The sequence below is a fragment of the Phlebotomus papatasi genome, chromosome 3, assembly GCF_024763615.1.
Source record: "Phlebotomus papatasi isolate M1 chromosome 3, Ppap_2.1, whole genome shotgun sequence".
NCBI classification, from domain to species: domain Eukaryota; kingdom Metazoa; phylum Arthropoda; class Insecta; order Diptera; family Psychodidae; genus Phlebotomus; species Phlebotomus papatasi.
Genome location: NC_077224.1, coordinates 39,915,573 through 40,050,551, shown reverse-complemented (window position 1 = coordinate 40,050,551; position 134,979 = coordinate 39,915,573). Strand labels below are relative to the sequence as shown.

The 134,979-nt window shown below is 33.5% G+C and overlaps 7 protein-coding genes across 17 annotated transcripts in view; 1 reads left to right on the top strand and 6 right to left on the bottom strand.

The window, feature by feature from the left end:
• LOC129805658 (cytochrome P450 4g15) overlaps positions 1-3,588 on the bottom strand; it is a 12,060-nt gene extending 8,472 nt beyond the window's left edge. The window contains exons 1-3 of the mRNA XM_055853699.1: positions 2,800-3,588; positions 2,485-2,685; positions 2,111-2,293 (exon numbers count right to left, since the gene is read on the bottom strand). Coding sequence (XP_055709674.1) covers positions 2,111-2,293; positions 2,485-2,685; positions 2,800-3,013 — 598 coding nt within the window. The 5' untranslated portion in view covers positions 3,014-3,588. The remainder of the gene's footprint in view (positions 1-2,110; positions 2,294-2,484; positions 2,686-2,799) is intronic.
• Positions 3,589-8,130: 4,542 nt separating this feature from the next.
• Positions 8,131-40,572, bottom strand: LOC129805609 (TWiK family of potassium channels protein 7). 2 transcript variants are annotated; one of them, XM_055853647.1, is made up of 6 exons: positions 40,112-40,572; positions 13,973-14,258; positions 13,569-13,727; positions 8,851-9,051; positions 8,564-8,787; positions 8,131-8,498 (listed from the first exon to the last, which is right to left on the bottom strand). In XM_055853647.1, exons 1-6 carry the CDS (start codon positions 40,313-40,315, stop codon positions 8,313-8,315), a joined length of 1,260 nt encoding a protein of 419 aa, XP_055709622.1. In that variant the 5' UTR covers positions 40,316-40,572; the 3' UTR covers positions 8,131-8,312. The 2 variants fall into 2 exon arrangements, with proteins under 2 accessions (XP_055709622.1, XP_055709623.1); XM_055853648.1 differs by having other exon boundaries at positions 40,130-40,315.
• LOC129805616 (uncharacterized) lies at positions 26,784-29,312 on the bottom strand. Of its 3 annotated transcripts, none has more exons than XM_055853656.1 (2): positions 27,101-29,312; positions 26,784-27,020 (listed from the first exon to the last, which is right to left on the bottom strand). In XM_055853656.1, the coding sequence occupies exon 1, from the start codon at positions 29,031-29,033 to the stop codon at positions 27,810-27,812; it is 1,224 nt and encodes a 407-aa protein (XP_055709631.1). In that variant the 5' UTR covers positions 29,034-29,312; the 3' UTR covers positions 26,784-27,020; positions 27,101-27,809. The 3 variants fall into 3 exon arrangements, with proteins under 3 accessions (XP_055709631.1, XP_055709633.1, XP_055709632.1); XM_055853658.1 differs by lacking the exon at positions 26,784-27,020 and having other exon boundaries at positions 27,058-27,169; positions 27,245-29,312; XM_055853657.1 differs by lacking the exon at positions 26,784-27,020 and having other exon boundaries at positions 27,058-27,310; positions 27,370-29,312.
• Positions 40,573-50,804: 10,232 nt separating the features above from the next.
• On the bottom strand, positions 50,805-92,999 carry LOC129805583 (cytosolic carboxypeptidase Nna1). Of its 6 annotated transcripts, none has more exons than XM_055853610.1 (13): positions 92,617-92,999; positions 81,626-81,804; positions 76,101-76,253; positions 71,363-71,877; positions 71,109-71,258; positions 66,726-66,987; positions 65,217-65,819; positions 62,030-62,194; positions 61,437-61,531; positions 61,201-61,336; positions 60,659-60,910; positions 55,585-56,180; positions 50,805-51,221 (listed from the first exon to the last, which is right to left on the bottom strand). In XM_055853610.1, the coding sequence occupies exons 1-13, from the start codon at positions 92,648-92,650 to the stop codon at positions 50,864-50,866; spliced, it is 3,498 nt and encodes a 1,165-aa protein (XP_055709585.1). In that variant the 5' UTR covers positions 92,651-92,999; the 3' UTR covers positions 50,805-50,863. The 6 variants fall into 6 exon arrangements, with proteins under 6 accessions (XP_055709585.1, XP_055709579.1, XP_055709582.1 ...); XM_055853604.1 differs by having other exon boundaries at positions 61,437-61,528; positions 62,126-62,194; XM_055853607.1 differs by having other exon boundaries at positions 60,734-60,910; positions 61,437-61,528; positions 62,126-62,194.
• LOC129805591 (glutamine-dependent NAD(+) synthetase) lies at positions 51,109-122,888 on the top strand. Of its 3 annotated transcripts, none has more exons than XR_008752096.1 (8): positions 51,109-51,175; positions 103,232-103,416; positions 106,459-106,859; positions 106,967-107,217; positions 115,009-115,880; positions 117,189-117,588; positions 117,659-118,031; positions 122,388-122,512. XR_008752096.1 is itself a non-coding variant. In XM_055853624.1 (8 exons), exons 2-8 carry the CDS (start codon positions 103,271-103,273, stop codon positions 122,419-122,421), a joined length of 2,334 nt encoding a protein of 777 aa, XP_055709599.1. In that variant the 5' UTR covers positions 51,109-51,175; positions 103,232-103,270; the 3' UTR covers positions 122,422-122,888. The 3 variants fall into 3 exon arrangements, 2 of the variants coding, with proteins under 2 accessions (XP_055709599.1, XP_055709598.1); XM_055853624.1 differs by having other exon boundaries at positions 117,659-117,888; positions 122,388-122,888; XM_055853623.1 differs by having other exon boundaries at positions 117,659-117,888; positions 122,321-122,888.
• Positions 93,782-99,621, bottom strand: LOC129806691 (uncharacterized). The gene is made up of 3 exons (XM_055855460.1): positions 99,501-99,621; positions 98,049-99,431; positions 93,782-93,846 (listed from the first exon to the last, which is right to left on the bottom strand). Exons 1-3 carry the CDS (start codon positions 99,619-99,621, stop codon positions 93,782-93,784), a joined length of 1,569 nt encoding a protein of 522 aa, XP_055711435.1.
• A 3,929-nt stretch (positions 122,889-126,817) lies between the features above and the next one.
• Positions 126,818-128,037, bottom strand: LOC129805630 (uncharacterized). The gene is made up of 2 exons (XM_055853672.1): positions 127,989-128,037; positions 126,818-127,904 (listed from the first exon to the last, which is right to left on the bottom strand). Exons 1-2 carry the CDS (start codon positions 127,993-127,995, stop codon positions 127,006-127,008), a joined length of 906 nt encoding a protein of 301 aa, XP_055709647.1. The 5' UTR covers positions 127,996-128,037; the 3' UTR covers positions 126,818-127,005.
• Positions 128,038-134,979: the final 6,942 nt, after the last annotated feature.

Below are 134,979 nucleotides of genomic sequence, written 5' to 3'. Positions count from 1 at the left end.
CTTCAATAAGATTCCTGCTTTGGATTGCTACCCCTTTCATAAGCCGTTATTAACTAGATGCGTTTTATTCCTTTTATGTTTTTTTATAAATAAAAAATATTCTCAGTTTAAAATCAATTGCTTTTATAGGATATTGCATTATTTTTTTAATGTTATAATATATTTTTGAGGTATTACCGGAAATATCAATCAATTGGCAGAATTGTTTATTGAATTAATGTACATCTAAAATATCGAAGAGCAAAAGAAAATGGTTCAAGATCAAAAGGTCGATAATTTTATAAATAAGGAAAGAGCACTCGCCTAGCAATCAGAAGTGATCCTCGGATCGTTAGGTTAGCCCCGTATTATTACTCCAAAATAAAATAATTTCTTAATATTTTTTGATATTTTTTACCATTCAACTATTACAAGGATGCATTGCATTAGTTAATATATAAAGCTGACTCATGAAACACTTAATTAAATTTATATTTTCTGTTATTTATTTATATTTTCTGTAAGTAGTAATAATTTAAATGCACATATAGTTGAATGGATCACTAAAATATCAATTAGCGTATACAAAAAATACCAAATAATGTTTTGAAGCTTATATTTTCAATTAAATATAGAGCACTTCTCTTAACATGCCGATTTGTGATGCTCTTCCCTTTAGATAAATTAATAAACCGGTCGAATTAAGGACATTTTGCATTATGCCAATGACCTCTATATATTCCATTTTAGGATTTTTCAAGGTCAAATGTAAAACTATTAATAAAAGTATATTTTAAATCGATTTTGGTTGTTATTAAATCTGTTTCAAATATCAAGTAATACCCATCAATTCTCAATTCACTAAACTAATAACAGGAATCAAAAACAAAGAATATTTTACAGTGCGCTTGAATTTGTGATTATTTTATGTTCTTTTAATAAATAGATCAGGGAAGGAAGAGTGGTAAATTTCGAAAATGTTGCATAAAAGTGCGAAGTTCTAAGTTTAACATTTTAAATGTAAATATAAATTTACAATTCATTTATTATTTAGTGATGTTTGGAATTTGTAATTTTTATTGAAGGAATTGAAATATTTATTGACGATGTTTTTTTTATACTTTTTTCTGTAATTTATACGTTTAAAGTTGAATCAAAATAGAGATATAATTTTGTTTGCTATTATCGGACAGCAAGGTTGCCGAATTGCCTTGCCTTTTCTACAATATTGTGTTCGTATTGTATAGGCGAAATTCTTTTCTTTCTTCAGCATTCTACAACCTTTAGAAATTCAGGAAAAACTAAATATTTATGGAATTTTGTGAAACAAATATGTGGCTGATATTGCAGACTGTCCGAAATTTGGCACAGTTTCCCTATTTAATGCTTCTTCTTGTATAAAATTGTGCAGGCTAGGAGGATTTTTTACAGTAGGAAATCTTTATATGTATTTTTATCCAATCGATTTGTTTTTCAGTTCTACTATTTGTTCACAGGATTTCTCCACTTAAAATTTATAATAATAGTAATATTATGAGCACAACATGCCATAGACGAACTAGACCTTCTCGTTCATGAGGTTTCTATACGTTCAGTGTTTTTTTCTTAAACATGGCTAGGATGGGATTTTTCTTTCTAAAATTAAGTAGATTGTAGATAACTTAATGAAATTCAAACATCTTTGATTCTATGAAATTTCCTGTGACCTAAAGAGGATTCGAAACCGAGACACTTGAAGCATTTAAATATTTGCGTGGTTCGAATAAATGTTTTACTCACATGTCTTGGTAGGGGGAAATGGGGGTATTTTTGAATTGGGACACCTTTGAAATAGGGCTTTTTCTCCTATTTTTAAATGGAACTATGCCTTATCATGAAGTAATTTATATTGAAAATTGGTTTGAGGATCTAAATTATATCGCGGTAAGGATCAGTTTAATTTAAAAATAAGAGAAAAACGATCAATTTCGAAGGTGCCCTACTTCCACCTATCTAGCACAAAACGTTAAGGACTTTTCTTACATTGTCTACACGTAAACAATCAATGAAGAGCGCGTAAAGCCTCAACACTAAGTTACGCACATTGGTTCTTGCAATTAGAAAAGGAGTATTTTTTGGGAAATATTCTTACCCAGCAGAATTTCCACTGTAGCCTCAGACATGTAGTCGTGACAGTCAAATGTCTTTCCCACTTCATCCTTCAATCGATTGCACACATGGCGTGAATTCTCATTGAAGAGATCTATGAAGCTCTTGAGGACGTTGAGATGGAATGTGGGCGCAATAATTCGTCGATGTGATCTCCATTTGTGGCCTAAAAAAAAAGTGCCCGAGATGGTACATTTAATTCAATTTATTTCCATAAACCCTAAAACGATTAAAGAAAATTGCTTCCTCTTCTCTGACCAGAATTTTGAAACGTGAATATGATTTTTATTGATGTTTTGGGTTATATTTGTGTAATTTTGGGTTTTTTTTGCACAAAAATTCTTGCAATAAACTCACCTGAACTGATTAATAATCCATTTCCGAGCCAGGGTTTAAAGAAACTGTATTCTGTGGATTTATCAATGTAAATGTGACTGCTGAGAATTAATTCAATGTCCCGAGGATCGAAGAGGAAAACCGTCAATTTGGGTCCAACCCACAAACGTACAACTCCTCCTGGATATATCTTGCCCATTCGCATAACATTTTCGAATGTTTCTGGGGGGATGGAAGAAAAATGATAATCACACTAAATTGACCTCTTATCACGTATAACTTTCACTGAAATTGAGCACTTTTCATCAAGGGAGAGTGGAAAATGGAAAAACTCACTGTGTGGCGAACCCAGAAGACTCATTAAATTCCCAATAATTGGGAGTGTGGGTGGTCCTGGCAATTTTTCACCCAATTCCACAAGATGACGACGGGACAATTTCCAATATATAATCCATAGAATGATAGCAGGAGCGAGCAGGAAGTAGAATACACTACTTGCTGTCCATGTGTTTGGTCCAAGGGGCAGCTCAGGAGCAACAGTGTTCGACATGATTTCGCTGGTTAATCCGCCTCCACTTGTCCCAAAGTTTTTTAAAAAAAAAAAGCTACAGAGTCACGCGATTAATCCAAAGTGGCGTGTTTTTTTAGCACTCTTAGTCCTCAATTTGGCCGAAAATTAAACTTTCCACTTTCACTAGAATCCTCACACGGTTTTCTTATTTTCGGCAAGGACTGTTCCAAAGTGATAAGATTAAGAATGTTTCGAGAAATGTTGAAATAATGTAAAGATTTTCAACTCTCACACTCTATATGGGAAGTTATAAATCATTTCACTTGAGGCTTTTTGAATGCTTCACCACTGTAATAACACTAAATAATCACAATCTCTGTCTGGCTTTGGATGCCCCGTATATTCTTCTTTATTTGAACTGTATAGTTATAATATACATAAATGTATATGTAGAACACAACTTTATTATCTATTAATAAACTTCACTATAAGTACTTCCTCGAGTCGTTGAAGTCCAGCGTTAGCACAACTGACCGATTTCCATAGTTGCAGGCAGCTTTTATATAGGCTTCTCAAGTATGCATAATCATCATCCCTTCCCAACTATCCGGTCCGGTGCGACTAGAGTGTGGAGACTTTAGAAATATATCAATAATTGTGTGCAATTAAGACTCGATGCACTGGACAACCTAAGCCACACATCCAATGGAATATTTTTGGGGGGAACATACTCTCGGATTTTAGAAACATTTTTTTATATTTATTTTGTTTCTTTCAACAAAAACAACCTCTTTTCCTAACCACCAAGCACCGGATGGGATTTTCCACTACATGGGCTCTCTTGGGGACAACTTTACTCGCCTGAGGAATTTTCAGGCTTTCTAGTATGAGTTTGACTTGCTTTTTTTCACTATTTCATTCGTTCAAAGTCCAGAAAATGAGGCAATATTCCAGTTGAATTGAACGGTTAATATGAAGGAACCTATAAGAAATAGTATAAGGATTAACCGTTTAAGGACGAGAGGGTCAAAAATTAGAGGTCAGAAAAAATCACTCTTTCTCACTTCTGTAAAACATAACGTTAGACAGCCGTAGAAAAAAAAATTGGACATCGCGATGTTCTAATCGTTCTTAAAAGGGTAAGAATCCCTAGAATAGAAAAAGAAAGTACCAAAAATACGTATTAAAAATCAAAAATATAACTTCCCTTAAGTTACAGCTCATTCTTATCTTAGAAAATAATTGTCAGAAAAATGTGTTGCTAATCTTGGAGCTTTTACGATAGAAAAGTACCATAGATGCGGCTAACTTTTCCATTTGAGGGTGGATTTCTTCTCCTGGTATTCGTAAGCTTTTATTTAATTCCAACACTTAAAAATGGTCTTAACTGATCTAATCTACTATGTCCGATATGTGGCGATCATCCTTAAGCACTAAAAATAAAGCAGAGCTTGCGAACAGCAGGGGGTAAATATTCTAGACAGACCTTCGGCTTAAGCCAGAGACGGCTTAACGTAATTATAATCAAAATGGTGATTAGACTACATTCCCATTAGTTTCTCATTAAACCGTTGCTCGGTTTAAGCCGTAAGTCATTCTGAGGCAAAAGTCACCCCCGAAGAGCGAAATCACCCACATCAACGGTACTAAAAGTGGATAACACTTAAAATCCCTTAATTTAAAAATACTTAAAATTATAATCGAAAGTTAATACGAATGCATTTTCAAAAGAGATTAAAAAGATTTTGCAAAATAATATTAAAGAACAAAAGAAATATTAATAAAACGAAGAATATTTTTTCAAAAATTATAAAATTATACCTATTAGGGTAAGTACGCCAAATTCCGGCCAACTTGCAATTCCGGTCAACTTTTTTATTCCTTGAATTTCCAAGAAATTTTTGTTTTTTATATACTCTAGAGATTATACAATGCAAAAGGAAAACAGAAAATGTAATTTCGACAAACGAGATGACGTGAAACAGACATTGGAAGAAATCCCGAAGGGCAAGGAACTATGACAATAAAGGTGGCCAAAATAGGGGACCAAAGCTATGCTTACATTTTTATTCATTTTAAAATTTACTAAGAATGATTTTAGAGTATATAAAGACGATAAATTGGTAACAAATTTCCAAGCAACACTCCTTAAGAAAAAGGAATAAAACAATCAATTTGTATTAAAAATATTATATTTCAAATTTGAGATTTTGGCGCTTGCATGCAACTATGCCGAAATTTGGCACACTTACCCTAAGCATTGTCCAGGATTCACAGACTAGCTCTTTCTGGAACGCAAGATATCAAATTAGCAAATATTATTCAACCTGTCTTTTTTTAATGAATTAAATTTATTTCATCTCATTCTTGACCTTTCTCACCCCCATGCGTCCACCGTCATCTTAACGTTGATTCCAACCTCCAGGACTAAACGGTAGAAATGTCCTTTCTCTGGTTGTATCTTTCGGTTTTACAATATGTTTTACATTTCATTGGCGATAGGCCAATCAAAAAGAGAGAGCAAGATTGCTAATCTAATCAGCTGTATGGCAATTTAATTTCAGCCTAATTTCATAACTTCTCATAAGCACCACTATAACAGAAAAAAGTGTTTTATCATTTAAGTTTAAGTTCCAGTTTAGACTTCAAGTTTCAGTTTAGTGTATTGGTTAGGTCGGGAAGTGGAGTTTATTATTATTATTATTATTATTATTTCGAAAGTTCCGGTCGACAATTAGAAATTTTCGGTGAAAAAGAGTTTTTTCAATTGAAAATATCTTAGAAATTAGTCTTCAAAATTTTGCATGATTCTCAGGGAATCACAAAAAGTATTTCTACGGTACAAGTTCTGATTCCAAAGGTCTCAACTAATTGCCTTCCTAAAGTGTTGTTGAATGAAAATATACAAAAAATATAAATTGAATAAATAAATTAAAATCTCTTGAAAATTTTGATGAAAGTTAAGACTGAAATATCTTTTCTCAGAAAAAACGCATTTAATGTTTAAAAAGTATTTCAAAATTTAGCTAGTTGCCTGCAAAAATTATTTTATGTATGGATATCTTTCTACTTAATTATCCCGAAAAACAATTTTTTCTCTTAATTCTAAATAGCTCAAGAAGTGTGTCTTTTTTAGGTTACCAAGAGTCTCAAAAAATATAAGAGTTAAGTAAATTCAAACATATACGGGCTTCAGACCTCAGGTTTAGTCAAATGGCTTATCTTCTCTAATTTTTCTTCCGGCTAAAGCTTTAGGAAGTTTTTGACTTGGGATTGAATATGAAGGGAAAGTGATCAATTCCATTTAAAAAAAAAGCACTATAATTTTTGTGATTTAGAATTTCGAGACCTTAGGAATTAGGCTAAATCTTCAGTTTAAAATCGTGTTAACTGAATTAATTGAAAAATATTATAACCTCGGTATAATTAGATTTAGATCTAGTTTGTTAACAATTAAATTAACAATTAATAGGTTTTAGTGAATAATAAGTATTTTGATATTTTATAGTAATAGCCAGATAGGCTAGGCCTTAGCCTAGCAATTGCTAAACTCAATAATATAATTAGATCCTGTACTTGCCAGATGCCAGTATTTATTAAATAAATAAATTGAAAGATTGCAGGCAATTAATGGATTTTTGATATACAGAAAACCCCTTTTTGGCCAGGAAAATAATAATTTGGTTAATAAAAACATCATATCGATCAATATCGATCGGAAATTCCTTCATTCCAAATTCTACAATGTCAAGATTTTTCATAACTTTCTAAACTATATTTGTGCTATTTTCATTAAAATACAAAAAAGTAGTGAGATATTAGATATTTTTCTCACGGTAATTATAAACCAATAAATACGCAGGATATGAGGTGAAGTGGTAACTGTACTTAAATAAAAGTAATCTGCACCAATATAATAAAATTCGAATCAATTTGAAAAATAGCCAATTTTTGTGATTTGCATGAATTTTGTTAAATTGTAACAACATTTGAAAAATTACATTTAATTTTAAATTTTTGTAGAAGAAAATCAAGTTTTTTTTTATGGCTATTTCAGAGTCATAGATGGTTAAGCTTGCAACTTAGTTTATTTGTTTGGAGCAAAGACGTCATGTTTAATTTCTAGATCTCTTAATCAGCAATTCACAAGAATTTGTGGAAAATTTTCCGTGAATTTCAACGCAATTAAATTTATTCAAAGTCAAGCAAGTGAACATTTATTCTACAAAGAAGGTCAAATTAGGATCATCTTAAGAATAGGACATCAAGTTTCTCAACACCTGGCCCCTAATGATATGAATTATTGGGAAAATTGCCTGGAAAATTGCTACCTCTATTGGATTTTCTTGCTCTCGCAGTTTTTCAATCAACTGAAAAGCTCATTTGAGACCGTAAGTTCAGAATCAATTGAGCGGCACAGAAGGTGAGGGAAGTAAAAAAAATCCGTTTTAATGCAACTTGTTCGCAACATATTTGATTCAGCCGATTCAGCAGTATGTGAGGAAACTAGTTTTTCTTGTGACGAATTTACAAGGAAATAATTACAAATGCACTCTGCAAATGTATTTGATGTGTGAATAGAATCTACACTATGGTAAATAATACTGTTTTTATATTTGAAATGATTTTACTGGGTTTGTGATCAATTTGCAAGGTTTTCCATTTACATTTGAATATAACTTATTTGCACTTGTTGCAATGTAGAGAATTCAGATGAGATTTTTCCCACTTACCAGATGGACATTTTTGATGTCTATACCTCTTTTATCCTAATGGAGAAAATGTAATTTTATTATGTGTCGCAAGATCCAGTCAGCTGCAAGTGCAATGAGAGTACGTCACCAATATATCTATTTAATTAATGTGCATTAATGATATGATACTTATTGAGTATTTCTCAATATTAGATTAGTCGTGGGGTAAAGAGCAAATATCGGGAAGTTGCAATTACCTCAGCGAAAGCTAGAACGATTTACTAAATGATATATCTTGCGTTGAGATTGATATTGATGTCTTCGGGGAAGTTTTTATGTGATAATTTTTCTGCTGCAGGACGGCCCTAACTGAAAACTCTACAAAGGAAAAAAAAATAATAATAAAAAGAAGTCTCATTTTGGGAACTAAATATCGATGTCTTCAAGATAGACGACTTTGGCTAAAGATAGTATAAAAGTTTTATTTTAAGATATACTTGTGCCTAATGTATATAAACGTATATTTCCATCATGACTAGTTACATAAAATTGCGTGTTGTAATGTGTGTGCATTTAGAAAAGTGATTTCTTGCAGCCTGACTAGACAGTTTGAATATATTATCAAGATATTATGTATAAGATCATTAGACAGATGACTCATATATAACTATTTGTACAACTTTGGGATGCTGCTTGTGGGCTTGATGTGCTGCCTCCTTGACTTCTTGCAAAATGGCATTGGTGATTGCTTCAAGAGCTGCCATTTCCTGATCATCGTCTTTTCTATCGGAACTTGGTCCACTGAAACCATGTCTTCTTGGCATTGATACCTATAATATTGAATGTTGAATAAGGTGAAAATATCCACTTTCACCGCTTTAGCTATGTAACTTACAGTTAATACCCGCTTTAGGTCATTCTGCAGAGCAGAAACATCAATTCCACCAGCACCACCAGAAGCTCCTAATCGTCTCAGAGTATCTGCCAAAGGACCTGATAGTGCTTGGAGCTGCTGCCAACTTTGGGCATATTGACGACGAACTAGCTCAATTATGGTGGATGTTAAGGCCAAACCAACGAGAATGTATAAGGTACAAAGTAGCATATAATTGGGCTTTTCTGCAAGAACATACCGATCCTCAAATACAAAAATTCTTAACCATGAAAAAAACATCTTCATACCCGGCACAATGTCTCCAAATCCAATGGTGGTCATTGTGATGAAGCAAAAATAGAAACCATCAAAAAATGTCCAATCTTCCTCCCATTGAATTAAGAGAGCAGCCCCAGCAGCCAGATAAAAGGCCAGGAAGGCAACAGCTGATAGAGCATAAAGCCATCTTTTGCTGGAAAAGTCGGCGTCCTTCTTGGGTTTGCACCATTCTATAGAAAATCCCGGAAAAGACAATGTATGTGAATTGTTATTCTCCTGGGAAAAATATTTAAAAATAATTAGATGTTCTGTTCATCAAGATATTGCACCGGGCAATAAATATTCCTATATGCATAAAATATGTTTCTCATTAAACAATAATCAAATGAAAACTATGACAATGTTGGTTCTTTTCTAACAAGTAATTGAATATTATGAGAGAAGCAATAATTTTTTACGTTATTGTAATTGGTAGTATCTGTTAACCCTTTAGGGACGAGTAATTTGTAAGAATAATTTGTTCCGCCTATTCTAATGTTTGTTCTGTACACAATGCTGTTTTTATTATTTAAAATTATTTTGCAAAGTTTGGGATCAATTCGTAAGGGTTTCCATTTATTGGAATATAACTATATTTCTTTAATAAGGAGGGACTACTGACAACCTGCATGATTGGTTCACTCTGCATGCGCTCATAATATAGATGGTATAGCGTAACAGATAGGGGAAAGCGCGTTACCTTCGGACGATTTATGCTTCGCACAAATAATTATTTTCAATGTTTTATAGATAGATAGATAAGATAAATTTATTAATCAAAAATGCTTTCGAAGTACAGTTTCGTTTCACTGAGTGAGATCCCGTGCAATTTTTAGCGTCCACCGCCGTCTTAGCGTTGGTGACCAACCTCCAGAGCAAAACGGTGGAAAAGCTCTTTCTCAGGTTGTATATGCTAGTTATGTAAAAACATGTTTGAACTTTTTTTCTGAATACACAAAATTCCAGGGAAAAAGAGAAAAAAAAACAAAAACAAGATTTTGCTCTATTGAAACTGCACTGCTTTGCAGCATTGTGAGAGGTTAAAAATGGCTAGCTCTTACTGAGCTGTAAGCCATTTGGGACAAGGTCCCATGATAAAAAGAAAAGCGAGATGAACAATAAACTTGAATGGAAGAATCGACAAGTCTGGACAAAGTTTTCCGCGAAATTATTAAAATGATAAGCACGAAGTTTACAGAGTATTTAATGAAAGAAAAATAAATAAATAAATAAGGAAAAAAAGAAGCTAGCGAAAATCTGTTGACCGATAAAATGAAGCGATATAAATGAATTTGGTCCATTATAATATTATATTTTAATAACTAGTACAATACCTCAAATTTTCAGAAAAGAGCTACGGGTGAAATCCATAAGGAACATAGAGAAAAAAATGAATTTCCCGAAGCTTGAGTCGTCCGAAGGTAGCGCAATTTCCCCTATTCAGTCTTTGTAGTTGCTGTTGCATAGCGTTTGATAGCAAAAGAAATGAAAAAAGCAAACTGAGGTCATTTATTAACTTGATTAATTTCTTATAATTGATTTGGAATATTTTTTGTAAATCTCAAGCGTTCTTTTTAATAGTTTACAGTTCAAAAGTGAGACATTTTCAAATTTTCGCATTAAGGATGAAATTTAATTAGTTTTGACACTTTTTATATTTTTTATCTGTTCCGAAACCGTCAAGCAGATTTCATTCAAAATTAATTTAAAAAAAATTTAAGGTCCTCAATAAGAAATTCATGATAAGCAAGATTTTTTCTTATCCAAAAGAAAGTAATTATAGGTGAAAGCGAGCACCCTTTGGACGACTCCAAGCTTCGAACCACTCATCTTTTTTTTTAATGTGTTTTTAAAGAATTTGATCTATTCTAATATTACTTTTTAATAGCTAGTCCAATGCCTCATATTTCCCGAAAAGAGCCATGGATCAAATCCATTATGAACACAGAAAAAATGAGTTGTCCGAAACTTGAGTGGTCCGAAGGTATCGCGTTTCCCCTATAATTCCAAAATTTTGCAAGATTCCAGAGAATCAAAATCAGAGTATAGATTACGATCTCATATACCTAGTTTCATTTCTAAAGAATTACAGAATTATTAACATTATACATCGTTTTAAAGATTTAATGAAAAACTAAATTAAAAACATTTAAAAATGTTGATAAATTAGGACAGAAAGGACAGAAACAAGGAAAATTTTTTAAAGTTATTCCAAGATTAAGATCCTTGCGGAAATTCAATAAAAATTTTACAGTTTTCAATCTCTAATATCATGAAAAACCACTGGTTATAAAATGGTATCAAATTATCATCATATAGAGTTAAGGATATATAAAATAGGATGGTAAAAGTTTAAGATCATTTATCATCTTACTTTCTTTAAAATTTTCCGGCTTGTTTTGTATACTTCGTGAAATTACTCAATTTAACCAAAACTAAAATCGGTATATTAGTTAAACTATTAATCATCGTCATCATTTTCAACCGCTTATCCCTATTGGGATCGCTATTCATCTCTAATTGAAATGATATGCCATTTTAGTAGTAAAAGTCTCTAAAAAATAATGTAGTAGACCTTAAATCCTTTAAGGATAAATCATCAACTTAACACTAAACCTACCGACCGTTTTTGGTCGTTTTCCAGTCAAATGAGAAACTGCGGTAGGGTAGGATACTCAACAAATTTGTCTTTGGAAAAGAGGAAAAAATTAAAACTTAAACACTGAAAAACATATCACATGCATACTTTAAGAAATTCATAAAGTTTTATAATGACATTGTACCGTTCAAATAAGTGTTAATTTTAAACCGGTCAATTTGACCATGTCTTGGTAGGTTTAGTGTTAAAAAGTAGGGTAACAAAATGCTGTAAAGTCTTGGTAAAGCCAGAACTGTGTTTTTGTGTTGAATTATTCGTATCCTTTTAAGGATACCTTATAAAGACATGATGTATATCCTGGCAATTTAGCTATTTAAAAATATTCTAATGCGAGTAAAACCTCGATTTTATCCCTCAAATAGTAAAAAACCCTAATTTGAAAATTATTTGTATGGACGCGCATATTCATCTTAAACATAACTGCTTAACCCTTAACCCTTTAACGACGAGACACTTTTTACGGACTGAAAATCAACAATGAAAATTAAAATGAGAAACATAATCAATGATAAGTCTTACATCTAACCTTGGAAAGTCCATCAGAGTCTGATTCGGTGTATTTTGTGCTTCTATGAACGATAGGGACAAAAATAGCCCAAAAATTTAAGTAATTTTTCTGACAATACCAATAAATAATATTTTTCGCTTTAATGAAAAATATTACGTATGAGTATTGTAGTTTATATTGCCAAAAGGGTTTTGCTTAAAAAAAATTGAAAGTAAAAAAAATAAATAAAATCAATTATAAATTTGAGAATTTAAAATAAAAATTCGCCATTTTTGAGCTTAAATATTTACTACATATCAAATAAGTAGAGACTTGCAAAAATATTCTAGATTCCTTCAACCTTCTACTTTACAATTATGTACAGACATAAGAAAAAAATAATTTCAGGTAATCAGGAAAAATTATTTTCTTTATGGGACACCGGTGTTCCAAATCGTCCTTAAAAGGTTAGTGGGTTGCGTAGGTCATGAAGACTAAACTAGATATAGAATAGAACTAGAAATAGACTTTTTTTCATCATAATACTTCTTTTTCATTTAACCTATCAAGCAACATTTTATAAAATATTCGTTTAAAGGTTTTAAAAATTCAATCGCTGGAACCTGATTTTTGATGGAAGTTTTTTGCAAAGAAACTTACAGAGTCAGTAGAGTGATCTGAAGTCAAGAAATCCTGATAGTAGATGAGTTAAACTCATTACTTGAACGAAAGATTCTTTTAGAACTAAATTTAGATTATTAGGATTAGGAGGGAGATCTAGGACAAGAAAATTTAAGTAATCTACTGTTTTGAAAATAATAAATATAGACACAATAATTTCAGAATATAAATTAAAAAAAACTTTACTATAATTTTAAATTTATCAATTATATATTTTTCAAATAATTTTATTGGGATTTAATTAAAACTTGGAGTCTTATTGTCTATCTAAATGCATTTTTAGGATGTTATTTTTTAAACCTATTCGATTAAGAAAGACTCACAATTGCCAATCTCGTAAATAATGAGCAAATTTGATTATTTTGTCCCTCTAAATATTTTAATAAAATTAATAGTGAATATTATTCCTATTGAAACCAGGTGATACTGCCGATATTTAGAAAGTTCATTGTTATAACCGCAGTTTTCTTAAGAAATTATGAATATCAAGTTTATCCCAATTTAGTGGAAAAATACGTAAGCAAATTAAATCAGTTGTACAAAAACAATTCCAGGAATAACAATTAGATATAATAAAATCTCATTAAGCTTCTTGAATCGAATGTAGATTGAAACTGACTCTAATGGGCGTTTAGTTCATAAACTTTTTTACAGGTGCTTTGAGTGTGATTTATCTACTCTTTTATTCATTATTAATTTGCACATAAATAAATTCAAGATGACGTCATTGGAATGCGTGATGAAAATTTTATTACTATACAGGCAGCGTAGAGATTATATTTGTGGAAAATTAATAGTTTTCTGGTGTGTTGATAGCACTTGACGTCATTAAATGGATCACATCTTGTTGGAGAGTTTAATAGATGGATGACAAGACTTACTTGGCATTGGAGGTAAACTTTTAGCAATAGTTGAGACTGCTGTGGCAAAGAGAACACCCATGTCCGCAATGACGGTTAATGTGAGAGGAATTCCAATGAGTGCAAAACACATACAGAAGATTCTTCCTGATGTTGTCACTGGAACAATATTTCCGTATCCTGAAGGAAAGATAAATATCCACAAATGTGATGAAAGAAGAGGTTCAACTAATTTGTTTATTATTTGTTTAGTAGTTGATAAATGATCTTGTCGAATGTTTTATGGATGAAGTGGCTTGTCTAATTAGCCATTCAATAAATTTTCAGCGAAAATGAGAGTAAAATTCAGAGATGTAATCTTAAATGTTTCAGCATGATTGAGGATAACTTGTTAGTGATGTGGGTGGTCTTGAATTTCCACTCACCGATTGTCGTTAAAACGGTTGATGAGAAAAATACAGCTTGCATTACACTCCATTTCTCTTCATCGGCGGGAAAATCGTCATCAACGGAGATCACAAGACCACCTTGGACAGCTTCCTGAACAGAAATTTCATACTTTGCTAATTCCATAGATACTAAACGTTCCAAGTTCCTAACATCGGTATTATTGGTCACTGCTGTGAGGAAATTGTGTCGTTTTTCCCGCACAATGTCACGCAACTCCACAACACGTGCTCTTTCGGCTGGCAATTCCAGTTCCCGGAATACCTGCAGATTCAATTAATGAAAGAAGTATGTAATTAAAATGGTAGAAAATAACAAATGATGCATAATGTTGAGCAAAATGATGAGATTGTTGTCTTAATTCAATCATTTCCCCATCTGATTATTTTTTTGTTGTTATACAGAGCTATTAAAAGAATGAATTCTTTATTTTGTCTTGTCAAAGAATTTAGATAGATTCTATATAGATTCTAGATAGAACTAAAATTTAAAAGAAAAACTTCATGATCTAAAATGAGAGAAATAAAATTAATAAAAATAGAACACCTCATAAATAGAAAAAAAAATAAAATATATATTTTCTTTAGAACGTTGTATAGAAAAGAATAGAGAATAATTTATTTGTGTTATTCCATATAGGATAAAATAAATATAGGGTTATTCAAATATATTTCGCATTTGGAATTTTAAGATTTTCTCACTGTTTTAGATAGGAAAAAACAAGAAGAAGTAAGGTAAGAATAACAAGAAGAAGTAAAACGAAAGGTGATCTGCTTCTTTTTGACTACGGCCCTCTAAAACGGCGAGGAAATTTCATAATTCCGAATTAGGCACGATTCCGAATTACCCCATTTTACGCTAAGTATTAAGGCTTAGAAATATTTTGGAATATTCAGTAAATACTCCGAAAAGTTTGAAAATTGGATAGTTTAATGGTTTCAGATAAACCATTCCCACTAATGTATTCCGGAGAATAATAGACCACGCTCGCATAAACGTTCTGTAACTACAGTAGAACCCCGCTATAGTCCACAATTTATCGACCGTTGATTTCAAAACACTGATTTTAAGTTAGGTTATGTTTTTTAGTACGCGACATGCAATGTTGTCATAATTATTTTAATATTTTTGGCAAACTTAATTGAGTAGTCGTGATAATTGTGATCTATAATGAAGAGAGCGAGGACAAGTATCACAATCGCAAAGAAAGTGGAAGCCGTCGAACAATTTCAATACTAAAAGTCGTTGATAATTTTATAAAATGACATGGACTATAGTGCGACCCAAGTGACAAATCTGGATCCAAATATGGCCTATAGCGAGGCTCTACTGTAAAAGAATATTTGAACAGTGTTTCATCATATTCCCAATTGCTTTTAATGGTCTTGTTGGGTATACAAATCCTTAATTTTAAGATATTCAAGTTTCTTTCTCGTAGATGCACGCAAAGTTAGAAATTCACCAATGTTTCTTTTAAAACATTTACAAAAATTATTGTCAAATAGATATAAGACAATATTTGATGGAAACGACGAATTTTTGGAATGTAGTGAACGCAATACATGGAGCAAGTATGTACTAGTACAATTATTTAAAGTTGTTTTTCTATGTAGGGGGAGTTGGGCAGAGTTGGGTCTAGTTCGAGTCATGGGCTAAATTGATATACAATTTTTTGCATTATTTCTAAAAGAAAATGGACTTTAAGGTGATATAGTTTAGCTCTACAAAATATTGTTGAACTTAATAAAATAATTGTAAGTACTAATTGTAATTGTAATAATGACTAACAAGTCATTGGGATACCATAAAAACTAATTTTGTTGTTTAACCAGAGGACAAATATTTTCTCCGAAGGGTCAAATTTTAATCTAAATTTTGCCATTTTTTTAATTTTGACGTTTTTGCCTACAATAGGGGAATGTAGGCATGGTTCGCACAGAGTGAACCTTCAAACGATGCGAGTTTTCTCTTTGTTTGCAAAGAGCTGACTTACCATTTCTCATCTCGTTTCATCAGATTAATAATTATCTATCTTATGTCTAAGAAATTACGTACTAGCTCTTTGCAAACAAAGAGAAAATTTGCATTGTTTGAAGGCTCACTTTGTGCGAAGCATGCCAACATTCCCCTAATAGGAGAAATTTTCTTTAAAAAGCAGAAAATTAGAGCAGATAGGCCGCAAACATTACTTCTAAAACTTGTATTACTATTCATAAATATGTTTAAACGTTTAAATGTTTAAATGTTTTTTTCTGTTTTGGATGTTTTTTTTAGAGATTACACAGGTGGACATTTCGTCCTTAAGCGAAAATAGCGTTGAATCATTCCTAATAACGGTTTTTCAAGATCAAAAGTTAAAAAGACACTAGAGAGCTCATTTATCAAGCGAATGGGGTCATGTTTGGGCTCGTTGGAAAGGTCTTGGAATTTCCGACAAAACTGAAGTGGTTCCAATCGCTTTTGAATCGGTAATAAACCGGTTCATAACCGATAAATAATTTTTATACGAAATTCAATTAAATTACTCCTGAGGTGTATTTTGGGAAATATTTTGAGTGATTTATTAAACGATTCAAATCAGTTTAGAACCCGTAAACGGTAAATGATGCAAAAGAACTGTTGAGGTATATCATCTAAGTCACGAGTTTCGAGCATTTCGCAAAGCCTGGGACGCTTTGCCACCCCATTTAAAATTGAGTTGTGATTATTCTTATACATTTCCCTTTAAACTATTTAAGTCGTCGAAAGATTAGTTAAAGTTAGTAGGATAGTGCGTGGCATCCTCTGAAAGTCAATCTCTCAATTAAGATTAATAGATTGGTATCCTTTTCAGTTCTCAATTATGGCAATATTGATGAAAACTTTTTTTGTTTAACGGCCTTTGTCTTTATGGTTCCTACATACTATAGAAATTTTTGTTTATACAGGGAGAAGTGGGGCACCTTTGAAGTGGAAAAACTTTTAAATTGGGCTTTTTTCTCCTATTTTAAAATGGAATTGATATGGATGTCATTTAGCTTCGCAATTGATTTGCTGAGCTAAATTAAAAAGCCCAATTTCAAAGGTGCCCCAATTCAATGGTGTCCCACATTCCCATATCGCTGTATGAAAACAAATTGATGTTTTTTCCATACAGGTGTGTAGGATTTTTAAAACGGCACTGATATGTAGACCACTAGGGGGAACTGGGGCAGTAGTAAACTGGGGTAGTTGTAAACACTGTGTTTTTTTTCATTAATTTTAAGACTCCAGAGGATAAAACCCATAAGCATTCATAGATACCATGGGGATGTATGTCCACAGATGAATTGGTCAATAAAATCCTAATACTTTAAAAATAAAAATCATTTTTCCCGAAAATGTTGATATTTCAATTATTTTGGTCATTTGGATTTCCACCTGGAAATTAAAAACTGTGTAGAATAATCGAAATGTAGCAATATCAGTTCTTTTCTACATCTTTTAGGATTATATTTATGCATTAACTAGACAAATTGAGATTCTCATTATTTCAAAAGAATTAATAATTGGTCAGAAAACAGCATTTGGGGTAGATGTAAACAGGCAATTTCAATTTCACAAAATGAGTAGGTAAAAGAGCGGGAAATTGACCTTCATGCGAAATATCTATAATTCATAGATTACGAAAAAACTTGGTGGCACTGTGTTCAATAAAAAGTCACATGATGTCAAAATATGGGGAAAATCCATTGAAAAATGTCTTTGATATGCATGCTTTTAGTTTTTTTGCTATTTTTAATTATTCTTTGTAAAAAGTGTCGTGATTTTTTGAAAAATATACAGTTTTTATATATCTCTTAAGCAATTAAAATAATCGAAAGTAGTGCAAAGTTAATTTCAAGGGTGGAAAAAAGGGTGTTTACATCCTCCCCAGAAAGTATTTACTTCTACCCCAGGTATTTTGCGAAAAGAGAAAAATGCATAGTGACACAAATTTTATTTTTATGGAAAACTCAATTGTTTTCCAGCATCCGCATTACCCTCGATGAATTGCCTATACCCAAGGGTAAAACATGAGCTAAGAAATATTTTCCAAAAAATCACGGTGTCCTTAGAAAATCACCTCAAATTCGCATCTATCGAAAATGGTTACATGTGCCCCAGTCTCCCCTAGGTACTAAAAAAAAGTGCCCTGACTATAAAAAGTGTTTCTTTAATTATTATTTTAGTCTCAAAATATTTTTGTTTTTTTTTTTAAATTCACTGAATAATCCCTGAAATTTTTCATGACGTCATCAAGTTTCTCCCTTATTTTATTTTGACAATATCGTAACTTTTATATATATTAGAAAATTTCTACAAGAATACACGGATATAAAAAAGCACACACGACAGTTATTCAAAATATTGTAATAGCTCAATAATAGTGATATAAAACTGACCAATCACCTTGTAAACACATAATAAACCAGACCATTATTTTGCATTAATTGTCAAAATCATTAATTGTGTTTTATCTCTATTTCTCTTCAGAGTCCAATTTATTCTCTTCAACATTTGAAAACCATCACTTGAGAATTAAACTGTGCGTATCTCTGTAATTCATGAAAATAGCTCTTCCATCTAGTCGAGGAAGTTCTCAAGATGAGGACTTAAAAATAACCCCAGAGTTTTATAGGAAAAAGGCTCTTTTAAATATTCGTAAAAATTTATAAATAGAAAGATATTATTCAATTTCCTCCACGCAGGGCGATCGATATTGAAAATTTCATTGCGGAAATTGTAATTAAAATGAGCAATATTCATATTCATCCCCAGAACTAAAGTCTGGGATTGAGAATATAGGAATCATCTTGCTGATCGTCTTATTCACGTCTCAAAATACTGAATGAAAATATTTCCCATTGAGATGTTGCACATCTCTTACCATTTACGCACCAAAAAGGCAACATGATATTTATTCAATTTATCTAATTTAGCTGGTGTTACTCTTGTGTGTTTGTGGTGTCATCAGTCATCATCTATATTCTCCTGAATTCCTATATTCAAAGACATTTTCACTTGTATACAAGTCATAAAAGAAATAAATGGGTTGTTGCTGATTTCTTCCCGGCCGGACATCTCATTGGGGGCTCTCAGTTCGTGGAGCCATAATTTAAAAATAACAAAGAAGTAGAATCACACAATACAAGTCCGGAGAGTGAATTTTTATTCATGGGCAAAATTCCAGCAACGCATTGGGGTGTGTGATTTAGGGGTTGTGATTTAATAAAGGGCCATAAACACTCAATTTGCCCAGCATGTTTCCTTATGCGATAATGAGACACTTTTCCTTTATATATTTCTCCATGGCAAGTTGCCTAAATGTGGATAATGAAGTGCATGGAAAGAGGCAGATTATGTGTCAATAAGATTTGTTATCTATAAGAAAATTGTTAGTTACATTGTGTTAACGAGAATGAAGATTATCAGATGAGCAAAAAATTTGCTATAAATTAAATTGATGATGGAAAAGATGCATAATGTAAAAGAACCTAAGAAAAAAAACATTAACAACATTTAGTACATTTAGCACATTCATGTACTAAAAACGCAAAAATGGTTGAAAATAAATAATTTATTTTCCTTAGAAACTTTAAGATTTCTAAAAGTCAGAAAATTTATACTAAAACTGAAGCATTTTTATAATATCTCGATCTTTTTTTTGAAACTAAATACAAGTATTATTATTTCTCAAACTTATAGTGATCATGAGTGTACTAAATACGCTTGTGACAAGATTTTGCAAATCTTGTGAGTAATATTATTTATTAATTAATCTAGTAACAAACTAATAGATCCTGCAGTGCTAAAACTGTACTAATAATTGTACTAAAACTTAAATATCCTGAGATGTATTCATCCATTTATTTATATAAAACTTTACTACTTTATTATTACATATTACAAAAATATATATTATTTTATCGACAATTAGTACATATTTATGTACTAAAACAGCTTCTGATAAGATGTTTTTGTGGAATTATTTAAAATGAGAAAAAATTATTATTCACTTATTTTCAGAAACTGATCGGTGATCAGTCTATTAAGGGTAAAATGTTAAAATTAAAATGTTACAAAAAACAATATTTCAAAAATATTTAGAATATGAATATTCTAAGCCAAATCAACAAATATGAAAAAAATTAATTATTAGACCAATTCGAACCACATTAGGGGAATGTAGGCATGGTTCGCACAGAATGAACCTTCAAACGATGCGAATTTTCTCTTTGTTTGCAAAGAGCTGACCTACCATTTCTCATCTCATTTCATGAGCTTAATAATGATCTATCTTATGGCTAAGAAATAACGATCTAGCTCTTTGCAAATAAAGAGAAAATTCGCGTTGTTTGAAGGTTCAATCTGTTCGAACCATGCCAACATTCCCCTATTTTGATATAAAACACATTTTTTGAAATAGAAATCTCTGACTCCAGCCAATTACTTTTCCATTACATTATAGCGTGTGAAATGCTTTCAAGATTTATATTTGAGTTTGAAATATTTTTAAAAGTGAAAAGTTTTATACTTGTCATGAAAAGTTCTTTTGTGCTATAAAGTGGAAATGTTTGGTTAGTTTTGGTGCTTTATCAATGATAAATGAAAAGTGAAAAACATTTTTTTAGTAAACGACTGCTCTCAAATGCTTCTGCATTATCGACTTTTCTTTGTGATAGTTTCTGTCACGACTGTTTGGTGGCTTTAAAACACGGCGACGTCTGGGGAAAAAAGTCAAGACAGTGCTTTTTAGCACTTAAGTGTTCTCATATGCTTCTATTTAATCGACTTTTCTTCGTATTGGTTTCTATTACGACTGTATTCCCCTGTTCTCGTCGTGTTCTAAAACCCCCAAACAGTCGCGATAGAAACCAACAGAGAAAAATCGATCATGAAAACGCACATGAGAGCAGTAGTTATGTACTAAAAAATGTTTTTCTCCTTTCCATTTTTTCATTGGAATAGCACCATTGAGCATTTTTACCAAAAATGTAAAAAAAATCGTATATTATTCCCAATGATAGTTTAAAACCCAAGGTTGCAAATTTTTTCATAAAAAATCTGTTCTCTTTGTCACAAATAATCATAGTGTCTTAGAATATTTTTTAATTAAAATTATCTTTCTATTACATTAATAATAATTATAATAATGACTTTCTGTTTTAGCTAAGACACACTTTGGGGATTATAGCAGATAAAAGAACGCTAGGGGAGAATTCCCGAGACTCGGTAACACAGTGTGGAGTGTTTAGAAATAAACCTTTTAGTAATAAAACCTTTAGGGTAAGTGTGCCAAATTTCAGCATAGTTGCATATATAAGCATCGAAGTCCTAAGTTTGAAATGCAATATTTTTAATTCATATTGATATTTTTTGTTATTTCCTTTTCGGGAAGATTGTGTGGAATCTTGAAAACTAGTTTATCATCTTTGTTTTCTAATCACTAAGATCATCATCGCTAAGACGGCGGTGGACGCAAAGTCACAAACATCTCACAAAAATCCTATTGTAACGCGCTATTAAAACTTTGTTGATGAAATAAATTATCTATCTATCTATCTATCTATCTTTAAATCACTTCCTAAAATATTGAAAAATTAATAAAAATACGGACATTGCTTTGGGTAGTATTCCGGCCACTTAGAGTGAAATACCGGCCACCTTTTTTCTGACCACCTTTTGTGACGCAACGGATAAAAAATTTCAAAACGTCAAACGGAACGAGTTTAATATTTAGTTTAATACGTTTATATGACCCACAAGCCCAGAGATCTTCCGTGTAATTTGTCCTGAAGACCTGAAGAGTAGCATCTCAAATTTACGCGCAGATTCCAGTAGCAATTTGCTCTTCCTAAACTCTTCCAAGGCCTTTTCCACATCATCTTTTTCATAGAAGCGATGGTTTTTTCTCTGGACGTTGTAAAACTCAGAAATTGAAAAAAAAACACAAAATGAATAAGAAATTTAGGAAAGCAAAAGATGTGGCCGGAATAGGCAACACTATCTCACTGGAGAGACGCTCACAAAGTATATACTTTTTTACGCGAAATACAGGATCCAGCTGGGAAATTTCACCCTAAATTTAAAGATTGATTCAGTATTAACATAAACAGAAACAATCTTTAATGAAAACTAATCAATTTTCATGAAAAACACCGAAGGAAAACCTTCTGCACTTCACCACAAATTACAAGACTGCTAGGATCACAATCGAACTGTCACATTTTTTGTAAGACTCTTTCCACACTGAGTTTTTACAACGCAATTTAAATTCAAATTATACCTAAAATTCGGTCTTTGTTTTAATACATTTTAAAATGAATAAATATTTGAAAGCAAAATGAATTCATTGACTATTCGAAGATTACATACTTAATTTTAATTAATTTATTTCCATGGCCGAAACTACACTCAAAGTGGCCGAAATTAGAAGCTGGCCAAAATTTGGCACACTTCCCTTATGTATAAACATAGACAGTTTATGAAAAAATGGAAGATTTAGTTTATCTAAATCATAATTACATACACTCTGTTGAACAACAAAATTAAACGTCTTTAACACTTTCCAACAAATCAATTTTATTCAATAACTGGACAGAAATTCGCGTCTTAATTCTACCAATAAACTTTTCATACTGACTCCCGTCACGATCCCTCTCTCCGTTCGCCTCTCTCACTCCCTCTCTCTCCTCAACCCAGCAGACAAACACCTCCGACTAAATCCCATACTTCCTACAGACACATTCTCCGAACTTCCAAAAATCTAATCTTAGCTCCTGCATTCAACATGATCTCCCCCCGAATTGGGCCGATCTTTCGGCTTCAATTCATTGTTGAGCAATTTGGGAGTTCTGAGGATGATTAACTTCGCTACTGGTCGCTTAAACACTTTATGCTCATCTTCAGTTCGGACCAGAACCACTCGAACTTTTCCATCTTTCCCGGGGTACAACTCGACTACTCGTCCAACAGGCCACGTATTACGCTCCAGATTAGGATCCACGATCATAACACGGTCTCCAACTTTGACATTTGGGTTATTGCTGTGCCACTTGGGTCGATGTGTCAGTGTTGGGGTGTAGAACTGCAGCCACTTCTTCCAGAAGATGTCAGTGAGACGTTGTGATTTACGCCATTCCTTTCGAAGTACAAGGTCTTGATCGGTGAAGGTTCCAGGTGCTTGTAGTCCAGACTGACGATGGATCAGAAAATGATTGGGAGTAAGGACTTCATTTGCATCGCTGACTTCAGCTAACGGACGTGAATTCACTAGATGTTCAGCTTCTGCTAACACAGTCTGCAACACTTCTTGACTTGGAGGGTGTTTGGAGCTCCCGATCGCTAGAGAGATTGCCTTTTTCACAGGAGCTACCACTCTTTCCCACGTCCCACCCATATGGGGTGCATGAGGAGGGTTAAACTTCCAAGTCACTTGACGTTTCGCAAGAGTCGACGTGATGACATCATGTTTGATTTCGGCCAGAGACTGACGAATTTCCCTTTCAGCTCCTTTGAAATTCGTTCCATTGTCGGATAATATTGTTTCGGGTTCCCCTCTTCTTGCCATGAAGCGACGGATAGCTAGTATACAGGAATCCGTAGTTAAATTTTCACATAATTCTAAGTGAATGGCGCGGGTCGTCAAACAGGTAAATATTGCTCCATATCGTTTCACCTCACTTCTCCCTGTTTTGACATAAAGGGGTCCAAAGAAGTCACATCCAGTATGAGTAAATGGATGTACATGTGCAGACAGACGTTCCTCAGGAATTTGGCCCATAATTGGTACATTCGGTTGTGATCGTGCTTTCTGGCATGTGATACAATCCATTTGAATTTGTTTTAACGCCTTCCTTCCGGTAATAATTTCAAAGCGTTGTCGTAACTCTGCCATCACCAAAGGAGTTCCCCAGTGACCAAGTTCTTGATGATAATGGGTCAACATTAACTGTACTGCCCGATTTCCTGCATGAAGCAGGATAGGATTTTTGAAGTCTTCGCTAGCTCGTGGCATCATCTGAATCCTACCGTAAGCACGAATTATTCCGTTCTCATCCAAACCTGGATTCAATTTATAGATGGTGCTTTTCTTTGAAAGCTTAGCGTTTACGTGTCTATTATTTTCGTGGTTCTCCAATGTATGTGATTGTGCCAAACACTCAAATTCTGCATGAAAACATTCTTGTTGTGTCTGTCGAATTATGCATCTCTCGCCACCCTTGTAGTCACTGGCAGTCAGAAATATTTTTCCGTTTGGTTCTATTAAGTTATTAGTTCTGCGGCGCTGACGACAGGCATCAATGAATTTGTACACATAACCGGCGACTTTTAGCATATGATCCCAACGCATATAATTTTCCGGATCCAATACTGATTCATGCAACCTGTCGTCATCTGATGCTGTCGGCTGATCTAAGGTCACAACGTTTATCGTTTCAAAATCCAACTCATCTTCGTTTTCATCCATTTTCGTGTCCTGAGTACCGGGTGCAGCCGGCCAAAGGTTCTCATCTTTCCACAAGAATATCGGGCCTTGATACCAAGTTGATGTTGCACTAAATTCCACCATGCCGTTCCCTCTTGTGGCTTGATCTGCTACATTTAACTGACTGGGCACGTATCTCCATGTTTCAGGATTTGTGAGTTCATTTATCTCGCCTACTCGGTTCGCGACGAAGGCATTGCGACGCAGAGGATCTCCTCGAATCTGACCCAGCACTACCATAGAGTCAGACCAAAATACCTTCCGATGAACAGTAATATCAATGTATTGTTCTATTGTTTTGGAAAGACGACTAGCCATCAAAGCGGCTTGCAATTCCAATTTGGGAATGGTCAATCCTTTTATAGGTGCGACACGGGTACGAGCCATTACAAAACTCACATGAATGTGTCCGTTTTTCACGAATCTTAAGTATGCAACAGAAGCAAAGGCCTCACTGCTTGCATCTGCAAAAACATGTAGTTCTACTGAAGCTGTTCGGAAACGTAAATCCGAATAGCATCTCGGAATTGAGACACGAGGTAAAAGGGAAAGTTGCTTTAACCAGTTCCTCCATTCATCTCCAAGATCAGATGGCAGCTCATCGTCCCATTCTATTCCGCGTTTCCAGATTTTTTGTAGAAGAATTTTTCCGCAAATGATAAAGTGGGCAATCATACCCAAGGGGTCGAAAATTGACATTAAGATACGAAGTGCTTCTCGCTTCGTGGGCAAGTCTGTTCCTTCAATTACTTCTTGCTGGATGCCATTTATCTTTACTTTAAATGTAAAGCAATCAGTTTCTGTATTCCACCACACACCGAGGATTTTCTCAAAACTACTTTCAATGTCTAAATCTTTGTCATGAATATCACGGCATGATTCTTTTGGAAGACCACTCAAGATCTTTTGGGAATTGCTAATAAAGTTTCTGATGTTGAATCCTCCTTGCTTATGTATATAGATGACTTCATTTATCAGTTGAATGGCGGATTCTTCATCATCTGTGCATCCCAAATAGTCATCTACAAAATGCTTTCGTATAATTTCATCTACAGCTGTAGGATACCGATCGATGAACTCCTAAGCATTTTTGTCCTTAACATAGGCGGCTAATGCGGGGCTACATGCTACTCCAAATGTCATGACTCGCATGCGATACTCCTGTGGAAAAACATCTCTTTTGTCTGCCCGCCAGAGAACACGTTGCGCATCACGATCTTGTTCTCGAATCACTATTTGATGAAACATCTCTTGAATATCACCTGCGAAAGCGTACTGTCCTTTACGAAATTGCAACAGAATTCCAGGCAGATTATTCATCAAATCGGGACCCTTCAATAAGCAATCATTGAGAGATATCCCATGTGCCTTCGCTGCCGCATCATACACCAGTCGAAGTTTCCCGGGTTTGTTAGGATTTGTCACGCCGAAATGTGGCAAATACCAAACCTTTCTTGATTGTTCTGATGGTGACTCTACTGGCTCAAGATAGCCACTGTCTATATAATGTTCAAACTTTTTTGTGTAATCCGTTTTAAACGATTCATCTCGGTCCATGCGCATTTCAATTTGTCTAAGACGACGCCACGCAGTTGCTCTGGACTGGGGTAGTGGTGCATCTGTGTCCTTCCAAAGAAGACCTGTTTCAAATCTTTGCCCAACACGTTTTGTCGTTGATTCCATAATTGATAATGCATATTTGTCCTCCTGACTTCTGGGTTTCTCGATATAGACCTTGACACCGAAATCTTCTGTACTAAAGGATGTCTTGATAATTTCAGTGAGCTCGTGAATTTCACTCTTATTCGTGTTTCTCGACATATGAGTGTATTCGGGGTGACGTCGTCTCCCCCCATCTGAGCCACTAATTACCCATCCCAAAGCAGTTTTTGAAGCTACAGGATCCTTTAGAGGACCATGTATGAGATCATGAGTGGCGATAAGGAAAGCATTATCCTCACCAAGAAGAATTTGAGGTGCTTGGTTAGAAAATCCAGAAAATTCTATTGTTTTAAGATAGGGAAATTGATTAATCAATTTCTCTTTATCCACACGCACCTCTGGCAAGATCAAATCGGACATGGTTCGTATATTTCGCAACTCATACCATTTAGCACCCGGAAATACTCCTCTTATTGCAAGTGTTACCTCCGTGGTGCTGTGAATTTCTTTACTTGAACCATCCAACCACATCAGTTCCATGGAGGCCTGAGTACCAAATACGCCCAATCGACGAATTAAAGTACCATCAATTAGACTAACTGATGAAGCAGAATCCAGTAAAGCTAGAATTCTAACAATGTTACTCTTATCAGGAGCAGCAATCTCTACTGGTAACACCCTGAGCATTACTGTTGCTTGACACTGAGACGCACCGGCAAATGCTGTGTGCCTTCCTTTGGACTGAAATTCTACCAAAGAAATTTCCTGAATATGATTTTGGTCTTTGGCACATGACTCAGATGACGTTTGAGTATTTTCATTCTTTTCATTAAACATTCTTTTTCCAGAATCAGATGCTCCGAACAAGGACACACCTAATACATTAAAATACGTTTTTAAAACCTTATCTACTAACACTTTAAATTTCGAATCACCCGTATAACCGATTACTCACCACTTGTTTTTTCATCAGAACTGACGATCTCAGTCGTCGTACCTTGGCTTGTATTAGTAATCGGTATACCTGTTTAAATAAGACCAGTTTTACAATTTCAAAAATTGTGTGTTCAATTTTTCACTTTTTTTTTTTTACGCTTACCGAAAAGGACACCATCATCTCCCCCCGTAAGCGTACCCTTTGAACTGCAAGACTCTTCAGCCTCACCTATGATAAACACACAATTAATTGAAATTCTCCCATGGAGATAGTTTTCCAAGACTCACCGGAAATTTTTGAAAATAACCCTTCCATTGTGAGTAGTTTTCGTCCTGATGGATCGGTCACATCCACAGGGATCTCCATATTTTTCAGATTGTTTGAAACCTTAGTGTTAGTATCTGTGAAACATTTTTTTTTTATTTCAGTTTTATTGTTTCTTTACATAGTTTCTTTTTTTTTTTTAATTCACATGTCAATGAGTCATTGCCAAAGATCACTAGTAATAATTTTAATTCAATCAAAATTTTAAACTTTCAAGATAAATCCAATAAAAATTTCAAAGAATCAAATTCCAATATGTAATTTACTGAGTACATAATTCAACCAATTTAATTTTAATTTTACTTCATTATTTTGTTTAAAGGTTAATTTTAATTTTTAATTCACAACAAAGGTTATCAATTTTAGTTTTACGTTCTGTCTTGAATGATCACAGTCTTATATCTTATTTTTTACCTGTTTTATCGTCGTCTTCTTTTTTCTCGTCTTCAAATTTCACGGACTTCTCTGTTCCATGCAGCAGACGATGATGCATTCGCTTACATCCTTCTAATCCACAAGTGCGGCGGCGAACACAGGTATTTAAGCGATGGTTTCGGCCCAAGCATCCCCAACAGAGACCCTTTGCAAGTTTGTAACGCTCCTTTACCGTGGATTCCTTCAATTTTGGACACTCATTCGTATAATGACCATCCTCACACACTGCACATTTGTAGCTCTTCGTTGCAATTTGGGTCGTCATAACCGCTGCACTGCGTATTTTTGGTGTTCGTGTATGTTCCTTTGTCTTCTGCTTGTTTCCAGTTGATGATTGAGTTGAGAGTGACGTCACTGGCAAAATATTCAAAGAAATTTTCGATTGGTCGTTCAGCCAAGTTGCAAGATCCGTCACAGAGTAATTTGGAATTTCTTTGGCCCTCATTGCCCAAAGCATCCTCATGGTTGGAGACAGTTTTCTCTCAATATCATTTGTCACCCATGGAGAGTCCATATAACGTCCTTTGTCCAGCCATTTCAATCCAAACGACAAGTTTTCTACGATGGTTGCAAATTTAACAATACTCTCTGGATCACCATCTTTTGGGTCCGGTGTTGAAGCTATGCGAGCCATCATTCGATTTATCACTTGTCTTGGATGTCCAAAATGCGACTGCAACACGTTTATGATGTCTTCTGGTGCTGCTGCTGTAGCAATGAGGGTTTTTACTCTATCCAGTGCATCTCCTTTCAGTGCTTTGGCCAATCTCATGGTGTTTTCAGTGGCTGTGAAATCGCCATCCTTAGAACTTTGTTGAAACATGGCATAAAATAATGGCCATTCTTCAGGGTCGCCGTTGAAATCTGGCAATTCTTTGGCTACGGCTTGACGTGCGATGAACTTGCTGACTTGCTTTTCTTGATTGGCGATAATTGTGGACATATTTGCAATATGCATCGATAGCTCATTTTCCTCGTTGGTTGTAGAATCGTCTCCTCTCTCTGAAATCTCGTATTCCTCGTTAAATTCACTTGCTTCACCCTCAATATCATCATCTGACGCCTCAAGCTTTTCCTTAAGCTTTTCGAGCTGCTCTAATTCCGCCATTTTGCGTTTTTTGGCTTCTTCAATTGACCGGAGACGCTCAGCATTCTTGCGTTTTTTCTGCGTTTTTGGAGTGGACTTAAACATTTTTATGTTGGGTCTCGAAGGACCTTATGTTGAACAACAAAATTAAACGTCTTTAACACTTTCCAACAAATCAATTTTATTCAATAACTGGACAGAAATTCGCGTCTTAATTCTACCAATAAACTTTTCATACTGACTCCCGTCACGATCCCTCTCTCCGTTCGCCTCTCTCACTCCCTCTCTCTCCTCAACCCAGCAGACAAACACCTCCGACTAAATCCCATACTTCCTACAGACACATTCTCCGAACTTCCAAAAATCTAATCTTAGCTCCTGCATTCAACACACTCTAATACATTTAGTAGAACGGAAAGATTTGAATGTTAAAGTATAAAAGGAGACACATTTTGGACTATTAATATTTATATTGGAAAAGTTCGAACTAGATTTTTTGTACAAGAGAAATTAAACATATAGGGTAAGATGGGTAATTTGGAATCATGTCTATTTTGGAATTTTGAGATTTTTTCACTGTTATAGATGGACAAATAGAAAAAGAAACCATGAAGAAGTACAGGACTTTACATTCAAGAATACTTCTCCTTTTTTCCTGTTGTCATCTAAAATAATTTGGAAATCTCACAGTTCCAAATTAGAAATGATTCCAAATTACCTCATCTTACCCTAGGCAATTGAACAAAATTTATATAAATGTTAAAGACTTGCAAATATGAGGACAACAAAAATCAATGATTTTAAAGATATCAGAAAACTCTGAGTTGTTTACTCTAAGACTAGGTTTTCGTCTAAAATTTTCTCAAACACTTGAAACGTTCTTAGCTATTTTCAGTCTCCTGGAAACAAGTAAAATTCCAACCATTCGATAAATAAATAAACCAGTGATATATTGAATTATTCCGATGACATTTCAAGTATTATGGATGGTTGAAAATAAGTAAAATCCCGCACCTCTCATATTAATCAGAGAATACATGAAGGAGATTAAAGTGAAGCTCGGGAGTTAACACTCACCAAAGTCTTTAACTCACAGGCGTACTGGAAGGAGAATAAATTTGTTTTTACAATCTCACATGTGTTCGTTAGTTTTCCAATCATTAGGACACTAAATAGATCGTTACTCTTTTGTTGAACCCATTATTTTACCATGAAAATTTACGCTCAAGTCTGTGGGAGGTAGAAGAAAAAATGATTTACTGCTCTAAATGTGAAAGTCTTGATCACAATAAATTTAGCAATTAATAAAAATTCAATTTAGAAATTTAATCCAAGCGATTTCTCTTGGGAGTATTTGGAAATATTGGGGAAATTCAATTCCTCGGAGATTGTTTGTGGAAATCGACGGAAAATTTGATGGTATTTCAGTTGAAAGAGAAACAGGTTCGTGGGTGAGGAAAATTTATATCATCAAATCGAAAACCATTAAGTTGAGGAATGATGTACTTTTCTGTAAATCTCCAGAGAAATAATTAAAGACGATAAGACTGTATATTTCTCAAAGAACACCCCGATTTTTGCCTCACTTTACATCGCACAATAATTACAGATAACAACAATTTGCTATATACAATCCCTCCGATCTCTTAACAATAACATTATGCAAACGACAAAGTGTCACAGTTGAACACGGAATTTCAATAGTTATGCTATTGTGCTATCTTCCAAATCATTGATTATTTCGCCATGTTAATTGAATGCGTGATGGGAATATCGTCAATATGAAAACTACGCTGAATCGTAAAAATGTCTAGTGGTTACAGAAAAAAGGAAAATTACAAGGAAGTTCTGTCTGAATAAATGATTTCATTGAGGAAAAATAAACAAGATAGTGAGAAGCAATGATTGAGCTATTTTTTGCCATATCAGCAATTTTAGTGAGCCATAAAATTCTGATACAAGTTGTAAATTACCAAAATGAAGATAAAATATTTGTTGCAAAATAATGGCCGTGCTAGAATTCAAAACTCATCCATCTAAACGATTAAATGTACATTAAAGAAGATTTTTTTTCTTAAAACTCTACAAGGGGAGCAATGATGAATATAAATAGCGTACACCATGTATCGAATTTCCATACCAATAATGACGTATTCAAATAAAGCAAATTCATTTCTACACTTTTGAAAAAAAATGTATAATTTTAAGGTGTCTACACATTGGATTTGATTTTATCAAAAATTATTTCAAAATTATTTTCGTAGAAAAAGCTGCTCAATGGAATCAGTGATATTGTGAGCAACAGATTGAAAGTTTCTTCAAAGCTGGGTTAGGGCCTTGACACACCTGAGGATTAGCCGATAGACGGCTTAGCGCAATTATTTTGGAAATAATGGTTAAACTTTATTTCCATCATGTTCCACTAAGTCGTCTCTCGGCTTAAGTCGTAAGTGTGTCTAGGGCATTAGATTCCATCAGGAACGACATCTCCAGAAAAATAAACTTCCTTTGCAATTTTTTGAAAATGTCCCACAAAAATTCAATAAATAAATACTATCCCAAAGATCCACAAACATTTTTTTCTATCTGTTTCCAGTAGAAAACAACAAATTTTCATGAAAATCAATCTCGAATCGTGTAGGTTTTCTTCAAAAATTCTGCCAAAAATTACTTTGTTAAATTTTCTTCTAATATGTAACGGTTAATGTATTTCAAAAATTTTTGATGTAAAATACCTTGAATTAGATATGATTTTTGAAGAAAATGCCTTCACAATAGACATATTTTCTTCAAAATCCCATATTTTTGTCAAAAAATCATTTTGGTATTTTTTGAAGGACACTTCTTAAAGCTGGTTTTTGATATAGATATTTCTCATATTTAATGTGTAAACACCTTAAAACTTGAAAATCGAAAATTAGAAATAGTATAGCAAGCGCCTCTTATGGCCTTCACACTGTAGAGAAATTTATGTCCATATTGATGAGTTTTTCCTACACAAGTGTAGGGAATTGGCTTCAATATGGACATATAAATATTTCTCAAGTGTGTACCGGCCATTATGATAGTAAACAGTGCCCACTTGAGAAAAAAATGTTTTTTTAAGTCAATTTTATAATATTCTTTCTTTTCACTTAGTACTAAACATTTTTTCTGTAAAAGTCACCAAAAATTTCATGTAAAAATGCAATCATAATTTTGCATTTCAATGATTAAAAGAAGTATTCAAGATTTACTTTAAAATTAATGATAATTTAAAGAATTTTTATATGTCCATTGTTGAATTTCTGCTTCATTTTAGATTGATCTAAAAATAAACTTGATACTTTTGAATGATATGTTTTATCGGAAAATACTAAGTATCCTTTACAAACTGATTTAAAGATTTGAGTAATAAGATTCTAAATAATAATATAAAATATTATTTTAAATAAAATTTTGCATTAGTGAAACAGTTTTTTTTAGTATTGATGTCAGCATCAAATTTAATTTTTTGTACTAAAGGGTTGGTAAAGCGTCCCAGGTTTTTCGAAGTGTTCGAGCTTGTGACTCAGATGCTATACCTCAAAAATACTTTCGCATCATTTACCGTTTACCGGTTCTCAACCGATTTAAACCGATTTGTAAATCACTCGAAAGATCCCACAAAATAATTTTAAGAGTAATATAATTGATTTTTGGACAAAAATTACTTGTCAGTTCATAACCGGGTGTACTAAAAAGAAAACCGAAGATGTTTCTACAGCTCAACCAAATTTTGACAAGTAAAGTTTGTTGGGTAGATATAAATGGTCAAATGTTTTCTCACGGGTGCTGTATTTTACTGATAGTTTACTACTTAGAAGAAAAATCTACATCCATGTACTTGCCTTCTCTTCAAAATAAGTAAAAGAAATATTTTTTTTATTTTGTTTTTATAATTCAGTCTCTGTGCACTATCTGATTAGTCTTACAAGAATGAACGCTGATGAAGACCTAGCTAAATACGAACATTAACATTACTTGAATCGTAGCATTATAACTTTAACTCTTTCGCGTCTTTAGGGTAATGTCATGACTCGGGGAAAAAAGTTTTTTTTGGGTATTTACATTAATTGAAATCTATCTGTTCGTGCACGACATCATAATAGAAGGATGTAAGATTCATGGCTCATTTTCTCAAGACTCCAGTTAGATTTCAATTAATGTAAATAGCCAAAAAGAAACTTTTTTCCCCGGGTCATATATGACGCTAAAGACGCGAAAGAGTTAACAGGGAAAATGTGGGACCGAATTATTATTATTATTAATTATAATAGTAATGAAACAGATTGAATAAAAACAATTAATATATTGAATAAATAAGGGCATACCCATCTTCCTAAGTAAGTGATCTATGTGCACACACTACTGCCCCGAAATATACAACAAATAAAGGGATTTTCCAGCGTTTTCATCCTGGAGATTGGAATCGATGCTAAGACGGCGAGGGACGCAAGAGGTTGGGATTAAAAAACTGGGATGGCAATGCAATTCAATTCAATTCAATACAAAAATTAATTTTGAAACATTATGAATGTTGAAAAGTCGAAAAAATGGCTATCAAAATTTATAAAGTGTATGTACACTACATTTATGCAATATGCCTCCCTTGGAAATATGGATATTTGAGTTTTTGTAACAAAAAAGATGAAGAAATTCTGATATTTTTGGTGAGAAAGAGACAATTCACCAAGTATATTTTAGTAATGCTGTATTTATAGAAATTGAGAGGGATTTCTTTTGGTATTTTCCCACTATATTAAATGACACTGCGCTCTTCTGTCTCACCAATCTTCACACTCATGAGACTTTGGGGAAAAACATTTGGGGAAAAAACACAAATAAACAGTGGAGAAAGAAGTTTTCAGTGAGCGGGAAAATTGATGAAGAAATACAATACAGAAAAATAATCGGAGGATTTTCTTTCGCTTGCTCACTCAACGTCCACTCTAAGACCTCGTGACTTATAACACGATCACCAGTGAAATTTGTATCAAGATCTATTCTGGGCATCTTAAGCCATGCGAGAGATTATTCACGAAACCTCTGGATACTTATGTATCACTTAATCACTCTATTACTTTAGCTTTGAATCTTGAGCATTACCATGTGGCCGTTTATGCTAAATTGCCAGACGATGGCCCCAAATGCCGATTTAATTTCATGGTGTTTAGTCCAAATTGATAGCGGTAAAGAGGTGGCGAAAAGTAAATATCCGACCCTCGCATACATCAATATAGGATTGAATTACTTTGAATGTTGATTCAATAAATCACAAACTGTTTTGTCAATAATTGATGTTGTGGTCTTTTTGCAAATAGAAATTAACAGATTCATCAAGTTAAATTGATGGAAATCCCATAATGATCATTCGCAAGAGGAATCAGATTGCGTGGAAATGCACTTTTCACGCGCTTTTTCCTCTGGCGGGATTGCAAGGAGTGCCTCTAGCATAAAATTTAATTACTCAACAAATTAAATAAATGTCTTAATCCACGTGCTTCTTTTCAGTTCTGCACCTTACATCGAAGAACATGGATTCGCGGGTTGTTTCGAAGAATGTCTCTTACAAACAATATAGACTATTTATAAGTGTCTCAGCAATTCTCACTTGCGACTGAAAAGTATTTGCAAGAAGTTGAGTGCTCTGACAACTTTCTATAATTACTGAGAAAGAGTGTGTGTGATGTTCTCAAAGAATGTGTCCAAGTTTTCACAGTTTCGTGTTGGACGATTGACCCTCTTTGAAAAGCACAGATATTGCTAGGAATGAAATTAATACTAAGCGCTATTCACATGTAATTAAATATATTTATGATAAAGATTAAGATGATAGGGTAAGTGTGCCAAATTCCGGCCAGCTTGCTACATATTCAGGCCACTTTTTTTGTTCCTTCAATTTCCATAAATTTTTAGCTTTTACATACTCTAGAGATTATACAATGCAAAAGAATAACAAAAAATGTAGATTCGACAAACGAGATGACGTGAAAAAGGCATTGGAAGAATTCCCGAAGATCAAGGAACTATGAGAATAAAGGTACCGTCGTTGCGGGTGACTTTGCACGTTTTTTCGCTATTTTTCAACTTTACCCTCTAAAAATGGACAGTTAAAGTGAAGGGAGGGGGGTGAATGGATAAAATTATTTGTGTTCAGTTGTTAATGAATGGATTTCGTGCCACTAACATTAATTTTATTATATTTTACTATGTTAAAAAAAATCAAGAAAAAAGGCTTGCACTTGGGATAAGGTGCGGGTGACTTTGCACTTTTTAATAAATTTTAAAAAATCAACAATTTCTGATAATAAACGACAATGAAGATCTTCACATCTAAGTGTAAGATGCACGAGATCTACAAGATGACGTGGTCGCCATCTTGATTTGACGTTTCTGTCCGCCATTTTGAATAACTGTCAAACCCTAAAACTGGTCCGATTTGGTTGAAATTTTAGTATGTTCTAGCTGATGTCAAGACCTTTCTAAAACGTATCTATGTTCCAGTCTACGTCAGGTATTTACCTTGATACAGAGGCTCAAAGTTTAAAATTTTGTAATAGTCATATTTTGGCGCTCCTTATTTTTTAATCTTCAATATTTGAAACCTAAACGAAATGCCTCAGTAACCATTAAAAATGGTTAAGACATTTATTTTATATATTTATTAACTCTAACATAATTAAAAAATAAATAAACGAAAAGTACATTTAATTAATTTTTTATTTTTCATCTTTGCGAAAACAGTTTATAAGATTCTTAAATAATGCGCTGTTATAAACAAAAACATTACTTTATTTTTTGTTTGTTTGTTAGATCTCATCGCCTAACGATAGCGTTGTCTTTTTTGTGATGGTTTTGATAAAAGAAGCTCCCTGTAGTTCTGTATTCATGAAAATGTCAAAATTTTGAACTTTGAGCTCCTATATCCAGACAACCACTTGACCTAGGTCGGATTTTATTTATGTTCTGAAAAGGCCTTGGCATCAGCTACAACATACTAAAATTTCAGCTCAATCGGATGAGATTTTTGTTTTGACAGTTATTCAAAATGGCGGACAGAAACGTCAAATCAAGATGGCGACCATACCATCTTGTAGATCTCGGTCATTTTATCTTAAGTTCCCACAAAATTGGATAATTTTTAGCCAAATACTTCAATAATAAAGCTTTAGAAAGACCATTATATGCAATTTTATAACATAAATCATGCGGTCTTATGAAGATAATAGGGGAAAAAAATATTTTAATAAAAATAATCAACAAAATCGAAGTGGATTATTCTAGCCAGATAAATTTAGATTGGATTTGGGCAATTTGCTACTCTGAAATCGATTTTGGAATTGCACCTTCAGATAACTTTTTCACGGAGTCGGTTTTTGACAAAATACCTATATTTGCATTTCATTGACTGTTACTGAAACTACAAGTATCCTTTTGAGGATCATTGTACCTTACTTGGTACATAACATATCCCTATATACTTTGACATGGTAGACCGGATTGGCGAACACTATCAATAAGTGCTAGAATTTATGAAAGTCTTACGGACAGCAGAGTGCAAAGTCACCCCCCGAGTGCAAAGTCACCCGCAACGACGGTAGCCGAAATAGGACACCAAAGCTATGTTTACATTTTTATTCATTTTAAAATGTATTAAGAATGATTTTAGAGTAAATAAAGACGATAAACTCTCTAGAAGGTTCCAAGCAACGCTCCTTAAGAAGAAGTAATAAAAAAATCAATTTGTATTAAAAATATTACATTTAAAACTTGAGACTTTGGCGCTTGCATACAATATGCCGAAATTTGGCACAATTACCCTACATTGAATTGATTATTCATCTAAAATTCAATTTTTGGTTTTTTTCACATAATGTTTCGACAACTTTCATGATGCTTCACCTACAAGTAAATTAATATTTAATACTTTTAAAAATGTTGAGCCCTATGATGTTTTCTGATTGATCAAAACTTTGAAAGCTCTGGCCTATTAGAGAACACTATGAGATAAAGTGTTTAATTACTTGTGGATTATGATTAAAAGTACTTATTAAATTAAAATCAAGTCATTGAGGAAATGGAGATCTATTTAAAAATTTTTATTGATAATTAATGCAAATTTGAGAAACAAAAAAGGTGGTCGATATTGCAAGCCGGCCAAAATTTGGTACACTTCCCCTACATCAAAATAAAATAAATAATGTCACAACTGTATAAAGAAATTTTCTAGGAAAATTAAAATAATATTTGCAAAATAAGTAGTCATATCAATATAAAAGTTTTTAATAACAGGTGAGCTTTATTCCTTTTCTTGATTAAAAAAAATAAAATAATTCTCTAGAATCGCCGTAAATAAAAGCAAATACCGATATGTTGCAAATATTGAAATAAAATTAGGAATATTGAGTTTTTATGACACAGCTAAACGTACCAAGACCAGTCAAATTGATCTGTTAAAAAACTTTTTAAAATCAACACACATTTAAACGGTGTCACTATCAAACTTTGTGAATTTCTTAAAAATATACAATATTTTTTTGGGAAAAAAGAATAAATTAAGATTTAAACACTGAAAATAAAATTTGAGGGGAAACTGTAACACCACCAAACATGGAGTAGCACCAAACACTGCAACTTTTTAATCAGATATTCGACTTCAGAGGACAAGACTTATAGAAATTTATAGGCCTTATCCCTTATCCATTCAAGAAATTGTTGAGATGTTGAGATAGTCCAAGTAGTTTAAAAATAAAAATTCGTGTTTGGTGCTACCCCGTGTTTGATGGTGCCCCAATTTCCCCTAATATATTTTTCAGTGTTTAAATCTTCATTTATTCTCCTTTCCAAAAAAAAATTGTTATGCATCCTACTTTCTGTGATCTGTCATTTAACCCGAGCTAGGAAATTATAGGTTTAAAAGATTCTACTGAATAACCTTAAAATTAAAGCACAAAAAATCGATTGATATTATCATATCAACGTCGCTTTTTTTATTTTTTTCCATTTCAGCTGAAAAGCTTAGAAAAACATGGCTCTTTAAAATTAAAGATCGTTATTTAAGAATACGAATCAGAGCGTTTAAATTTTAAGGTCGATTTAAAGATTTAATACCTGAAGAATGAAGATTTATCTCAGAATTGGGGTGCTTGATAAAAAAAATAAATTGTTTACAAAAAGAAAAACAATAACTGTATAAATTATGCCAAACGCACAATAACTTTTGTTTGTAAACATGTTTTCAAAATTGTCTGTGAGAGTGAGCGAGATAACTAGATTTAGATCTCACCCACTCTCATTGAAATGACAAAAACATATTTACAAAACAAAAGTTATTGTGTGTTGGGCATTACATGATTAACATCTCTAAGACGATTGCAGATAAAATAAAGACGTTTTAATTTTGCTCCCTTGTTTCTCTTTAATAAGAGCCAACCGGGTGTTAAGGAACCGGAAACTCCGGTCACCCCTATGTGACACCAGAATATTATATAATATTTCTTTATTCCACATATTTTCAAAGTTAGAAATTGAGTATTGATGGCTCCGACACACCTTTTAGATCAGGAAAATTTCATGAAGTCGAGATTCGCATCCTTTTCTTTTTCAAAATCATTGCATATGTCTATCCCACTCTTTCGCCCTCTTCTTCTTATTTTAAACATCACAACAAATTCAATTTAGCTCAAACGAATTTGAGGTGCAAGAGAGTAGGATAGACTTATGCAAAACTTTTAAGAAAGAAAGGGATGTAGATTTTATTTTATGAAATTTTACTGATCTAAAAGGTATGCCGGAACCATGATGATCAAATTTGATTTTTTTGCTGACCAAATTTAAGTTTTTTCTGCTCATTGGTACAGTAGTGTCGTAAATTTTGTTTCAAACTTTATGTACCGTATTCTTCAATTTCAAAATCCAATATTTGAAAACCTACTGCTCGGTGTTTTAGTTAATTTATAGCAGGGGTTTACAAGAACCGTTTAAAACCGAATAAACGTCAAAAAAGTTTGTTCAGTTAGCGTTTTGACAATTGATGTATAAGTGTCATTTGACGTTTGTTCAGTTTCAAACGCTTCTTGCACACCTCTGATTTGTAGGTATTAATAAAATTAAATTGCCCAGTAAATAGTCCAAAATAATCAGTAAAAAAAATCTATTTTAATCAGTATAAAACTAATAAAAAATGCTCATATATTCTTTTAACCCTTTAAGGACGATTGGAACACCGGTGTCCCATAAAGAAAATAATTTTTCCTGATTACCTGAAATTATTTTTTTCTTATGTCTGTACTTAATTGTAAAGTAGAAGGTTGAAGGATCTATAATATTTCTTGCAAGTCTCTAGCTATTTGCTATGTAGTAAATATTTAAGCTCAAAAATGGCGAATTTTTAAATTCTCAAATTCATAATTGATGTTATTTATTTTTTATACTTCCAATTTTTTTTAAGCAAAACCCTTTTGGCAATAAAATCTACAATACTCATACGTAATATTTTTCATTAAAGCGAAAAATATTATTCATTGGTATTGTCAGAAAAATTACTTCAATTTTTGGGCTATTTTTGTCCTTATCGTTCACAGAAGTACAAAATACACCGAATCAGACTCTGTTGGACTTTCCAAAGTTAGATGTAAGACTTATCATTGACAATGTTTCTCAGTTTAATTTTTATTGTTGATTTTCAGTCCGTAAAAAGTGTCTCGTCGTCAAAGGGTTAAATTAATCTAACTGAAAATGTCACAATGGTTTACTTTATTCATTTTCGTTTTGTTTATGTCAATTCAAATTTAATTTGTACTGTTAATTTAAAATACATTTTAAAGTTTAACGTGATTTCCCATCAATTTAATGCTTTTTAGGGAGTAGAAATGATTATACCTTTTCCGTATTCTTCATGATAATCTTTTTTTTTTAATTTTAAGATTTTTATATTCATTTTGTATCTGAAATTTTCTAAAAAAAATCTTTCGTGAACATATTTTGTACTTTTATTAAATGAGAATATTATTTTTAGAATTATTATTATAATATGAATATATTGCAAATTCTACGAATATATATAAAAACTAATATAACGTCACAAGTGGCAGAGGTTCATCAATTTAAAATTCCATTGGATAGCAGAATAATCGCACTACTCACAACTTTTGATGGTTTACCCCATTGTTTTTACTCACAATTCCACCAACTCCACAGTAGATTGCCAATGATACCAATAAACTGATATGACCGAGGGCTTTTTTCACGTTAAACGACTTCCAAAGTCGTTTGAATTTTTGGACAAAAGTTTCCCTTTCACAGACATTTGCGTCAAATTTCTTCAATTGCTCCAACAACTCATTATTCGGATCCGATTCACTCATTCTTTTATTAACACTGTAATCCTTATTAGTTGATTTTCTTCTTCACTGTTAAGCACTGATAAAAGAGTTCTGTGCCAGGTTCTCATGCAGCACCTTTCACATTCTACGGCAAAAAGCAAACTCACTGAGCCGGTGGTGTTCACCTCGTGGGTCGGATGGGTGCGGAAAAGAGCAAAAGAAATGCTTAGAACATGATGTGCGAGAGTTGCGTATCCTGGGCGACTTTCACTAGAGTCGGATACAGACTGGTGGAGCAAGAGCTCGTGCTGCTCCCAGACAGTCAATACAATTTGTGTATTTCGGACGAATTCAGCAAGACTGAAATCAAAATTCGTTCTAAAAACTTGGAGTCTCTCTTTCTCTTCGGGCAGCTTTTTTTTGCGTGTGGGAGAAATGCTATAACTATTTGTGTATTATTTGTTTTCTGTGACTTTTTGCAAGCTCTTTTGGTTAGCTCTCGTGTTGAAGGATGGCACATTAGGAAATGGGAAAATAGGACAAATACCACGCTCTTTATTGCACCACCAAATTACGACCATTCCCCCTAAAACACCTGCAAGAAGAAGAATAAAGGTCACAGGTGGAAAGGTGAGAGAACACTAAAGTGATTCTTTGGTTTGAATTAGTGCTTGGATTAGTGTCTCATTTTCCCACAAAATTACCCACTTTCAAGCCACACAATTCTTTTTCGTAAAGTGAAAACACAATAATTTCTATTAATACTCAGTGCATTTTTTTGCGGTATGAGTAATTATCTCTCTGTGGTTCAACCTATAAATAGACAGTTTTGTGATTTATTGTACATGAAAATTATGAGATGAGATTTTTGCCACTATTATTCGAATTCCAGAGGCAATGAAAATATGAGCTAACTTTTGAAGTTTTCATTCTGTTTACCGTAAATTCATCGTTTGTGAGCATTTTATCGACAAGCATCAGTAATATTCATAAGTGGGTGTCTTTAGTAATTTTATAGCTTTTCAGATATGAAATTGTCTTTTGCTGCAGCGAAAACTTCATTTTTTTTTAATGTTCAAAGCAAAGGAAACGCATTTCCCCTTTGAATCTTTGTTTTTTTGATTCATAGAAGAGGATATTGATTTAATAAAATCATATAGAGGAAATCGAAGATTTTTGAACAAGAGTAGTGTAAAAGAAGCATTTGATCTTCACTTGGAGTCAGAAAGCTTAATGGACTATACACATTAGAGAAATTCATGTCCATATTTGACCGTTTTTCCGACACCAACGTAGGCAATTAGCTTCAAAATTTAGTGTGTAGAGGCCATAAAAGGATAAAACGCATGTTAACAACTTTAAAACTACTCTGAAAAAAATGCCTTGTTAAAGGAACAAATGGATTTTGTTGAAATTTTGTCAAAAGGTTGTTATTTATCAATTTGACAAAACTTTTTCTTGTATTTTATATGGAAAAACACCCTTTTGACAAACTTTTATCAAGATCCCGTTGGCCGCCGATTTGACAAAACTTTTCCATATTCTGTATGAAAGAACATTCTTTTTACAAACTTGTCTTGTTAATTTGACAAAACATTTTTTTCAGAGTATGTATGATATATTTTCTGTTCTTATGGATCAATAAAATCATTAATTGTAACGTTTTTTTTTAGCAAATCTCTAAATTAGTTGAGATTCTTTACAATCTCAGCTTCCGTGATCCGAGATGGAATATGATCTTGTCAAATCACACACAAATTTTGTATGTAGGGGAAAGTACCCATGCTTTACACGGTCCCAAGCTTTACAATGACTAAATTTTTTTGTATGTTTTCCAATAAATGTGACTCATCTCTTCTATATTTTGAAACTAGGGGAAAATGTCTTATTTTTAAAATATAATATATTGCGGAGTCGTATTTATTCAGAAAAATATAGGAAAGAATTAGCCATTGTAAAGCTTGGGACCCTACAAAGCATGGGCACTTTCCCCTGCCGTATTTGTACGTTTTCACTTTCATACATCATAAGAATTATAAGCGGTACAAATCGATTTTCTCGTTCTTCTCGACCCGTTCTGTTCGTTTCCGTTCCGAAGCGTAGTACAAAAGCTTCTGAAGCAAGAATAGATTGATATCGACACTTTCGGAAAAAGTTAAATATCGATAAGAGTTTAGAAAATGGTGATATCAGATTGAGCCCCTACCTGTGCTTCCGTCAATTTTGTACACCCCTAAGTTTTGTTTTCTCAATAACTGAGCCCCCATTGGCAATTGGCATGGATCGGCCTGAAATTTTAGTATTGTATAGCTGGGTCTAAGACCTTTCGATTTTAGGAAAACTTAACCCTCTCCGACCCACCTAACACAGCTATAAAGGGTAAAAAATAATTTTTAAAATAGCCGTAGATCCTATTCCAAAGCATGTTCACGTTAAGATTTTCCCAAGGAAAATGTACCAAAATCAAAAACTATATGAAATTGAAAAAAAAAGAAAAATATTTTTCGGCCTTTATTTCAATGTAAATTACTTAGATAACACTGTTTTTTATCAAGTTTTCGATTAGCAAAATTTCGCAGCTTCTTCTCGATTCCTCCCATCAAGGTCTTCACAAAAGCGTCAGTGAAATTTATTCTATTTTTTCTTGAAGTCCTTCACAGTTCAAATTATTACTAGGACAGCAATATTACACCGCATAGTTTCGGGCAGGATATAACTAAACATACAGATTCAAAAACTATATACAGAAGCCATGATACACCCCCGATATTCTAGCCATTTGGCGTCATGTCATTACCCAAAAGCAACCAAAGAATGATACGAGTAGAATAATGTCCTTTACGTAACCAAAGAGATGAACCCACCAAACACTCCTAATATTATATTTGTCGCATTCTAAGAAATTGGATTATTATATCAAAAAAGACCTGAGAAAGAACAAGTCTGTCCAGAATATCCTGAAAAGGTGGAATAAAATGGTCAAAAACCGCGGCGATGATCTTGTGAGGACCTTGGTGGGAGGAATCAAAAAGAAGCTACGAAATTTTGCTAATCAAAAACTTGAATAAAAAAAGTGTGTCTAAATAATTTACAATGACGCAAAGTTTTAAAGAATATTTTTCTTCTTTTTAATATTAGAGTAACTGTACCAAATTTCGGCATTAGTGCATGCAAGTGCCAACAGTCTTAAATTTGAAATAAATTAAATTTTTTTTGTTACTTCTTTTGAAGGAATGTTCCTTTGAATCTTGCAGATAATTTATCATCTTTGGTTTCCCCAAAATCATTCTAAATACTTTTTTTTAATTAATGAAAATTTAGACATAACTTTGATTAATATTTCGGCCACCTTGATTTTCATAGTTCCTTGCCCTTCCAAAATCCTTCCAAAGCCTTTTTCACATCATCTCGTTCGTAGAAGCGATTTTTTTTGCATTGTATAATATCTGGAGTAATGCAAAATTTAAAATGTCATGAAAATTTCAGAAACAAAAGAAGTGGCCGAAATTTCAAGCCGGTCGAAATTTGGTACAGTTTCTCTAGTGTGAGGTGGGGTAATTTAGAACCATGTCTAACTCGTAATTTTAAGATTTTCTCACTGTTTCAGATGGTCAAATAGAAAAAGAAGATCAGGAAGAAGTACAGGCCCTTACATTCGAGAGTATTTCTTCGTTGTTTTTTTTTTCTTTTGCCGTTAAAAATGATGAGGAAATCTGAAAGATCTGAATTAGACATAATTCCGAATTACCTCATCTATTCTATGTAGTTTTTGATATCGAAGAATGTTTCTTGGGAACAACCTTGATGTGGACTGGAGAAAGAAACCTTAATTGACAGAATTTGATAATCTTGGGTGATTAGGAAAGCTCTTGTTAGATGCTAAAACAATTCAGAACACTCAAAAACCATGCAATTCAATCATAGGGCCTGAAAAATCGATATTAGAAAATTCAGTGTAAGATATTTCAAAAACTAGAAAATGTTTTTTGATGAAATTTTAGTATGTTGCACCTGAGGTCAAGGCCTTTCCAATGATGGGTCGCATTAACCACTCGATGTACCCTGACCCGAGCTACAATTAAAAATATTTTAACCAAGATATGTTCGAAGATATGTTGAAAGACTTGCACAATGGCACGGGGTGTAGAGTGCGATTCTCAAATGTCCAAAATTGTATATGGTTCCAAATTACCTAATTTTACCCTACGTTGATATTTATTTTTGTAGAGCGAATTGGTAAAATTTACAAGTGGAAAATAAATGTCAAAATAATAAATAATTTTGTAGGTAAGAATTAAATTATTTTATTGATTAGTTTTAGACGTGTAAACAAAGTGCGAAAAAAATTTACATTAAAAAGTATTAAATTCGGGGCAATCATCTTAGAGATAAACCCCTAATAAAAAAAAAGTATTATAAATATTAGGGATTTTCAAATGTTTTCAAAGATCTTATCACCCCTCGCTACTCTTAGTAGATAAAAGATAAAAGAATGTATAAATATAAATCACTCAAATAGGCTAAAGTGGAGCAGATTGCAACAAAGACCTGATACATTAAATTTTATAGAACAATTAAAATTTTACTAACATGTTTACTAATTTACAATTCCGAAAGAATAACTCTCTTAAAATACCCTTCCTTGACTGAATATTTCTGTTTAATGTTACAAAATTTTTGCAGTCAAATGTCGAAAGCAAAGTTGATCTTGAATAAGTTACAAATGATTCAAGCGTTAAGCAGTTGGTGTCAGACATTTGGTAAATCTTCTAAACAACTTTGACTTTAATGGAATTCAGATGCAAAATACAATTTGAGACTTTTAAAAAATCTTTAGAAAGATAATTTCTTAATTTTCACTTCCAATAAAATTAAAAATACCATAAAGTTCAATTTAATTAAAAAAATGCATTTTAACAATTTTCCATAAGATATAGCGCATCAATAAAGTCACTAAACTCACTAAACCACTAATGATGCCTCAAGCTAACATAAAAAGACACTTTTTTGGAATGTTATTTATGTCGAGGTTTGGATTTCGAGGAAAGGGTGAACTAAAAATAATACTATATAATATAACGCCAAATTTTCCTGATTTCAAAGACTTTTTAGGCATTTGTCAGTGGTTTACAAGAAAAATTGAAAGCAAGTGCCTTTTCTGATAAACCTGAGGAAGTTTCTTGTTCCACCGATCGCAATTTTTATTGCTGAAAGTCTCGTTATTCCGGTTGCAGTTTGTCTTTGCGTGGATTTGGCAATAAAACAAGATATTTCAGTATGTTAAAACTTTTGGACACAATATTTACTAATGCAATATTTTAGTATATAATTTTGCGAAATCTCTACCATAGCATTGCAAACCACAGCCGCAATATGCATATTAGACTTTGTATTTAATAAAATTGTCTTGATGAATTTTATTGAGCCAGTTTTATGAGTGTTTTGCTTCCTCCATAAAATCCTGATGTTGTGGAAATTGTTCTAGTCACAAGCACTTGTTGTAATTTTGCAAGTTTTTGCAATTAAAAATCATATTGAGTTAGGTATTAACACACTTCGATAAAATAGAACAAAAATCCTAAAGGGTAAAGGCGGCAAACCGGATTTGAAAACAATTTCTTAAATATGCTTAAATTACATTATGTACTTCCTGTTGTGGAAAAACGTTTTTTTTTTATAGAGGCCCTCGGTGGTTGGACATCTAAAAACAAAGTTCAAGATATACTCACTAAATGAAACCCTCAGATTCGAGTTTTTCATTGATCATGAAAATTTATTTTTTCACTCCCTAGCACTGTACTTCATCACTATGAACATTATTTACTCCAGTTATTGGCCAGAAAGGCCATCCTGGCTTTAAGAACTGTTCACCAAATTTTATTTACACTCTGGAGAACAAATAAAAAGCTCATGCATTGAGAAAACTCGATTACAATTCAATTTTTGAGATCATTTCACTTTTTCTTTAAAAAATTACTCTGAGGGTTTAGCTCATTTCCCGTAGGTCTCAAAATCCTAAATAGCAAACCAATTTAATTCATTTTATGGAATGTAATTAAGTCATTTGCTTTCAATAATCCAATCCTAAATCAAAATTCTATAAAAAGACGTTTAGCCCAGTTCTCGAGGGTCTCAAAACCTTACAAAGCAACCGATTTTATTTATTTTTCAAAATCTAATATGTAATTTCACCTTATAATAATCTATTTCTAATTAAAATTTTTCCAAAAAATCTTGACTGATAAGATATTAGAGAAGTTAAGCCATATGGCTAAGCCTTAGGTCTGAAGCCCGTATAAGGCTTAGCCATCTGGCTTAACTCCCCTACTTCATTATCATGCACGATTTTTTAGGAAATTGTTTAGGAGTGGATATTAAAGGCAAATAATCCATTAGATTTTGAAAAATAAATAAAATTCCTTATTTATATTTTTGAGACCTCAGGGAACTGGGGTAAACCTACAGTCTGAAGTCCATATTTATGTATAAATTTACACCGTCTAAATATGAGTGTTATAGAGGATCAGCCCGAAACTGTTTGTGGCTTTAACTAGGTATTCAGACTATAAATTTAAAATATCCAAACCTTGTTCAAAATTTTTCCAAAAATCTTGCTCATTGAGCAATTACAGCAGTTGAACCATATGGATAAACCTTATGCGCTGGACACACATACGGCTTAAGCCTAGAGATGGCTTAACTTAATTATAATCAAAAAAAAAATGGACTTAATTCCCATCAGTTTTCCACTAAACCGTAAGTCTGCCTAGGGTATTAGGTCTTAAACGCTTAGAACAAACTCAATAAATTTGCTTGAGTCCTTGTGGATTAAAGACTTTGGTTGTTCGTATGTACACTTTTTGATGAATCGAAATACGTAGTTAAACTTTTCGAAGTAAATGTTTCATGTTTTTATTGTTCGAACTCCACAGAGCGAACAGTATATAATAAAATTTCTCGATTTTTTCAAACCCCAAAAATTTCCACCTCCCACCCACCGGGACCACTGATTTAAAAAAAAAATGCCATGCTGTCTATCCGTCCGCTTATTAGCGTTACCGCACTTAGAGGCCAAACGGTTAGAGATATAGACTTGGGACATTTGCAGAACCCCCCCCCCCCCAGGAGTCGTCTCAAGGATCGTTAACATTCTACTCATTTCCGACTACCCCTCCCCTCCCCTCCAAATTTATATTTAATGAAATTGCAAAACGCGTTGTGCAATTTTTTATTTTTTGATATGTTTTATGACCTCTACACACTATAGAAATTTATGTCTATAAGATAAAGTACCCTCGAGTCGACCGGTGGTCAATACTTAAATGTTTTAATGGTGGATTTCTATAAAATTGTCACTGATTCGTATTTATTTATGGAATAATTGACCTATTAATGTTAGATCATACGCCAAATATTAGTGCAAATATAAATAAATTGAATAAATAACTCTACCGGTCGAATTAAGGAACCGGTCGACTTGAGGGCACTTTACCTTATTTGGTATTTCTTCCTATAAAAGCGGAGGCAATTTGCTTCAATATGGACATCAATTTTTCTAATGGTTAGATGCCATTAGAGATTGTCCAAGTATACATTTCAACCGTATACGAAAATCCCGTTGAATTATTCCTAAAAATGGTTTTTCAAGGTCAAAGGTTAAAAAGGGACTACCCAAGAAGCAATTTTTTCTTAATATATTCTTGTAGAATTCCTTAAGGAAGGCACTATAGAACCAAAAATCTTTTTATTTGCTTATAACGCTCTTGGTTCCATCACTGAGATTACTATAAGTAAAGTGGTGCACTCTTAAGGATCTTAAAAGCTTCTATAGGAATTTCATCAGAAAATTCTCACTTTAAGTCTTTTAAAAGTGCACTAAAAGACTTGTTTAACACTTGGTTCTATAAGGCAGCTATTTTGCTTCTTGGGTAGAGAGTGTATTTCTCAATCGAAAGAGTTCGTGATTGGGCTCGTTGGAAAGGTCTTGGAATTTCTGATAAGACTGATCCAGTTTCAAATGGTTTTGAACCGGCAATGAATCGATTCATAACCGATAAGTAATTTTTTTTCAGAAAATCATTCGTATTACCCCAAAGCTATTTTGGGTGATCTTTTGAATGATTTATGATTCTAATAGGATTTTTATAGCTCTTAAGTCACGAGTTAGAACATTTCGCAAAATATGGACGCTTTAGTACATTTTTTTAAGAACAAAATATGAATTTCATTTTTTTTTTATTCCACCTTACCTATAAGGTCTTATTGGCTTATAGCCCATTAATGACCGATTATATGATTTTCATGTAAAATTTGATGTATTTCTTGAAAAAGCATAAGAAATTTACATCTTAAACCGCCCAATTTAAGGACAAATCCTTAAGTTTCAATTTAAGTTCGTAAGGTTCGTAAGGGATTCGTAAAGTTCGTGGATGACGAAGACTAAAAAGCATCATATTTTCTCTATTTTTCTTTGTTATAAAAAAATTTATTTAACTATAGTTACGAATAAAAGTATAACATTTAAAAAACTATTATTTTCTGTAATTTTCATTTAAAAAAAATTTAAATATTCAGCGGTTGGGATTTTATTTTCAGAAAGCTTTTTTGAGAAACTTTCTTTTTGGGGTACCGTTAAATATTTTTTATTATGCTAAAAAACAATATTTTGAAAAAAACATACTGAGTCTGAGGGACACACGTAACTCCTTAATGCTAAAATTGTCATTTTTTCTTAAATAGGGCAAATATTTGATGAAAATTTCTTGCCATATGAGGGCCATTAGAAGCTAATTCATATTCTCCAACGAAGATTTTCCATTCTAAAAAGATAATTTCGTTTATGAATAATGTCCTCTATACATTAGGTGAAAATTTTGTAAAAAAATAACTTTTTGTTAAAAAAAGAACAACTGCAGGCGGAATCGTCAAATTTTGTAATAAAGACAAATTTTGAAGAAAACTGCTCTCAATGTGTAGAAGCCTTAAAACTACACAAATGAGAGCTGAAAGCATTTTAAAAACCTTAAAATATTATCTAATAATTTTAATAAACCTACGAAAGGAACGCATTTTCAGTAGGGGAGACTGGGGCAAAAAGTCACAAAGCGAAAAATTCAAAATTCAACATCTTCCAAGGTAAAAAAGATAGCGGCTATAATTTTTTTTCTATAGATAGCCTTCATAGACCTTCTTCAATGTCGTAAGTTTCTTAGAATTCGAACAAGGAATTTAGAAAATAAAAAATATCGAAATTTCTAACTCTATTCTTGAAATATTTTCCTTGCAGAATATATCAATTTTTACCTACTTATTTTCCAAAATTGATGCGCTGTGAATATTTTTTAAATAATTTGGATTTTTAGAATACGAATCCGCTATCTATTTTAGAATTTCACAAAAGTTCTTTTCTCCAGAAATCCTTTTATTAAAAATGGCCACTTGGGGTAAAAAGTAACAAAAGGCATAGAGCAAAAAATAATAAAAAAGCGAAGCAATTTCTGATGTCTCACGGCGAAAAGAAACGTCATTACCATGTCTCGCCGCTTGTTGTTTGCATTGGTCAAACGATTTGCAGTCTTTTGTGTGTTTTTTTTTCTAAAATAGCTTGAAAAGCGCTTTCCTCGTTTTCTCACTTTTCTCAAAGAGAAAACGGTGTTTTACAAAGGTGTAGATGAATAAATTTTCCATGAAAATATGTTCTCTAGGTATTTTTTCAAATTTACAGAAGCCTGTAATGAAGCGAATCAAAGTATGATAATACCCAATGTCTGGTACTATTTGCCCCAGCATTTTTGAGAATGGTCATAAAATTACCTTTTACAAATTGGCTCGATAAACGTATTTCTTTACAAAATAGAGGAAAATGACTTTCATAAAGTTGTAGAGCGGTAAATTTCCTATAAAACTGCGCTAATTAGAAATTTTTGAAGCGCTCGAGTAGCTTGTGAAAAAATAAAATATCCGTTTTGTGACTTTTTGCCCCAGTCTCCTCTACTTTTAAGTAGCCAAAACCTGAGTTGATTAAAAATATATATGTGAGATGTTATCTGTCTTTATTTCAGTTTAACCAGAAAATTTTTATTTTTAATAAAAAGAATAATATTTTAATTAGCTATATTTGAAATTCTATTTATCTCAAATCGTGCAAAATTTCAAATTTTAGTGAAACACCGTTAAAACATTATTTGAATCAAACCTGAAACACATCACTGTATGCAGTAGTACAGAATTTTGCTACAATTTGTAGATGGCTCTGCGCTTAATTGTGTCTGAGCTCAATTGTATAATTAGCAGTGAAACCGCCGGTGGCGTTGAAAGCACTTTGTCAAAGTTGTGTTTTTATTTCTCGCGGATTTTCGTCACTTTTCTCCTCAAATAATTTCACTTATTTTCACCTCAAATCCAAATTAAACTATCGTGAGAGACTGCTCATGCTGCTGTCTCACTACTAAAGTGTCATTTTCACTTTGCGCAGAGCTTACTGCGAAGTTCTGAACGACAGAAAAAGACCACGAAAAAAATGTAACTATCATGGGGCTTGATAAAAATTCTTGTATTCCAGGGATGATTTACAATGTGATAAATTCTATCCTATTGCTTGCTACTTTTGCTCTTTTTCCGCTTGATCTTCGTCCGGACCTTCCTAACGAATGTCTTGGCATTTTCAGAGTCACTGTCGGAAGTGTCGTGATTCTTGTGGCGATTTGGACGCATCTTCTTGGACTTCTTTCCGGGCTGAACAGCTGTCACGACAATTGCTCCAGTCCGGAACTTATTGGGGGCCTTCAGCTTGTGACCCGAGTGATTGGTGTTGGGTACAAGAGTTCCCACGAGGCTCTGTGGCGCCAAAAGTGCTTGGCTTGGCACGTCGCGGCTTTTGGGGGTCTTGGACGATTTGGCCAGGTGAGTGAAGAAATCTGTAGCCTTCACTATTTTCGTCAATGTGCTCCTGAAAGAAATAAGGCTGAGTCAGGCTTTGTTTCTTTTGTACGACGAAGGGTAATTTGGGAAAGAGTTTCAAAACATTGCTGTTTTACTACGCGGTATTTTTACGGCAAATACAGTTGATTTTAAATGTGTAAAAAATAACATCTTTTACACATTTCTTTTTAAATCATTTTTCAGTAGGAAAAATAATACAATTACTAAGTAACCTCTTTAGGAAATTTAAGGAATATAAATCATTTATGACTACAGTAGACTCTCTTAAAATCGGGCATTTGGGACAGAAATGTCACCCGAATTACAGAGAAATTCGGGCGACAAGTTTTTTTAAATGGAATGATTTTTTATTCTTCTGCATACACATATTGAGTTTACACACTCATATCGTAAATTGCATGAAAATCTCTTAATAATATTCATATCCAAACTATGCCAAATTTGAGCATATTTGATTCATTTTGATAATCATAATCAAACTTGAAAAATGACAACAAACTTTTTTCAAATGTAACTGGTGCCCGGATTAAGAAGTAACCCGATCTGAAAAGAGCCGAATTAGCGAGAGTCTACTGTATCTTAATTTGAAAATGAAACAAATTCCAGCTGCAGTACTCTTGGCAGTACAGTAGACTCTCGCAAATTCGGCTCTTTTAAGATCGGGCTACTTTTTAATTTGGGCAGCGGTTACATTTGAAAAAAGTTTGTTGTCATTTTTCAATTCTTTCTACTGTATTTAAAGTGTTTTGTAAAAACCACAACTTTTACTTGTCAAATTTTCGTGAAATCAACACTTTCTTCTCTTTCTTAAACGTATTGAATATGTCTATTGATTATTGATTCTTTTGCACTCAAATATAATTTGAAATTTACATGGTGGTTAAATGAATAAGAAAAGTGCGAAAGAGTGGCATAGACATCTGCAATACATTTGAGAAAGAAAGAAAAAAGGACGTGTCAAAAAGGCACAAATTTTCATAAATCATCAAGGTGACTTTTACCTCCGGGACTGGCATGGCTTCCCTGCTGTTCGTAAGCTTTTCTTTAATTGTAGCACTTAAGGATGGATTTTACCGATCCTATCTATTATGTCCGATCGGTAAAGATCATTAGTAATGGTGCCAGTCCAATGAAAAAGTGACCATGTTTTTTTTTAGCACATTACTGTTCTCAAGTACTAAAAAAGACCACGTCTGTTCCCATACGTCATTTCAAGGAAAATAATGAGTAGAGAATATTAATGCTGCTCGCCGACTTTTGCGCACTGAGAATTCACGAAAAAACTCATGAAAAACCTGCGAAAACCCGCGGTTGAGGCTAAAGTTGCTAATTGTATCATGCCACAAAGCTGACATGACAGGTTACTCCACTGACTGAATGTCAGATGGCATTGTGATCGAGTGAAAACTTGCTCGGAGGGAATATTCGAATTCGGATTTCGGTTTAACTTTTCTTTTGTGTCGGTTCTTGTCATGACTATTTCGTGATTTTGAAACACGACGAGGATTGGGGAAAATATTAAGTTTTTGTATAGAGAGAAGAACCTGATATCTTGTCAATCATGATAAAGAAAATGTAGAAAATAATAGTACTATTCCAATGAAAAATGAACACTCTTTTAGCACTTTACTGTTCTCAAGTGTTTCTACATGATCGACTTTTCTTTGTGTTGGTTTCTGTTACGACTTTTTGTCGGCTTTAGAACACGATGAGGATTAGGCAAAACAGTTGAGACAGGAACCAACACAAAAAAAGTCGATAATGCAAAAGTACTTGAGAACAGTGTAGTGAGTGTCACCCCAATGTTCGAAGAAACAATGCTACTCCAAAGCCAAACCAAACCTATTCGAAAATCTACCGGAAGCCTAAAGTGCAAGTTCACGTACTAGTCGCTTTAGCGCTGACTTTTCTGCCATTTCGAATTTCGGTATTTTTGACATTTCAATCATTAACAATGTCAACAACAGTGTGTAAGCAAACGTTTGCAAAAGTGAATTTTTGTGGAATTTCAGGATGGCAGAACATTTGAACTACAATTTCGGTTTAAACGTTCTAACTTTCAACTTGTTTTTACGTAAATTCTCTCTGATATAGCTTCGAATCGGTACAGAAAAAACCTCAACCGGACAGTGATTCAAATCGGAAATTACTGAACGAGAGGAATAGGTCTTTCTTGACTTTTTCTCTTTAATTATTGTGAAGAGTTTAAGAGAAAAAGTCAAGAATGGTTTATTATTCCATCCACTGTATGTATTAAATTTTATCAGACCGATAACTCACTGAAAACTAAAACAACTGTGACTAACAACTTAAGAACTTTTTAAAATAATTTCCGACTAAAGCTTTTTACTGGCCAAAACAAGGTGGAGCATTCTCATACATTTTCCGTACAAAAGTATGGTATATTTTTTCTTAAGTGATTTTTTAGTTTTAGTATAAAGCCAAATGCAATCATTTTAAAACTTTTACCAAATGAAAGAGTATCTAATGTTATGTTATTGGCTCAAAATTTATAATGATTGCACGAGGATAACAGTTCCTAAAACTTCGCAATTTTTTGAATTTTTCTGACAAATTTGTAACACCAGTAACATTTTAAATTTAATAAAAATATATTCTCTGTACATGCCTACCATTTTGTGTTACAGTAGACTCTCACTCAATCGGCTCTTTTTCAATCGGGCGTCAAATTTTGGTGACAATTTTCACGCTTAATTATGAAACTAATTCGCTCAAATTCGCTGTAGTTCTTCCTATTTTATCGTGATTCTTTATAATTGAGCGCTTTTTGTGGAATTTACAAAGGCTTTGGCGCTCAATTCTATCGCTAAACCGGATGACTGTATATTTATTTTTGTGGGATCTAAGATTTAAAAATTATAAAGAATTTAAGAAAAATATACCATTTCTGAATTAAAATGCTCCATCCGTTAGTTAATCATCCTAGAGCCAAAATCATTTATATAAAACCTGTAAAAACTGCTACATTAGTGATTTATAAATGTGTACTTTCCTTTGTTGTTAATGGGATTTTTATTTAGGACGATTTTTAAATGAGTAACAGAATAAAAAAAACTATGAAATTCACAAGAGATTTACTGAGGGAAAATCAATTAAAAAGGGTGGCAAAGATTACTTAGATGCTATTCCTCCAAAGTACTTCCGCATCGATTATCGTTTACCGGTTCTCACAACCTTTAAACTGATTTAGAAATCACTCAAAAGATCGCCCAAAATAGTTTTAAAAGTAATAAAATTGATTGCCGGATAAGAGTTAGTTGTCAATTATGAAACGGATCGGAATTGATTGAAACTGCTTAATTTTTATTGGAAATTCCAATACCATTTCAACGAGCCGAAACATGATATTCGGTTACCATAGGAGTAATATAATTGAATTTAGGATAAAATTAATTATTGGTTATGAATCGGTTTATGTTTGCCAGCACCAGGTTTCAGGAATTCCAAGACCTTTCTAACGAGCCCAAATGATACCATTCGGTTGAAAAATACGCTCTCTAGACCCTTTTTAACTTTTGACATTGAAAGAAATCGTTATTAGGAATAATTCAACGGTATTTTCGTATATGGACGAAATGTCTGTTTGGGTAATCTCTAAATGATGTCCAAAAATGGAAAAATTGCATGACGCGTTGTTGGTTTTGGAGGGTTGGGAAGGGATGGGGGAAATTGTGGGCATATTAAAGGACCTAGGATTGACTTATGGGGGGTCCTCTGAAGGTCCAAGTGTCTATCTCTAACCGTTTCGACTTTAGGCGTGATAACGGCCGGTCAGACGGAGAGATGGCCAAACAACGTGACAATATTTCCCAGAAATCGTCTGAAATGCGAAGATTTATTGAGAATAGAGATCTCCGGGGGGGGGGGGGGGGGGGGGGTAAAAACCTTAAAACTGGCTATAATCAGTTCTCTCTATCTCAAAAAGAAATCTGTTTTTAAACCATTTACTAAAAGTTGATTCTGAGTTCGGATTCTCAAAAATATCGGAACAAATAGCGCTATTTCAATAAAAATTAACATGTTTTTTTTAGTACTTTGCTGTTCTCAAGTGCTTCTGCATTATTGACTTTTCTTTGTGTTAGTTCCTGTCTCGACTGTTTTCAGCAGTCCTCTCCTCGACTTATTCTAAAACCAGGGTTTATTTTATTACGATCTACAAAACCCGAAAACGCCAAAAGATCAGGCTTTTCATTTTGGTTTTATAAATTGCAGTATCTCAAAATTGCAGGAATATATTATTGGAAAGCTAGAGCTTGAGTAATAAATTACCTACATGGCGTAAAGTATTACTTTGCAGCGTAATTTAATCAGAAAAAATGTGAAGAAAAGAAGGTGAATTCTTTACATACTTGGGCTTTCGTTTGCTCTTTCCCTGATCTTCTGGCAAGCATTTTGTTGGCGTGGGGAATGTGGCAGTATTCCTTCGATTTTTGTTTACTTTCTCACTCAAACTCTTCACTTGAACTGCACTTCCTGCAATTGTCACTTGCTTCCGAGGAGTTTTCTTATCACTGATTGCTGTGGAAGCTGCTACAGCATTTTGTCTTTCTGTCTCCTGCCAGGCTGCTAATTTCTGAGAGCATGCCGTCAGGAGACTTTCACTGTCATAGTCTTGAGTCCGGTGGTGATTTCCAGTGGCTTTTTTGCTGGTAATTGAGGAAACACCCCAGGAAAGGGGTCTGGATCGATCAATTCCATTTGTTCCAGGCCAGGCTCCTGCCCAGATCTGCTTCTTGAGCGACAGCTTCAGCTGCAGGCTATCGGCTGCATCGTAGTTGATACCATCTTGAGTAGAATTTGTGATTTTTAGCGTGGCCATGCAACGATTAAAACTGTGCCAAGATTTAGCACGTTTGCTGATGTTTATTGGGGGAAATTCCGATATTGATTGGGCAGCACCTTCAGGCACTCTTGACGGCTTATCTCCAAGCTCATCATCAGTTTTCTGCATCAGAGAAAATTCTTTCGTTAACTAATTTAATAGAGGTTAAACGTGCAATGTCTTTGACTTTGATGATTCTCAAAATAACTCAAAAATATTTCTCACGTTTTGATTGAATTTTCTGAGATGATAATTTTCTAATTAGAAATTCTCTCTACAAGAAGAATTTTATTGACTATATATTCTTTTCAGAGAATTTTAGTGTTCTTTCGTTTATTGAACTTTTATTAGAAAGCTTGAGAGTAAATGTTTAAAAGGTTGTTTTTATAACATCTTTAAAAACAGTGCTCAAAATGATACAACAATTTTCAAATACTCATATGTTCAAATTATTTAAATTTTCCACTTTATTTTGATGTCAGAAATAAGGTCGATTGAGACGATGAATGTTTATGATAATAATGATACTGATATAATTTACTCAATGCTAAAATGAAGATTAAGATTAAATATTAAAATTTAGGCCAATTACTTTATAATTAAAAACAAAAATAAATTTTTATATTTTCCGAAATGTATTGTATAAAGAAGGCTTCAATTTTTTAATTTTATTTTTAATTGAATTCAATGTTTAGTTACTTTTTTTTTCGTTAATAAGAGGTTTTATTTTAGGTTTCTTTGATATAAAATATTCCAAATGAGTATAGGGGAAAGCGCGCTGCCTTCGGACGATTTAAACTTCGCACAATTCATTTTTTTAATGTGTTATAAATGAATTTGACCCATTATAAAAATTATATTTTAATAGCTTTTAATTATATTTTAATGCCTCAAATATTCAGAAAAGTTCTAGGAACAAGAGAAATTATTCACAAGAAAATAGATAAAAAGAAATCATTTTCCAGATGAACGTCAAAATAAAACAAATTGAAAACTGTTCCAGCTTTGTGGAGTTCTCAAAGTCGTGAATAAGTGTGTTATTCCAACGAAAAATGAACATTTTTTTTAGTACTTTACTGTCTCAAATATTTCTGCATTATAGACTCTTCTGTGCGTTAGGTCATGTCATGACTGTTTTCTCAAGGTCTCGCCGTATTCGAAAACCACTAAACAGTCGTGACAGGAACCAATACAATGAAAAGTCGATTATGTAGACAACGCTCTTGAGAACAGTAAAACGATAAAAAACATGTTCATTTTTCATTGGAATAGCACCAATTCCAAAAGCATCAAGCTATTCCAATGTAAAATTAACATATTTTTTTTAGCACTTTACTGCTCTCAAGTGCTGCTACATAATCGTCGCCGTTTCATTGTGTTAGTTACTGTTACGATTGTTTTGTGGTTTTAGGAAACTGACTAGAATTGTTTAAGAACTGGCAAGGACTGAGGAAAACAGTCGAGACAGGAACCGGGGCAAAGAAAAGTCGATAATGAAGAAGCACTTGAGAACACGAAAATGCTAAAGAAAAATGTTTAAAAGAAAGATTTACCCTTATCATTTTACTTTAAAATAGCAAATAATTCTAAGATTTTAATATATTTTTTACATTGTGTTTGAATGATGAAAAATAAAAAGCCCATCGAAAAATAGAAAAAATGGATACTCATTGCTCACGAGTTCAAGCTTTCCGAAATGTTTTCTTGTTACTTTTTTGTTTACCGGTTCATAACCGATTTTAATTGTTCCACTGATCTTCTTAAAATTTGTCCTAAATTGCATAAATTATTGCATTAATTTAAGTTCGTCAGGGATTTGAGGACTTTTCTAACGAACTTAAATACTCTTACTGTGTGAGAAATACACCTTATAGAGCTTTTTTTTAAATCTTTTAACTTATCAATAGCGTTATCATGATTTTTTTTATGCGCATTATGATGAAATTTCCGTCTAAAGTATCTTTTAACTTTATTTGATGATCAGAAACATCTTACAATGTGTCCAATAGTCGGCCTGTACTGGAATTCTGTAACTTTCGTGGCATTGTCACGCGTGAGTTCGAAACCTGACAATGCCATTTTAGCTTTTTTTTGTCATATCATATGAGTTCGAAAATGCAATTCATTGAATTTTTAATGAAATCCCTTTAATTGATGATTTTATGAAAATACAGTACGTCTTTGTTGATTTGTTTAACAACATTCATTGCCATTTTAATTGCCAGAAATCTCAAATATGTGACTTCTGACAATGCCACGTGAGCTGAAATGGTAATATCACGGCTACAGAATCGCATTTTCGAAAAAGCTCTCTAAGATTCGAACCCAATTTGTCACATGGCATTGCCAGAGCGTTACAGAATTCCCCTTCTGATAATCGAGAATATTTAGGTCGTACATGTATCAGTCCAAACTATATTTTATATAGGATAGGTGGGGCTACTTTAAGCTAGGTCCCGGTCAAAATCCCTAAAGCCAAAATCCAGAAAGCCAAAATCCCGAACGCCAAAATCGCGAAAGCAAAAATCCCGAATTCTTAAAAGCGTCATATAGCTACTCCCACGATTGCACCTGTGCTTGCTGAAGGCAAAGGGAAATTTTCTTGGGAAATTATTCTACACATTATCCTCCATATAATTTCATCCCTTTCACGATTTCGAACATTAGGGATTTTGGCTTTCGGGATTTTGATGTTCGGGATTTTGGTTTTTGGTTGCCTCCGTTTGAGCTATAGGGCTACATTGATATACGATTTTTCGCATTTTCTAAAGGAAATTGGGCTTTAACGTAACAGAATTTTGCTATACAAATCAATTGTAGAACTAAATAAAATAATTGTAAACCGCAGTTTTCTTTAGAATTATGCGAAAAATCTTGTATCAATGTAGGCCAACAGAACAAAAATTACCTCGCCTCCCCCTACACTGAAAGTTTAGGGGTATAACATGGTTTTCCGTTAAACATAAAAATAGAAATTAAAAAAGACTAATTACAGGACCTTTCTCCTAGCTTTTAAGACTTCTACAAACTAGGAACAATTAAAAAATGCTTTTTTAAAGAATTTTTTCCCTACCATTATTGTGGAAAGAAATGTTAAATAAAAACAGCATTTTTTGATGAAAATTGATTCTATTTAGAAGCCAGCAAGTGTTTGATGATTTTGAGCCAAGAAATTAAAGGCTTCTTAGAATTTTCAAAAATTCTTGAACGTTTTTGATATTGTTTATGAATTAATTTGAAGAAATTTAATCATCTTGAAAACGGTTAAAAATTATTTTCTAAAACTTGTTGTAACATTGTATTTTCGAAACATTAGTCCAAGATGTGCTGTTGTGTGTTAATTCAAGTCGTGTCACCATTTCGGTTTCATTTAACCGTTTTTGTCAATAAAAGGTGCTAATGAAAATTCTTATGGAAAAACCACAAACTTAAGATATTTGATGTGATAGCACATCACAATTTTTTTGGTTTTCGGAATAATCTTATGACAAAAATTGCGACGAGGACATAAGTAAAGACTAAGACCATAAGCGACGCAACCTTTTATGATCCAGAACATGCCAAGTATATCAGGCTAGCACGGGCTGTCAGACTGAAAGCTTAGCTCAGTTTGAAAAGACTTCGAAATTCTAAATAATAATAATAATCAATTTCAGTGATTTTCGTATAATAGATTATTTGTCTTTAATATCTAATTTTAATTCAAAATCTTGGCAATAAAATTGAAGGGTTTCGAAAACCAAATGAAAGATATTTTTACTTCTCATTTTATCCGCATGATGGCCGAATTACTTTCGAATTTTGAAGTGTTTCGGAAGCAACCACATCTGTTTTTACTTTATTGTGGGAAAAAATCAATGTAATAATGCTCATTTCACTCTAATTCCCCTCATAATCACTGAGTAATACTTTAACAGCTTCTTTTAGTGTATTTCTTAAATTTTCTCCTCATTGTGCGAAAATTTATTTCGAAAATTCGAAACTGAGTTTGAGTTTTTCGAATATCCACGACATTTTGTGCAAAAAAGTTCTATTTATTTTCTATGCAAGACACTTAGAGAATCAAACTCCAGCTTTGAATGGGAAGATTAAGTCATATGCTAAACTGTAAATATGAAGGCCTTCTAGGGTCGAAGGAACACCTCTTCGACAGGGAACCCCTATTAACACTTTTGTCAAAATGTTGAAATTTATTTATTGCATCTAACAAAATCGAAGTAATATGACGTTTTTCATTAATCTGCGTTTTGCGATAAGGATAAGTGTTCAAATATCGTATTCCAAATGGAATAGAGTAGGGTGTCAATAAGTCCTGACCCGAGTTCTTAAAGTGTCAATAGATGTTCCTTTCACCCTATCTCTACAATCTTTCGCAGTTGTTAAAAATGATATTCGGATAAGATCTGGCTAACAATATTGGTAGGGTATTTAGATTTATTTTTCAAATAACTTGCCTATAATTTTTAAAATAAAACGTAAAATAAATCGTAATCTCGTATCTCATCGGATGTCGTACTAATGAATCTGGCCATTATTTAAGATTTTAAATAAAGCCTAATTGCCATATTTGTGAGAGAAACCAATGTGATTTTCACACTCACTTTCGCTGATGTTATAATCAATTCGGGTGGCATGAGAACATTCGTATCAGTGAAAAGTTGAGGGGACTTCCTCACCAATTTCCCCTTGTATCCTCGCCCAAAAATATCTCCGTCTGTTTCGTAGTCATCATCGGAGGTTGAGTAGAGGAGATCGAGGCCAGGATCAGTTGTTGGAATGTCCATGATGGGTCTCGAGGGAAACTTGTGGGATTTCTTAAGTGTCACGGGTCGTTTTAATTTGGATTTTCTGAACTGTGAATCACAATTAGGATAAAATTCATTTGTGTGTAAATTTGGTCTGGTACACACACAAAAAGATTTCTACTTAACGCAATGTGTGCTAAAATAACTGGATTGTGGGGGAAAATAGTACTGAGAAAAGTGCTAGAAAAAAATAAGATATAATAAAAAATTTTAATTTGAAATGAAATTATTTAACAAATTGTGCAATTAATTTGCTTAAATCGTGCAATAAGAATTCTGTGTGAATAAATTTTCCATGAAATTGTGCCAAAATTGCATAATTCACAGTGTTTATGTACCTTCTTATTGCACTTTAATTTTGATGGCATGACCGGAGATGAGGGTGGCACCTTCAGTGGTTGGCAGCAAGGTCCCTCATAAATACTTTTGTTGGCTTCATTTTCGGAACTATCTGAACTCGTATCACCCTCATCGCTGTTGGTCACAGAACAGAAAACATCTCATTAATTAACTAGACAGTCTCTCGACACGGTTGCGCCACAATTTAATTGCAGAAAATTAGTTGGGCATTTACCTAGAATAATCGGATAGGGGTATATTTAGTGGTTCATCCGCGCTTGAACCTTCCTTTGACAGCCGATTGAGGATTTTCATGCGAAGTCTCTCCTGAAATTTAGATTTTTTTTTCATGTAAATTCATGGCAAAATAAATGCGACTTTTCACCTAAAATTACGACAAATTTGTGCGATGGAAAGAAGAAAAATAAAAAAAAATCGTGCAATAAAAAGAATATTTAATCTTTGAATGTTCCAACAGAAAAAAAGTATAATTTCATTTCAGGTACATTGTGCCAGAAGAATTCTCTCGAATAATTTTCTTAATATAGCAAGAATAAGAAAAAAAATAGATTGCATTTACAAAGTATACAGAATTTGTGAAGAAAAGGAAGAAAAAGAATCACGATGCAAACATTAATTACAGTAACCTCAAAAAGAAATTGAGCAAAATTCGTTTCCTCCTTAAATAGCTTATAAAATAATAAAATGATGCAAAAAGAAGACGTGCTGGTGTTCAAAAATTGTTTTAATACAAAAAAAAATTAATTTTGGCAAGATAGCAAAAAGTCATTAAAGAGTTTTCTGCATTTCCGCATTTTTGAGGAGACGCTCCTCCAATTTTTGTGCTTTCTTTGCTTTTCTCAATCTACGTTCTAAGCGTCTAATCTTCTTTAATCTCAACAGCAATCGTTTCCGCCTATTTACTTTCAATGGATTCTCGTCATAGTAATCCATCAGGGTCTCACAGAATGCTCTACCAAGTTGCTCGTAGTCCTGAAAGGATAAGATAAAATAATACATGTTGACTTTGAAGTATGGAAAATAATAAAGATTTTATTATATTTGAAGTGGAAAAGTAATTTTATCAATTTTATTTAATTTCGACAAATCCGGCACTGAGAAAAAAAGAGGCTGCGATTAACTTTTTTTCGTCATAACTTTAACACTTTTTGGGTGTAAAAATGTATCAACATTTTTTAATGTTAATTTTACACCTTTTAAGGGTAAAATCAACATGAAAGAAGGGTAACTTTAACCCATAATACACCTAAAAAGGGTAATATTTACACCATTTTCGGATCAATAATGCAGGGTAAAATTAACATTTCCAGAATGTTATTTTGACTTTTTCGGATTTCTCTCAGTTTAACGGCCTTATCACACTTGAACATTAAAATTTTAACGTGATTCACATTAATTGTCGCTTGTGAGCGTCCAAATATGTTATTTGTATCTTTGAGTCACTTAATATTTGGAGTTTTTCTATTTGTTGATAAAGAAGTGGACTTGGCCTGCAAAAATAAGTTTAAATTTACCTAAAGCATAAATATTTTTCACATTAAAAAATTAAAGACAAAATCGCATTAATTTTTCGCATTAATGCTATAAATCAATTTATATTAAATTTTGCGGGCCAAGTCTACCTTTTTATTAACAAATAGATCAAATTTTGAATATAAAATGATTCAAACACACAAATTACACATTTGGACTCTCACCAGCGACAATTAATGTGAATCATATTAAAATTTTAATATGCAAGTGTGATAACACAGTAAGAATTACAAAACTCTACACAAAAATTAGAGAACTCAATTCTAGAATTCATACTCTTGAAATGCCATACAAGCGCCTTACAATATGATTGACCAAAATTTTATTTTTTAGACCGTGAATTCTAAGAAAATCATAATCCGTCCAGACCGATTTGGTTTTGAATATTTATAAGAATGAATTTCTAAATATATAATTTTAAAAAAATTCCTAGCCTAACAAAACAAGTGACCGAAATTGCAAGCTGGCCGAAATTTCATCCAGTTACCCAATATAAGTTTGCATTAAAAAAACCTTTTTTTGTGTTGAAAAAAAAATGAGAATAAATTTTTGTTTTTTGGTCTTCGAGACCTACTTCACCCCCTAATCTTGCCTTCAATTGGACAGATTGGATCCATTACGCATTATCTATGTTCCTCCGTTCTGCTGTAATTTTCGATACTGTACGTAGGAAGGACATCAGTGATGCTTTACATAACGATAACCTGTTTCATTTTTTAAATCCTTTAAATCAGTAACACTGAATATTACATTCACTGAAGTACAATTCTTTATGCCTGAATTATAGCTTCAATATAAAAATCTTTTATATTAAGTTAATGCTTTTTAAGCTTTCAACAAATTATTATTTATGCTAAAATCATCCCCCCTCTGAGATTCCTTTAAGTTTGGTCTCTATGGCTGGTCACTAATCAAGTCAAGAAACATCCAGCAGGGGAATTCTATAACAATATGACAATGTCATATGACAAATCGACTTGTCAGAATATAAGTCGAATAAGTCGATTTTTTGCAAAATTCGTTTTTTTTTCGCTTTTAGGATACTCCTTGATACTCCGTACCCTCCCTGTAAATATTATACCGGAAAGTTAATTATTTCCAAAGTTGTAGAGTATTCAAATCTTAAAAATTCTATACTCAGAATGTAAAATCACTTCTGTTAAGTTGACTATTCGCAAATTATTCGTTTAATATTCTAAGCTGTCGAAATTAAATTTTTTTGTGCGGTAAATTCGGTAGAACTAATCGTGAATTCGATTGATATCCATTACTAAAACCTTCATTGAGCCCCTTGGAATTGTCATTCGATTCTCCCGATTTCGGATTTTAGCATTGTCGTGCTCCTGAATTTACCATCAAATTTGTCATATGACATTGTCATACGGTTACATATTACATTGTCATACGCCCTACAGGATGTAACTTTCTGAACACTTCAAAATCCTATGGGAAGCCTATTTATTATTCGTATACACTAAGAAAAAACCTAAAAAGTTAAAACAACTCTATGGCAGAGTTGAATTAACTCTACGAATATCGATGTAATTGTTACTCTTTTTCGTTGCAAAATTTAGTAAATAGAGTTGAAACAACTCTTCGTGCGAGTTGAATTAATTCGTCGGATATCGATGTAATTATTACTCTTTTTCGATGTAAAATTTCATCTCGACTGAAGTATATGCTTAAGTGTTTTCGTTTTATGAATATACTTCAGTCAAGAAGATTTTCGCGTGACAAAGTTCATATGGAAGATCAACTAGAAATATGCCTAACAGTGTTTAATGAAGACATGTGCGTGCATCATACCTGATATTTCGCTCGGAATATAGGGAACTTGAGATCAAGAAAATATGAATAAAGAAAATGATAAAATAGAAAAAAGCATAAAATTGCAAAATCTATCCATTTTGGGATTTGAAAGAGTTGTTTTAACTCCAAAAAAAAAAAAACACTTTAACACTTGAAACGAGTTATTTTAACTCTTAAAACGAGTTATTTTCAGTCTTAAAAAGAGTTATTTACACTCTTTTGTCATGTAAATTTTAGTAAAACAAAAAGTTAAAACAACTCTTTCGAATATTACACCTAAATAGAAGTAAAATCAAATCTAAATTATAGTTAATCGAAAATCACAACGAAAAAGAGTCAGTTAAACATCGATTCGAGTAAGTTTTACTCGATTATTTTTCTGAGTGTAGAAATCTCATTGGATTAATTCAAAATGACCTTATGGGAGAGAAGAAGAAAATTTCAAGTATTTCTCTCAAATGATGAAAAACTGTAAGTCTCCTATCCTTGATATTGAACTTTCAACACAGTGTGTTCGACTCAGTTTTGAGAATCACTCAATTATTGTCTTTTTTCTCGTGTATATTTATAGCTTTTCGAAGTTTTCTCATATGAAAAAATAAATAGTCGGTAATTCATGCTTATTTATGTAGTAAGAAGGGGAAAAAATTACCATGGTATTGAAATGTGTTCCACTGCGACTACCAAGTGTTGTACCGCCAAATGATGCTTCAATGGTGTAGCTATTTGTAACCCCCAACATCCATACAACAATTCGTCCGGTACCCTCTTTGTTCTTCTGTATCTTGAACTTGCAGCTCTCAAAGGAAAATTTATCGGCTACATTCTTGTGTAGCATGAGTGGAAACACCTGCTCCGATAGTTTCTTCTCAGGCTGTCGCTTATTTTCGCAACCGTAGATGAATACATTGTGTTTACGTGAATGAGCGTGCATGTCGCAGTACATGACGACACCACAGTCGTCCATCAGTCTTTTAATCATTGCCTTGGTGTACCAGATTGAAGGATACGTTTCCCGTATAACTGTTCGGTATTGTCGATTTAAGTCTTTGCCCGTGAGGGAACTCCTTGTATTGCCCACGATAACACCATCAGGATTTAGCATTGGGATTAGTTTGAAGATGAATTTGTGACGAAGTCTCTTGGCCACGTAAGAATCGCCTGTGATAAAGTCCATCAGTCCTTTCATCATCCACGATGATGGAGTTTCTCCAGGATGAACTCTGGCTGATACAACAACTGCCCGTTTCTTTTGCTTGCAAAAAAAAGAGAAAGATAGATTTTCCTGTGCAAGTCAGCCAAAGGTGTATTAGTGATTATTTTTAGGAAATTTCACTCATCCTTTTCTTAAATCAATAATTCAAATACTCAGAATTACTTTGGAAATGTCATGAAAAGTAACATGATGGTTCCATGACTAAATTGAAATTCGATTTCTCTTCCTTAAATTCTATATTTAGCATTAAAAGCTCACTAAACTTTATGCCTCTTTCCTTTATGCTTTTAATTTCTGAGAAAATTAAAAGCTTAAATTTTATTTGCTGGCTTTATGTTTCTATCACAATGATTATGCAAAAACAGGTTCTAAAATAGTCTAAAATTCAATGTTGGAAAATGATAAAAGTGATTAAAAGAGCTTTTGGAAAATTATTTCAGCTTTTCTGCTCGGGTATACTCTGGAAAATTGCTGGCATTATTTGTGGCCATTTAGTTAATTGAAATTTGACGTTATGGCTTCTCATATAAGCTTTTTAATAATAATATTCTGTTTGTATATTAAATGCTTGTTGGAGTAAATTTATGAACAATGTATTAATGGAAAAGTATTTTTAACATTTTTAATTTGATTAAACGTGGTTTCAGTAAATTTTATCATTTTATTTGCTATTTCTATCACCGTCAAAGTATTAAAATAATTGAAGTATATATGTTATGTGCATTCTATCTCCTCTGAGCATTTCATTTACCAAGGAAGATTGCCCAAGACACATATTCCACGAGTGTCCCAATAAATATTCATCAGTGCATGAAGTTTTACTGCCCTACGTGAGCAATAACTTTTGTTAAGTTTGAGAGTCGTCGAGTCCTTAACTAAGTTTTCCAAGATATATACCGCAGATTATTGTGACGGATTTTCGAGAGAATATTCTATTGGACTCACCTTTACTGCCTCTTCTTCGGTTTGAGGTGCTGTGACTGTTAAATAGTAGATATTGTTGCCCGCTAGGGATCTACAGAGTAGTCGAAGTTTGCAGTACTTGGATTTTACAGGATGACGCTGGATGGCCATTAGATAGTCCTGGAGATCACTGTAGGTGTAGGGGTAGCTATGGGCAAAATATACCGTGTCGTTGTCATGTTGAAATTCAATATTGAATGTTAATGTGTAGGAACCATTCTCATCGTCGTCATCATTGAGGGGACTGAAAAAATCAGGAAAGAGGTTTTACTAATTCATTAGACAAAGTGGAATACTTTTCTGGTGATTATTTTAACTGTTTTGCAAATTTATTGTGTTTTTAATTAATCAAAGTATTTCTATCGTCTCTAATAAATTCGAGTATTTTGCTATGGTTTATAGAAATAACAGTTGGAAGGAGACTTTTAAAGCTTTGATGAAATAAAGCAAAAAGAAACACAAGGAGGAAGTGGGGAACCTTTGAATACGGGTACCTTTGAAATTCGATTTTTTCTCTTACTTTTAAAAGGAATTGAACTTTATTGTAATGTAATTAAGCTTTCAAATTGGTTTCTTGCGGTAAATTATATCATGGTGAAGTCCAGTTCAATTTAGAAATAGGAGAATCAAAGCCATTTTTTAAAGATACCCCAATTGAAAGATTCCCCACTTCCCCTATCTTGATGTTTCTTATAAACCCAACTATGCAAGATTTATTAACTTTAAGAACACGGGTTTTATATTATAAGTGACCGAGTTCCGGCTTTTATAGTAAAACGGAGCCAACAAAATTTACAAAAAAGTTGTGGCAAAAGCGTCCCCCCAAGCTTTGCGAAGTGTACGAACTCGTGACTTAGATGCTATACCTCAAAATTACTTTCGCATCATTTATCTATACTATTTAAGTTTTTACTTGTTCAATTCATGAGGAAAAGAGTACTATTAACGGGTTCAAAGCTTTCGCAGACTTTTTCCCATTTGCGTAATGTCTTCTTAACTTTACCATTTCATAGCCGATTTGAACCAATTTATAAATCACACAAACCATCGTCCAAAATATCCCGGGAGTAATAGAATTGAACTTCGGATAAAAGTTAGTTATCGGTGTGTTATCGAATCAGAACTGATTAGAACTAGTTCCGGCTTGTCAGAAATTCCAAGATCTTTACAACAAGTTCAAACATAACATCATTGGGCTTGAAAATGCGCTTTTTCCAAGCCGTTTGACTTGTGACCTTCAAGAATCGTTATTAAGTATGATTCAACGATATTTTCGTATATGGACCAAAATTTGTGCCTGGGTAATCTCTAAAACATGCCCAAAAATTAAGAATCGCACAACATATTTTCTTAGCAATCCCAAAAACATGGTTTTTAAGGAGAAGGGAGCATGTTAATGGTTCCAGCCCGAGGGTCGACTTATAGGGAGGGGGGGGGGTCCTTGAAAGTCCGAAATCGCTATTTCTTACCGTTTGATTTCTTCGACTCGTGACAGCCGAGGCCGACGACGGACGAATTAACAAACAGCATAACGTCGAAAAGCTTGAAACTTCAGATTTCTAAAATTTTACCAAAATACGACGCTTTAAAGAGGAAAGAGTCGAAACATATATAACTCAATATCGAAGGACTATATACAATGTTCTATTTATGATATTCGAGCAATAAAAGTAACGATCAGGAAATAAAGGGAAATAAGGTTCTACCGTCCATCATCTAAATGTTAGTGATTAATCTTACGAGTAAAACGGAGGAAAAATATCTCCTCAAAAATTTGAGAAATAAAATTATTTTGAGTTCAGGCTTTTTAAACTTTCTAATTAACCCTTTGAAGATGGTTGGGTCACCAGTGATCCAAAAAAATCCTTTTTCTACATCTGTTTAAAGTTATGTTTTTGCTCTAAAAAGTCAGTACCCCATGTTTTTTCTAGCCCCAATTTTTTATCCTCTCTCAAATTTTGTTATTCTCGAAACAAGACTTTTTAAATTTTTAAAGCGCTAGATGATGCTGATCAAATTATCATATGATCAAAATTAATTAGATAAACCCTTGATGTGACGTTTTGGATTTTGCCTTCTAAAAATGTTTTATATAGACTTGAGGATTAGTCGAAAGATGATTTAGTACAATTATAATTCAATTAATAATATGGTACATTTCAACTTTTTTGCACAAAGTTGTATTAAAGGCCGGTTTGTGAGGAGCGTCTTTCTACATGTGGAAAATTTTGCGGTTTAGTTAAAAAGTACCCAAATTGGAGCCTGATCTGGTATGTCATAAGCCCTTATAGATATTGAGAAAACAGCATTTTAGTATTTTCCAAAATACAGAAATTAGAAAGAAGATAGATTTCATATCTCTAATTTTGAATCATTTGAACGATTTGAACAGTTCTGTGGTACAAGAAATACTAGAGATAGAATGTTCAAATGTTGAGTTAGATTAATATATATTAGGTGAGATTCTTAATAATCTCACCTACTATTTTATTGTGAAAAGATCAAAAAATAGTCTTAACAACCGCTGAATTTCGAATCTTTGCAATAAACTATTTCAAACACTATTCATTTAGTTAGTGTAACTATCTAAGAAAATACTTTGCCACCTAGAATTGAAATTAGGAAATAAAATTAAGGAAAATATTATCAAAATTCATTCAATATCAAGCTTTCCGTGCGTAACTTTGTGCATAAACTTTGTATAGCTTTTAATCCTACAATATACCTCAGTTCGGCTAGGAATGCGAATAACACTTTAGAACTCATGGAATCCTCGAAAAAATTGTGGAATTGTGGAAACAGAAATTCGACTGCCTTTTAAAAACATATGAGTTATCCTTTATAACGATTCACAAAGAAAGAATTTTTCTAATATTTGTGCTTGGAGGTTGGGGTTGGTATTATCGTCACTAATAAGGCTATGGACGTACCATGTTTAGTTTCAAAAACAAATAATTATTTGAAAATCCAGGTTAATTATTATGATCTGCTGATTTCATAAAAAAAAAATTTCAACATTTCAAGGAATTTTTGAAATATTCAAAAACAGAATTAGGGCAAGGCTTTCAAGTTTCGCACACACTATGGCTTCGAACATTTCTCATTTCTCCAATATTTCTTTAATGAATCTGACCTATCTATGTATGGAAATATATTTTAATAGCACGTCTTAACTCACACATTTCACAGAAAAATTAGGTCATTAGGGGAAATGCTTCTAATTTTGTCCAGTTTCTTATTTTGGACACTTTGAGGATAACATTGGACACTAAAAATAAATTGATTAAAATGATGGATTTTTATTCCAATATTTGATGAATAATGAATTCTATCTAAATATTTGTTCTTTTTGGAAGATTTTGACACTAAATACGTTAAAATTTGAATATGATTTGAGTTGAATTTGCTTCGTTGAAAATTCAGTGTGAGCAATTGCTTACGAGAAATATGACAGAACTTCGTGGCTTACTTCAGTCTTATTTAGTTTTGGTGAAGTACTAACAAAGTTTGTTCGCTGTTTTTGAGTGATATTATTGAATATTCATTGAATATTGTGTTGATTCACGTTACTGATGATTTGTACATTTGACCTGAAGTGAGATTTGCCTTGTGAATTATATTTTTCGTGTGAAAAATGGGAAATTTTTTAAGACATTCATCAGTGAGGTGATGATTCTTATTTTGGACAGGTGTTTTTCTCACGAAATTTCGTGAAGTTTTAGCTTTTGTGATGACTAGGTTGGACAAATGCCTGGAGAAATGAAGGAGCATCATCTCTACGAAAGAGATGCAGTGAGAAATGCCTTGAAAGGCTCCCGGAAAGGGCAGGGAATGAGCGAATCCGCACGTACTTGGAGTACCGAAGTCAACTCACTTTAATGAATGATATGGAAAGTTTCTGGGCTTCTTGTGACATTCCACGTTTCCCTTACATGACCAGGAAGAGGACTTGGTAAGATTGGTTCATAAAATGAAGAACAATGGGCATCCTGTTGAGGCTGATTATGTGTCCAAATTTATAGAGAAGTTGTAAAAATTAATAACCAAGTTGTCCAAAATAAGAGTCAAATTCACCTCTACATATCAATTCATTTTTAAACGTATTAAAACTAATTTTAGTAAAACTGAGATGATAAATAGCTTGCTAAGTTTCTAAACAATCCTTCTGAAAAGAGAGTAACAAGAAAAGTCAATTAGTATTGAAAATATGGCACTTCAAACTTAGGATATCGATGCTTATATGCAGACTGTCCAAAATTATAAGCACTTCCCCTAAAGGAATAAGGGAAAAATAAGAAGTGTTTGAGGACAGAATGTGTGCAAAGCGTGAAAACCTTCCTCTTTATAAAAGTTTTGGGAACTTACAATGTGTCATCATTGCGAAAGTATGTGATATTTTCTCCGCATCTCCTCCAACCGATGAGTGATGTATTGGCTTCGATGGTTGAGTACATGAGGGGACGCATTCCCTCATTGTAAAGGCTGTCCGACTTTACTAAATTGACAATGGAGAACCTGTGTGTAGAAATGAGATTTGATTTTACCACTGTGTCATGCTTAATTTCTAAGTGTTTGGATTAAAGGCTATATATAGATATCATTATAATCTATTGCTCTACCTGTAGTTAATTTTTTTCCGTGTATTCATGACGCGAAAGTAGAACCATTGTGTATGGCGATTGGTATACATATCGGGTCTTAGGTAGAGTTCATAGTATCCTGATGTTATTTTCACAGCCTTGGCTAAATTTCCCGATTCAAATCGCGATTCAAACACTAAATCCTCAATTTCTGGTGGATTTGGATGGGCATTGAGTAAATATTTGGATCCACCCACACTGGAACGACTGAACTGTGGAAGATTGCTTGTGAAATTGTTGCAAGACTCCGTGTCTGGTTGTGAATTATTAATTTGTGCACTATCTAATTTTAAACTTTTGCATTTGATACTTGTGTCGTCACAATCATCGTCATCATCATCATTACAATTGCCATCTCCACTCTCATCGGAATCTGTTGCATCTGTATCCGGTGTTTTCCTCTTTATATCATCAGATTCCGCTGTTGAAGAGTAATTTATCTCGGTCGCTGAACTATCATCGTCATCAGAATCTGAATCACTGTCTCTATTTGTCTACAATGTAGTTTTTATGGCCATTTTTTTATAAATTGCAATTTGGTCGTGATTAAGTGATATTGTTTTGATTTCGAAGAAGAGGAAAAGAAGGAAGAAATTGATATGAAATTCTCATGTCTTCTCTACCGTCATATTTCACTCACAAGCGTCAAAGTAATGCAAAAAGGTATTAGGAAGGGGTATTAATAAACACTATTTTTCCTCTTTTGTGAGTAAACACGCGGTTGTATCTTTAGGTTTTAGGTATATAAAACAATTCAAATCTAATTTTGTAACAATGGTATCTATATACAATTAAAATCACACAAATTAACTCAACGACAAATTGTTCTTAAGCGGGAAGGAAGCTGAATTAAAACGGCACGATTGGCAAATGCATTTGCAAAAAGACAACTCTTGATGTTTATAGCATGAAGAAAAAGGCTTCTCATATACACTTTTATTGTGTGTCTGGCAATGAATTGTCACACTTGGCAATGACATAAATATATACATTTGTATACATATGTATCTATGACTTTATGCAATTCATGTTTTCTTCTCATATATTTCGTGCCATTTTCTTTTCTTTTTTTTTTGCAAAAAGTATGGAAAATATGCAAGACAAGAATTTTAGTGAGTTTAGAAAGAAATGAAAAATTCTTTGAATAAAATTTTAAGAACACTCTCCACGAATGCCATCGTAATTAAACTTTTAATTGGTTGTTATTGTCTCGGTATGTTACGTTTAGCAGATTGCTGTATACACCAGAAAAGTCATACAGCAAAATGCAATTTGAAGTCCAATAATACTATTTTTTCGTCTCTGAAAAATATGAATCACAGTAAAAACAAAAATCCTGCAGAGAGAATTTTCATCCAAATAAAAAAAAACTGCACAAATGATGATGATGACGGCACAAAAATCAGTGTGGTATATATTAATTATTCTTTTCTCGTTGGCTTGACGAATAAATATTCATGTTATATTGGATAAACTCATTTCAGTGTGGTGTTATCGAATTTTGTGCATCATTGTTGCGGTGTAAAATCAACATAAAACCCATAAAACCACCCAAAATCATGTTTATTAAATAATTCTTAAACAAATGAATTATTGATAGTGCGAGTATATGATTTAAATTTATCTGCGATTTTAAGTTCTATCTCTTTTTCAAATTCAGCTTTCATCATTAATATATCAGTGTGCATTTTCGACATAAATGAATCATTGGTTTATAATCCGTTGAGGCTTTTTACAAATTCAAAGACTTTCTAAAGAAGGAAAGTTCATCCAATTTGTTGAAAAATAGGTTCAAATATCTGTAGGAGAATTTTGTAAAAAATGATAATGTCATATGATGACTAATTTTCATGGTAACACGAGAGCAGTACGTCATTAAAATCGTCACTGAAGCTCTTAGTGATTAATAAGAATCGCAGTTTGAAATTTGTCATATGACATTGTCATACTGTTACAGAATATTCCTACTGGACAACTTCTAAAATCTATCAGAAAATTAGAGTTGTGGGACGCATTTTCGAGACATTGCACATATACGTTTTCTGGAACAAAAGGTCATATTAATGCAAAGATCAACTTATAATGGAGTTGCTTCCCAAAAACCCCAAGTATCTATCTCTAACTGTTTGGCCTAAAGTTTTAATCACAGCGAGACGATAGATTTTATTTTGATTTTAAATTTTTGAACATAGATAAGGAACATTGGGTCCTTAGAGTTTGTGTAGTAAAAATTTTGAGTTATCAAAAACTTGGATGGAGAAAGAACAGCAAGTAGATAAACTTCAAAAGTCGATATTTTCCTAAATAAAACAGACCGAGGGTTCAGATTCTTTTCTTAACAACGGTCACCTTCATTAACTGACTAAAGTCTCATGCTTTGAGAAATGATCAAACTCATGAAACAGATGTTATAGGAGGTGGGGCTAAAAATACTAAGTTCTACCATTATTTATTTTCAATTAACAATTGTTTTGTCTATATATTTTTTGTTAAAGCTCGGTTCCATTTAGGAATATACGAAAAAATCGTATATCAATGTAGCCCAATAGCTTAAAATACCCAACCTCCCCCTATCTCAAAAGTACTTTCGCATAATTTACCATTTGACAGTTCACAACTGATTTGAACTAAGTGATTTCACTCAGAAAATCCCTGAAAATAGTTTATGAGCAATACAATTTATTTCCGGACAAAAGTTGCTTATCAATTTCGGTACATTACCAGTTTATAAAACCGATTTTTAGAAACGCTTTATAATTGTTAGAAATTTTAGGACCTTTCCCAATGAACCCAAAACATGAATCCCATGAATCCTTTTGGTCGGAAAATATGCTCTCTAGAGCCTTTTGAGTTTTGACTTTCAAGAATCGTTATTAGGAATAATTCAACGATATTTTCGTATATGGACAAATGTCCGCCTAGGCAACCTCTAATGACCAGCGCACAGTAAATTTTGTTTGTAAAGATGTTTTCAAAATTTCCTATGAGAGTGAACGAGATGACTATCAGATCTCTTTCACTCCCACTGAAATGTCAAACACATGTTTACAAAACAAAAATTATTGTACGCTGGGCATAAAACATATTCAAAAATGAAAATAGTCGCACAACGCGCTTTGGCGCAATCCCAAAAAACATGGTTTTGGTGGGTAGGGGAGGGTGAGGGAAAAATGTTTTTGAGTCGACTTATGGGGAGGCAGTCACCCGAAAGTCTCAAGTCTCTATTTCCAACCGTTTGGCCTCTAAAACTGGTGACAACCGACGGACAGACGGCCAAACAGCGTGACATCAAAAGATTCGAAACTTCAGATTACCAAAATTCTACGAACATAGGATACCTTAGCGGGTAATGAGTCGAAATATATATACACTCGACTCTTCGTTATCCGGCTGACCGGGGGACAAAATGACATTTAGGTTTTTTGAATGATCAACGGTTTTTATATTTTGTGCTGTGTGAATTTATTTTCTGTCTGACAAAGAACAAGAGAATTTTCTTCATGGTATGCTTATGTTTCATTTTTTATCACAATTATGTATTAAAAACTTCGATACAATGATAATAATACTTTAATTCACTCTGGAGAAACTTCATGTTTAATAAATATAATTTTGAATACATCAACCGCCAGTGTTTGGCAGCTGTCACCCGGATAACGAAATGCCGGATAACGAAGAGCTGAGTGTAATTCAAAGAGGGATTATTATAATACTGCTCTCTATGGAGATTGAGCTGTCTTCAAAGTGTTTTAGAATTTCATAAAATTACAAAATTGCAACTAAATTAACAAAATCCCAACTACCGTATTTTGAAGTCTTAACCGATTGCGATGTTTATAATTATTGCAATCTATTTTCTAATTTGATTACATTTCTCAAAGAATTTGGACAAGTTTGACAAGTTGATAAAATGACTTTTAATTTAACATCTTGCCTTATTTAGTTCATTTTAGCTCTAACTAATCAATTTCCATTTAAAGTTATCAAGTAATAAACATAACATTTTACTAATGTAATGTACTAAAATTGCATCTGTGTTTTGCATTCGTTTTTAAAAATCTAATTAATTCCATTCTAAAATCGAATAAATTACCAATCTGTAATAATTCAGTAAAATGAAAATCGAAAACACCAAACAATCAACAGACGGAAATGTTATTAAAATAAAATTTTAAATGTTTTTTTTATTGCTCGTAAATAATTATTATGAATCAATATGTTTCAGCACAGTTATCGCTGTGAGCACAAATTTATGAAAAGTGCTATCTCTTTATTTAATGACGATTTTAATGCACTCAAAAACGTATAAAGAATATAATTGCAAATGATCGAATCGACTACAACTGAAATATTTTGTAGCCAGAAAATTTATGATGATTTCACTTGCTGATAAGTAATTGAAAGAGTTTTGCGAGACACTGCCAAGTGCCATTATAATTATTCTAAATATTTTGTTAATCCATTCCATCTACATACATAACTACTTTTTAAAAGAGACAATTTTTTATTGAAGGCAATTTGTTTGCCACTGAAATGAGTTTATTAATTTAAAGCAGATGCAAATATTGGAATTTCTGCCACAAAATAACTAATTAGGATTTTATTGAAGCTATCACACATCAAAAAAGTCAGACACTTTGTATTGGTAGCCAAATTATTGAAGCATTAAATGTTGTTAGGGAAGCTCTTTCCCACAAATCTTATGAAGGTTACTTACATAATTGACGGCACTGACAGGATTATAATTATAAATCACTATTCCATTCTCTTCTCCGACTGGTCGTGGCTGCAGTTCTTTTCCTGTTGGCTGATAGTACGGTTCAGGAGATTCTGGCACGTATTCTATGTGATAAATTCGTTCTTCCAATACCTAAAATGTGTGACAATAAAAAGAAATTTTCACCATGATGTTCACTACATTTATACAACTTCTATTTTTTTAGAGAACTTGTCTTCTTTACACTTTGAGATGTCTTACATTAATATTCATTTTTTCTAAATAACACCCAAAAACCCGAATCTTCCTAAGAAATGAATTTGATAAATTTGCACATCGATTAGGTGTTTAGCTTAGCACTATCAGACACTCGAAACTAATTTCCCTCGAAGCAATTATGACAATTAACATGGTGTTTAGTGCTATTTTTAAGCACCAGTGGGAAAAGCAGCTGATCGTTTCTAATATGTTGATGACACCGCGTGTACGACACCGTTGAGTAATCTTGATAGACTGAATCGTGATTTATGTAAAAACCACTGATATAAAACTGTGTTGTAGGCAGTAAATAATGTGTATAGGTATGTTTGAGAGGGTTGTGTAGCAATTTCTGTTTCCGTCACTGATGTTAAAAGACGTGTAATATTATGTAAAGTAAAAAATCATAAATTTACAAAATATTATAAGTCAAAAATTGGTTTTAACTCGCCTAGTTAGCGAAAGCTCTCCATTTTAATCCTGTGATTGGTTCTGATTAAAACTTCTCAAAGTAAAGTAATTAAATAGAATACATAAAATCAGCGGAAGAAAATAATCATTAAGGCCAGAAACTAGATGTATAGTAGTCCTTAAATCCTTTAATGATAAGTCATTAATTTAAAAAGTAGGACCAACGAAAACCCTTAAAAAGTCTTGGTGAAGCCAAAATTATACAACTTTTATATTGACTTATACGTATCCTTTTAAGGATGTAAGGACATATCATGGATATCTTGAAGATTTAACCATTCAAAAGTATTCTGAAATTAATTAAAACACATTATTATCCTTGAAAATAGAAAATTGTTTGTATGAACGTGCATGTCCATCTTGAATAAAATCTTAAAATCGGCCTTTAAATAGTGGTTCATATTCTTCAAGAAAGATCTTTAATTTTTAGGTTTAAAATTTATGTAAGCCTTTCAATGTCAAAATAACGAATCAAAACTATGGTAATGTCAAACATCTTTAAGGTTTTTTTCTTTGATTTTAAAGTTTATCAACCTTTTAAATCTTGAATTACAGAAAATTTTGAAGCATCATAAGCTTTTAACCAGAATAGAAAATATCTTTAATTTTGACACGTGTTATTTAATTAAATTTTTAAGCTTTTTTTATACGAGTTGTGGGAAAATTTTTGAAAAGCCTTAATATATTTTTGCGATTATAGCGCTACTAAATCTGCTATGATAAAGTTAAATTCATAAACCTTAAAATAATAATACACTATTTTAATTTTTAGTCATTAATATGGGAATTTTACATATGATTGCCCTATGAAAAACACCAGTAATAAATTAAAAATCGTGTAATTTAATATCATTGACTTAAACTATATAATCAAACATTTGCCTAGGTAACGGTCGTACGGAAATTGTCGAACTCTCGATGAACCCTCGCATATTTCCATATAGCTGGAAATCTATCATAGCATAGGGAAAAGTTTATTTACAATTGAGTTCCTATAGTTGAGTTTTCTTTTTTTTACATTTTCCTCCCTATGTAATATTAGCTTCTGGGTATAGGCATTGTGAGGTTGTTGAATTATTAGGCAAATTCCGATATTTTTGATCCATTTCGCTCATCCAGCGAACCGCCGAGGCAATGGCATTTGAAATGGTCTTTGCTTTACATTTTATTGGGGGGTAATATATTGTTCTAAAATATAGTATGTGTTGAGAAAAAATACCCATTTACCACATTACATATGTACAAATTGGCGAAGAAGAAGTGAGCCAATATTGTGGAATTGGAGTGAGAATAGTGAAGTATTGTCTCTATAGACAAGTTCGATAAACCAATGAAGATTCAGCACGCACGGGAGCAATAAATAATTTTTCATACTAAATTTTCTATTAGTTTTCAGTATTTTTTTGCACGAGTTTTTTTCCGCACATGTTTGGTTCTTTTTCTGTTATTTCTTCCTTTGTTTTGACTTCCTAGAAGGAATATTAAAAATCAAATTGTCTAGGATTTTTTTTCTAGTATGATATATTAGATGAGTTATGATGGAGAATTAAAAATTTACTGGTTTCTTCTTTTAACGACGATAAATTCATGATGGAGGTATATATTTTATAGATCAAAAGAAAAGTTTTATTTAATAAAACGGATGTTTTGTGAAAAATTCTTTCAAAGAAGAAGACGGAAGAAGGTTCGCAGGAATTCTTTCAAATTCCTTTTGACGGAGTAATTTTCTTTATGTTAAAGCTTTTTCAACCTTTACATTATGTAGAAAATTTTCTTATGCTCCTACTAATGTATTATTATTTATTAAATATTTGATTGTTATATACCAAAAATTAACTTTTTCCATATGATTTTGTAACCAATCTTTTGACTACTTTTGCTTAAACTATGAATCAAATCTACTATATGTATATATTCGGTTGCAATATCAATAAAAAGTTTATGTTATTCCATGCGTAACTATAAAGTAGAATATTGAACTCTAAACATGCAAATCAGTTATTGAATTGCAATTTTAGTAATACCATTGCAGATTGTGTCAGAACAATAATCACTTCTAGGTTAATATTTGAGTTTTAGTTTCAATTTCATGTGATTCAATCAACTATGATATCCTGCTTTTAAATATAATATGGAATTAGTATTAAATTACATGATAGGGGAGACCAGGGTACAATTAGCCAGGGGTAGAATTAGACAGTGGATTTTTCTCGTTTCCCTTAAAATGTACATTGAGCAAAGTATTTTTTAATGAAGGTAGGAACACATCCCCATATTCCTAGAAATATTTATAAGTCTGATCCTGTTACCCTACAATTTAGAAGCATTTTTAAAAAATGGGCATAAAATTGTACTTTTGATGTCACAGTTTTTGGCTCAGCATTTCGTTTTTTGAGTTTATAGTCAAGATGTCATAGTTTTACCTCGTTTTTGGTTCAATAAAGTAATTAAAAGATATTTTTCACTTGGATAATAATTATCCAATTTTTTTTATATAAGTCGATAAACACTAAAAGTGGCTCCAAAAGTGGCTATATCTACCCAGCCCGGGACACGTGTAGCCAATGTGTAACAATGTATAGCTTTGAACTACACTGTTTCATACAGCCAATATCTTAATGATGTTTAAGATGATTATCTTATTCAAACCTTATGATTTTTTCACAAAAAAAAGCTTCATTTACTGGCTAAAAGTACCCCGGTCTCCCCTACGTATATTTTTTTGCAATATATATTGTTTTATCATGGTAGAAAAAAAATAGAAAGCATTCTGTTTTTCAGTCATCGTGACCCACGCAACCCCTTAACCCATTCCTTACCATGTTATTATACATCATACGCAAATTGAGTGATTTTAGATTATTTATTCCTGGGCAATTTTTATCCGAATTGCTGTCGGGAATGGATTTTTAGTAACTCTAATTGAGGAGCTCAGAGCAAAAAAACGCTATTTTAATACGGAAATGAATACGACTTAGAGTTCTTTTTGCTCCGAGCGCCTCAATTCTTCAATTACTTGGGAAAAATAGTCCGACAGAGATGAAAATACATTTTGTTATTGTTTTCTTGCTTCACGGAAGGTTATGTAAGATTTTTGCTCAAAATGGCGAACGGAAAATTCGACATCCCGTCGAATTTGTTAAAATTGGCCTCTTTCCTGATTTGAATTTTAGTTGCCAATTTGTTTTCTTGGATAGATAGATACTCTATCTAAAGCAATAGAGTTTGTAATGAACTAATGCACAGAATTTAAATTCAGTGACCGTTAAGACGTGTGTTTGACAGGGGCTCCCCGCGCCCCCATAATAGGTAAAATTTTTCTTTTCAAAAAATTCATCCAAAATATGAACATTCTATTTCAAGTATTTCTGGTTCATTGACTGAATGGATTAATCTAATAGTAATAGATATGAATTTAATGACACTATTGTTTCGATAGTTTCGATGGTTTCAATATTCAATTTTAATTCAATTTAATCTACTATCGCATAATGCTTTTGAGCTAGTGTTCTTCAAAGCAAAAGTACAACATTATAATAGTACACTGAGAAAAAAAAGAGGGTACGATTAACTTTTTTTCCTCATAATTTTAACACTATTTAGGTGTAAAAATATATCAACATTTTTAATGTTAATTTTACACCTTTTTAAGTGTAAAATTAACATGAAAAAGGGTAACTTTAACCCCCAATACACCTAAAATGGGTAATATTTACACCGATTTCGGATCAATACTGCAGGGTAAAATTAACATTTCCAGAATGTTATTTTAACTTTTTCGGATTTCTCTCATTGTATTCATAAGTTATCATTCCACCCCTGTTGATAACTTGAGGAATGGCAAGATAAATTTAACGTTACGTCTTTTTCGAAAATGGATTCGTGAATATATGACGAAAAAATTGGCCTTTTGGGGCTATAACGTGTAAATTTTGAGGGCTCATAAAATTCAGAGATTATAATATATTGTTCTCTCTGTGGGGTTTGAACAATAAAGTGTCCCAGTATCATTTTCCTGTCAAGCATCGAGCCATTCATTTTAATATGCGAGCATTACGCAAGATTTTCAAATTTAGTCTATGCATATATAATATATTTCAATTGGAATTAGTTGACAATTTTAATTTCGTGAAATGAAAGCTAAAATAAGGCGACACTAGATATATTATGACGAGTTATTACTAAACATTATATATTTAAATCCAATGGAAGAGGGTTATTTGGTGATAAAATTGTATATAACAACGATAATTGTGCACAAGAGGAGTGACTTTTATATCACAAAATGACGCGAATTGTGCCACCCACATTTGTGTGATAAAAGAAACAGTGTAATTCTTTATTATGTCGCTCCTTCTGTGCCGTGTACATGAATGTGCGGTTATAGTTTGGGAAGCATAAAAATGATCTTGGAGGAGAATTGAGGAAGAAATTTATTTTTGGCTTTTTGGCTTAAGAAAGTGATACGAATTTTAGTGTGGCAATATATAGAGTAGAGTGAAATGGGTGTTGGATAAAAAATCTCATTTAGCATTGATGTCACTTTGAATTGTAGCTTCTCTTTCTCTTGACTATTTTGGAGGGAATAATTAATTTCTATTCTTATTTCAACATCAACACAGAGAGTTTGGTTTTTTTGTTGGTTTTGATGGATTTGGCAACTCATTGAACTTAAGTCCTGATGATAGATATATCCCGAGTTAATGTTTGTTTTGACTCTACATATTTCAATTAAGCAATTTTTGTACATAAAGTAAAATAAGAATAAAAATAATAATGGATGTGAGAAGGCCTACCTGACACTCGATCGGCCATCGTGCCGCTTGCTGGGGGCAGTCATAATCTCTTTCTTTCGGCAATGCAAATAAATCTCTGGGTTCCTTGAGGCGAGCAATTGGACGCAGAGTTTTTGCATCCGTATTCACCTCCAGTTGGTTGGTTTTTAGACTATTTGACAGAAAACTACCCAGAAAACCTAGATAAAGAAAGGAGAAAAACTAAAATACTAAATCAGAGAAAACAACATTATAGTATGCAACATAAAATGAGACAGCAAAGCATGTTAACTTTACAGAATACTCGAACTTGTGTTATCAATTCTGTGTCCTAAAAATTGCTTTTGCATTTGTTTGATCCGTTGATGTATTGAGCTTCAATACATTTATGTGTATTAAATATTTATTTCTCACAAAATATTTTAAACCTATTGCATTTTCTGATTGGCTATAACTTTCAACGTTTTGAAAACTTATACTCTAGACATACTTACGACATAAGACGAGAGTTAACTTAACGTAATTATAATCAAAATAATGATCAAATTACATTTACATCTGTTTCTGTCTAATCTGTCACTCGACTTAAGCCGAGAAACGACTTAGTTAATGGGAAATTGATAGAAATCTAGTCAAATAATTATTTTGATTATAATTATGTTAAGCAGTTTCTCGGCTTAAGTCGTAAGTGAGTCTAAGGCATTACTTGCCCATAAAAGAGTGTGATGAGCACTAAATTGTATTTCATAACAACATATACATAGGTGGATTAATTTTTTGGAAATATTAAGTTAGAAGTATTCAACATGATGAGAGAAGCCTATAAAAGTTAAAGCATTTCTCGAAGTTGTTTTTACTAAGCCATTCTTTTTATGTTTAAAATAATTTACCACTTTCTTAATAAGTGTTTGGAATTGATTGAAATCTATTCAAAACCTAAGTAAAAAAAGTTATAGCAATGCGTTCCAATTTTCCGGATGCTTGAGGTCATGAGATAGAGCTGTGCGTGAATTATCTTTTCGAGTGGGTTTTTGTCCATAAAAGTTTGCTTCTGTTTTACTTTCCGTTTATTTTCCATATTTGGGCACTCAATGGGTCAAGTGGTAGAACACTTGTTCTATTGTGCAAGTGTCTCGGGTTCGAAATCTTTTTAGGTTGAGAAATAGGTTCTCCAAATTGGATTGACTTTGAACTTTGAAATTTTCGCATGGACTAACACTAAAATTTATTCGAATGTTAATGTTTTTTAAGGGGTGATCACCTTAAACTGTAAGTTGATTTGTTACAATTTAAGCTCCAGAACGGTCACAGGTTTAAAAAAAAACTGATTATATATACTGCTCTGACTTTGAGTTCGAAAAAACTCAAAAGTCGGTAAAAAGTATTTTTGTATAAGGGATTTGACAATTTTTTACTGAATGCAAATTGCAAATTGCAAAAGTGTTGTTTTCTTTTTATCAGTTTCTCATTAGAAAATTCAGTATTTTCCCTGAGTACGTGAACTGAAATAATTTATAAGCAGAACTTATCCATGTGAAAGAATACATAAAACGCAAGTCTAGTTTAGTGAAAACTTTCTTCTGACTTTTCTTGATTTTTCAAAATTAATTTAAATTTCTAGAAATATAAATTAAAATTTAAGTAATTAAATCAGAAATATTTTGGAGAGCTAAAAGTATGCTTGTTCTCTTGGAAAAGTAAGGTAAAGTACCCTCACTCGACTGGGTTTCTCGACTCGACCAATTTTGGCAATTTCTATGAATTTTTCGCTGGTTCGTATTATTCATGGAATGATTGATTTATTAATGTTAGATCATACACTGAGAAAAAAGGGGGTACGATTAACTTTTTTCCTCATAATTTTAACACTTTTTAGGTTAAAAATATATCAACATTTTTTAATGTTAATTTTACACCTTTTTAAGTGTAAAATTAGCATGAAAAAGGGTAACTTTAACCCGTAATACACCTAAAAAGCATAATATTTACACCAATTTCGGAACAATACTGCAGGGTAAAATAAACATTTCCGGAATGTTATTTTAACTTTTTCGGATTTCTCTCAGTGTACGCAAAATATTATAGCAAATATAAATAAATTGAATTAATAAATCTACTGGTCGAGACGAGGAACCGGTCGAGCAGTGGCACTTTACCTTATTTGATCTAGAAGAAACAGAAAATATGGCATTGTGAGCATTAAAAAAATAGAGAAAACTAAGGAAACAGTAAACATTGGGTTTGGGTAGTATTAAATATTGATTTTTATGTTTACATTCTTTGGACTTATGTCAACGATTTCTTCAGTGAACAAGGATTATTATGGTATCTGACTTCATATAAGCCATATACGTCTTCTCTTGTGAAGTCTAATATCTAAATAAAGAAATTGTAGTTTTTACAACTGCCCCATATGCATTACTAATCTAGTTGCTTCTAAATTAAATTAAATTTTGGCATAAGAAATGTAATAAAAAATTAATTGGTTGACTAATTTTTGGGAATTATTTAGATTTTTACTAACCGTTACATTTTTGAACATTTTTCCCATAAAATTTTTAATACTTATTGCGTTATACAAATATTTCGAGATTTCAATGCATTCGAATTGAATACTTTCATCCAGTCTATCACAGAATCATAACGCTTTAAAGCGAAAATCGAATTCTTTATGGTTTTGGCACACCTTTTAGATTAGAAAAATTTCACTAAGTCCAAATTGACGCCCGTCATTAAAAAATCATTTTAGTTCTATGCAATTTTGAGTACAAGAGAATGAGGTAGACATATCCAAAAAATAAAAAAAAAAAACGAAAAAGATGTAAATTTTGAGTTCATGAAATTTTACTGATTTAAAAGGCACACCTTTTACTCCCAAAATTCAGCTCACAATCGAATTTTCACGTATTTCGAGTAGCAAACAACCCGAGTTACAGTAGACTCTCACTCAATCGGCTCTTTTTCAATCGGGCGACAAATTTTGTTGACAATTTTCACGTTTAATTATGAAGTTAATTCGCTCAAATTTGCTGTAGTTCTTCTTATTTTATCGTGATTCTTTATAATTGAGCAGTTTTTGTGGAATTTACAAAGGCTTTGACGCTCAATTCTATCGCTAAACCGGATGACATTTCGCCCGATATTCCCGATTGAGAGCGAGTCTACTGTACACTCATTAATCTCAGCTACCATAAGCTTATCTGAACTTATCACTGTTTTTTTTAAATCTATCTACTACCTTTTTTTCCTACTTACATTTAAGAAAAAAATTGGTTATAATGCTCGATAGCCAATTATTATATTTCAAATAAGTAAATTTTTAAAGAAGAATTTTCAAAACAACAAAAAGATATTATGGCCTCTACTCTCACTGGGAGCAATTTTTGTCAAAAATTGCTTTTTTGAAGGAAATTCCCTGCAGCGTTGTAGGGGGAAACGTCAAATTTCTGTCAAAAACGCAATTTTTGACGAAAATTGCTCCCAATGTGTAGAGGCCAGTGACCAAAATCATACAAGTTCTTATAGTGTCAATTATTGTCAATTGATGTTTATTTTACTATAGTTAATTTTTGCTTAATTTCTTAATTTTCATTGCCTGAGTAGAAGTAGGGGAAGTGTCCATGCATCGTAGGATCCCAAGCTTCGTAATGACTAATTTTTTCCTATGTTTATCAATAAATGTGATTCATTGCACGCATATTTAAAAAAAAACTAGGGGAAGTGCCCAGTTTTTAAAATATATTGCGGAGTCACATTTATTCAGAAACATAGGAAAAATTTAGTTATTATGAAGCTTGGGATCGTACGAAGCAGGCACTTTCCCTTACATTGGATTTTTTCTTCTTTATGTCAATTTCGTCTAAAGATTAATTAAACATTATTGTAGTAAAATATTTTCAAAAAGAACTATAGGTGATTTCTTTTTATAGCTAAATATTCGTCTTGATAGTGAAATGCCACTTGAATTCATTGAAAAGACTTTCCGAGTCTAATAAAAAAGAAAATCCCTCAGATTAGTGTATGTGAAAATGTATTGGGAAGGCTATAGTGAAAGTCACTTTCTTCTTTTGCATTTTCACTGAACATGTTCCTCAATGAGATGTGAATTTAATTTTAGCTCCTTTTGTTTGAATTTGACTTTTTGGTAAATATTGAATGAGAGATGTGGGTGTAAAATAATGAAGAATTCGGTATGAGAGTTAAGATGGAATTTTAATCGAATTTTTTTGTGAGACAATTAGTGTTTTCACTATAAAATATTAAATTTAGAATGAAAGAATATGCAACTGTGTGATATTTACAATTATATTCTCACTGACAATGTTGTTTATACACTATGCTGGATTTCACGTGAAATATTATTTTGAAAAGTTGCACTTGATTTACTGAAATTGCTTTTCTTACGGATTAAAAATTTAAGAAACAATGAATTGTTCTTCTTTCTGGTCAGAATGAAGATTAATTTTTTTTTTGTTATAACTCTTCACAAAATGTGAGATATTGTTCAGTTATCTTTCGTCCAAAATTATGTGAAATACAGAGACGATAAATTTTCCGAAAACACAAGAGACGTGTTAATAGGACGAGTGGAAAATGTAGACTGAGGAAAAGTGTGTTTGAGAGAAGAACGCAGAGTGAGAAATTCTCTCTGAAAATTCAACACTCATGATCGTCTCCCGATTTGTATTTTCGCCACATTTGAATTTTCTACAACTGTTGGGGTTCTGGGGGAGCAGAGGTGTTTAGTAAATGGTGTGTTGGGTGCAAAAACGCACATCGTTCTTATATATCTTGAGCTCCACTTGTCAATATTTTATGCGAAAAGTTCAAAGACTCCAACGTCCAAATACCTTGGGATTTGTAGATGCACTCCAACAGCCTCAGAAGTCATGATAAATGTGGGTTTATGTTGACAAAGGAAAAAAAGAAGTCACTTCTGGTGTTATAATGTGCTTTATGGGTGGAAAAAGAGCGCATGTGTTTGTGTGGGGAAAATTTATTTATTTTCCCAAGCGACAGTGTTTTGTATCAGGTGTAGTGAACCACACAGTCGTCGTACCGTTCAGTATATATCATCTTTCAGAACTATATCAATTGCGATAACTTGATGAGACATGCAAATTGATTTGAGAATTCACACTCTGCTGTTTGATCTCATGTTAAAAGTATATAAATTTTGTAGGAGAGAAGTATATAAACAATAATTTTCTCATGTTTAGAAGTGAGATTTATTTTTTTTGTGAAAATTTGGCACACATCCTAACTAGAATTTTATTAGATCTTACTGCAATTTCATCTTTCCCACAATAACTTGTAAACTATAAGATTAATGCTATAAGATTAAGAGAAAACTTGTGCCGATGCTTGTGCCATATTTCACTTCAAATAGCATAATTTAGTACCATATGACATTAATCTTGCCTAAGGGAAGTTTTCGTCTTTAGTTTTATATGAATGTGTTTATATGAAAATCATCAAAGTATTATATATCTTGGTGTTAACGGTAAATCAAAGAAATAAGTCATGAGTGTTATTTGTCGCATAAACCTAATTCTACTAATCCTGGAAATAGTAAATTTACTAATTTTAACAGCAGACGACACTATTTATTGCAAATTACATAACGTTAAAAATAACGAAAAATCAGTTTTTGATTAATTTAAAGATAAAAAGATTAGGATCGAAAAAATTCCTGTTCAGTAGGAAACACTTATTGACAATTTGGTCAAAGTATTGAAATTTATTTAATATAAGATCTAATAAAATACAAGTAATAAAACGTTTTTCCATTATTCGTCCTTTTCCTATAAGACTGAGTGTTACAATTTTATATCCCAAATGATACACCCGATACACCAATAGGCCCAATAGGGTACCAATAGGTCATAATTTGATTTCTTAAAGTGCCAAGAGGTGTTCCTTTAACCATATTTCAAGATAATTAATAAACAAATGAATTGAGAAGAACAAAAAAATATAGTTTTGAAAGGAAGTGGAGGGGTCCCCTACAGGTTCAACTCTTTCTCTAACCGATTGGGCTCTAGGCGTGGAAAGCTCGGACGCACAGACGGTCAAACACCTGTTCGCCAAAAAACTCGAAACTTTAGTTTTCCAAAATTCTATCAAAACATAACCACTTAGGGGGTACGAATTTGAAGTATCAATGTTGTCGACATGTTTGGAAGGAAATTTAATGCTCTTCAATTTTATTAAAAACAATTTTTCTCTAAATATCAAGATTTCTCAGAGTGTATTCATTGGGAATCAAAAAACCAAATATCTCCTGTTAGCTGATAAGTTAAATTCGTACTTGAAAGGTATGTTTATTCTTTTTAATGCAATTGGGATTTTTAGCAAAATTTTATAACATTTTCTCTTGTAAAATAAGTTGTAATCAAGTTTAAAAAAAATTACTGTTTAGTACGAATTTAACTAATATGATATATTTAGTTTTTGATGACTGATGAATGTACTCTGAGAAATTTTGTTTACAGAAAATTATTTTTTTGTTTCAAAAATCATATCCTAAGGTTTTTTTATAACCTTAAAAAGGAAATTTCAGAAAATGTTGCTAAAATGTTACTTCTTTCTATGCTTGAGAGCTCGAAAGTATGCAGTTTTTTTAGTCTTCTTGACCCACTCAACCCCTTAATAACAAGAATTTTTAACATTTTATTTTAAATTCTGATAAAAGTTTCAAAACAACATTTTAGACATTAGATATGTAGTTTAAATTGATTTTTAAGAATTACATTATCATGAATAAATTCACCTAAAGTGGGGTAAATACTTTAAGCCACTTTAATGCTTTAATGACTTTGTAAATTTTAAAATTTTTGTCATATTAAAATGAAATTTTGTAATGGGAAAATTTGAAGCTGGATCTATTTAGAAAATATTTAAGTATCTAATTTTTAAAATAGTCTTATTACAATTAGGTATATCTGTTTCTGCACTTTTCTCCCTTAAAAGGAATCTTAATTAAATACGAAATGTAACAACTCGTTGAGTTACCGATTAGAATAAAGTATAATACTCTATAACGATTCATATCAAAGTGTTTTGATTTGATTAATATACTTTAAATGAAGAAAGAGCTTGTTTCTGCCCTAATGCTCAATATGAAAAAAGATTTTTTTTAAATAAATTTATTACAGTATTTTTCTTCAGGACATTATAAGTTGTCAATGATATTATTTTCATTAATTTATTATTCTTTTCTATAATTAAAAAAAAAATAAAACAAATGTTGTTATCACTTATTTATTCGCGAACTATGATAAATTTTATTCACAATTTTTCCTACTTTATAAAATTTAATAATATTTTCTAAAATTAGAAACGTCCTTTTACCTTGTGCCGTGAAAGTATAGACTGGAAAGAGTTGAGCTTGAAGGAATCTGACACGATTGCCGGCTGAAAAGTTACAACTATACCCATTTCCACCAAACATGTTTACTAGTACTTCCTACAACACCACGTAATGAATGAATAAGTAAATCCTTATTCAGGTGGATTGTAATCCATTTTATACCTAAACCTAATATTTTCAAGTTCCACCATGGTAAATTATGAAGGTATTTTTCCACGAAAATACTACCAAATCAATTTTCATTTTCACATGAAGGTACACTCTTTCAGCTGTCCACAAGAAAGTTAGTTTGAAATGAAAATAAAACTATTTCCGGTTCAGTTGTACAGTTTACTAGTGCAATTGTGGTGCAAAAAGGTGCTAAATTTTTCACTTTGATTAAAAGTTTGTTAGAATCCAATTGGGAACACTGGGATTTTTTGCGCAACTGGAAAATAGAAAAAACCTTATACCGCACCAATATGCCGAAGAATTCAGACAAATTGCAATTTCAATAGATAAACTGTTTGGCGTTGTCGTGGGAACGAACATAGTGTCAATCCTTTGTTACCTTTTTTTTAACATCACAATACTGCATGATTATTTTCGGCGGGTATAAGTTGAAATCAAACCATGAAGGAAAGGAATGAGTTTTTGGTAAATTGGGTAGAGCTTTTCGGACTATACCATGTTAGAAGATGGTTTAGAAAACCTCTATGACCTATTGAGCAAAAATTTAGAATTTTTTACTAACATTAATAATGTCTTAACAATTTTTTTTTCTAAAAGAATATTATTTTATGTTTTTCACATTATCTAAAACTTGCTCGAATTTAAATTTTAAGTTTAATAAACTGTTTTCTCATGAAAAAATAATTAAATTTAATAATAAATAATTCCATTAATAAATTAACAGAAAATAATTAAAGAGCTACCATTTCCATCTAAAAATATGCATTGAATCAGCATTTAATTGAATGTTTCCCCAAAAATAGAAATACCGAGACACTCAAGCAATATATCCTTTTTCAAAGAACATAAATCATTTTTTGTATTCTTGAGATGTTCCAATTTTGGTACTTTGTCCTTGTTCTTTACAAAAACAAAGTTTCCACGCAAAGGACAACAATAATTCAATACTTGATAAATACATGCATTTTTCCAGTTTATTTTAGAAGGTGGAATGCCTGGACTTGTTTCTTTTATTTTTTAGCTCCTTTTTACAATGGAACATTCGTGTTTCTTTTTTTTTCATTACCAAAAACAATACAATATGAAGAAATAATAAATTATTATTTGTTGTCTCCTGAAACGCTATACTAGAATTTATTTTACTTTTTTTCTAGGAGAATTATCCATAGAGTATCTTTTTTTTCTTTATTTGCTTGATTGGGCATACTTTTCGTTGATGAAGATAAATTTTATAAGATTATGCTTTATTGAAATTGTTGTTTTATTTAAAATAATAGTTTTTTATGGATCGAATTCAATAAATAAGTTAGAATTCTTTTGCACTATATTAAAAATTATAATAATATAAATTTAAATATTTTTTATTATGACTTTTATTTAATAATTTGTATTTGTGAAATTGTAAGGTATTTTCCTAAAAATTTACTTGACTACTTTGTCACTATTTATTCACTGTTTATTCATTAATTTATAAAAGGTAAACGGTCAAGAATCAACGATTTTAACCTTTAACTGATTAGAAGATCCAATAATTTTCTACAATATTTATACTTTGTAGAACTTAGTAAGATTCTTTTCTTTTTTTCTTCGTAGAACTAAGTAAGACTAAGTAAGATAGGACAAATTTTCTTTGAAAATACATTTTTTAAAGAAATTGCTCCTGTAGAGGCCTTTATGAAAAAATAAAAGAAAATTCATATTATTCGAAGGAATGAACGTTCGATGGGAGAGTACTTTCCCCTATCTATGAAAGTTAATTATTTAGTTATAGGGGTTTCAAATCTTAAAAATCCTATACTCAGCATGTAAAATATCAGCTTTAAATCGCTGTCCTGTTAAACTTGTCTTTTGTGAGTTATTCATTTCTCAGTTTAAGCCATCGATATCATCTTCTTGTCAGTTTATTCAAATCCTCTATAGGGTAAGTATGCCAAATTCCGGCCAGATTGTAATTTCGGCCACCTTTTTTGTTCCTCGAATTTCCATGAACTTTTAGATTTTACGTACTCTAGAGATTACACTATGCAAAAGAATAACAAAAAATGTAGATTCGACAAACGAGATGACGTGAAAAATATATTGGAAGAATTCCCGAAGGGCAAGGAACTATGAGAATGAAGGTGGCCGAAATAGGGCACCAAAAATGCTATGTCTATATTTTTATTCATTTTAAAATGTATTAAGAATGATTTTAGAGTAAATAAAGACGGTAAACTCTTTACAAGGTTCCAAGCAACACTCTTTCAGAAGAAAGAATAAAAAAAATCAATTTGAATTTAAAATATTACATTTCAAACTTAAGGCTTTGACGCTTGCATGCCGAAATTTGGCACACTTACCCTATTTTGGGTTTAAACTCAAAATTTGAATTTATTCAGAAATTTGATTCAAAAATGCCGAACTATATCTTCCAACTTTAGCTCCAAATTGAATTTGCATACAATCCGAGTTTGCTCACATTGAAAATCTCATCTACAAGAAGCTGATCTAGACTTTGTCACTAGTTTTTTTCATAATGACATTGGAAATAAATTGATTTTAATTATTTGGACTCCGTATTAACCGATAATAGCAAGTCCTTTAAGAAAATTACAGAGAGGACATTCTAAATAGATCTCACTCATTAATCATCTTTCTGTGAGTTCATTTGCATTTATTTGCATTTATTTAACGAATTCGACTCGCAATATGCAATGCATTCCCGATTTCAGTTTTAAATCGAATTTGCATTCATTGCGAGTTAACTCAAGTTAAGAATCTCACCTACAATAAGCTAATCTAAGCTTATCATTAGCTTTTGCATTAAGTTCTTAATGCAACTAATTTACATATGGGAACAATTATCCAATTAGTGTGTGATTTATTTAGTTTGTGGTTTTATAATCTTGAAGTTTGCAAAATTTGTGCAGCTAATAAATTTTCTTTTGATGTATATTGCAACGTAAATAACCTCAATATAGATTATCTTTTTCCAAAAATATTTTCTAAAGCAAGAATTGCATCTAATTTAGTATGTATTTACGACAAAGTGAATTTTGAAAATGCCATAAAACCACCGCAAAATCATTCTGAAAATAAAATGTGTGGAAAATCTTTTGAATTGAAAATGCTGATTCATGAAAATCAAGCTTTAACATGTCAATTTCAGAATCTAAATTTACCAGAATTTTGCAGCAAATTATATGGGTTTGAATTGCAAAAATGCGAATGGGGTAGCTCTGAAGAAAAAAAGAGTCTCTAATATTGTGTATAGTATAATCTATTAGGTCATTGTTTGTTCAATATAAATATAGAAAATTGGTGAATTTGAAGGAATTGGTGTCTTTGGGAAAAAAAAATCCTTCTGCAATGTAGGTCAAGGTCAATAATTATTGTAAAAACATTATCATACGATATTGATTATTTTTATTGAAACTATGGCAATCATAATTGAATTAGATTGATAATTTTATGAGAAAAGCTTACTCACCACCATTGTAGTTTTCCTCCAGAGGGGCATCCATTATTTATTTTTGTTAAATTTTCCTGTTAATTGCCCAACATAATGTTTAATTTTTTGGTGAGTCTTCGGGCCAAAGAGGCAAGTATATCCTCTATGCCAACAATATAAACTTATTACAAATTTGAAACTTTCATCATTAATTTCATTGAGGTTGAGTTTGATCAATTTGGCAAAAGTTCAACACCATATTTTAGAGATAAAGATTATAATAGTCTAAAAGTGGAGTATACAAAATGATGAATAAATTAGTATTCATCTAGTAGATTTGATGTAGTTGAATTTTGTGCAAATCCTTTTACTGAAAACTAAACTTTTAACTTTCTGTCTCATAGTGAAAAATAATTTACTGTCTATTTACGATGAACTTTCGCGTTATACTGAAAATGAAATTGTATTTTCATAACCGGTATCTCCTCATAGCCAGAAAAGCTTGAGTGAGGCTTTTTCTTCTTTTTGTTTATTCATCCACAATGTAGAAAGTTCTATGTTGTGTACAACATGCCTCTACATACAATCATTATATGTATAAGTCTAAAACACGTGAATGATGCTTGAAAATACAACTTTAAGTATATTGTGTAGTAATATGTTAGTGAATATTTATTCTAATAGTTTGCGATAGAACCTTTGTGTATGTTTAGTGTAGGAGCTTTCATGTCTTCTTCACTCTTTAGGCAATATGAAAGGGTTAACATGATTTGTTCAAGCGACTTTTTTGCCGTCAACGAACTCTACACACTTTCAATTTATTTCCATACACAAACTGTTTTAATATTAGAAAAGCTCAAATTCATATATTGATGTTACATATATAATTTCTCAGGATCTAAAAATAAATATCCAAAATGTGTCGATTTTTTTTTGTACTTTTTTTCTCTCAAGAAAATGTTCTTTTTATGTTCCATCACGAATTACAAAGAAAAAGAACAATAATGGAAAAATTGAGTGAAATGAGGTGGTTCCGATGGGAAATTGCAAGTTTTTCTCGATTTTCTTGGAAGAATTCAAGTCAGAGTTAATTTTGCAAATCACCTGAGAAAATAACTTTTTGAGTTTCAGATAGATTTTATGCTAATATAATCAGCATGTGCGGAATATGAGGACGTTTGGGAGAGTGAGAAAATTGAAAATCCTATTTCATCGATGCAATCAGGTAGTGGGGAACGGTTTGAGATGAAAGATAAGTCGAGTAGCTTCCTGTTGAAATTTTTTGCAATTTAGCGAAAAAACTAATGAGGTAAATTTTCATTTCGCTGGTGTTTGTTGATATTGATATTTTTACAGAATTTTACAACAAATATTAGTACTGCGTTTTAAAATATTTATGTAGATAATTTTATATATGTAGGTATGATTATCGTAAAACTGAATATTGTATTGACAAATTAGAAAAGAAACAGAATATTAAATCGGACATTAAAAAATTGTAGAATATACAATAGAAGAATTTAGAATTACCTTAACTACCCTAATAAATTGTAATTTAATTTCAGGATATTAAATTTTACTGTCCTCTTTTTAATTTTACCTGACGCTACTAGGGGAAAGTATTCTCCCTACGAACGTTCATGCCTTCGAATAATGTGAATTTTGTTCTATTTTCCCTAAGAGATTTTACTTAATTATCACATAATTATTAATAATGGATAATAATCTAATTAATATTTAATAGATATGTGTAAGTCTTCTAGGAAAAGTAAAAGAAAATTCACATTATTCGAAGGCATGAACGTTCGAAGGGAGAGTACTTTCCCCTATTAAATTGTTATTACTCGATAGTAAATTTTACTTTTAGTATAAGAATGTACAATCTTGGAAAATTTATTTCTTCTTTTTGTATTAATTCTTGACCATTGTTTGGGGGCGTGATTTTACTGCTCGAACCCCTCAGAGAGAACAGTAACCACTCAATTTTTTGACTCAAGAATCGTTAACATGTCCCTAACTTTTTCTTAACCCCTTCCCTGCCCCTATAAATCATTTTAGCTGAGATTCTTTACAAATCTCAGCTTTTGTGGTCCGAGGTGAAATCCGACCTCGTCAGATTGGCCCCAAATTTTGGATCTAAACGTTTTAAAACTCATAGATCACGAAAATCCCGAATATCGTATGCAGCAAAATCGATTTTCGTGGACGTCCCTGGTTCGTCCGTCCATCCGTCGTATAACCACTTTTGGCGAGAGAACGGAGTGAAATATCGATAAACAGTTTTCGGCAAAGGTTAAATGTCGATGGGCTACTAGAAGTAGATGATGTCATACCCCCTACCACCCCCCCCCCTTTCCGCCATTTTGGAACACTCAAATTTTGTTTTCTCAATAACTTCGTCCCTATGGCATCGATCGATCTCAAATTTTAGTATGTTATAGCTAAGCCAAAGATCTTTCGATTGAAAAAAAACTAAGCCCCCCCCCAACACCCCTGAACCGAGCTAAAAAAGGTGAAAAATTCGGTTTTCAAATGGTTCTAATTATCGGAATTTGACAAATTTTGGTGTTTTCGAAAGCTCTCGTAGAGTACTACAACACTTATGACACCCCAATTTCATTCGATTTAATCGAAGGTCCGATTAATCGAAAAATGGATTTTCGAAATTCAAATTTCGAATATTTCGAAATACAAGGTACAAGCGAGTACAAGCTGCCGAGATGAGGTACCTTCGGGCGGGTAAGGGAATCACTTGTCGAGATCGAGTGAGGAATGTGGCCGTTCGTGAGCTCGAGGAGCTGCTTCTTCGGGTTGAGAGATCACAACTTCGATGGTATGGACATGTTCTGCGCATGGATAGAAAAAGTTTCCCTAGAAAAGCTATGCAAGCCATTGTGAGAAGGCGTCGACCTTGAGGCAGCCCTAGGACAAGGTGGCTGAATGAAATTCAGAATCTTGCCTTGGAATGCCTTGGGATCGAACCCGAACATCTTCCTGAAGTGGCGGAGGATCGACAAGCGTGGGCTGCTAATTTGGATGTCATGGGCCCGCGACCCCAATAGGGATAAGCGGTTGAAAATATATTGAATATTTCGAAAACTATACGATGCTTTTCTTTAAATTTTAGTATGTTGTAGCTGAGGTCGAGACCTTCCTAACGGTGGGTCGCACTTCTCTCTCGATGTTCCCTGACCCGAGATATAATTATTAATATCTTGATCGGACTGCATTTTCGGTGTTTACGAAGCGATTTTGATGAAATTTTAGTATATTGTATCCAAAAACGAGACCCTTCCAATGGTGAATAGCAAGGCGAATACCATCTGTCCGTACCGTAACCCACTGTATCCCGACACTTAGGGCCTCGACAGACCTGAGGATTAGCCGAGAGACGGCTTAGTGTAATTATATTCGAAACAGTGATTAAACCACATTTCCATAGTTTTCCACTAAGTCGTCTCTCGGCTTAAGTCGTAAGTGTGTCTAGGGCATTATGGATCGGACTCTATCTCTAAAGATTATTAAGTGATTTCAATGAACTCTTCTTCTATTGTTGGATTTCCCACTCAGACTATTTAAAATAGAAAATGACCAGTGATAAGCCTAGATAAGCTTAGGGTAGCTGATATTCTGTACAGATTATTTTGAAGTGCGTGCAACTGAGGGTGCTTGCAAATCAAAATACATGAAAATTGAATTGTGAATTGAATTTTGAGGGTAAAGAATCGCATCGAGCAAACTGTTCTCGGTGGCCGAAACAGATACCATTTGCTCGACGCAATTCTTTACCCCTTAAAATTCAATTCACAATATTGTTCATAATCAAATTTTCAAGTATTTAGACTTGCAAGAACCTCGAGCTGCACGCATTTCAATATTTCTTGTAAAGAATCTCAGCTACCATAAGCTTATCTGGGCTCATCATTGGTTTTTTCTTAAATTTTAAGCACAATTAAAAACATTCATTCATCATTCATTTTCAACCGCTTATCCCTATTGGGGTCGCGGGCCCATGACATCCAATCTAGCAGCCCACGCCTGTCGGTCCTCCGCCACTTCAGGAAGATGTTCGGGTTCGATCCCGAGGCGTTCCAAGGCAAGATTCTGAATTTGATTCAGCCACCTTGTCCTAGGTCTGCCTCGAGGCCGAGGTCTCCTCACAATGGCTTGCATAGCTTTTCTGGGGAATCTTTCTTCATTCATGCGTTGAACATGTCCATACCATCGAAGTTGTGATCTCTCAACCCGAAGAAGCAGCTCCTCGATTCTTAGTTCCTCACGAACGGCCACATTCCTCACTCGATCTCTACGAGTGATTCCCTTTACCGCTCGAAGGTACCTCATCTCGGCAGCTTGTACTCGCGATCTTACCCTTTCGGTCATTACCCAAATCTCATGACCATAGGTGAGAATAGGAATGAACACAGCTTTGAAAACCGATAATTTAGCCGATCGACTAAGCTCGACCTTCCTCAACACGCTTCTGCCAAGCTCCCTCATTACTGCAGAAGCCTGACCGATTCGCGACGAGAGTTCTGCCTCCATCCTACCATCACTCGTGAATAACACCCCGAGATACTTGAACTTCTCCACCTGTGTCAATGAGTCTCCACTAACATGTAGAGTGCATTTCACAGATTGTCGGGAAATCACCATTACTTCCGACTTACCCACGTTCACCTTCATACCTGTTTCGGCACAAACATTTACAAATCGGTCAAGTGTGCGCTGAAGCTCTTCTTCGGAAGATCCAAAAAGAACCAAATCATCTGCATAGAGGAGATGGCTCACCCTGAAATCCCCAATACGAATCGCATTCCGCCCCCGACTGCGTTCCATAATCTTGTCCATGTATATTATGAACAACAATGGTGATAGAACACACCCTTGGCGCAGTCCAACACTCACTTGAAAACCTTCCGATTTGGATCCGTTTACACGAACACAGCTACTACAGTCTCTGTACAATGACTGAATGGCTCCTACCAATTCTTCATCCAGTCCGTACTCGTGCAGTACATCCCAAAGTTGTTCTCTCGGTACTCGGTCATATGCTTTTTCCAAATCTATGCAACAAGCATAGAGTGGAATTGCATACTCCCAAGCCTTTTCGACAATCATCCTCAGGGTAAAAAGCTGATCCGTGGTGCTTCTACCAGGTCTGAAACCGCATTGTTCCTCACCCAGTCTGGGTTCGACTATTTCTCGACATCTTCTCTCAAGGATTTTGGCATACACTTTGCCGGGCAAACTCAGAAGGGAAATTCCCCTATAATTGGAGCAATCTTTCTTGTTTCCCTTCTTGAATATGGGTACAATGACCCCAACTTGCCAGTCCTTTGGTGCTCTCCCACTTTGCCAAGCCACCTTAAAGACACGCGTGAGCCAATTGACACCCGCTATACCCATGAGTTTTAGCATTTCGGGACGTATTTCGTCAATTCCTGCAGCTTTTCCATCCTTCAATTTACTAATCGCATACAGGACTTCACTCTCTGAAGGACTACTTTCCTCCCTGCCTTTACTCCTGGGTACGTCATCATCAGTGCCTTGCTGAGGATTGAGCAATTCTGAGAAGTACTCTTTCCAGCGATTTAAAACCTCTTCCTCTTTGGTCAGAAGATTCCCTTCCTTGGATGTTACTCCTTGGATGGAATTGCTCTTCTTCCCTCGGAGTCTTCGGACTGTTTGCCAGAAAGTTTTGTTTGCCGACCTATAGTCAAGCTCCAGCTTTTCACCGAACTTTTTCCACGCCTCCTCTCTAGCGGCTTTAACTGCGAGCTTTGCAGCCTTTCGCGCCTCAACATAACGATCACGAGAATCAGAATCCTTACGTTGTATGTACAACTTGTAAGCCTTCTTTTTCTCTCCAACGGCTTCTTTTACTCCCGGTGTTCCCCACCAAGATGACCGTTTCACGTTGTTCGTCACATTAATGCGCTTAACGCCACAAGCTTCTGTAGCCGAGGCCAAAATGGCTGTTTGGAAGCAGGCCCATTCAGCCTCTATGTCAGAAGGAGACTGTGGAATTTGTTCAAACCTTTCCTGTATGCCCTTCACAAATTTTTCCTCAACGTCTTTCTTCTTGAGACTCTCCCACCTAATGCATTTAAGCACTTTGCTCTTACCCTTAGGTAGAGCGGGAGGATCTTCGTTGAGGTTAATTTTTGCAAAGAGCAGGTGGTGATCAGTTGACAGTTCAGCACTGTTAAAAACTCGAACGTCTTGGACAATTCTTCTATCAACACCGGGAACCAGGACAAAGTCAATTATTGACTTAAGTCCTCGTTTTGTGTCTTCCCAGGTGTATTTATGAATCTCCTTGTGCTGGAAAAAGGTATTCATGATCGAATAACCTTTGATTGCGCAGAAATCCAGCAACATTTTACCGTTCGGGTTCTCACTCTTATCCCCGTTCTTCCCAATCACACCCCTCCATGTCTCAGAGTCAACACCAACATGGGCATTGAAATCCCCAAACAACACAACTGAATCCGCTTCAGAAGATGCCTTATTCAGGACTTCCTCCACTTCATCTAGGAAAGCTGGGTACTCTGACGATGCGTTCGGTGCGTACACCTGCAACACCGCCAGGGAAGATCTCTCAAGTTTGATCTTGATACCCATCACTCTCCCACTGTGTGTCCAGACATCACAAACCCTGTCTGACAGCCGAGGGCTTGTGAGTATCCCCACACCCGCCTGTGCAGACATTTCCGGTGCCACTCCAGACAGGAAAAGTTGCCACCCTTCCTCAAGATCCACAGTTCCACTACCTCTTTGCTTAGTAGACGAAACACCAATTATATCTAATTGGAATCTTTTTGCTTCGCTCTTAAGCTCCTGGTGCTTCCCTGTGAGTGAAAAGATATTCCATGTAGCCATTCTGAAGTGCCGTTGTCGTCGTGGTAGGCTTGTCAAACCTGATGTCACTCCAGAGCCTCTTCCGTTACTCTGGTGCCCTCCGACCCCGGGACCAGCGGTTGAAGCAACAGCTTGTCCATTGTCTCGCGTAGGTCGTTTCCGGTGCAATCCGTCCGACATCCGAGGCTCTTTGTTGTGTTTTTTTGCTGACAGGTTACTGTGACAACAGGGTGCAAACCTGATGCACAGGCCTCCTTACCCAGGAGACACGGGATTTGGGGTGGTCCGCGGTTTAGTATTCACTAAGGACTTCTCGTAGACGCAAAGATGCCGATACGTGCCTATAGCTATTTCCAAACAAACTATAGCCAGTTCTAAAACCAACTACAGCCATTCCCTATCCGCCACCTGGGACGCGCCCGATGGGTACCCCAACCACACGGGCACAATTAAAAAAAAAAAAAAAAAAAAAAAAAAAAAAAAAAAACAATTAAAAACAATTAAAGAAAATGAATGTGATAATCTACTGTTTAAGACTCAAAATAACACTTCTAAAGAAGAAGTAAAATAATATTTTAATTTGTATTGAAAGTATTACATTTCAAACTTAGGACTTTGAGGCTTATGTGAAAGTGTCCGAAATTTGGCACACTTCCGCTAAATTCATTTTTCACTTACTCTGAAGAAACTGGAAATTTTTTCACGTAATATTAGTAACTATTACGATGTTTATAGAATTTGTAAGACAATAACTCAAAATTATCACCAAAAGTGTTGTATAGGGGAAGGTTTTGCACCTTCGTAACGTCGCAGGTTCGTAAATGTTGATTTTTTTTCAAGTTACTAAATAAATATCATCCATGCTCATATATTCTTATAGCTAATCCCACATCTCACATTTCCGGACAACCTTGGGAGCCTAGGCCTTTTTTCCTGGGTTCTAGGAGCAAAAATAAAAAATGGGCCTAAAATCGCAATTCTGATGTGTATTATTTTATGCATTTTTTCACGCTTCAAGAGTCTTTTCGAAGAAAAACAACATTCCAAGTTATAGAAGGTTTATCAGGGTTAATATTTACCGTGAAAATCTTTCGCTAGAAGGGGGTGAAATTGTGGCCGAAGAAAAGTTCACAAAGATTGCCTTCAGTGCAAGTTCGTAAAAATATCAGTCAAAATCATTGACTACCAACTCTGTGAATTCCAGACTGTTTTGGGACACACTGTGCACGACGCTCTGGAAATTTTGACCCATCCAGAGATTCCACTGAACAAGTTGACAAGAAAATTGTGATATTACAACGATTGCAACATTTTTCAAGAAAATCTCGAAGAAAAACACGCACTTTCACAGCAAAGTGAGACTTCATCAGATGTTTTTGTTTCACTTCTGTCAAATCGAACATTAAACCTAAATCTGCTTATAGTAGGTGTGATTTTTTCATTGTCCATACGGTGCGTTTTAAGCATTTTTCATACAATTTGCTTTGTTTTCAAGCGGAGTTTTCCTCATTTAACTTTAAATTAATCACTGGTAATTCTAAAAATCACTGATGTTCAAAAAATGTTCTGTAAGACTGATTCGAAGTATTAGAGAAATTACGAGGATTACAATAGGTGTGATTGCTTCTTTCTGATTTGTGCAGTGATGAAACTAGACTGTTTAAGGTAGATGTGATTCTTTTGTTGCCACTTTGATATATTTCGAGTATTTTTCATAAAATTTTCCTTGTTTTAAAGTGAAACTTTCCACATTTCATTTTAAATTGATGGCTGGTCATTTTTGAAATTAGTTGTGTCCGAAATATGTTCTGTAAGACTGTTTGGAGGTGTCAGAGAAAATCTGAGGATTACAATAGGTGTGATTATAAGAGAATCACACCTAACCGAGCTCTGAACTGACTGTCAGAATGCAGGCAAAACATGGTTTTCCGATTGCAAAAAACAAGTGTTAGAAAAATAGCTTAAAATTGATCTTTTAATGCGTGATACCTTCTACAAACAGTTAAAAGAAGTAGATGAAAGTTCCATCTAAGTAGTGATGCCCAAATTTTTGTTTCCGGTGTAACGTTTTCGGGGAAAATGAGGCCTACAGAGGTGAGAAAAAATGGTACGAAGCATTCTGGTACCGGATACATTCGTAAAAAATGCTACTACATTTTCATTTTCCTGTAGAGGAAAATCCAAGGACTTCCGGGAATTTTGTGAGGCAGAATTATGAACCCAATAAGTGAGAGATTTTTTTGACATAGTGATATAATTGATTCGGTTTGTGTGGCATTCAGTAAAAAATCTTAAATCTTGGATTCCTTTTTTAGTACGAAGGTTTAAAACCTTCCCCTATAACTTGTCCTTTTTCGTGATATATTTTTCTTTACTTTTGTATCTATAGCTGTATTACCCTTTTTACAGCGACTTCAATAAACATTTTGTTTTAAATAAAATATTCTCCAATGTTACTATTAAAAAGTGATAAAATGAATGAGATAATCTTTTCAGTGAAAACCATTTTCCAGATAAAAATAAAATTTTACTACCAGTGCAAAATAATTAAGTTTAATTCTTAAAAATTTGTGGTTGTTTTCTGTTGTACAACTTTTTTTGGGGAAAAGTCATTAAATTCATTTAAAGATTAATATCTGAGGCACGTGTATTTTTTTGCATGAACTCTTTTGATTGACTGAAAGATTTCGTTACACAAATAAAAAAATCTATTTCTATCATTTTCAGAAAATAGAACTATTTCTGACATTTGTAATTAAATGTTTATCACATATTGAATGTTCCAACTCCAATTTCTTTTGTGCAAATCTATAATTATCTCGATTTTATCGCAAAAAAAAAACGTCTGCAATCGAGAATTAAAAGGAAGGCAAATGTTTCAGTTACTAATTCCTCCCACTTTGCATGCTGTACTATTTTATGCTATTATGTCTATGTGTTATATGTATGAGTTCAAAGAAAGCATTAATCGAACACGACAAAGAAATATATTCTATGAATCACGTTAGTCAATAAAGAACATAAAACTCATATATGTTGAAGGAGCCCAAAGTTCTTTTCCATTTGAGGGGAGGCTTTTCCATGAAAATACCGATAGATTTGTAGGAATTTTTTTCTCTGCCCCAATCCCTTGATACTATCTTACCTTCGAGGAGTCTATTTTTGGAGAAAAAGGAAGAAAAATTATTTCCTGGAATATGTGTAAATTGTTTTGAGGTATTTTTGTTAACGTTCCACGTCTACTTTATTGATATCGTGAGGATATTTTTTCTTCGTTTTCAATTGAATTTATGTGTTTATTTCATGGACATTTCCTTTTTTTTTCTTGGAAAAGTTCTTTTCCAACTTCTTAGTCGCGATAATGATCATGACACATGAAGTGAATTATGGATGCACTGAGTGTTGGTAAATTCTTTTCACTATCTAACCATTACTTTGTGGAAATTCCTCGCGTTTTCTCCTGGTAATATATCTTGTAGAAATGTGACAATAAAAATGAGCTTTTACTGAAGACTTTGGGCTTTTCAGAGGGGAAAAATTTATGTCATCAAACAGACACATTGTCCATAAAATGATGTGATATTCTAACTTGTTTGGGAATGCAGGCTCTTTGTTAGGATGCTCAATTGATAAATTACCCATATATATCGTCACATTTGCATCCATGGCAATGAAATAACTATTTATTCGATAGAGTTCTAACCATCAATTTTGAGTTACTATGAGACTTTAAAGTTAAAGCTATTCCAAGTATTATAGACAGTGTTTAATGTTGTGGTTTTCTTTCTAGTTTGGCGATAAACGAATTTAGTAAAAAAAAGGAAGAATAATGGGAAGAAAAGTGACTGTTGCTGTTTCCACACTGAATCAATGGGCTTTGGACTTTCAGGGGAATCTCTCAAGGATTCTCCAATCGATTGTCGAGGCCAAGGAAATGGGGGCGACATATCGAACAGGGCCAGAACTTGAGATTTGGTAAATATTTATATGTTAATGTTGAAATGAGGTATATATCAATAAGACGATTTGTAATATTTAAATGTGGAATGTTTCAGTAAGATATGCAATAAGCCTTATATTCTCGGATAGACTTTTCCTGATTTTTCATTTGCTAATTTTTTGATTTGAATATCTGGATATAAACATTCAAAAAATTTGGAAATCGTGAGTCTTCAATCTGAAACTATGTCAGAAGAGCAACGAGGACCAAAATATATATTTTTCGGTCATAATAAGTCCCACAATCGAGACAGCTACTTGTGTGGATCATTGGTCATCTGGGTAATCTAGATATCCCATCACCTATATTACTCAATCGACTGCTCCACTCCACTTAGATTGTGATGTGACAATTCGATTCAAAATCCTATAATCCAAGTTCCACAGGGAGGAATCTTTTCTACACTGAGAGAAATCCGAAAAAGTTAAAATAACATTCCGGAAATGTTAATTTTACCCTGAAGTATTGATCCGAAATCGGTGTAAATATTACCCTTTTTAGGTATATTGGGGGTTAAAATTACCCTTTTTCATGTTAATTTTACCCTTAAAAAGTGTAAAATTAACATTAAAAAATGTTGATATATTTTTACACCTAAAAAGTGTTAAAGTTATGAGGAAAAAAAGTTAATCGCACCCTCTTTTTTCTCAGTGTATATAGAACCTTCTTATTACTTTAAAAACCAAAGTATAGAATAAGTTCCACAGTTGAGGTACTCCAGATAGAACTAATAATGTGATGTTTCCCATCATAATTAAAATCAAAAGTGAGACTTTGTCTCCATGAACGATTGTTCTATTTTGTCCTACAACAATATTTGATATATATGGATCAAAAATATTGTATAAGTTCCTCAGTCGAGTCACACCTTTTGGAATTAATACCGCGATATGGAACATTATACAGCATTTTCCCGTAATAATTCAATAGGAAGATGGATCTCTTTCGATAAAAGACTGTGTCATATTTATTCACCAGTAATAACTACCAGTAAAAGCTATCATGAACCTAAATATGGAATAAGTTCCATGGTCAAGATATTTTCGTTGGAACTTCGATGGTAGTATGAAAAACCAATAATCGAGTACTCCAGTCCAATCACAATTTAAGTTACGAGTGAGACTTTTTTTGTAGTTTGCTTAATGTTTAAGATCCCAAGTATTAATAACTTTTAATAGTCGTGGTACTTCATTTTGAAATTATACATTACTGTGAAACACTGATAATGAAGTTGCCCCCACTGAGAAAAAAAACAGGGGTGCGATTAACTTTTTTTTGCTCATAACTTTAACACTTTTTAGGTGTAAAAATATATCAATATTTTTAAATGGTTATGTTACACCTTTTTGAGGGTAAAATTAACATGAAAAGAGGTAACTTTAACCCCTAATACACCTAAAAAGCATAATATTTACACCGATTTTGGATCAATACTCCAGGGTAAAATAAACATTTCCAGAATGTTATTTTAACTTTTTCGGATTTCTCTCAGTGCCGTCACAAATTAAGCGGAAGGGAAGAACTCTTTAGAAGAACAGGTGTATTATACTTGACCTTTCCTTTAATAATAATTTAAATAGTCGAGACACACCATTTGGAGTTCAAATGGTTTTGTGGTACATTGTTAATCGAGTTATACCGTTACTACGTTACTACCGTTGTCAATGAAACCAAACAGCCATCTCTGGCTCTGTATCCTTACCCTCGGTGGCACTTCTCATTCCAGGGATTGAACCATTGTACACTGAGATGAGACATTAATATATCTATCTATCTATCTATCTATCTATTTAAGTAGGCAAGTGAGACCGGTGAGACTTTCCCGAATAACGGATTCTGCGTACTGGCATTTAGCACTATTTGCTATTTAATGCCCGAATATTGAACAAGTTCCACATTTAAACTTGTTTTCTGAAACTTGGGTTTTAAATCTTTATCAAAATGAATAATTTTGAAATTTTCTCGATCAGCCAGTCCATCATATTTTGTATACATAAACTCAAATTTTTAATAAGTTCTACAGCTGAGACACCCTTTCTGAAATTTTGTTGATGATGTAAGTCATAGTTGTTGATCTAGTTGAATCATTGTAATCTAATAAATTGACAAGCTAGATTAAATGACCGGACTATTTATTTTAAGCTTTCTACTTAAATTTGAAATATTGAATATCGCTAAAGTATTGAATAAGCTCCACAGCTAAGACACTTATCAAAATTTACATAATGGTGTCAGTCATAGATATTCTAGTTGATCATTTTATAATCTAAGAAAAAGATGAACGACTTTCAATGACCAGAATAGTCCATTCTTGTGTCCCTACCTTAATTTTAAATATTAGATATCGTTAAAATCTCAAATAAGTTCTGTAACTTAGACACTGAAATTCAGAAAATGGTGTGAGTCATAGATAAACTAGTTGCTCTTTCTATAATTTTTCCATCTATTTTTGTCGATCTATTTTTGTCTCCCTACTTTAAATATTGGATAACGCTAAAATATTGAATGAGTTCCATAGCTGGGACACTTACTGAAATTTAGATAATAATAGTGTCAGTCATAGATAATCTAGTTGATCCTTTTACAATCTGAAAAGTGTTGAACTAATTTAGATAACCGGAATAGCTTTCTTGTCTCTATATCTACACTGAGAAAAAAGAGGCTACGTTTAACTTTTTTTCGTCATAACTTTAACACTTTTCGGGTGTAAAAATATATCAACATTTTTTAATGTTAATTTTACACCTTTTTAAGGATAAAATCAACATGAAAAAAGGGTAACTTTAACACATAATACACCTAAAAAGGGTAATATTTACACCGATTTCGGATCAATACTGCAGGGTAAAATTAACATTTCCGGAATGTTTCTTTAACTTTTTTTTGGATTTCTCTCAGTGTACTTCAAATATTGCATATCATTCAAGTTAAAACGGATAGTATACCTCATTTCAACGGTTAAGAGTTGTAATTATGTGGGAGAAACTCGTGAAACTATTGGGAAATTTCTTTAACAGTGGATACAGTTGCGAGGATCATTTCCTTGAACCAGATACTTTTCTTCATTCTTGGGAAGTTTTGCTGGAATTGATAACATCTACCTTCTGCCAGAATATTTTGGTAGATGTTGGAATGCCTATTCAACATAGAAATGTTTCGTACAATTGCCGTGTTGTGTTCTTCAATCGAAAAATCCTACTTATTAGGCCTAAAATGCAAAATTGCGATGATGGATGCTATCGTGAAACACGTTGGTTTTCCATGTGGAAAAAAGCCTACACCACGGAAGATTTCTATTTGCCAAGGATGATTTCGGCGGTTACGGGACAACAAACAGTCCCTATTGGTGATGCTGTTATTGCCACAAAGGACACATGTATTGGCTATGAAATATGCGAGGAATTGTGGAATCCCAAGAGTGCGTATGCAAATATTGCAATTGTTATTCATGTCATTGCAGAAAATTAATTAACTTTTCCTCATACCGCAAATACAATCACACAATTTGTCAATTTTCCACACCAGGTACTCACATTGACATGTCCCTCTCGGGTGTGGAAATCATTGTGAACAGTTCAGGGAGTTACATGCAGCTTCGTAAGGCCTATGTGACAACGGACCTAATAAGGAATGCAACGTATAAAGCAGGAGGGGCTTATTTGTTCAGCAATTTGAGAGGGTGCGATGGTCAACGTGTTTACTTCAATGGATGCTCTGCTGTGGCGCTCAATGGGGAAATTATTGCGAGAGGAAAGCAATTTTCCCTTCAAGAAGTTGTAAGTGCGATTCTCTTTTTTTCCTGTTCTATTTTCCAACACTATTATTAAGCACATAGTCGTTTCCCCAAAAAACCCTGTTATTTCCTTCCACAATCGGATATTTTATCGCACTGGGAAATCGCTCCATTCAATTCAATTATTTATTTGAAATTGGAAATTGCACCTTTTTCATTATTGACAAAAGTATTTATTTCCTCTGTCAACTGAACTGGTTTATGGGGTTTTCTTAAAGTTTCAATTACATTGTAGACACAAATTGATTTAGATATTGGACACGATAGGAGTTTACTTCAAATACCAATTTCGTATTGAGGACATTGATTTAAGGATGTTTATCTAACAATTGTTAACTTACTTCTTGTCTTCAATAGGGATTGTTTTCACAGTTAAATTGATTGCATGCAGTTTAGTTTACATTTGCATAGTACACATAAAAAGATTTATTTCAATTAAATTGGCAACTAAAATTATTAATATTAAATTTGTATCAAATCAAGATATCAAGAAAATTTTCTGCAGAGCTAATAAGGTCTTTTATAAATAGAAAATGAAAACTTTAAAATTCATCTGACAACCCATTATCTCTTGAAGGTTAATAAAAAACTGGGTTCTACGATTTAATTTTTCGTAAATTGAAAATTAGGTAGAAATTGAAAATACTAACTAATGAAATATTGTTATGATTTGTGTGAAAAATTACATTTTTCCGGCACAATCACATTGACAATAAAATGCTCGCCGTAGCCTCACCGTTTTTCGTTAATTTACGCATTTTCATTGCATTCTTAGGGGGAAGTGGGGCACCTTTGAAATGGGGTAACTTTGAAATGCATTTTTTTATCGCTTGATTTTAAGTGGAACTAAACTTCATTATAATTTTACGATAAAATAACTTTACCTACACAATTGGTGATAAATTGATGATCCTAGTTCGCAGATTTAAGGATTTAAGAGCAATTTTCTAAAAACAATCTGAATGTGTGATTTTGCTCCTGGAGTTTTTGTTAAATTTCTTCACTTTCACGGACATTACCCACAAAATCACTGCTGCAAGTGATAAAGTCATTATATAGATAAAAGATTGTTTTTAAATTTTGACCGAGCAAGGCTTTTTTAATTAATAGAGCTGTAAATTTTCACAAATGTCTCTTGGGGTAACTTTAAAACGAAAAATGGGGTTTATTTGAATCACTGCTGGCAACACTATTTTCATGTGACATTTCTTAAGTAGGACGGAATGATATTTGTGTTTGGAAGATTAGTGATTATTATAGTGCAAAAATGAGGACATATAAAAGAAAAACTGAAAGAGCTGACATCAGCGAAGAAGAAATTGCGGCAGCGCTGAAAAGTATCCAAATGCGAAAGATGACAACCAAAGAAGCATCAGCCCACTATGGGATTAAATATTCCACCTTGTATTTCCGCCTAAAAAGAGTGAAGCAACAAATGGGAACACAATTTGATCAGCAAGATTGTCCGGAAATCACACCCAGAATGGGAATTAAACCCAAACAAAAAATTTCGAAAAATGCAGCTCGTCAAGTTTTCCTGCAACACGAAGAAGCCGCATTAGTTGATTATTTACTAACTTGTTCAAAGCTGAACTACGGGCTAACAATGGATGCCCTCCGGGAACTGGCGTATTTGTTCGCGGTCAGCCTGGATCGCCAGTTTCCGGAAAAGTGGGCTCATGACAAGAAAGCTGGCAAGGAGTGGGCGTTAGGCTTTGTTAAAAGGCACAGGTAGTTGAGAAAATTTAGTTTCTACGTGTGACATTTAAAAACTGTTTTGTTTCTAGGGCAATTTCCCTAAGAAAACCCGAAAACACCTCCATTGCCAGGAATTCCGGTTTTAACCGCGAAAATTTGACTACTTTCTACAGCAATTTAGAAATGATTGTGGAGCAGCACAATTTTAGTGCCTCCAGAATTTGGAATTTAGACGAGACAGGTTTGAGTACCGTCCTACAGGCTCCCAAAGTACTTGGTCCAACCAGTGCAAAACAGGTTGGACAGTGTGTCTCTAATGAGCGAGGAGAAAAAGTGAGCATTGTTGGGATAATTAGTGCTGCGGGTGATTATGTACCCCCTGTGTACATCTTTCCAAGAAAGAGGACTCACTTCGAATACATGGAGGGAGCTCCGAAAGATTCAATCGCCCTTTTCAATAGTAAGGGGTATATGGATTCCGCGGGTTTCCTAAGAACTCTGGAACACATTAAAACTCACGCTGTGCCGTCGAAGGAAGATCCCATTCTCCTAATCCTCGATAATCATTCCTCCCATTTAACGATAGATGCCATTAGAATGTGCCGTGAATTTGATATTCATATGATATCGCTTCCTCCACACACTAGCCACAAGACGCAACCACTTGATCTCACAGTGTTCGGACCATTTAAAGCATACTGCAAGAAGGCATTCAACATTTGGCTTACAGAGCATCCTGGACAGCGCATCACTTTGCATAATATCGTTCGAATTTCCTCCAGTTCAATCACAAAAAGTTTCAGCAGGCAAAATATCATGTCAGGATTCGCCAAAAGCGGTATTTACCCATTAGACAGATCAAGGATTTTCAAAGATCGAAAATCTGTGGAGAATGCCGCAGCATCCATACAACAAATCCCCAATGAGATGAATACAGATCTTCAACTAACAAACTTCAGTGCTGATTGTCGTAGACCATTGTATACCTCCAGTGGAATGTCCAGTGGAATTTGCCTAGTGGAGACTTTCTGTTCATCCAGTGGAAGATATGAGCCTTCTCTGAACTTTTCGGGTGATACTGGCATACCTATGGACTTTCAGGCTGAAAATTATGTGCCAGTTGAGACTTTCTATTCATCCAGTGGAAGATATGAGCCTTCACTGAACTTTTCGGGTGATACTGATACTGACATACCTATGGACTTCCATGCTGAAAATTATGTTCCAGTTCAGACTTTTGGTTCATCCAGTGCAATATGCGAGCCTCCAATGAACTATTCTGGTGACACTGGTCTAGCTCCGGACATTAACACTGATAGCTATGCCCCATTCGACACATTCAGTCCACCCAGGGCAATGTGTGAGATTCCACTGCGCCATTTGGATGATACTAATACACCTCCAGACTTCAGTAATCAAAGTGACGTGCCAGTGAGTTACTGCCGAACATCACCATTGGACTTCTCCATGACATCTTCAAATTCTTATAAAGACCATGAGGTTCCAGTGAATCATTGTAAGAGAGCATATCCTATGGCTGATTATCCACTAAATCTGTCCACTAAGTCATCGAATCCGATGTCAGTGTCTCATGCTCAACTAAGATTTGGTGGACTTGAAATTCTTCGCCCAATCCCAAATCCATTAGTATTTCACAATACTCCAAAATCAAGCCGTGGGATGTCTTCAACAATCGTAACCGGGTCACCAGAATTAAAGCGGAAAGAGGAAATTGAAATGAAAAAGAAGCTAAAACTTGATGGAAAAAAGGGTCTTGAGAAAAACAAACCGGAACAATCGATAAACGTTTCGGTCACTGATAATGAGATGCCGTTACCACAGAAAAAAAGAGGAAGGCCGAGGAAGATCCCTCTACTTGAAACGGCAAAGAAAATAGCAAAGAAAGGAGCACATAAAGAGGCACAGCTTTCAAACACATAATGAATTTCTTATGTTCAATTTCTTTTAATTTTTTCCATAAAGACTTTACTGACAATGTGTAGTCTCTAGAAATTTATTCCGTCTTGCCGGTAAATATCCATTACCCACATTACCCAAAACAAAACCTGATGGTAGTCCTGTTTCTGTCTCCTATGCATATGAGAGTCTTATTCCTTCTTCTACCTAACTGTAAAGAGCATAGCATCTCATTTCTCGTAGCACTGAAAAACTTTTCATTGCCAGCAAAACATGGTCACTTATTTCTCATCACTGTACTCATATTGCAATTGCAAATAGTCACTGATAGTTCCTTTATACTGATTCTCGAAATCCATTTGATAATACAGCTTTCATGAGCAGGGAAGTGTCTGGTGTGGTGGATTTCCTAGAGCTCCAGTTGACGAATTCATCAGTTTCCTTAGTCCTGTCTTTCTTTCCGGCTAATCAAGATCCATATTCTTTGTATTGGTGGCGTCTTGGGGCGCTTCAGTTCAGCTGCCCCTCTTTTCATCTAAACCTCCAAAACACGCCTAACCCGCTCGTCAATTTCAACAATTTGATATTTCGCTGTGGTTCCTTCCTGATCTAGAGCAATAATTACATTGGAATCCCACACAATCTACCGCGTTGAAAGATTCTCGGGAGATTTCTCGCCAAACAAAACACACTGTTTACATTTTTTCTTGACAGTTGTCATCTGCTATTGGGGTTACCATATAAAACTCATTGTAAAAAATGACTTTCACTTACATTATTTTATGCTCAAAACACGATGTGAAAAACATCCTTAAAAATTAATTTAACAAATCTTTTCATTCTTAAAACTGGCTTATTACGGACTTTACACTATGTTCTATCCGTGAGACTGTTCAAAAGTGATTTTATTAAAATAATAGGTAAGAAAGTCCCTTTCAAATGTACCCCAAACCATTTCAAAGTTACCCCACGAGGGGCACCTTTGAAAAAAATGTAATGTTCTTTTAATTGTCCATTTTAGGATATATCAGAAGTTTTTACACCTAAAAGTTAAACATGTTAGGAATTACAATTAGCAAGAGAGTTTATTTGTGCTATAATATATTTCATTTATTATACCTATAATATAGGAAAGAAGTTCAAAGTGAGAACTTCATTCTCATTTTAAAGGTGCCCCACTTCCCCCTACGCAAATTTTCCATTACCGTATTACCTTATCTCATACTCGGTGGTACTAGGTGAAAATAATATAAGAAAATTGAAGAAATAAAACGAAAATTCGAATCACATATGTGATTCTGCCTAAATGCAAAATTCGGAACACTAAAAAAAAACCCGTAAAACCAAAATCTTCAATGGGTTAAATATCTTCCAACTTCAGTTACAAATCGCCTAATTCTTGCGGAACTTCCTTAAATATTAGCGAACCCACCTTTCAAACTCTTTCGACCCATTAGATAGAATATTCAGGATTTTATTTCGACATTTCTCAGAGAGTTTATTAACCGTTTAAGGACGATTGGTGCACCCGTGACCCATAGAGAAAATAACTTTTCCTAACTATCCAAAGTATTTTTTCTAATGTTTGTACATAGTCGTAAAGTGCAGGGTAAGTCAATTGACTCCAAAAGCATTTATGAATTTTTTTCGCCATTCTTTTTATCCTTAATGGCACTCACACATGATGGCGCGATTGCTCTATGTTTGACCGAAAAGGTTCCAATGGTTATCTTTAGGTCCCTTCAAAACCTGAATGGGATTTAATATTTTGAGTTTTGAAATGTAACTCGATACAAGGATACTGCCAACATATTAAAACTCTGTGATGTCGAAAAAAATTGCATCACTGGCATCAAGGGGGTGACATTATTTCTGAAAAATGCGACCGATTTTAGTGTAAATTTTTCCCTGTTTTCGTACACATTTCAGTAGATATCTCCAAAACCACGTAGGTTTCCAATTTGTAGTTTTCGGTTGCGCATTCATTATTAAGTTGGCTTTTATTTTGTATTTATATTTTTTGCTAATTCGTTCTGCACTGACAGAAAAGAGCTAATAAACCCAAAAGTTTTTTCGACACACTAGAAACATAGGAAATGTCATGCTCCTGACTGTCACCATCGTCCTTAAGGTGAAGAAGGGAATTGAACGAAATCCGCGTCATAGCTGTAGACAAACGGTCCCTGAGACGCACATATCGCAAATAACCATGAGACAAATATCTGAAAGGGACTTCTATATGGAGCCTTAAAAACTCCAAAAACCGTAAGATTTTATCGATGTTCAAGAAAAAGTTATGCTCGATTGGGTGAATGAGTTACTTCGCTTGGCCGTTAGAGACCACTTGCTGAAGATCAGCTTCTTTGAAATTGCCCTGAAAGAAACTCTGAAGCCGTGACTACACGAAAAATCGGTTAAAAATAGTGCAGATTCCAATAAACATCGGCACCATTACAGAAATCGCGAGTCAAAGAAGATTGACTAAAAAAAACAACGTTTCGTTATTGATTTCGAGCGCACGTTGGTCGCCACGATCAGCGAATGCAAATTCTCTCGACTTCTCCAAAAGAAGAATTTTGTTGGACAATGTCATGACTAAAAAATACCAGAGTGTCATTTCGCTGAAGGCAGCCTTTCGTCTTGAATGGGCTGACATTCCGGAGTCTCATCTTCGGACAACGTGCACAGAAAAAACTTTTGAACACTGACAATTGGAACAAAATTCCTTTGGAACATTTTTTTCAGAACAAATATGTACCTGGAAAAGATATTTCTTTGTTCCAATAATTTTTCTTAACAGTTTAATTACGAAATATAGTGACACTTGTGTTAAAGTTTTCTTTCACTTAAGTGAGAGAAATCCGAAAAAGTTAAAATAACCTTCCGGAAATGTTTATTTTACCCTGCAGTATTGATCCAAAATCGGTGTAACTATTATCCTTTTTAGGTGTATTAGGGGTTAAAGTTACCCTTTTTCATTTTAGTTTTACTCTTAAAAAGGTGTAAAAATAACATTCTCATTTGTTTTCTCAGAACTGTTTTGATACGGTGGAATATATACAAATTTGAGTTGATTTCGTGTTATATCAATTTGTTCCTAAAAGTTGGAACCGAATACAGACATTTTGTTCCCATTGTCGGGAACAAATTTGTGTAATTCAAAATACTTCCCCGTTTCGTCTAACAATTAAGGCCTATACTTCTGTCGAAATGGATTTCGGTGGCGAAAATCCATAAAAACATCAAATAAAAGTCAACTTCACAGTGCAGTGTTTTATACACCTGAGTATAAAACCTGAGCTCGAAAAATGCCACAAATTTGGCATCCTCCTCACTTCGATGATGGCTTTCGGAACAAATTCGTTATACTGGGTGTCTTTTTATTTCTTCTAGAAGGTACAAATTTGTTTCAAAAATTTTTAGTGTCCATGGACGAGCTAATTTTTGGAACAAATTCGTTACTAATGTTGAGTATCTTCCTGAGTTTCGTAAAATGAAGAAGATTGTGCCAAAAATTTTGGTGTCCGTGGACGAGCCAATTTTTGGAACAAATATGTGCCGTATTTTTTTATCCGTTCATTGTTTAACACAGGGCTATTATCCATGCCAAAGGTGATTTTATTTAAAATTCTAAATAGATTCTCAAATGTTAACTATTTTCTGACTTGTTCTCGTTTACGTCAATAAATTTCATTTTCAAATAATAAAAAAATACAGCACTTTCAAAAGCTGCAGTTCAATTAACTCACGATGTAGAAGGTTGTTGAACTATTCGAGAAAGATAAATGAATTGCTGGTACATAACCGACTCATTATCGATTGGAAGCGATGGCGCCGGATTTTTAGTTTCAAAACCTTTTGAAAAGTTTCAAATTTAAATAGATTTGTTGAGAATAAAGCCCTCTAGAATGGTTAAACTTTGGCCTTCGGTAATTCGATATCAAATTTTTACGGTCATGAATTATTGTCAAACTCTATCTGTAGATAATGTCAGTAATGAGAGGTCCCCGAAGACTGAAGTTCATATTTCTTACCGTTTGACCTCTAACCCGTTTCAAAATGTTGACATCTCCTTTGGTTTTGTGGGATTAGTGACTTCTTTCTTTCTTTCTAACTTATAGTAAAAGCTCTTTCTATTTGGGTTATATTTTCCTAATAGGAAATAACTCTCGCTACAATTGATTTGGAGGACATCCGTTCATACAGAATGGCTCTTCGATCTCGAAGTGTCCTGGCAGCTTCAGCGCCTACTTATTTACGCATCAATGTGGACTTTGAGATGTCCAGTCACAACTGCATGAGCATCCCTACAAGTGTTCCTCTGCAGTGGAAATACCACTCTCCAGAAGAAGAGATTGCTCTGGGGCCAGCTTGTTGGCTCTGGGACTATCTTCGGAGATCTGGTCAGGGTGGATTCTTCCTGCCATTGAGTGGTGGTGTTGATTCAAGTAGCACTGCAGCGATTGTTCACTCAATGTGTCGCTTGGTTGTGAATTCCATTGAACATGGAGATATTCAGGTTGTGCACGATGTGAGGAAGATTTTGGGAGATCCTGAATACACACCTGACAATCCCCATGCCCTTTGCAATCGTCTCTTGGTCACTTGCTACATGGGCAGTGAGAATTCAAGTGCTGAGACAAAGCAGAGAGCTTCTGTTCTGGCAGATCAATTGGGCTCCTATCATCTCGATATTAACATTGATGGGGCTGTTAGTGCATTGATTGGGGTGTTTACCTTCGTGACTGGTATGACTCCCAAATTTCGGACTGAAGGTGGATGTCCGAGGCAGAATTTGGCTCTGCAGAACATTCAAGCGCGTATCCGAATGGTGTTGGCTTATCTCTTTGCTCAGTTGATGCTCTGGGTGAGGAATAGGCCAGGAGGACTTCTAGTACTGGGATCAGCCAATGTTGATGAGGCTCTGAGGGGGTATATGACCAAGTATGATTGCTCCAGTGCTGATATTAATCCCATTGGTGGAATCTCCAAAGCGGATCTCAGGAAATTTCTGCTCTACGTCCGACATCAGTAAGTGTGTACAATGTACATTATAGGGTAAATTAAGCTAATTCAAAACCTGCTCCAAATGGAAATTTTTAGCTACTCCAAATGGAAACGTCATTGTTTTCATGATAAATACACTACTAAATTATTATATTTATATATTTTTTATACCACAGTTTCATTATTTAGTTAATTTTGCTCCAAATAAAGCGAAAATTCATTCATATTCACACATTTTAATTTGTTAATTTCACAGAAAAATTAAAAGTGTACCTTTTCACCATCGAATTTTTCATAGATCGACCATGTTTTCCAATGAAAAACACAATGAGGTGACTGTTGTATTTTCGTTTTGTTTAACATTTTTGTCATATTTCTGGCTGATTTTAGTTAAATTAAGTGTTAATCTTTATTGTTATCTTTATTTTTCTGAAGTGTCTGCAAATGCTTCAATAGGAAACCCCGGAAATATGATTTTTTTTTGGAGAGATTTTCTTATTGTTTTAGATGGGAAAGGAGAAAAGACCAGGAATAAGAACAAATCCTGCACTCAAAAGCAACTTAATAAAGTTTTGGAAACCTTTCGTCGCGGTTTCACTTATACACTGTTTGTCTCCAATTAGAAACTTTCCCTTGTCTCCATTTGGATTAATTTGATTGAGCTTAATGTGTTGAATCTTCTGTCAAAGTTAAAGCGTCTGGAAATGGTTTTGAATTAGGACATTTACCCTACATGATAAAATTTTGAAAAAAAAATGTTATTTCAGGTTCATTAATTCAAAAATTTTTAGGTTAAGTTTAACCTCAAAAATTGAAGATATATTTTAGATGCAAAAATCTCTTAATCTGTCTATGTGTAAGAAAGATCGTCGATTTTCGAAAATTTCATTCAAATAAATTAACATTTAACGTGGAAGAAATCTGTTATGAAATAATTTTCTTTTTAGAGGTTATATTTTACATAACCTTAAATTACAGAATAACCTCTTTACCAAATGAAAGAATATTTACCAAATTACTTAACAACTATAAGAACCTTGTTGAAAATATTTCTACATAACTAAAGACAATGTGGATTTTCTAAGCTAAAAAATAAGATTGAAAGTAAACTAAAATTCTTTTAGGCAAAGATTTTGAAGCTTCGCACACATTTCTTTAATAAATCTGACTTATAACATTTTTAATAACTAGCCTTAAGTCACACAGTGCTTAAAAAATTGGTCAGATCTATTAAAGGAATATGGAAGAAATATGAAGTGTTCGAAGCTACAGTATGTGCCATGTGCGAAGCCTGAAGCCTTTCCCTATAGCTGTAAAAATATCTTGTTTTAGATTCAATCTGCCGATTATTGACGAGATAGTAACAGCTCCTCCAACAGCAGAGCTAGAGCCTCTTGTCAGTGGTCAATTGGCTCAAACGGATGAGCAGGATATGGGAATGACGTATGCAGAACTCAGTGAATATGGAAGATTGAGGAAGCAAGCTTACTGTGGCCCTTTTAGCATGTTCTGCAAACTGGTGGCCACTTGGGGCAATGCTTGCACTCCCGGCGAAGTTGCGGAAAAAGTAAAACACTTTTTCCGCTGCTATGCCATCAATCGTCACAAAATGACCGTTCTAACGCCTTCTTATCATGCTGAATCCTACAGTCCTGATGATAATCGCTTCGACCATCGGCCTTTTCTTTATCGCGCTAACTGGAGTTGGCAGTTCAAGGCAATTGACGAAGAGGTGAGCAGAAGGTTTATTTTTTAACCTTCACCGAAAGTTTTATAAATTTTTCTTTTAATTTTTTAATCAGCTGGAAAGAATCCTGGCTCACAATGTACAAAATCCAAATATTCCATCGTCAAATCCTGAACAGAGTCGTGATAGTAATCAGAGCACCAAACAAAATATTAGTCGCAAATCTTCCCATCGTGATTCCAAACATGATTCTTCAACTTCTCTCGACAATAAACACCGATCCAGTCACACGAAACTCAATGTGAATGTGATGGGCAAAATTAGGGACCGAAGCGGAATTCCAGTGTAAACGATTTCATTGAACTTGTTTCTTTTCTAGTGTTTCCTATTGAAAATTCAAGAGGACAATTTGAATTCATCAAACAGTGAATTTTTTTCACCAATAACTATTTTAAATTTTAAAAAAATTAAAAGGACTTTTTCAAAGAGTAAGTACCACGCAAATGAAATTTCATAATTTTGATGATCTATTGAGTTATTTTGATCCACAAATTTTTTATACATCTTATATCTTTTTATATTTCAATTAAGACTATTTTAAAATCTATAAATTATTTGAGTAATAGCAGATTGAGCAGTATTTTGATAAAAATGGTCCGTAGTATAATGGTTTTGGTCAGTAAAATAGTAAAAATAGATAGTAAAATATTCAAATTAGTCACTGAATTAATAAGTAAAAACAGGAAAAATTACTGTTTCCTTTTCGATCAGGGAAAATATTTTTTAGTGAGTAAACAAAAAATTGGTCAGTAGAAATATAGCAAATCAAAGTCTGCCAGTAAAAATTTATATTTATTTTAATATTGATAAAATATGATTTTTTATTAATCCATAATTCCTTCCGTATCAAAAAAAAAGTCGCACCTTTGGGGAAAAATTTGAGAATTAAGGAATTGTTTTTGTTACTGCTAATATTGATGTGCTGCCGCGATGGTAAGTTGAGGAACACATGTGTTAAACTTGTCTTTTTTCAGAATTTCTTCAATGAGCTCTAGATAGTTATTTATTGAAAATTGCACTGCAATTAACGTTATAGGGTAAATTAAGCTAATTCAAAACCTGCTCCAAATGGAAATTTTTCTCTATTGCAAATGGAAACGTCATTGTTTTCATGATAAATACAGTACTAAATTATTATCTATACCACAGTTTCATTATTTAGTTAATTTTGCTCCAAATAAAGCGAAAATTTATTTATATTCACAAATTTTAATTTGCTAATTTCTCAAAAAAATTAAAAGTGTACACTTTTCATCATTAAATGTTTTATCAAACGACCTTATTTTCCAATGAAAAACACAATGAGGTGACTGTTGTTTATTTGTTTTGTTTAATATTTATGCCATATTTCTGGCTAATTTTAGATAAATTAAGTGCTAATTTTTATTGTTAACGGTACGTGAAGTTTTCAAATGATATAATTACTTATTTCGTGAACAAAAAGGGTTTTTCCGAAGTGTCTGAAATGCTTCAATAGGAAACCCCGGAAATATGATTTTTTTGGAGAGATTTTCTTATTGTTTTAGATGGGAAATGAGAAAAAACCAGGAATAAGGACAAATCCTGCACTCAAGAGCAACTCAACAAGGTTTTGGAAGCCTTTCGTCGCGATTTCAATTACACTGTTTGTCTCCAATTAGAAAATTTTCCTTGTCTCCATTTGGATTAATTTGTTTCCAATAGAAGCATTTTGCACTTGTGAGTTTTTCTTGTATTGAAGAAGTTTTCAAATTATATTTAAAGAATATTCATTAAACAGTAACATTCTAGAAGAGTTAAGGAGCAAATTTAAGTAATTTTCTTTAAAAAAAAATTGAACTCAAAGTGTTGAATCTTCTGTCAAAGTTAAAGAGTCTGGAAATGGTTTTGAATTAGGACATATTTACCCTAGTTTTAGAATTTGTTCTAAACTTTTAGAGCGTAAAAGAAGAAAGCAATAGTTAATTCCGTTATGCCATTTTTTATTGCTCAAAGTTTGCAGAAAAAAAAGTTTAATATTATTGCTAAATCGGGAAAACCGGTAGAAGTGATATTACATCAATGGCGTACATGGACGGAGTGTTCATCTGAACAATTTCTAAACCATCTCCAAAGAGATGGCAAAGCGTCTTAGCTTTGCGGAATGCACGAACTCACGAGTCAGAGCTCTGTGAATTAATTTTTCGAATGATCTTTTGGTGCTTACTGGTCTACTAGAGATCAAGATCAAATTGATAATAAATCACAAAAGTATTTGAAAATTCAAAAAAAAATTGGTACTTAACTGATTCATTACGGATGAAGACCGATGAAGCCGGGCTTGAAATTTCAAGACCTGTTCATAAAATCCAAATTCATCCAAATCAATTAAAGAATGAGCCCTCAAAATGATTGACTTTGGACCTTTAATAGTTCAAAATAGCGAATTTTGCGGTCATAGATATGTTTGGACGAAATGTTCGCCTGCACTATCTCTAAAACACATCCGAAAATCATTGAAAAAGCTTGGTCCAATTTTGAGAAAAATCAAAAAACATTAATTATGGTGGGGATTGGTAAATGAGTGAATTCCGAATGGGTGGAAGAAAAAAAAGTTTGGAGATATTGTTTTTTTTATTGGGGGTCATCGAAGACCGGAAGTCGATATCTTTTATCATTGAAACTCCAGGATGTTGACAAGTTAAAAAAAGACGATTAATAAAACTGCTCTCTTTTTGAGTTCGAGCAGTAATAGTATAAAAGAAATTCTTTAAACCGTTTTTAATAAATACCAGAAGCATTCGTTTTTAGAAAAGAACTGGAGGAGTGGATGAACAATGAGGGACATGTTAATGATCGTAGAGTTTACGTATGGGGACATCTTTCGAACATTACAAGTTGATATCTTTTATCTTTAAGCACCTAAATCAGATGGAAAATATAGCACAGAAAATGAGAAATTTCTAAGAGTTGTTCCTCAATTTACCATCGTAGCCGGACTTCAATATTAGCATTGGGGCTTAAAAATAGTTCATACAATAGATATTTATTGTTAGTACACAAAACATTTACCATAAGAATATCCTTAAAACTATTTTTTTTTCTAAATGTGCGATTTTTGGGACAAAAATTTTATCCAAAAATTGCTATTAATTTTGACACGGCGGGAATAATATTTTTTTAGTGGGCTAATAATTAGAATTTAATTCTGCTTGGTGTTTTGAAAAGCTTTCATTAAATGCTACAACTGTTCTGAACATCCCAACCTCATCTGATATAATTGAAGGAAGTTAAGGTGTCAAAACAGTAGTAGTATTCCACGAGGGCTTTCCAAAACACCAAATTTTTTCAATTTTTGATAATTATAACGGAGATATGGTACAGTAGACTCTCTCTCAATTGGGCATTTGGGGCAAAATGTAATCCGGTTTATCGATAGATTTGGGCGTCAAAGCCTTTGTAAATTCCACAAAAGGCGCTCAATTATAAAGAATCACGATAAAATAGGAAGAACTACAGCAAATTTGTGCAAATTAGCTTCATAATTAAACGTGAAAATTGTCAACAAAATTTTTCGCCCGATTGAAAAAGCGCCGATTGAGCGAGAGTCTACTGTAATTTCGAAAACAATGTTTGATCCGTTTGATCCCTTCTAGATCAGATCAGGAGGTACCGGTGACTTAAGTTCATTTTGTTAATCGAAAGCTCTTAGGCTCAGTTATAACATACTAAAATTGGAGATCGATCGATGCTATAGGGGCTGAGTTATTGAGAAAACAAAATTCTGGGGGTGTTCCTAGCCACCCATCGACATTTAACCTTTTCCGAAAACCGCTCCAAAAGCGGTTATACGACCGATGAACGGATCGAACGGGACGGGATGTCCACGAAAACCGATTTTTAGCACATACGATATTCGTGATCTGAGTGTCAAAACATGTATAAATCCAAAATTTGTGCCCCATTTGATAAGATCGGATTACATCTCGCACCACAGAACCTGAAATTGTAAAGAATCTCAGGTAAAAGGGGTGAAAATATATCTTATTCGTTCAATAAACATTGAGTTTTGTGCAAAGGAACTCTTAGTGATTTAAAATTAAAAATTTTACGACCATTTTAGTAAGTAATATAGATCTTGTTGTTTACCAGAAAATTATTAAATCCATTTTGTATTGCACTTCACGTAATTTTTCTACGGACCATTTTTTTTTAAATACTGACTATATGTTCATGCTAAAATTATTTTGAACAATTTATTTAGGTCAGGTAAGGGTTAATTCCAACACTTTTTAATATTTTTTTAAATTTGTTTTTAATAATATTCGATAACAAGTTAAAAGATATGCATGAAACATAATGCTTCATGTAGCTTTCTGAAAATTACAGTGACACATCTATTCACAAATTTTTTTCATTTACTTTTTCTTTTGTTACAAGTGGGAGAAAGTGAAAATTTTTTAAATGATCTGTAAATAATTTAAAAATATAAATGCGGTTAATAAATGTTTCATTGATTTAAATTAAATGATTCATTGAAAATGCCTGTGAAACATTGCAAATTCGTTGATATTTTTTTTTAGCCAGTAGCTTCCCCAAGAATTTGCAATCATTGACTGCACTCAAAAAATAAATTGAAATGAGAGATGTTATTATTAATGGTTTAAATGTGTATATTCTTGACGTGAAAAAATTCACTGTATGCTGAAGATTTTTTTGCACTCTTGAGAGTAATGCTATAACATGCGAATCCATTTAGAAATTTTAAAATTCCTCAAGAGCACTCAACACCCTTTACATATTTAATGAATATTTCTACAATATAGGGATATGTTACAGAAAAGTACACAGAATATATAACATAGGAAAAATTAATATACTGTAGCGTTGATATTAAAATATAGAGAGGAGGCGAGATGAGTTATTTCGCAGTGATCGAAGTATCATCAAATTTCATGCCTAGTCAATTTAAATTTGCAGAAGACATTATTTTGACGAATTCTTATAGCAATTTATCGCGCAATGATGCTTAATTTTAATATTTATAGCACAAAATAGTGAGTAAAAAGACAAATGTTGAGTGAATCACATTAAAATCGAGTTATGCAAAGTAATAGAGTTAAATTTTAATGACTCTGGCAAGGAATGCTGGATTTTAACGTCCCACATGGAATAAACATAGTTACAATAGTTCCTGATATAATCGATTAAGTAGTAATTATTTAATCATAAAGGTACTTTACGATGGATTGGTTGTACGGCACATTTCTTTAAATGGATCTTTATTATTGTGTGATTGCAAATATACTTTACGTTTAATGATTCTACCTTCCAAGTCTTGAACATGATATTGATATTGTGACACCTCAAGTGATCGACATTAATGTTAATGGAATATATGTTAAACTGTGATCATTTAGCACTTTTCGAGATTGGTGACTTAACGGTAAATTCTGTGAGATGTTCTTAATAATGATTGATTGACGATTTCCAAAGAAAAAAAATGGTGAATTGTTTGGCACAAAAATGTATCAAATTTCTCAGTGGAATGATGTATACTAAAACAACAAAAAAAAATGTCTCCTAAATGATTGTCATTCCACGAAATTTCTCATTTTTTGCTCCTTGTGCATCACCTAAAAGTTTAACTTGGCTCTCACATAAATAAATTGGGTTTTTGTGCTGCCCAATGTGTTTGGTCCAAAACAAATCTTCTAAAAAGATTTGTGATGTATTGGATAAAAAATGTTATAAAGAATTGTGGTGAAGTTTTAAGTAGAATATTCTCATATTAATTTTTTCCTTTACAATTCTTGTTTCTCCCATTAAGATTTTCTTCCATATTTACCATACTGATTGCATTAAAAATGATAGCTTTAGAGGTGGACATAGTGCGTGAATATATTTATTCATCTTATGAATTTGCATAGGAAACCAATTTTAACAATTTATTGCAGCAACTTAGAGAGCAATAAAAATCTTTTAATCGAAGTATCAATATTAAAGTGCTCCTTTGTAGATATTACAATCATTTCAATATATGAGAAATCTGTGGGAGGTCTATAAAAAAAAAGTAGAATTAGGTATATCAATTTCAGCAATTACGATTTAGCAAAGTTCTACATATTACAGAGTATAAGAATATTGCCTATAACAAAAAATCAACAACATCACAGTTAAAAGTCATAAATTTAACATAGTTTTCAAAAAATTAGGGTAATTAGGAGAAATATATCTATAAAAAAACAATAGATTGTTCAAGAATTTAGGAATTGAAATTGACGATTAATTGCAGTGACAATTAAAAAAAAGTTTTGGGACATATCATGAAAATTGTGGGAAAAAAATCTCTGATAGCACTAGTGTTATGAAGTAGAAATGCAGTGGATTATACTAGAAAACTTTGAATAAATCCACGATCTGTACTTAGAAGGCGTGAAAGTGTCTTGGATGAACGGGAAATGGTATGTTGTCCGAGATAATTGGTTTTACCCATAGCTGAATTTATGGCTATAGTCAAATTAATCATTTTGAAAATTTTGAAATTTGCACTCGCACCCGGAAGCTCTTTAGTGGCATAGAGAAATGGATTCACACACCCTGAAGATTCTTACGTACAACGACTACTTTATGTTATAAAGGAATCGTTACGAAAGGATTTTATGAATTTACGGGGTGTGCATGTCGATTTTTATCAGCCACTAAAGGGCTGACGGGTGTGAGTATGAGCTTCAAAAATTAGCCCACAACTTTGTAGGGGAATGTAGGCATGGTTCGCACAGAGTGAACCTTCAAACGATGCGAATTTTCTCTTTGTTTGCAAAGAGCTGACCATCCATTACTCATCTCGTTTCATGAGCTTAATAATAATCTATCTTATGGCTAAGAATTGACGAACTAGCTCTTTGCAAACAAAGAGAAAATTTTCGTTGTTTGAAGGTTCACTCTGTGCGAACCATGCCAACATTCCCCTATATGATTACTCTTGAGGAGAACCTGTCATTGAGAATTAACTTATATCAGAACAAGCAGGTTTCCGCTCAGGAAAATCTTGCTTAAGCCAAATTCTCAACCTAACTCAATTTATTGAGTTAGCGCAGAATCACATTGACAGTAAAATGCTCACCGTATTTCGTTAATTTACGCATTTTCATTGCAATTCTTACGCAAATTCTCGATTACCGTATTACCTTATCTCATACTCGGTGGCACTAGGCGAAAATAATATAAGAAAATTGAAGAAATAAAACGAAAATTCGATAAACGGTGAGCAGAAAAAACTGTAAGAGAAATTATTCGTACAGTGTTCTTTGCTCACCGTTTATCGAATTTTCGTTTTATTTCTTCAAATTTCTTATATTATTTTCACCTAGTGCCACCGAGTCTGAGATAAGGTAATACGGTAATGAAAAATGTGCGTAAGAATTTCAATGAAAATGAGTAAATTAACGAAATACGGTGAGGCTACAGCGAGAATTTTATTGTCAATGTGATTTTGCCCTTAGGTTTGCAAAATCTACTCGTTCTCGTTTGCAAAATTTACGGTATTACGTTAGAATACGGACACACACAAATAATTGAAATTCGATTACAAAACCTCGTGACCTGCTATATCACAAAAATACTGTTTACCGGTCCTCAACCGATTTAAACCGATTCATAAAACACTCAAAATATCTTCTAAAATAGTTTAAGAGCAATGAAATTAACTCTCGGACAAAAATTACTTATCGGTTCATTACCGGTTCACAATAGATTTGAACCGATTCATAAATCACTCAAAATATTTCCAAAATTACACCACATGGGTAATTTAATTGAATTTTGCACACAAGTTAGTTATCGGTAATGAACTGGTTCATTACCAGTTTAAACCTGATTGGAACCCGTTCAGTCTTGTCGGAAATTTCAAGACCTTTCCAACGAGCCCAAAAGAAACCTTATTCGATTGATAAATGCGCTCTCTAGAGCCTTTTTAATTTAACCTTCACTGAGAGAAATCCGAAAAAGTTAAAATAACATTCCGGAAATGTTAATTTTACCCTGCAGTATTGATCCAAAATCGGTGTAAATATTACCCTTTTTAGGTGTATTAGGGGCTAAAGGTACCCTTCTTCGTGTTAATTTTACCCTTAATAAGGCGTAAAATTAACATTAAAAAATGTTGATATATTTTTACACCTAAAATTTGTTAAATTTATGAGGAAAAAATGTTAATTGCACCCTCTTTTTTTCTCAGTGTTTGACCTTGAAAAACCGTTATTAGCAATGACTCAACGGAATTCTCACACATGGTCGGTTATCCTCCTGGGTAATCTCTAAAACATATCCAAAAATGAAAAAAAAAATTGCACGACGCGTTTTCGAGCAATCCCAAAAAACATAGTTTTAGAGGGGAAGAAGATGGGTGGGGGGAAAATTATGGGAATGTTAACGATCCTTGGGTCGACTTATGGAAGGGTCCCCCGAAGGTCCCAAGTCGCTATCTCTTACCGTTTGGCCTGTAGAGCTGGCGACAGCTGGACGAACAAACAGCGTGACGACATTTCTCAGAAATCGTCTGAAACGCGAAGATTTGTTGAGAAAAATGGCCCCCGGGAGGTGAAAAAATCGAGGGATTGTATACTGCTCTCTCCGGGGAGTTCGAGCAGTAAAAGTAGATAGATACTAGACGTGCTGCATGCCCAAGGCAAGTGGCCTGCGGAGTTGACGCCTCCTTCTCATACTTCCACTTAAATTTATATGTGCCCAGTTTTTTAAATATATTGCTAAGTCACATTTACTCAGAAATATACTACATTTACAAAGAAAGATTGATGTGATGAAGATATTTAAAACGAAAATGTATTGATAGAAAAAACAGAAATGCAATTGTTCACAATTTCCGAAAAGGGTGTGACCTAAACATATTTGTGGGCGGAGCTAATTTTTTAACCAAAAAAATCACAAGAAAAGAAGCTCTACAAGATGCTCATCATTCCAACAAATTTACATTTTGTGCACAAGATCTTTGAAGAAAGTATTTTCTAAGAAAGGGCACTCAATGGGTCAAGCGATGGAACAATTGCTCTAAGATGCAATTGTTCAGGGCTCGAATCTTCTTTAGGTCACTCAGAATTTTTCTGGAATTTTTCTCAGGTGTTCGAATTGCATCCATTTAGTGAACTTTACTTCACTTTATCCCTTGGGTCATGGGCCTTCCCACATACAGGAAGGTCTACTTCCTATATGAGATGTTATTCAAAGAAAATTGTTATTTTTTTACAATGCAATTTTTATTTCATTAATACTGTTACTACAAGGTTTGGTATCTACTGGGAACTACAGGGGACTCTAACAAAGGGAGGAGATCATATATAGTACACATGTGCATAATTTACAGTGGAATAATTAGTGCGTTGTCCTTGCTTGTGGTTTTTGTGCTTTACTTGTCGTCAGTATTATTCATTCGCATGTTTGCCTTTCAAACACGAAGTTAGTGCCAGCTGGGCAGTTCATCTCGATTGCTGGCATGTTAATTGTGTGGCATACGAAGAAGCTATTAGGACGGGTTCCTGGCCATTGCATGCCCATGTGTTCCGACCTGCAGATCATTGTATCTGGATCTGGACAGGGTGTTGGAGGGCACGGAGTAGGTGGGCACGGAGTAGGCGGGCACGGAGTAGGCGGGCACGGAGTAGGCGGGCACGGAGTAGGCGGGCACGGAGTAGGTGGGCACGGAGTAGGTGGACAGGGTGTAGTTGTCGTAGTCGTGGTTGTTGTGGTTGTGGTTGTTGTTGTGGTTGTGGTTGTTGTGGTCGTAGTTGTAGTTGTTGTCGTCGTAGTAGTAGTTGTTGTAGTTGAGGGCGTTGTTGTTGGACAAGTAGTCGTTTCTGGGCAGGGAGGGCAAGGAGTAGGACAGGGGGTAGGGCAAGGGGTAGGACAGGGTGGAGGACACGGAGTAGGACAGGGAGGTGGTGGACAGGGAGTAGGGCAAGGGTTGGGGCAAGTTGGGTTGTTGCCAGGGCAGATTCTTTCGGGTGGAGCTCCATCCCAATCGGCAGAGCTGGGTGGATCATGGGGATCAGTCCAGACCCATCTGTCCTCCGGAACACAGGTCTTTGTGACATCCCAGAAGAGTTCGCCTTGTGGGCAGGATTTCATCACAGCGGGCTGGTCAGCCTCAGTACATTCCCACCATTTGGACGGATCCCAATTGTGTCGATACAGTCTTAGTGTTAGTTCCTCCGAAGTCCGACAGGCTGGCCTTCCGTGGGATACAGTCCCTTCATTCGAGGGAGCCTGATTGGTCAGTGGAGCCCCTAGAGCTCCAGCTGCCAAGACTGCAAGGGTTAGAAGGAAGTCTATTCGACAAAAAAAAAGAAACAAAATTAGAACTTTCCGATTTCTTTCGGTTCGCAAGAAACCGGTTTAAGACAATATCTTACACTTCATAACTGGTTGAGTGGAAGAACTCTATGGAACTGTGCTCTAACCGTCCATTCCCGAAAATATTTATAGCGAAAGTCCGCTGCATCAGTTGCAATGTAGATTTACTACGACGAATTGAGCAATGAGCTATAGATAAGTCTTATCGATAATTTCCGTTAATTACCAAGCATGATTGAAGCGCTTTCACTGGAGGTGTCACACGACCTCCACGCGAGTAAATGCACCATAAGACAGCTTATCTTACGCTCACCCTAATCAATCTTGATCACCGGAACTTGTGCAAATTCAGTATTTTCTGTGTCTAAAAATGACTGACGAAAATATAGGGCTTCCCCACTGTTATCTTGGCGTAATAGCACGTGCTCGATGTTTGATTGTACATGTATCGCTTATATGTTTTAGATCTGTAGAGAAAGGGGACCTCTTTTGGGATTCCTCAGGGATGCTGATCCTCTCAGAGAACAAACAACAATGATCTTTCCCAAAAGCTCTGGAGATAGACTATTGTTGTTTGATCTTTGAAAAGATCAGCATTCCCGATACTTTCGGAAGGTGGTTACCCTGTATTGCAGCAAAAGTACCACCTAAAGTTCTGAAGATTTCAAGTTTTTTTTTTCATGAGAGTTTATAATATCTGTAGCTTTTATGTCTGTGTTGATACTGAAGAACGGTTCGGTTCTCCACTAAATGATTTATACTTTTGAACAAATTTTAGAAGGAATAAGATAAAATTCCACTTTTGAGATCTTAGAAGAAGCGAATAGATTAACACATGACAGACACGAACTTGACTTGATTTTCGAAGAACTTAATGATCTTTAAGATATCCTTTGCTAATGTTAAGCCAATAAATTTTGGCTAATCAAAATGCTGAAAAATAACTCAGTTTTCCAGTAGGGGAAAGTGCTCTCCCTTCGACGTTCATGCCTTCGAATAATGTGATTTTTTTTGTTTTTCGTAAGAGATTTACACTAAATTATCACGAAATTATCAACAATTGATGATAAGCCAACTAATATTTAATAGAAATGTGCAAGTCTCTTAGGAAAACTAAAAGAAAATTCACATTATTCGAAAGCATGAACGTTCGAAGGGAGAGTACTTTCCCCTAGTGGAATTCTGTAACAATATGGCAAAGTCATGCGACAAATATTCATGGTAAATGTATGAGCAGGATAATATTAAATCCCAATGAACATTGAATGGCCATTGCAAGGAACTCTATGAAATTTTTACTTACTGATATGAATAGGATTTTCTACTAATTCTTCCGAACTTAACATGTATAAAAAATTTTAAATTTGTCATATGACGTTGTCATACTGTTACAGAATGTTCCTACAGAAAATCTAAATTCCTTTCATTTACATTTGGAATCTGATATTCCGAAAGAGCCTCGACTAAAAGATTGCTTTTGAATGAACAAATAAATGCGAAGAGCTCAAATTGAATTTCAAATTTTCGATCTAAATTTTTATACAAGATTGTAAAAATTTATTAACTATCACACAAGAAAGTCTTCAATGACTTTCTCAGTGATTATGACGGGAATTGTAATGGAACAAAAATATTACGAGCCACGTTACTTTGATTTTCTCACAACAAAGTGAAAACTTACACATGTTGACAATCGAGAAAATTCAAAATTCGAACGGGAAGTACATCAACCACTGCGTGGACGAAATGAAAAGTAAAAATGTCTGTCTTTTGGCTTTCGAAATCGATCTTCGAATGTCTTTTCTCTTATCCAACTTCCTGCTGTGAATGGAAAGATTGCGCAATGAAACATCTTTTAGATATCACCGAAAATCCGGGATAGGTCCTTACAGTTCTTGGGGTAGATTAGCGTACCCTTCCTTTAGGGATTTAAATTGAAAGTAATTTTAATGACGTAAGAAATACGATTTTCGTAAGCTGTAAGAAAATTTTTCTGCAGTAGAATTTTCTCTAAGAAGGCAGATAAAGCTGAAGGGCAGAATCACATTGACAGTAAATTTCTCACCGTATTTCGTTAATTTACGCAATTTGATTGCAATTCTTACGCAAATTTTCCATTACCGTATTACCTTATCTCATACTCGGTGGCACTAGGTAAAAATAATATAACAAAATTGAAGAAATAAAACGAAAATGCGATAAACGGTAATATTCGTACAGTTTTTTTACTCACCGTTTATCGCGTTTTCATTTTATTTCTTCAATTTTCTTATATTATTTTCACCTAGTGTCACCGAATATGAGATAAGGTAATACGGTAATGGAAAATTTGCATAAGAATTGCAATGAAAATGCGTAAATTAACGAAATACGGTGAGGCTACGACGAGCATTTTATTGTCAATGTGATTCTGCCCTAAAGGTGATGTATATAACGTACAAATGTAAAAGAAACAATCTTCAATTAACTTTTTAATTAATAAAAAGAATTAATTTCAATCATAACCATCAAATTATGATCAATTATAAATGTAACTAATTAACTATCACAGAAATCAAAAGGTGATTATATAACGATAAGAAAGAAATTTTCAAGGTCTGCTCCAGTGACATTAATCCAAATTCGCACTATCTATTCCTGGAAAGCAGTTATCTTCTATTGCTCAAAGCAAATTGTTTGATTATAATGGATGACTGAAATACTTAGAATTGCATCGCTTTAGCGTAAAAGTCACTCACTCACGTTTTCTTTTTTTATCAGTGTAATTGATTGAGGAACCTAATTTCACGTAATTTCACATTTCTTTGGAATTTTGCAATTAATTTAACATATTGCACTGGAAAAGAAGCACATATAATTACAAAAGAACCAAGGAAATAATTAGCAAAAATTGTTTAAAAAAAATAGACCGAAAGAAAAATTTTTACCACTTTATCTTGTCACTAGAACAGATTATTATTTTCTTTTATCTTTTTTTAATGGCTAAATTTGCATATTAAAATAATATATGGAGAATTGTCTATATATAAAGATTGATTGGTTCGATCGGTTAATTTTTCAATTTTCGAACAAATTTGTTTTTCTGAAAAGCTGAATTGTTTTGCAGCATCCTAATTAACTTCGATGCAGTGCTTATGCATCCAAGGCTAAAGAAAATTGCACTACCCAAAATTGTGTGATAGGGGAAGGCTTTCAGACTTCGAAGAGTATATACGAATAAGTGAGGGTCTACTATACACTATACAGTCTCTTGTATTATATCCTGTATCTTGCCCTTAGTTCCTTCCATTTCTCTATCTTCATGAAGAATCGATAATTTAGCATCATTCTTAGTATGAATTTAACCCATGTCAAGTTTCTTGGTTATTCCTGATAATTTTTTTTGCTTGTCTTGCAAACTAATTAAAAGTTATCATGTGAGAGCATTCTTCAAAAGGAATAATTGGAACTTCGCGCAGTTATTAAGTTCTTTGGCAAAAGAAAATGAAATGCAATGGATATTCACTCTAAATTGGTACATGAATTAGGGGCATATCGCATATAGGGTAAGGGCTCATAATTTTAGACAGTCTGCTTATAAGCATCGAAGTTCCAAGTTTGAAGTGGGATATTTTCAATACTAATTGACATTTCTTGTTACTCTCTTTTCAGAAGGATTGTTTAGAAACTTAGCAAGGGTTTATTGTCTTTGTTTTTACTAAAATTAGTCTTAATACGTTTAAAAATGAATTGATATGTAGAGGTGACTTTGGCTCTTATTTTGGACAACTTGTTTATTAATTTGGCCAACTTGGCTGTAAATTTGGACAGCTAATCCGCCTCAATAGAATGCCCATTGTTCTTCATTTCATGAACCAATCTTACCAAGTCCTCTTCCTGTTCATGTAAGGGAAACGTAGAGTCACAAGAAGCCCGGAAACTCTCCATATCATTCATTAAAGTGAGTTGACTTCGATACTCCAAGTACGTGCGGATTCGCTCATTCCCTGACCTTTCCGGGAACCTTTCAAGGCATTTCTCGCTACATCTCTTTCGTAGAGATGATGCTCCTTTGTTTCTCCAGGCATTTGTCCAACCTAGTCATCACAAAAGCTAAAACTTTACGAAATTTCGTGAGAAAAACACCTGTCCAAAATAAGGAGTATCACCTCACTGGTGAATGTCTTAGAAAATTTCCCATTTTTCACACGAAAAGTCTAATTCACAAGGCAAATCTCACTTCAGGTCAAAGGTACAAATCACCACTAACGAGAATCAACACAATATTCAATGAATATTCAATAATATCACTCAAGAAAAGCGAGGAAACATTGTTAGTACTTCACCACAGCTAAACAAGACTGAAGTAAATACGAAGTTCTTTCATATTTCTCGTAAGCAATTGCTCACACTGAATTTTCAACAAAGCAATTTCAACTCAAATCATATTCAAAATTTAACGTATTTAGTGTCAAAATCTTCCAAAAAGAACAAATATTTAGATAGAATTCATTATTCATCAAATATTGGAATAAAAATCCATCATTTTAATCAATTTATTTTTAGTGTCCAATGTTATCCTCAAAGTGTCCAAAATCAGAAACTGGACAAAATTATGAGCCTTTCCCCTACTTCAAATTAATTCCTTGCAGTTGGTCATTTGAGATTGAAGGTAATGTGCAAGCCTCGAGTCTTTGGAAGTGGGAGTGCAAAATACACTCAAAACAAATACACTCAAATTTATTATTAGCCTAATTATTTTGTAATTTCTTCGAGGAAACACTCAGTTCAGGATTTTTACCAAATGAAGGACGAAAAGATGTGTTTGTAATATTTTATATTAGACTAATTTTGGTAAGATCTATAATAACAATTGAAGAAATTGGGTATAATTTTGGAAAACAATAATTATATCGTATTTCCGCTATTTAGAAAAGCTTTAATGTGAGAATTTCATTGATTTGAGTGATTTGGATGCAAAGAAAGCAGAAGAATCCTCATCAAAAACGTCTGCCGATGCGTGGCTCACCCCCTTTCGATCCGCAGAACACACTGCATCCTTGCATTTAAATTTAAACCGATATATTAGTAATTTCCGTAAATAACAAAAGTGTAAATTCACGGAAATAGTTAAATGGATCACTAATGTATCAACTGACATATGAAAAACTACCAAATAAGTATTTTGGGTCTCATATTTTCAGCTAAATACGGAGCATGTCTCTTAACATTCCGATCCGTGATACACTTTCCTTATGTTGCGATGAAGAACCTTTTCTGGATCGATTGTCGACAGGTGTTCAGTAATTTAGTAATTAGCAATAGCGAAAAAGGTCCAGAAAAAAAAGCTAAGCTTGTTGCAAAAATTAATTAGTAAATCCATCAAAAACCGTTCCTTTTAATTCTAAAGGATTTTGAAACAAGGGAGAGAATCAAGCTTAAAAAAAATGAAGATACGTGTGAAGTTCTGAATTAGTTGTTGCACTCGTACTTTTAGACTCTTGCGGATTTTTCAGAACAGTTTCAATAATTACAAATGAAATTACATTTTTTAGAGACTCTATTTTCCAAAAGTAGCTTCACTAGTCTCTTAGGAAAATTCAAAATATATTGATACCCCTTCATAGACCCTTTCATCTGGCGCTAGAAAATCAAAATATATGAAAAATTCTTAAAATATGTGTAATTTTTTTTCATTTTTTAAGAGTTTTCCTAATTAGATTTTTCATCAGATTAAATAAATTTCTGATTTCTTAGTATGAGAAGTACATGGGAGTGCAAGAAGTGCTGGAAGTATTGTCACATTTTCGAAAGTGTTGCGAAATTTGGAAGTGCGAAGGCCTCTTCCATACAAAACGTGGAAGTGCCTGGAAGTGATGTACACATTTTCACCTAAATATCTCCCCCTTGTTAATACTAAATTAATACAATAAGTTTTCGGTGGTATGAAGCAGGATATTCGGTTAAAAAAAAAACAAAATATGTAATATCAGATAAAAAGGTATTGGTCTTATTTTCAGGATACTCCTTTATTTATAATCTAGATCAATTGAACGTAAAAATTCTTGAAAAGAACTTGAATTTCAACTTAAAAAATCGTTTTTGTTTTTACTAAACCGAGACTCCTGCTCACTAAAAGCGTTTCGACAGTCGAAATCTTATGATTCGAATTACGAATTCCTTGATTATCCGCCGTAATCTGTTGATTTGACTTCCATAGATTTTTATTTATCCAGAAACGTAAAAAAAAATCCTCCGTGACCAGCGCAACAGTTTAAATCAAGTAATTGTGCTATTCCAATGAAAACTGAAAATGTTTTTCTAGCACTTTGAGTTGTTTGTGCTTATCACACCGCACAACATCCCATTTTAGTACGTACGATATACCATCCCAGACACTTTCTAGCGTTTACTGATAGCAAAAATATAAAATGTTGCAACAGTAAATTAATAACTTTTGTCTATCAATATTAAAAAAAAACTGGTAAAAGTTAAAACTTCTTTGTGGTTAAGTGATCGTTAAGATGTTTATATCGCCTTGAGGGGTGCTAAAAAGTTAGTCAAATGGAGTATCTGAGTGTACTGAAATTTAATATATGAATTTATTATAGAAAATAATGGATTTCTAGTTTGCTGACCAAAAAAAATTATTGTTATGCCCTAAACACACTTACGACTTAAGCCGAGGGATGGTTTAACCCAATTATAATCAAAATAATGGATTAGACTAAATTCCTATCAGTCTTTCATTGACTAAGTCATTTCTCGGACTTAAGCTGAGAGACAGTTTAGTCAGAAACTAATGGAAATGTGATCTAATCATTATTTTGATTATAATTAAGTTAAGCCGTCTATCGGCTTAAGACGTAAATGTGTCTAGGTCTAGGGCATTAAACTATGTTAGACTTACCTTGAACGCACATTGTAGAGAAAACGACCAAAACGCAAATTGTAGAGAAAACAGGCAAATATCTTTAACCTTCCTGAAATGACCGAAAGACAGACCACCGATGGTTTGTGTCTTGACTAGTCAAAGGCCTATTCGTCCGAATAGTCAGCCGAATGCCAATT

Bases quoted from the DNA above. Each gene is read 5' to 3' on its own strand.
- LOC129805609 (XM_055853647.1), bottom strand. From the start codon at position 40,315: ATGAGTGAATCGGATCCGAATAATGAGTTGTTGGAGCAATTGAAGAAA. The intron at 14,259-40,111 runs GTAAACCATCAA...TTGAATCTGCAG, and splicing joins TTGTGAGTAAAAACAATGGG to GTATTCCGGGAACTGGAATT. The intron at 8,788-8,850 runs GTATGAAGATGT...ATGTTCTTGCAG, and splicing joins ATTTGGAGACATTGTGCCGG to AAAAGCCCAATTATATGCTA.
- LOC129806691 (XM_055855460.1), bottom strand. From the start codon at position 99,621: ATGTCGGACGGATTGCACCGGAAACGACCTACGCGAGACAATGGACAA. The intron at 99,432-99,500 runs GTTTGACAAGCC...TTTCACTCACAG, and splicing joins AGGCTCTGGAGTGACATCAG to GGAAGCACCAGGAGCTTAAG. The intron at 93,847-98,048 runs GTAAATTGAAGG...AAATTTCAACAG, and splicing joins TGAAGTCCTGTATGCGATTA to GAAGCTACTCGACTTATCTT.
- LOC129805616 (XM_055853656.1), bottom strand. From the start codon at position 29,033: ATGTTTAAGTCCACTCCAAAAACGCAGAAAAAACGCAAGAATGCTGAG.
- LOC129805583 (XM_055853610.1), bottom strand. From the start codon at position 92,650: ATGGATGCCCCTCTGGAGGAAAACTACAATGGTG. The intron at 66,988-71,108 runs GTAAGTTCCCAA...TGATTTTTTCAG, and splicing joins TTTCGCAATGATGACACATT to TCCCCTCAATGATGACGACG. The intron at 62,195-65,216 runs GTAATTTTTTCC...TTATCCTTTCAG, and splicing joins GAACACATTTCAATACCATG to GACTACGAGCAACTTGGTAG.
- LOC129805591 (XM_055853623.1), top strand. From the start codon at position 103,271: ATGGGAAGAAAAGTGACTGTTGCTGTTTCCACACTGAATCAATGGGCT. The intron at 107,218-115,008 runs GTAAGTGCGATT...TTTTCCTAATAG, and splicing joins AATTTTCCCTTCAAGAAGTT to GAAATAACTCTCGCTACAAT. The intron at 115,881-117,188 runs GTAAGTGTGTAC...ATCTTGTTTTAG, and splicing joins CTGCTCTACGTCCGACATCA to ATTCAATCTGCCGATTATTG.